This window comes from Myotis nattereri, assembly GCF_964212035.1.
Source record: "Myotis nattereri genome assembly, chromosome: 1".
Taxonomy (NCBI): domain Eukaryota; kingdom Metazoa; phylum Chordata; class Mammalia; order Chiroptera; family Vespertilionidae; genus Myotis; species Myotis nattereri.
This window is the reverse complement of record NC_138075.1, coordinates 206,440,044-206,563,247: the sequence shown is the minus strand read 5'-3', so window position 1 is coordinate 206,563,247 and position 123,204 is coordinate 206,440,044. Positions and strand designations below refer to the sequence as shown.

The 123,204-nt window shown below is 38.8% G+C and overlaps 1 protein-coding gene across 1 annotated transcript; it reads left to right on the top strand.

Annotated features, from left to right (window-relative positions):
- The first annotated feature begins 21,225 nt into the window (after positions 1–21,225).
- N4BP2 (NEDD4 binding protein 2) lies at positions 21,226–90,693 on the top strand. Its single transcript, XM_081092865.1, has 18 exons — positions 21,226–21,466; positions 22,813–22,906; positions 35,854–36,191; positions 40,265–41,399; positions 43,333–43,457; positions 47,686–47,774; positions 52,562–52,638; positions 56,729–56,884; positions 60,939–63,304; positions 64,354–64,439; positions 65,933–65,978; positions 67,232–67,428; positions 70,519–70,637; positions 74,741–74,879; positions 80,983–81,171; positions 82,128–82,296; positions 87,934–88,057; positions 89,318–90,693. Exons 3-18 carry the CDS (start codon positions 35,966–35,968, stop codon positions 89,361–89,363), a joined length of 5,289 nt encoding a protein of 1,762 aa, XP_080948991.1. The 5' UTR covers positions 21,226–21,466; positions 22,813–22,906; positions 35,854–35,965; the 3' UTR covers positions 89,364–90,693.
- The last annotated feature ends 32,511 nt before the right edge of the window (positions 90,694–123,204 follow it).

The following is a 123,204-nucleotide window of genomic DNA, read 5'->3' as shown; positions in this document are numbered from 1 at the left end:
GTGAACTAATATAAATTCAAAGTAAACATCATTACATAAAAGGGTACAGTCTTTTTTTTGAATAGTTGTATTCATTTCAAACGGGCCGGATCCGGCCCGCTGGCCGTAGTTTGCCCACGCCTGCCCTAACCACTCTGCCTGCCAGCCTGATAGCCCCCTAACTGCTCTCCTGCTGGCATGATTGTCCCCAACTGCCCTCCCCTGCCGGCCCGATCGCCTCCAACTGCCTTCCCCTGTGGGGCTGAGGGGACTGGGGCTGGATGAGGTGGGGCTGAGGGGACTGGATGCTGCCATCTTGTGGCTGTGGGCGCCACCATCTTGTGAGGGTGTGATGGTCAATTAGCATATTCCCTCTTTATTAGATAAGATGGAGGTGGCAGTCAGCCAGTTCATGGGTGTGGGTGTGGGTGTGGTCCTCCAATGTCTATAGGTATTTTCTCTGCAGCAATGTCATGTCTTTAGAGCAAAAGCCTCTAATCTGCTGTCTGGGAAGGATGAGCCTGGCTGTTGGCGCCATAGCACAGGGGACAGAAGCATTTCACAGCTCAGTACACAGGCTTTCTTCATTCCTCACCCTGCACTCTTCCTACCTGATGTTCCCCCCAGAAGCCTGGGAGAGTTTCTCCCCAAATAAAGTACTTACGGGAGTGGGGAAGGGCTTGCAGGGCTAACAGCTTCCTTTTCAGTGATTTCATACACCCGCCATTGCTTTCAATGCCTATTCCTACCCCTGTCTTCCAGGCTACAGGCTTCAGGCTTCAATTCCTAGGCCTTCCTGGGATGGGTTGTCTTGCTTCTTTTTTTTTTGTTTTAATATATATTTTTTATTAATTTCAGAGAGGAAGGTGGAGGGAGAGAGAGAGAAATCAATGATGAGAGATAATCATCTTCCTGCATGCTGGACATGGGGTTAGCCCACAACCAGGGCAGGTGCCCTGATGGGAATCGAACCTTGACCTCCTGGGTCATAGGTCGATGCTCAGACACTGAGCCACACCTGCCGGGCTGTCTTGCTTCTTGAAGGGTATTCTCCAACAAAATTTGGCTTCCTCTGCTCTGCCAATTTAGCTGCTATTCTTCCACCTGCTTTTTGTCTTCCTACGTTGTGGGGTTCTGGGTGCAGATATTTCCCAGTTTTGTTGAAGATGGGCTTTGTGTTTCTGTTTCTTGTTCTGATTGTACTGGGAGGAGATTTTCAAAAGAAGAGGTTAGACAGGTCAATGCTCAGCCACCTTAACCCTGGAAATTGTGGAGGTGACATCCTAGCAGTTGCTGTGATCCTGGCTATGCAAACTTACGTGGAAAAACAATTACAGACGTAGTCTGAAAGCAGTTCTGTCCACCCGTTCTCTTTGGACAGTGGCAGTGTCAAGCAGCGCTGTGGCTAGCTATATTGGAGTCTGAGGCAAAAAAGAAAATTAGTATTACTGACTCTACCTTTACTTAAAATGTTGATATTTTGTTCATTGTGGGGAGGTTTGCATCAGATATATATATATATTTTTAAATTCTCACCCGAGGATATTTTTCCATTGATTTTTTAGAGAGAGTGGATGAGAGAGGGGAAGACAGAGAGAAACATCAATGTAAGAGAGACACATCCATTTGTTGCCTCCTGAACATGCCCCGACCAGGGCCCAGGCTGGGGAGGAGCCTGCAACCACTGCACGGAAATGGGTATGTGCCCTCGACCTGAATGGAATCTGGGACCCTTCAGTCCGCAGGCCGACGCACTATCCACTGAGCCAAACCGGTTAGGGCAACACTTTGTTTCTTGATTGAAATCTTCCCTTCCGTCTCTTGATTGAAATCTTTCCTTCAAGAAGATAAGAACTGAGGTCTCCTTGTCTCACTGGTAACACTATGGCGTTATGTCACATATATTTAAGAGAAACCTATAAAAGAATAATAATAGAAATAACCATGCGACACAGTAGTCTATTGGGAAGAGTATTAGCTTTGTAAGGAAAAACATTTTTTGAGATATTAACATACCATAAAATTCACCCATTTCAAGTGTGCAGTGGTCTTAATACATTCACAGAATTGTGCAACCATCACCATAATCTAAGTTTGGAACCTTATCATCTTCTAAAAATGAAACTCCATACCCATTAGCACTCACTCTCTATTCCACGCTGCCCTAGCTCTAGGCAATTTACTAATCTATAGTCTGTCTCTACAGATTTGCCTACTCTAGACTTTACATAAAAATAGAATAATATGTGGCCTTCTTTCACTTATGGTCAAATTTTGTGGTTCCCTTTTACAGCTATACCATATTTTTATCTACCAATTGGGTTGTTTCCACTGTTTGTCTATTATGAATAATGCTGCTATGAATGTTCATTCACACATTTTTAAGAGGACAAATCGTGTTTTCATTTCTCTTGGGTATATATGTGGGAATGGCATTGCTAGGTTATATTGTAACTCTACGTTTAACTTTTTGAGGAACTGCCAGACTCTTTTTCCAAAGCAGCTGCATTATTTTACATTCCCAACAGCAATGTATGAGGGTTCTAATTTCTCTACATTCTTGCCAATGCTCATTATTGTCCATCTTTTTTTAAATATTTCTACAACACATCATCTGTACACTGTATTGTGTGTTCACCACCCAAATCAAGTCTAATCCATCACCATTTATTCCCCCTATACCCTCCTCCACCCCACCCCCCAGCAATCACCACACTGTTGTCCTTGTCCATGAAGTTTTTTTCTCTGTTTTGATCAATTCCTCCACCCCCCCTGATGGATCCCCCCCAACATCTTTGTTCATCTTTTTGATGATAGCCAACTTTGTGGGTGTGCAAATTTTTGACTTTTAAGTAATTCAGAAAATGTTCAAAATGCAAATATGACCAACTCACTTCCATTCAGTGGTTCCAATGTCTTTTCAGAATAAATGCCAAAGGTGTAAGCCTTCCACGTAACTATCCTTACCTCCCTGTCTCTCTAGCTTCATGTTGTATCACTCTGCTTCTTTGCACTTTACACTCCAGCCATACTAAACTGCATAAAGTTTTCTGCATCTACATTGCTTTCTGTATCCTCTGAACATTTGATTCTGCTTTTCTCTCTGCCTAGATTCCCCCACCCCCTTTTTTGTCTTATTTTTACTGTTGCTTTGAGACTTTACTCAAGCATTCATTTCTCATGGAGTTCTCTAAATTTCCAGTTTTATTTTATTTTAACTAGGTATTAGCTTAACACAATCCTATGAGGCAGGAACTGTTACTATCCCAATTTTATGCATAAGGAAATTGTCCTTTAGAAAGAGCCAAAGACAGAGAGAGAGAGATTAAGTAACTTGCCAAAAGTCACACAGTAAGGGAGTGACACAGACTGAATTAAATGCCATTCCTCTGTGTGTTCACAGCAGCCTCTGCACACATGGGTTCTTTTTTTTGTTTTTTTTAACTTCTATTTTTTCTTATTTTAAGTACATTCTATTGATTTTTTACAGAGAGGAAGGGAGAGGAGTAGAGAGTTAGAAACATTGATGAGAAAGAAACATTGATCAGCCGCCTCCCACACAATCCCCAACGGGGATGTGCCCGCAACTAAGGTACATGCCCTTGACCAGACCCTTGACTGGAATGGAACCTGGGACCATTCAGTCCAAAGGCTGATGCTCTATCCACTGAGCCAAACCAGTTAGGGCCCCAAATATTTTTTAAAATATATTTTTATTGATTTCAGAGAGGAAGCGAGAGAGAGAGATAGAAACATCAATGATAAGAATCATTGATTGGCTGCCTCCTGCACGCCTCTACTGGGGATCGAGCCAGCAACCTAGGTACGTACCCTTGACCAGAATTGAATCTGGGACTCTTCAGTCTGCAGGCCGATGCTCTATCCACTTAGCCAAACCAGCTAGGGCTCCCCAAATATTTATTTACTAGAGGCCCATTGCACAAAATTCATGCACGGGGGGGGGGGGTGTCCCTCAGCCCGCCCTGTATCCTCTCTAATCTGGGACCCCTTGGGGGATGTCCAACTGTCGGACATCCCTCTCACAATCCAGGACCACTGGCTCCTAACGGCTTGCCTGCCTGCTGGCCTGATCAACCTAACCTCCCTCCCCCACTGGTCCGATCCCCCTAACTGCCCTCCCCTGCTGGCCTGATCCAATGAAATTAAAGTCTGGGGGATTATGTAAACAATTCAATTGCATGAATACGTGCTATTGTGGCAACTAACAGGGAGTACATAATTAATAGTTAAGGAAGCCTGGAAACATGATTTTGAAACTGATATGGATAAGGATAAGAATAACTAGGAATTAGTGAGCTAGATTAAATCTTATAATATTTGCCTTGGAGATTATAGGTAGCATGTCATATTGTATTAGTTTTCTATTGTTAAGCCCCCAAATTTGGTGACTTCAGAAACAAATTTTTATAATTTCACAGTTTCTGTGGTCAGGAATTTGGAAGTGACTTCATTGAATAGTTGTGACTCAGGATCTCTCATGTGGTTGCCATCAAGTTATTGGCTGGGGCTGCAGGCACCTGGAGGCTTGACAAACTTGACTGGAGGATCTGCTTTCAAGATGACTCACTCACATGGCTGTTGGCAGGAGGCCTCATTTCCTCACCACACGAGTCTCCCAGTGGGGTGAGGATCTTTGAAATGTGGAAGCTTCCCCCAGAGCACGTGATCCTAGATAGAGTGAGGAAGCCACAATGCCTTTTATGACCTAGTCTTAGAAGTCATGCCTCATCACTTCTACCACATTCTATTCATTAAAACTGAGTCACCATATCTACCCCATACTTAAGGGGAGGATTGTGGGGTGGGCAGCTTGTCCCTCTCCTGGGCCACAGCCTGGCTGGTCCCATTCTTCTCTCGTGAGCTCATTTGTGCCTGGCTGGTCCCCATTCCTCTCTCCCCAGTGTTGAGTGTCTGAGCAGTTAAGGCGTGATGGCATGAGGGTGTGATGACTATTTGCATATTAGCTCTTTGTTATATAGGACTAGAGGCCTGGTGCACAAAATTCATGCATGGGTAGAGTCCCTAGGTCTGGCTGGCAATCAGGGCAGATCCACTGGGTGACTGACAGGGCGATCAGGGGGCCCCCTCTGGCACCCACCTTGGCTGGCCTGGGGCCTGTGGGCTGAAGGCAGCTCCTGTGTTGAGCATCTATCTCCTGATGTTCAGTGCATGTCATAGCAACCAGTCATTCTACTGGTCGTTCTGCTGTTTGGTCGATTTGCATATTAGGATTTTATTATATAGAATACCAGATAAACCAAATTGAGAGACCAAAAGACTACCAACACTCATCAAAACTGTCAAGGTCATGAAAGACAAGGAAAGACTGAGGAACTGTTATAGTTTGGAGGAGACTAAGAAAATACAACAACCAAATGCAGTATGGGATTCTGGATTGGATCCTGGGACAGAAAAAGGACATTAGTGGGAACACTGGTAAAATCTGAATAGGCTGTAGTTTAGATAATCGTATTGTAGCAACGTTAACTTCCCTGTTTTGATCACTGTAGTGTGGTTATGGAAATTGTTAACATTAGAGGAACTTTGGATGAAGGGTATACATGAATACTGTCCATTTTTGGGTAACTTTTCTGTAAGTCTGAAGATATTTAACAAAAAAAAAAAGAATAAAGGGGAAGGGTGTGATCTAGAGCACAGAAGAAAAAGTAGCCTGAGTTAGGAGGAGCTATGCCTCTCCCCATGCAACCAAGAGGGCTGGCAGAAAGCATGGATGGTCACTCAGGTAGGGTTACTGGCTTGTCGGCAGGAAGCTGATAGAGTTCTTGAAGGGAAGACCGTAGCTGTACCCTCAATGCCCATCACAGGGCCTGCCACAGAATAGGGAATGAAAAAATGCTTATTGAATTGGACAGGCTAGGGCTTGAATCATGACTATAATGTGGTTATATCTTTTTAGATATGACCTTAAGCAAGTTACTTACCATCTTGGTGCTTGTTTCCTTTGAAAATGGGGATAATAATCCCAGTGTTGAGTCAGCAATTAATATATATTCACCAAAGTCTGTTCCCTTTTTTTCTGGGAAGACAGCTAAGTAATGCTTTTCAGCTTCCAATTATGTGAGGCACACACTGACCGGCACACACTGTTGGCTCTTAATGTATATTTAATGAAAGAATATAACATCAACATGTTCCATTATAAACTGTTGTCACTAGTTCTTCTTTATCTTGATTCAAGATGACATCTCGTCTGGCCATGGGGATGGTTACGACCAAATGGACATTTCTAGTGGATAATTTGTAATGGATATGATTTGTTTTATACAGAACTAATTGGTACTGATTAATGCTTCCCTAATTATGAGTCATGGAGAAAAGTAATGCATTCTTAATCCCTTGACACTGGTTAGAACTGGAAGAAAACAGTAGTTGTGAAAAAATTTTGCCAGAATGTTATTTTCCTCCTCACTCCTATTCATCTAATTTAAGAATACATTCTTATGAGAAGCAGTGTGAGGACAGAAGGGTGTGTTGTGGTTAAAGAAATGGAAAATTGAACTACAGCTAACAAAAACTTGTTGGCCACTGAGGTGGGGTTCTCTCAGGTCGTAGTACCTTAGATTAAGCCATCGGTGGTTCAGGTTTTGAACCTCAGCTTTTCTGGCTCAGTAACATGGTCAAGTCAGTTAAATGAATGAGTTAAATGAATTCATAGAGTCCCACGCCAACCAATTTCTTGTGAGAATAATATACCAGAATGCTAATTTATTAATTTACAGTGATTAATGTAACCAGAAAGCATACTGTATTCTTATTGGCTACTTGATACATTTTCTTCTTGGTAGGGAAATCTATATGGGAAGCCATATAGCTTTAGTCAGAAAGTTTTCTGGTAACCAGGAACCTGGAGCAAAAAGAGTTAGGTGGGTAATCTTACAGGACAGGATTATCAAACTATGATAACTGAATGCACCCAATTAAGTAGTAAGGACAGACTTGCTAAGAGAGGGTTGCTTTTTCTCTACTGATATTTCTTTTATGTTGGCTTGAACTAGGATGGTGTAATTCCTGGCTTCTCACTATTTCTTTACCCATCTGACTGGTAAGTTCAGGAAGAACCTAGGCACCTTGCCTCCTATCCTCTCTTTCCACTTTCTTTCTTTCTTTCTTTTTTTTAAATATATTTTATTGATTTTTTACAGAGAGGAAGGGAGAGAGATAGTTAGAAACATCGATGAGAGAGAAACATCGATCAGCCGCCTCCTGCACATCTCCCACTGGGGATGTGCCTGCAACCCAGGTACATGCCCTTGACCGGAATCGAACCTGGGACCCTTCAGTCCGCAGGCCGACGCTCTATCCACCGAGCCAAACCGGTTTCGGCTCTTTCCACTTCCTTGAGTAAGGCTGCTCTCAAAGAGTACATACCTCATCCAGGATTTAAGACCCATTTGGCCCACTGTAGGCATAGTGGGCAGTGTCTAGGGTCCAGGATACTTTCAGAGGCCCTTAAGATGTTTTGTTTTAATTTAAAATCAGAAGTAAAAAATATGAACTTGTAGCGAAAAGATGTTTAAAAATATATTAACAGCCCTAACCGGTTTGGCTCAGTGGATGGAGCATCCGCCTGTGGACTGAAGGGTCCCAGGTTCGATTCCCGTCAAGGGCATGTACCTTGGTTGCGGGCACATCCCCAGTAGGGGGTGTGCAGGAGGCAGCTGATTGATGTTTCTCTCTCATTGATGTTTCTAACTCTCTATCCCTCTCCCTTCCACTCTGTAAAAAATCAATAAAATGTTTTAAAAAATTAACATATTTTATTTATATTAGTGCAGTCATATAATTTTAAATGCTTTTTATGGAAGAAGGACCCATCAACCAACATAGAAGTGCCTATGGACCCACACAAGACACAATGAAGCCCTATGCTGCCTGTGGAACAAACAGGATGGGGAAGTCTATCTAATTCAGGGATTCAGGTGACAGGTCAGGTTGGTTCTCATAAACTACATTCTTCAGTTAGCCCTTATCAGTTCAAGGTGACATCTGAGTTGTTATTTACCTCGTGCTTGCCCTTTATTCTCAATTTGGGCAGAGAAGAAGAAAAATGTTGTTTACTGGGCTCCCTTAAGACCCCAATATAAATCACAGGAATATATATATTTACTCAATTGAACTGAGACTGGAGCATTAAAAAAAATATATATATCTTTATTGATTTCAAAGAGGAAGGGAGAGGGAAAGAGATAGAAACATCAGTGATGAGAGAGAATCATTGATTGGCTGCCTCCTGCACGTCCCCTAATGGGGATCAAGCCCACAACCCAGGCATGTACCCTTGACTGGAATCAAACCTGGGACCCTTCAGTCCACAGGCTGATGCTCTGTCCACTGAGTCAAACCAGCTAGAGTGACACTGGAGCATTTGTATACTGAGCAGGGTTACCCTGATCAATGCAGGTCAATCTCTGAAAAAATACTGCTATTTAACTTTCCTTTTCTATGCTCTAGACCAGTGGTCGGCAAACTGCGGCTCGAGAGCCACACACGGCTCTTTGGCCCCTTGAGTGTGGCTCTTCCACAAAATACCAACTTCTGCACATGGGCCACGAAGTTTCAATTGCACTGTACATGTGCGCCCGAACGTGGTATTTTGTGGAAGAGCCACATTCAAGGGGCCAAAGAGCTGCAGTTTCCTGACCACTGCTCTAGACCAGTGGTTCTCAACCTGTGGGTCGAGACCCCTTTGGGGGTCGAATTACCCTTTCACAGGAGTAGCCTAAGACCATCGGAAAACACATATATAATTACATATTGTTTTTGTGATTAATCACTATGCTTTAATTATGTTCAATTTATAACAATGAAAATACATCCTGCATATCAGATATTTACATTATGATTCATAACAGTAGCAAAATTACAGTTATGAAGAGCAACGAAAATAATTTTATGGTTGGCGGTCACCACAACATGAGGAGCTGTATTAAAGGGTCACGGCATTAGGAAGGTTGAGAATCACTGTTCTAGACAGATCAAATCCTTCTATGTTTTGGAATTAGCCACAAACAAACAAAACCCCCGAACACACACAAAAACAACACACCCCAAAGCAAATAAACCAAAAAAACCCCAAGGAAACTCACTAACATCATCCTACAAATCATGATTGATTTCTTTTTTTTTTTTAAATATATTTTATTGATTTTTTACAGAGAGGAAGGGAGAGGGATAGACAGTTAGAAACATCGATGAGCTGCCTCCTGCACATCTCCAACTGGAGATCTGCCCGCAACCAAGGTACATGCCCTCGACCGGAATCGAACCTGGGATCTTTCAGTCCACAGGCCGACGCTCTATCCACTGAGCCAAACCGGTTTCGGCATGACTGATTTCTGAGCAAGGCCAACTTCTCCATTAGAGAAGTCTTACCCGAACAAATATCCAACGTAGGACATACTTGAACAATTCACATACATCTATAAGGGGCCCAAACAAAAATCTGGCACTGTTTTACACATTAAAAAGTCACTATGTTACCCAGTCGGCATGGCTTAATAGTTGAGCATCAATCTATGAACCAAGGGGTCATGGTTCGATTTCCCTGTTAGGGAACGTGCCCTAGTGTGGGGTGTGCAGGAGGCAGCCGATCAATGATTTTCTCTCATCATTGATGTTTCTCTCTCTCTCCCTTTCCAAAATCAATAAAAATATATTTAAAAAAAGAAATTTATGATCAGATCACCCTGTGAGGTTATTTGCCATAGAACTCCCCCCCTTTTTTTGGTCCACAAAAGTTTTTGCACAATGCTATTGTAAGTTAATTGGGAATGAAAACAAGTATTTAACAGCTATTACGTAGAGGAGGAAAAAATCCTGAGACAGATTTTCGTTTGATTTGCCATATGCTGTGTCATAGATTAATGCTTACTCATTCTTTCATTCAGAAAATATCCACAGAGTGTTTATTTTGTACAAGGCTGAGTTTGGCAGTGAGGAATACAAGGCTAAATGGAAGACAGAACCTAGCTTTAAGGAATTGATGATCTTCTAAGAGAGATTACAAATACGTAAATATTTAAAATTAAGCAGAATGCTCCAAATCAAAATAAAAGTATAGGTTATTTTTGGAGGAAATCATACTTATGTTCTAAACATAAATATGCATATTTAGAAGTTATCCATTTAATAGACCAAAGATGGGTTTGGGCAAAGATATATTTATTTATAATGCATTGGCCATTTTATTTACAAAAATCCAAGATGTTTTCTAAAATATAAACTTTATTATTCCCTTAAAGGCTCACTCTTTCACCTAAGGAAATGCAAGCATTCATCTTTTTATTTTTTAACAGAGAGGAAAGGAGAGGGATAGAGAGCTAGAAACATCAATGAGAGAGAAACATCGATCAGCTGCCTCCTGCACACCCCCCACTGGAGATGTGCCCGCAACCAAGGTACATGCCCTTGACCAGAATCGAACCTGGGACCGACACTTCAGTCTGAAGGCCGACGCTCCATCCACTGAACCAAATCGGTCAGGGCACCAGCATTCATCTTATTCAGAGTGTTAAGTAGTAGGCATTTTGCCATTCTTCAGATTTATCTGGTATTTTAGAGAATTATATATTTTAACAAAATCAACTGTAACATAACTACTTGGGTTACAGAGGGAGAGCAGAGTGTGATTAGGAGTAATACCTTGGTATTCAAGTTCATAAAGATACTCAATAATTCAGATTCTTAAATTTCTTCTTTGAAATAGAAAGATATATGACCTTGAATAAGAATGAGCATGGCCCTAACCAGTTTGGCTCAGCGGATAGAGCATCAGCCTGAGGACTCAAGGGTCCCAGGTTCGATTTCGGTCAAGGGCATGTACCGTGGTTGCGGGCACATCCCCAGTGGGGAGTGTGCAGGAGGCAGCTGATCGATGTTTCTCTCTCATCGATGTTTCTAACTCTCTATCCCTCTCCCTTCCTTTGTAAAAAAATCAATAAAATATATTAAAAAAAAGAATGAGCATGATAAACAATCCATGTATTCAATGTTTTAACCTAATGCTTATTGATGTCTAACCCTTTAAAAAAATTTGTACTTTTTCTATTGGTTTAGAATTTAAACCAATAAGGAAGGAGGAAGTGTTGTTAAATATTCACAAAGGCAGGCTGGCATTGTGAATGTTGAGTAAAAAGATTGCTTTGTTCTTCATTGGAGTCGGACTTTCAGAACTTTGTAATATTGATGTTATCCTTTTATTGATGTAGGGAGCAATACTTAAAAAAATATTCAGCCTGGGTGATGTCTTGGTGGCTTGAAATATATTTTCCAGTGTTAAACACACTTTATTTCTTATTGTTCAGACTTAAGATGTGATGGTGAAATGTTCAAGAATTTAAATGCCAGTTTTTATGGCCATGGTGAACATATTTCCCATGAACAAAATTAATTTGCTAGACTTGTTTGAAGTTTATAATTACTAGGATTTGTTAAAATAAAACACAAATGGAGATCAACCTTAAAGGTTCCCTGCCAGAGAGAACCAATTTAATCATATGGATAAAGCTTAATTTAGCTTATTTTTCAAGACTAACTTGACCTTGGTCATTTCTTGCTTATGCTTTAAGCAAGAAAGCATATCCTAAACAAACTTGAACTGTTTCCTAAGTTTGAAAATTCTAATATTTTAAGCAATCACTGTGAAGAATAAACAATCACCACTTTCTCACTATATAAGCTGCTTTATAAAAATATATCCTTGAGCCGCATTCCAAGTTTTGGCTTGAGTGCTCCCAGTTTGCAAACTGTCTCCCTGGTGTGAGCACAAAAACTTTTTTACTAGTTACTACTTCTACAATTCATTGGTTTTACTTTGGCTATTTCTGAACCTTCGACACAGGTTTCTTCATTTGTAAAGTGGGATATATAATTGCTATTGGTCGCATTTAATGGCTGTTCAGAGGCAGAATTAATATTAGGTGCTCAGCAATGGCTATTTACGTCTTGCGATTTGGGGTACTTAAAAAACGTTGCTGTTTTAAAATTAATAAAAGCACTAACAAAGGTGGTTGCATCGTAATGCCTTAACATTAGGACTCAGGGGCTCTTTTAAAAAAAAAAATCACACAAAAGAAAGAAAAAACACTTCTCCTTTAATTTTTTTTTCTGTGTGGGCGGTTTCATGAGAAAATTTACCATCTCGCGGTCTCTGCTGAAATTTTCCTGGTTTCTAAAACAAAACAAAACACACACTAGACTGTTTTCATTGTGTGTGAGTCGATGTTCCAATGAGACCTAAACGAAGATTAAAAATCCATTCGCAATTTTCCCAAATTTCTACTCAGTTTAAAGCAATTACTACGACAACATTGAAAGCTAGTTTGTCTCTTAGATGCAAAGGAATACTGTCAGGGGGCTATTCATTTCTCGAAGACAAACACTGAAAACAGAATAAAAAGTAATTGCAAAGGTGGGGGGGGGGGGGACAGAGGGAGTAAAAAACGGATAAGAACATCACCACCGCCCACCACCACCAGGAAGCGAGAGTGAACCCTGCGTGCGCCTGGAAACACTGAATGTCTGACGTCAGAACACACAAGCAACAAACCGCGAACGCCGCGCCGGCCCGGGGGACGCGGCACTAACGCCGCGACCTCAGAGGGAAGAAAACACCTTTGCTTTCACTAAAGCTCCAGGTGGGGCAAAGGTCAGGGCCGGCGGCCGCGTAAACCAAGCTGCACCCGTCGGGGTGCTCCCGCCGGCGGGTGCAGACTGCGCCCTGGAGGCGCCGGCAGGGACCTGCCCTCCTCGGACCAGCCCGCGGCCGCCGTGGGCCCCTTTGTGTCCGGGTCGGAGGCGGCCGCGCCGTGTCCGCCGCCCGAACGCGCAGAGGGGCCGAGGGCCGCGCGCCCGGAAGCCCGCGGGCCACAGGGCGCACGCGCAGGGGCGGGTCCGCGCGCCCGGAGCCCACGGCCCCGGGAGGCCGCGCCGTCCGGCCCGAGGTCCCTCCCAACGTGTAGCCCGCGAGCCCGCCCCGCCTCCCCCGGCGAGTCCGACCTTGTGTCCCCGAGTTGCCTTTGGGGCTCGGGAGAGAAGGGCTGGACACCGCGGTGGCTCACGGCGCCGCTGGTTTCCACGCGCATTTCGGGCTCCTTTATTGTCTCGTTCATCGGCGCCAAACCGCCCCCCGAAAACCCGACACATTGAAAAGGGCTTGCTCCTCTATGTGACCCCCCCCACCCCGCCCCCGGCCCCCAAGGAAAGGGGGAAACTAGGCAGGCTTTCCGGCGAGGTTTTCGGGAGGAGGAGGAACGGGTCCCACGCGGCAGAGCCCGCCAGGCCGGCCTCGCTGCCCAGCGCAGGCGGAGGAGGCGGGCGCGCCCGGGGGCCCGGGTCCCCCAGGCCGGCCCCGGGGGCGGGCCCACGCGCTTGGCGGAGCCCGGGACGAACCAGAGGTCGCGGCGGGGAACGGGCGGCTGCGAGGGAGGGGGAGGGCGGCGAACCACCTGGGCGACGTGGCAGCCATTCCCGGCTCGCCGAGACCCCTCCCCATTCGGCCGCCCACCCGCCCTCTCGCGGCGCGCGGCGGCGAGGCTGCTCTTCCCCGGCCGAGCGGCGAGCGGCAGTGTCTCCCCGCCGGGCGCCCGTCGCGCGTCTCCCCTCCGCGCCTGCCGCCGGCCAGCCCCGCGCCGCGCCAGAGAGCGCAGTGGCGGCGGCGGGAAAGGGCTGCGGACCCGCGTTGCCGCGTTGCGCACCCGACGACGCGGCCCCGGCCCCGACGCCCCCCGCGGGCTCCAGGAGCAGGTAAAGTGGCGGGCGGGCGGGAGGTGGGGCGGCCGGTCCCCGGCCAGGATCCCGCAGGGAAGGCGTCCGCGGGCGCCGAGCCGTAGCGGAGGGCGGGAGGCAAGGGGCGTGCGGCGCTGCGACCGAAACCCAGAGTTCGCAACGCGGAGTCGGGTGCCGCCGCCTCCAGCCCGGCCCGCGGGCCCAGGCGCCCGGACGGAAGGGAAGTGCGGCGTCGGCGGGAGGCGGGCCCTGGCGCGCCGCCCGGGGCCGGGCGCAGGCGGGGGCCGCGGTGTGTGCCCGGCCTCCGGGCTCCTGGTTCCTGGCGGGCCTCCAGGCCCCAGCGCCGCCCTCCCCGCGCCGGGGGCCCTTCGGGTTCCCGCCGGGGCCGCACCGGGCGCCTCTCCGAGCGTCGCCGCCGTTTCAGGCGGCGCGTTCTTGGCCCCCGGGGCCACCCGAGTACGTAGTCGTAGCGGAACTGTGTATGGACTCACTCCTGCACCCGGTTTGATTTCTGAATGTTGCGGGGAGACCTTCGACTCCCTGCTCCCCACTCCCAGCGCGAGCTTGACCCTCACCGGGACCCTGCTCGACCCCGCCTGTCTTCCGGACCCTCTCCGAGGTGTCCGTTTGGAAATCGGTTTTCCGTAGAAGAGTCAACTTAATTCTCTCTTGGTTAACACACTTTCTTCCCCCCAGAAATAGAGCTAAAGTAAGAAAGAAAGGAAAAAAAGTGTCGGTGCCGGATCGCGTTCCGGGCTGCCTGTAACGAGGCTCCCTTTGGGCGAGTCTGGAACCGGGACCTAGGTGCGCGGCGCGGGCGCGTTTGTGTCCGTGCGGGCCGCGCGGAGGCTGCGGGGCGCCGAGGCAGGTCCCACTCGGCGGCGGGATTGGCTGGGTCTCCTGCTCGGCCTGGTGACGCCGATCCAGAGGCGCTTCTTGCCCGGAGACTGGTGAACCCAGAAAAGGGGGGGTTGGCGGGGCCCCGAGAACAAAATCCTGGCGCTCTCCCTTCTCCCACTTATTAAAAACGCCGTCTTTTCCTCCCAGCGGCAGCCTTTCCGTCCGCTGTTCGTCACTGTTTTCCACTCCGACACCAGCCCCTCTTGTCACTCGTTTTCACCCTCACCCTTCAGTGGCCGATGAAAGAAGTCTTACTTGAAATGTCAGCGTCGTGGGTTTTGTGTTTTGATGATCAGTGTGGTTCGATTTTTTTTCCTTACGTTTTTAAAGATCAGCAATGACAACAGTTTTGATCCTTATGCCAGAGCCTTTATTATTTAGGTGGTTGTGCTGGGATGGGGCCTGCAGTGGTGGAGATGGTGCAAATAGGAAAGTAATGGCTGCTTTTTTTTTCTTCGAGGAGGCTACGAATTAATTCATGAAAAAAATACTAACGAATAAAAACAAACAAAAAAACCAACCGCCAGTACAAATCAGCATACCGTTTGTGGACCTGTTGTTGACTCCAGTTGCTTTGAGAAGAGTAAAGAGGATGGGAGGGTTGTACTTCATAGAAAAAGTGCATTTAAGTTACAGTACAGAATGATTTTTCTTGATTCAGTAGGCATAGTACCTTGTACACGATAGAGGCTAAGTACATGTTTTCAGTGTAGGTGCATTTTTTAATACTGAGGATTTTTCTTTTAAAAATCTCATACCTTCATGATTATTTATAGTTATGTGTGTCTTTTGGTAAGCAAACAGTAAACACGTGAGTTGGATAATACCTCTACCATCTTTGTTTTTCTTGCTTTCACCCTTTTCTATGCAAAATTCACATTGTAAGTCTTGGGGTGGAATCTCAATTTGTGAGGATATGCATTAATCTTAGATCATTGTTAAATGCCTTTAGAAGTAGTTTGTTTGAATTAAAGAGATTGAACTTTTTTTATATTACCATGCCAAGGCAATGCGTAAGTCAGATGTCATTACATACTCATCATTCTTATCCTCAAAATAATAAAAATGGCTACCATTATATATATAGTAGTTCCCCCCTCCCTTATCCCATGGTCAGCTCTGGTCTAAAAACATTAACTGGAAAATTCCAGAAATAAACAACTTATGCTTTAAATTGTGTGTGGTTCTGAGTACCTAACTTAATGTCATCACATAGGCATTGTATCATCTCACATCACAAGAAGTATGACTACAGTGCAGTAACATATTTTGAGAGCGAGACCATATTCACATGACTTTTATTACAGTACTAGAGGCCCAGTGCACGAGATTCATGCATGGTGGGGGGGTTCCCCTCAGCCAGCCTGCACCCTCTTGCAGTCTGGGACCCCTCAGGGGATGTCTTGCCTGTTGGCTTAGGCCGGAGCCCCAGGGATCCAGCCTAAGACCCCTCGCTCCTTACAGCCTGCCACTGCTGCTGTGCTACCAGCTGTGAGCCTGGCTTCTGGCTGAGCGGTGCTCCCCCAGTGGGAGCGCACTGACCAGTCGTTCTGCCGTTTGGTCGATTTGCATATTAGGCTTTTATTATATAGGATATTGTTATAATTGTTCTATGTTGTTAATATCTTACTGTGCCTAATTTATAAATTAAATTTTATCATAGGCATGTATGTATAGAAAAAAACAGTATATATATATATATATATATATATATATATATATATATATAGGGTTCAGTACTATTTGCAATTTGAGGTATCCACTGGGGTCTTGGAATGAATCCCCCTCAGATAAGAGGGGACTGTGGTATTGGTTTGTGGCCTGAACTTTTCCCCCTCTACTTTATAATGAGTAATTCAGTTTGCTTATATAAAACCATGTGTAGATTTTAGCATTACTCTGAATTTTGGCATATTGAATTTACTTTTAAGCACCTTTCCACTGTACTAATGTCTTTAAACTATGGTTAGATGGAACCCGGCCGGTATGGCTTGGGTTGAGCGTCGACCTATGAACCAGGAGGTCACGGTTCGATTCCCGGTCAGGACACATGCCCTGGGTGCCAGCTCGATCCCCAATGTGGGGCGTGCAGGAGGCAAGCAATCCATGATTCTCTCTCATCACTGATGTTCCTACCTCTCTCCCTCTCCCTTCCTCTCTGATATCAATAAAAAAATATTAAAAAAAAAATATGCTTAGGTGGAAAGTTGGCAGGCTGTTGGAAGAATCTCAGCATTGTCCTCCAGAAATCATTTTATTAGTACATCTAGATTGAGATTAATCAGTTTGTGCTACCTAAACTCACATAATTTCAGAAATTAAAAAAACCAGTTCATTAATTTCCCTGAGGGAATAAACTGGCTAAGTAAGCTAGAATTTTATGACTTTTAGTCAGTGGAATTACTGGTTTAAAGAACCCACATGTTGCACTCGCCTGAGCAGTGGGTTTGGGTGTACCAATTTCACTAAACTTTACTGACTGATGGTGGACACTGTATTTTTCTAAATATGAGTTGTCTGTTCAGATCCTTTGATCATCTATTGGGTCTGTATCTCTTAAAGCTTTGAGTAGCACCCAAACATATGGTTATGGTTTTTTCTTGAAAATATTTTTCTCTAGTTTGCTCTTTTACTTTTTGGTTACTTTTAATTGTCAGAAATTTAAAATGTTCATACATGCATCTATTCTTTTGCTTTGTCAATGCTACATGCTTCCAAATTAAGAAATTTCATTGTTCCACAGATGTGGTAGTCAATTTTTCCTAATATTTTAAAAATTTACTCTATAATCAGAATTTATTTTAGTATAAAGTGTCACATTACTTTAACTATCTTACAAATTACTGTTAAATCATTTTAACACTATTAGCAATCTTCTCTTACCCTCCTGTTTTAGAAAACCCATCTTTTTACATATAAATTTTGAGATGTAATTAGGATTATTTCTGGACTCATAATAGTTTTTGATCTTTTATTCGATTTTTGTAGTTGTACCACTTAATTTTTCTATGTTTTATAGTGTGCTCTAGTATTTAGTAAAGTGAATTTCCTGTCTTTTCTTTTTCTTTTTCTTTTTTTTTTATTATTTTTTAAATATGTTTTATTGATTTTTTACAGAGAGAAAGGGAGAGCGATAGAGAGTTAGAAACATCGATGAGAGAGAAACATCGATCAGCTGCCTCCTGCACATCTCCTATTGGGGATGTGCCCGCAACCAAGGTATATGCCCTTGACCGGAATCGAACCTGGGACCCTTCAGTCCGCAGGCCGACGCTCTATCCACTGAGCCAAACCGGTTTCAGCCTGTCTTTTCTTTTTAAACATTTTAATATATCCTTTCTATTCATTAAATTTAAGAATTAGTTTGGCCCTAGCCGGTTTGGCTCAGTGGATAGAGCATTGCCCTGTGGACTGAAAGGTTCCTGGGTTCAGTTTTGGTCAAGGGCACATGTCTGGGTTGTGGGCTCAGTCCTCAATAGGGGCATGCAGGAGGCAGCCGATCAGTGATTCTCTCTCATCATTGATGTTTCTCTCTCTTCCTCTCTGAAATCAATAAAAATATATTAAAAAAATTAGTTTGGGAGACTGATATGAATAATACTTAATTTTCTGTTCTGAAGCAGGGCATCTATTTTTTTAAAAAAAATTCATTTCTGCCCTTGAATTTATTGTTTCTTCTGTCTGGAGTATATTTTTACTGTTCTCCTTGTCTTTCTCCCCTTAAACTCTCTGCTAACCTACTTCAAGATTTAGGTGGTTAGTCTTCCTTTCTTTCCCAGCAAAGATAATCATTTATGATGTATTTCCATTATGCACTTATTGCTATTGTGGGGAAAGGGAAAAATTCCCCCTTTCCTCCTGTGAGTCTTTTGGCTGATTGAATAAGTAAATTGACATGAGATAGATTGACGAGAAGTTAAATTTTATTTGCATGGGAACTCCACATACTAGTACATGAGAGGTTCAGAGTCAGAAAGGGAAAATGAGGTGTATTTGATATTTTGAGCTAAGGATGAGGTAAGGCACCTTGGAGTTTCTTCAGAGTGTCATTTGCAGGATGATAAGAACAAATGTTCAATAATTAGTAGTTTGCCCTGCCATATAGATAGGTCAAAAGAGGTTATTTCTGATCTGTTAACATGGGCAGGGTCCCTAATTCAAATTCTTCTAGGTAGTTAAGGGGGCTGGGGCAGAAGTTTCTTTTGAGCCCAAGGGTCTTGGTTGCCTTTAGCTCAAAATAATCTGCATACCACGGAAGCACATGTTGGAGTGACTTGCTCTGAACTCTTATACTACATTTTGAACTAACTCCTCCCTCTAGTAATTGTGAGCTTCACTGAATCTTACCCATTTTTTTTTTCCCTTTGCTTAACACTCATCCCAACACTGTAGGTATGTAGGTATTAAATAAATATTGGCATAAAGGAGATATTTTACTTTTAAAAATATTTCTCTCTATGCTGTTAATTCTCTAATCTCCAACCCAAAGCTCTTTCCTGATAACTGCCTTATATATCATCTATGTTCATGATCTGTCCATTTGTATGCTCCTACACATACCTTAAACTCGGCATGTCCAAAACTGTAGTCCTCAACCTTTCCTCTCCCATTCTCAAATAAAAAATATGAAACAAACTGACTGTTTTCTGTCTTTTTTCTAGGGGAAGATTAAATGAGATACTGCATGTGTGGTAAGAATTCAGTAAATAGTAGACTCAGCTAATAATAACTTGGCAGAAATATGGGCTATTTATTGTCTTTTTTTTTCTTTTCTGATTGATCACTGAGTCCTGTTGGATTATTTTTTCTTAATATCTCTTGAATCTCTGCCTTTTCTTTATCCCCAAGGTTTACTCCATGGTTCGCATCGTCTCTTACCTGGATTGCTGCAGTAGCCTCCTGAGTGTTTACCCTCTTCCAGTCTTGCTGTCCAACCCAGTTTTCCCACAGTAATTTGTCTAACACATTTGAGCATGTAACTCCTCTGCTAAACACCCTTTTTGTGTGATTTTTTTATTGCCTTCAAGAAAAGTCTGAATTTCGCTTGGCTTTCAGGATTTTCATGATCTGGCTTATTTATCTTTTCATCCTTTTTCACTTTCTCCCTTTGCCCCCAGTGCATAGTCGTATTCAGTTACTTGCATTTCTCCCTTAAGATTCTAAGTTAGAAAAAAAAAAAAGATTCTAAGTTAGTTAAATTTGGCCTGAGTACTGAAGCTACCCCTGTCTGGAATGCCTTCCCTAGTTCCCTATTTTCCCCCCTTTGGTTTTGTTAACTCATACTTGTCTGTCAGGTCTCAGTCAGGTGGTATCTCTATGGGGGTATCTGATACCCATGACTTTGAGTTGTTTCTCTACAAATCTGTTTTCTGTTATTATACTGTAATTGCTTGCTTATTTGTCATCTTACCAGGTACTTGTTAGGGTGAAATGAAAGGTAAAGTGACTATCTTAAAAAAATGATGTGATTTGCACAGAATATAAGGGAATTAAATAGTAATTTAGGGGTTTACCTAGTAGGAAAAGGAAAGACATATCTGATGGATGGAAGTTTTCTAAGTCAGGAAAGGCATACTGGGTAGGCTCTTTTACAGCTTCGGAGAAATATATCTTTTTGACATGTAATTTTCATTTAATTAGTTTCTCTGTTTATTAGTTAGGACTTGTTGGATTGCAAGGAACAGATATAGTTTGAAATAATCTATGGAGAAAAAAGTTACTGGTTCAGTAACCATACAGGGTGGGGTAAAAGTAGATTTACAGTTGTGAGTACACAGTTTATTATTGTTTTATTATTTATCAATTGTATTATCTTTCATATGAACAACTATAAACCTACTTTTGCCCCACCCTGTATAACAGAAGTTGTATGGGTAGAGATGGCCAATAACTGATAAGGTGGGAACTTGCCCACATAGAAATTTTCTATACTTACAGTCTGTGCATACTGGCATCATTTCTCCTACTGCTAATATACTTCTTTACATGGTGGGACCGTGTTTCTGGCAGCACAGGCTTAGTTACTTGTAGCTGCATGTCAGTGGCTCTGGATTTGGTCACATGCCCATCCCTTGACCAATTACTACAGCTGAAGGCAGGACAGCCTAGGTCATGTGATGTGCCCATGTATGTGACCTAGGGTCTCTTAGCAGAAAATAGACACCTAGTGGGGATGGAAGAAGAAGAAGGAGTTCTGGGAAGATAAAAAAATTTCCATTATGGACACCCCCCCCCCCCCCCCCCCCCGCCATCCCCTTCTATAATTCTTAACCCAGTGAACTGCGTCCAGCATGGTCAGTGATGAACCTGAGTGGGCAGGGTGGTGAAGGATTAAAGAAAACAGATAATAGGTAGGACACTGTTCCTGGATGGAGAGACAGTTTCACAGCCTGTAAGCCGAGTCTTTATTTTACTAGTATAGTCAGATCCCATGAGGCAAAGCAAGGGCGTGGTCAAGATGTTTACAATGTTCTCACGAGTTTCGAATCGCTTAATTACATGCACCTGAGAACTCAAGCTTTGTTTTGGCAGCACTTGCTGCACCTCCCGCAGCCTACATCACTCCACAGGTTTGGACCATAAGGTCAAGCTTACAACCATAGCCTTTGGCTATGATTGTGCTGGGAGGGCTTTGCCCTCCAAGCTGGGACCTGCACGTGGCTTGCCACGACAGGACCATGCCCTCATTAGTCTGAGGCTTGAACCTTTCCAAACGCTGTAGCCGCTCTCCACAAACCAGCCTTCTGATTATAAATTTATTTTCCTAGGTACTTTATTTGTGGGAAAGAGATGCCCTGTACTATGGATCTGAGTATTCCAGGTACTGAAATGATAAGTCCAATATTTTAAAGAACTAAATTGGCTTTTTGGTTTGTGCTGGCATATAACAAATACTTGTTGCGCTGTTTGCTAAATAAGACATCTATGAGATGCTAATGCTTATAGGCTAGTAGTCTAAACAAATAAATGCAAAGGTGCTAAGGTAAAGGTATATATATCTAGGGTGTAGTGGGAGCTGTGTCTAAGTCAGACTTTGGGATAATGGAAAACTTTCCTGAAGGGAAATTAATAGAGTGAAGAAATATGGGTTGGGTGGGATGGGATGGGGTAGAACGACTTAGGGCAGAACCTGTGTAAGGCAAAGAGATGTGAAATAAGTAATATCTGTGTCATGGTACTTTGGCAACGGCTACATCACTTATCACCTTTCACCTAATGACTGACTTTCTTTCTCACTTAGTAACTTTAGATTTCATTGCTAACTGTTCTTTTTTTTGCTTGTTAATCCTCACCTGAGGACATTTTTCCATTGGTTTTTAGGGAGAGTAGAAGAGGGAAAGACGGAGAGAAACATCTATGTGAAAGAAACACATCATCGATTGGTTGCCTCCTGTGATTGGTTGCCTCCGGCGAGAGCCCTGACTAGGGCCCTGGGCCTGGGAGGAGCCTGCAACCACGGCATGTGCCCTTGACTGGAATCGAATCTGGGACCCTTTGGTCTACAGGCTGACACTCTATCCACTGAGCCAAACTGGCTAGGGCAGTAACTGTTGATTCTTGATCTGCTCTTTAGTTATGGGTTATAAAATGGTAATCAGTTTTGGATTTCATTGTTCCTTTTAATTAGTCTTTTTAAAAAAATGTTTTTATTCATTTTTAGAGAGAGAGGAAGGGAGAGGGATAGAGAGAGAGAAACATTATCCATAGGCTGCCTCCTGCGCATCCTCTACTGGGGATTGAGCCAAGCCACCAACTGGGGCATATGTCCTGACCAAGAATTGGACCAGCGATTTCTGGTTCTTGGGTCCATGCAACAATCGCTAAGCCACACCAGCCAGGCCATAGTCTTCTTTTATAGAGAGATTTCCCTCATTAAATAGGACTATTTTGTTACCTTGAAGTAACATTTTACTTAAAAGGCAGAATAAATGCTTAGTTTTTCCCCCTTATATAATCATTTCCAGACTGTAATAGTCACCTCCACTGAGGGCAATTGAGGTTGGTCTTTTTTCTTTTTCTTTACTTTTGTGGCTTTTGCTTTAGAATATCATATATATTTATATTATAAATATTATATACTTGTGGACCTCTTTTCATTTAAGATTATAGTTTGACATAAACTTACCTTTATTTATGTATTATAATTTTTATATATGTTTTTTATAGTAAGAAGACATTATTTTGATAATAGGAAGAGCTGTATAGTTTGCAGATATCAACTGTGGCCTTAATGAGCACATTGATAGCATCCAGACAGACAGTAAGTATTATTAAAGTCATAGAGTATGACTTTGCACATAGGTTTTCAAGCTTTTAACAGATTTTGTTCCTAGAATTTCTCAAAGAGCTTTGGTTGCATAAAACATGTTGACCCAAAAAGCCTTCAGAATTACATTGTGGTCCTGGTTTTAATACGTGTTTTAGTTTTTCCTCCTTCATATTTTACATGTTGTTAGCCATTCACAAATATTATTATGCACCTGTATTTGTGCCTGGGACTTGGGCTAAGTGTCAGATTGGAGTTTATGTCATAATCCATGTCCTCAGGGAACATGGCCAATTTGGGAAATATGCTCATACAGATGAAAATTTGCCAGTAAAACCAACACTGTGAGGCTCTAAAATAACTAAGCAAACTAATACTGGCAGTAAGTAATATTGGTTGGACAATGCTGAAGAATAATAGAGAAATACACCTTCTTACCATTCTTTGGCCAAAAGCTGTATATTGCTCAGCAACTAACTTTTTCCCCCTTAAGAATGTGTTTCATATCTTCCTGATTTTTATATACATCTGTATTTGTATTCCACCTTAAACTTTTTAATAGCTGCATAGTATTCCAGAGGTATTTTTCCATAATTTATTTAATCATGCTCTTATCCATCAATATTTAGGATGTTTTTAATGGTCTATAATAATAATAGTTCTTATGATAGATAGATACATTTTAGATTATTGGTTATCTTAATTTGGTTACATTTTTTATAAATACTCTTTTTCAGTGGTATACTATTTATGCCTTGATGAGATTTACTATCTACCTTACCCTTTTCACAGCACACTTAAAATCATGTGATAGGTAACTTAATTTCCAGGAAAGATTGATTGTTTTGGTTCTTGGTAGCATTTATTTCTGAGGGAGTTGCTTTTGATCTTGTCTGGGATCAGGTCATGTTTGGGTCTCGTAACTTCCCTATGTATTCCTTATAGAGCGATGTTTTTTTTTTAATTCTTTATTGTTGAATGTTGTTCTTCTGGTTTTAAATAGCTAAAGTATTATTATATTTTATTGATGATAGTATCATTCTTCATAGGCCCATTCTTCCTAGGTGGTTGATATTGAGTATTAAATAGAATCTTTCTTGGTCATTATAGAAATTTATTATTTTTTAGATTTTTTTCCCAATAAAGGAGAGTTATTTAAAATGACTATTCCTTATATACATATAACAGACTTATTCATAAAATGATACGGTAAATCCTTTTAGTGTGTGTTGATGATAGAAAGGTTCTTTTTTTAGTGGAAAGTTTTTTTTTAAAGTGGTATTTATTGGTATATCTAATGACATTGCTGGACCACTGTTAGAGTTTGTGTTCACTCTACTGCTAATTATAGATTTTTTTTGTTAGCCATGAATTTCTCTTTTTATGGTTAAAAGAACATGTCCTTATCTGTTAAAAAGCTCCCAACAAACTAGGAGGTGATAAAACCTCTGCTTACCGTGCTATAACATTTTGATGATGATCAGTAAGCAAGTATGTATTGGTTAGGTTCTCTGTCAGGTTAAAATTTAATTATAGAGGTGGAAGCGCTTGGGAAATGTGTACATGAAATGTCTATGTCAGCCGTGGGCAAACTACGGCCCGCGGGCCAGATCCGGCCCGTTTGAAATGAATAAAACTAAAAAAAAAGAAAGACTGTACCCTTTTATGTAATGATGTTTACTTTGAATTTATATTAGTTCACACAAACACTCCATCCATGCTTTTGTTCCGGCCCTCCGGTCCAGTTTAAGAACCCGTTGTGGCCCTCGAGTCAAAAAGTTTGCCCACCCCTGGTCTATGTTCATTGTATCACTGTTAATAAAAATATATATTGTTGGTTTTTAAGTTCTTCATTTGAGCCAGTCCTTTTGTATTTCTCTATAATATATCACACTTTACTTAACCATCCTTTTTCCCATATCCTTTTAGAATACACTCTCAATTTAGGTCAGATATAATATATGCGAAGAAACTACACAAGCTTGCTTAAACTAATGTATTAATAAGACTTTCTTTTCGAAAAAAAGATATATAAGGTCAGGTAATAAAAGAGTTAAACATAAACATGACTTAAGTGAATAAATGGGTTTGAAATAAACCAGATATATAAAGTAAAATTGGTAATTGGAAGATAATGTCAGCTATGTATGTTTTTATACAGATGAGTTTCTTCAGCATACTAAATATTGGTTGGAACTCAAACTACCTCACATATAGTAGATACAAAGAAAAAAGGGGGTGGGAGGGATATATAGTTTATGAGCTGGAGGTAGTATAGAGGGAAGTCCAAGATTCAGCTTTAATTGATAATAGTGATTGGTTTTTTCCTGATTATTAAAGAATGTATACATAATAGATTCTTTAAAAAATATAAAAGTAGTACATAAAAATATAGTGTGTTAAAAATAGTTACTTTTAATTACATTATCCACATATTTCCTTTCTAGTCTAATATTACAGTCTAATCCAATCCCATTTGGGTGTCTGTATAAATTACATATAGTTTTATGTCTTGCTTTGTTTTGTAGCACTTTATAAAACTCTAATTAGATAATATCTAAAATATTTAATTATTACTTTTTAATTATTTATTTTCAATTAAATCATTATGGTTGAAAGTATTACATATGTCCTCTTTTCCCCCCATTTGCCCCTTCTAGCCTGCCTCCACCCCCTGCCCCAGACTTTCATCACCCTATTGTCTGTGTCCATGGGTTATACATGTATATCTATATCTATATACTATACAGCAATAGATACAGCTATATATGCATACAAGTTTTTTGGTTGATTACTTCCCACCCACCCTCCCCTGCCTTCCCTGGGGTTAGGCAAAAGTTTCTTTTTTTTAAAAAAATTTATTTTTGCTGATTTCAGAGAGGAAAGGAGAGGGAGAGAGAGAGAGAAACATCAATGATGAGAGAGAATCATTGATCGGCTGCCTCCTGCACACCCCACACTGGAAATTGAGCCCGCAACCTGGGCATGTGCCCTGACCCGGAATCGAACCATGACCTTATGGTTCATAGGTCGATGATCAACCATTGAGCTATGCCTGCTAGGTGGGATAGGCAAAGATTTCCTAGGACAGTATGAGTATAAGTGACAAAAGAAAACAAATAGATAAATTCATCAAGATAAAAATTATTTGTGCTTCAGAGAATACCATCAAGAAAGTATAACAATTCACAGATGGAAGAAATTATTTGATAAGGGAGATGTATCCAGAATGTATAAATAACTGTTGCAGCTCAGTTATATAGATGTCAACCTTAAATTTGAAAATGGGCAAAGGGTCTAAATAGGCATTCCTTCAAATGTCAGTAAGCACATGTAGTGATTGTCAACAACAGTTATTAGGGAAATACAAGTAAAAACCACAAGGATAGCATTAGGGTGGCCATAATAAAAAAAAAAGGAAAATAACATGTTTGGTGAGGATACAGAGAAATGGGAGCCTGCATTCATTGTTGGAACTTGAAAATGGTGCAGCCTCTTTGAAAAACAGTCTGGCAGTTCCTCAGAAGGTTCAACATGGAGTTACCGTATGACCTGAATACATTTTGAATTTAGAACTGGCAAGATTTGCTGAATGATAAGGCAGGAAGTATGAGGGAAAGAGGAGGCAAAAAAGACTTAGCTACATGGGAGAACATATTTGTCAATGATACATCTGATAACCGAGGAAACTAACAACTCAACAAAAGGAAGCTAAGAATCCAATTAAAAAATGGGCAAAGGACCTAAATAGACACTTCTCCAAAGTTGACATACAGAAGGCCAAAAGGCATATGAAAAAAATGCTCAAGGTTACACTAATCATCCGAGAGATGCAAATCAAAATGACAGTGAGGTACCTCCTCACACTTGTTAGAATGGATATAACCAATAAATCAACAGACAAGTGTGGTGAGGATGTGGAGAAAAGGGACCCTTGTACACTGCTGGTGGGAATGTAAACTGGTGCAGCCTCTGTGGAAAACAGTATGGAGTTTCCTCAAAAAATTAAAAATGGAACTACCATTTGACCCAGTGATTGCACTTCTAGGACTATATCCCAAGAACTCAGAAACACTCATCAGAAAGGATATTTGCACCCCTGTGTTCATAGCAGCGTAATTTACCATAGCTAAGATTGGGAAACAGCTTAAGTGCCCATCAGCAGATGAATGGATTAAAAAACAGTGGTACATCTATATAATGTAATACTGCACAGCTGTAAAAAAGAAAGAACCATTTGCAACAGCATGGATGGACCTGGAGAGAAAGATAAGTATCACATGATTGCACTTGTATGTGGAATCTAATGAACAACATAAACTGCTGAACAAAAATAGAATGTCAAACCCTAGAGCAGTGGTTCTCAACCTGTGGGTCGCAACCCCTTTGGGGGGTCGAATGACCCTTTCACAGGGGTCGCCTAAGACAATCGGAAAACATAATTACATATTGTTTTTGTGATTAATCACTATGCTTTAATTATGTTCACTTTGTAATGATGAAATTGGGGGTCACCACACATGAGGAACTGTATTAAAGGGTTGCGGCATTAGGAAGGTTGAGAACCACTGCCCTAGAGGGAAGGCAGGGGAGGGTGGGGATGGGAGGAAGAAATCAACCGGTGAACTCATGCATGGGGGGGAAGGGGGTAGGTGAGGGCAATGGGGGTGGGTGTGGGGAAGGGGTCATCTGTAATACTTTCAGCAATAAAGTTAAAAAAAAAGACTTAGTTTTTTAGTCTTAGCAACTGAACATTGCTATTAGCTGAAATTGAAAGGACTGTAGTTAGGGCAGGTCTGCAGGGGAGTTTCATTACACTTTTAGACACCTGGTGTGAGATGTCTATTACATACACAAAGTGGAGGTGTTCGGTGGGTAGTTTTATGTGGTTGTGGGGTCAGGGAAAAGAGGTGCTGGGTGAGTTCACTAAAGGAGTGGGTTAAGTCTGGAAAAGAGATCCTGGAACTAAACTTTTTTTTTTTTAATATGTTTTTATTTCAGAGAGGAAGGGAGAGGGAGAGAGAGAGAGAGAAACATCAATGATTAGAGAGAATCATTGGTCGGCTACCTTCTGCATGCCCACACTGGGCTTCGAGCCTGCAACCCCGCCCATATGCCCTTACCGGGAGTTGAACCATGACCTCCTGGTTCATGGCGAGCTAAGCTTTGATCACTTAACTCCAGTTTCCAAGTTGAATGATGTGAAAATTCTGAGCCTCAGAAGATAATTGTCCTTAGGATGTGCTTCAGAGAAGGGATTTATCAGCTGTGTAAATGTTGCTGATAAGTCTGGCTGTTAGATTTAATTTTATTTTCTATTGTTGCTGGTATGGAGAAATGTAGTCCAGCAACCTTGCTAAATTATTTGGGTAATCTAACAGGTAACCTGTAGTTTCTTTTGGATTGTAGTATATACATGCAGTCGTATTGTCTGTGAATAATGATAGTTGTACTTTTTCTTTTCCAATTTTTATATCTTTTCAAGTCTTAGTATGTTGGCTATGACTTCTGGTACAATGTAGCAGTGTAGAATAGGAATGGTAATGGCAGTCATCCTTATCTCATTTCTGTTTGCCGAGGGAAAGCTTTCAGCATTTCACAGTTAAATACAATGTGTGTGGGTTTTCTTTCTTTTTTGTAAATACCTTTTTTATTTCCCTTCTATTTTTAGTTTGTGCAGAATTTTTTTTTTGTCTTGAATGGTTGCTGACTTTTTCAAGCAGTTTTTCTGTGTATGTTGAACTAACTGATTATGTGATTTTTCTTTGTTTTGTTAATGTTAGGGATTGATTTTCAAATACTAAACATATTCTTTAATAAATTCTGATTAATTGTGATATATTTTATAAATAATGTTTTTTTTAAAGATTTATATATATATTTTTAATATATTTTATTGATTTTTTTTACAGAGAGGAAGGGAGAGGGATAGAGAGTTAGAAACATCAATGAGAGAGAAACATCCATCAGCTGCCTCTTGCACGCCCTCTACTGGGGATGTGCCTGCAACCCAGGTACATGCCCTTAACAGGAATCGAACCTGGGACCCTTCAGTCCATAGGCCGACGCTCTATCCGCCGAGCCAAACTGGTTAGGGCAATAATTAATGTTTTATATTTTACATATCACTCATATAATTTATGTATCACTACTATTTTTTTTTAAATATATTTTATTGATTTTTCACAGAGAGGAAGGGAGAGAGATAGAGAGAGTTAGAAACATCGATGAGAGAGAAACATCGATCAGCTGCCTCTTGCACATCCCCCACCGGGGATGTGCCCGCAACCCAGGTACATGCCCTTGACCGGAATCGAACCCGGGACCTCTCAGTCCGCAGGCTGACGCTCTATCCACTGAGCCAAACTGGTTTCGGCAATCATTACTATTTTGTTTAGGAATTTTTGCATCTGTTTTCATGGATGAAATAGGCCTGTAATTTTTCTTTCTTTTAATGTCCCTGTAAGGTTTTGGTATCAGGGTTATTCTAGGCCTCATAAAATGAGTTGGAAAGTGTTTTCTCCTTTTCTATTCTCTGGAAAAGTTTGTATGAGATTGGTGTCAGAGGTTAATTAGTGGAATTGACTGATGAAGTTATTTAGACCTAGAATTTTCTTTGTGGGAAGGTTTGAAGTTACAGATTCCATTTCTTTTTTTTTTTTTTAAATATATTTTATTGATTTTTTTACAGAGAGGAAGGGAGAGAGATAGTTAGAAACATCGATGAGAGAGAAACATCAATCAGCTGCCTCCTGCACATCCCCTACTGGGGATATGCCCACAACCCAGGTACATGCCCTTGACCGGAATTGAACCTGGGACCTTTCAGTCCGCAGGCTGACGCTCTATCCACTGAGCCAAACCGGTTTCGGCGAGATTCCATTTCTTAATTAGATACAGAATTATCAGATCTTGTTTCTTTTATCAGATATGGTATGATTTGTATTTCAAAAATATAATACATGTGCTTAGTTTAAAGTTTAAAATTTCTTGGCATAAATTATTTATGATATCCTCTTATCTATATATATAAAAGCCAAGTGACCAGGATGACAGGAACAATCATTCGCTATGAAGCGCATTTCGTCAGCCAACCGGCCTGATTGAGGCCCCGATCGGGCCCCCACCAACCTCTTATGGCCTGTCTCCCCCGCTGGCCCAGCCCGATCGGCCTTCATTGAGGCGGGTTGGCTGGATCCCACCCATGCACAAATTCGTGCACTAGGCCTCTAGTTTTTTATAATATAGCTATGGACTTGATAGTGATATATCCTTTTCTTTATTTCAGATATTGGTTATTTGCACTTTCTTTTTTTTGATCACTCTTGCCAGGGATTTATCATTAATACTAGTTTTTAAAATAGTTTTTTTTAATTTCAAAGAACCATCTCTTGTCTATATTGATTCTTTTTATACATATTTGTTTTCTATTTTCTATTTGTTCTGTAGTTTTTCCTTCTTTCCAGTTTCTTTGGGTCTGATTTACTGTGTTTTGTTTTTTCTCCCCTAAATGGTTAGATTGGATGCTTAGATCGTTGATGTTTCAGCCTGTCTTCTTTTCTGATATATGCATTTGTATGCATCTTCATCTATGCATGACTTCAGTTGTATCTCACAAATTTGGATAGATAACATTTTTTTGGTTATGTGTTTTTCTTCCTTGATTGATATGATTGTGATTTTTCTTCTTAGGCTATTGATATGATGGGTTACATTGATTTTAAAAAATAGTGAACCAACCTTGCATCCCTGAATAAATTGCAATAAATCCCTGGAAAAATTTTTTGTTTACATATTGCTGATTTATATTTGCTAATATATTTTTAAGGATTTTTACATCTGTAGTTCCTCTTTATTTCTGGAAGGATTTTATAGAGTTAGTGTTAATTTTCCTTAAAAATCTTTGGTAGAATCCTCCATTGAAGCCATTTGAGCCTAGGACTTTTATTTTGGGAGTTTTAAAATTGTGAATTAAATTGCATTAAAAGTCATAGGGCTTTTATTTACTCTAGTATGCATATAAGATCTTTGGTTAATCTCTTCCTACCCTTCCCCCTCCCCCCTTCCCTCTGAGATTCATCAGTCTGTTCCATGTTACCATGCCTGTGGTTTCCACTCCTGCGTCGAGTGTCTGCCCCCTGGTGGTCATGACATGTCATAGCTAATGGTCGGTTGGCCGGTCGCTTAGGCATATATATATATATATATATATATATATATATATATACACACACACACACACACACACACATATATATACATATATATGTGTATATATATGTATATATATGATTGTTGGGTAAGTTGTGGTAGTTTGTGTGGTTTTGAGAAATGAATCCATTCATAAATGTTGTCAAACTTTTGTGTGTACAGTTGTTCATAGTATTCCCTTGTTAGTTTTTTTTTTTATGATAAATTATCTAGTTAAATTTCTTTTTTTAGAATATATTTTTATTGATTTCAGAGAGGAAGGGAGAGGGAGAGAAAGAGAGAAACATCAATGATGAGAAAGAATCATTGATTGGCTGCCTCCTGCACGCCCCCCACTGGGGATCGAGCCTACAGCCCAGGCATGTGCCCTTGACCAGAATCGAACCTGGGACCCTTCAGTCCACAGGCCAACCCTCTATCCACTGAGCCAAACTGGCCAGGGCCCTTGTTAGTTTTTTACAATTTTTATAATTTAGTTTCTGTAAAGGAGTTCTTAGTTGTCTGTAGGGTCTGTAGTAATCTCTTGTTTTATTCCTGATATTTGTAATTTGTGTTGTTACTCTTTTTTTTTCTTTGTCAGTTTTGCCTAGAGATTTGTCAATTTTACTGTTTTCAAAGAACCATCAATTTATTTCATTGATCTTTTTTTTTACTTTTGTTTTCAATTTCATTTATTTCTGCTTTTAGCTTTATTATTCCCTTTCTTCTACTGGCTTTGGGTTTATTTTGTTCTTTTTCTAGGTTCTTGGGGGTGGGGGTTGATTATTTGAGACTTTTCCTCTTTTCTAATGTATTCATTCAGTGCTGTAAATTTCTGTCGTTGTTTTAGCTGTGTCTACAAATTTTGATATGATGTATTTTTATTTCCATTTATTTCATTATATTTTAAAATTTTCCTTGTGACTTCCTATTTGACTTATGGATTATTTAGTATATTGCTTAGGTTCCAAGTGTTTAGAGATTTTCTTGTTATCTTCTATTATTTCTAATTTGATTTTGTTGTGGTCAGAGAACATACTTTGCATTTCAGTTCTCTTAAATTTTTTGAGTTTTTAAAAAAATATATTTTTAAAATATATTTTATTGATTTTTCACAGAGAGGAAGGGAGAGGGAGAGTTAGAAACATTGATCTGCTGCCTCCTGCACGCCCCCTACTGGGGATGTGCCCGCAACCAAGGTACATGCCCTAGACCAGATTCGAACCTGGGACCCTTCAGTCCGCAGGCTGATGCTCTATCCACTGAGCCAAACCAGTTAGGGCATTGAGTTGTTTTTAATAGTCTACACAGTGGTCGGCAAACTCATTAGTCAGCAGAGCCAAATATCAACAGTACAACGATTGAAATTTCTTTTGAGAGCCAAATTTTTTAAACTTAAACTATATGGGTAGGTACATTGTTATTAACTTAATTAGGGTACTCCTAAGCTGGCCTTTGCTAAAGACGTCCTCAATCTGATTGAGGTATGTTTGCTGAGGTCGACCCCTTCCAACTCTCCCATCCACACTCGTCTTGTATATATACTGGTTTCATCTATCTCTTTTCGTTCATCCTCTCTATATGTCCAAACCATCTCAACATACTTTTCTGAATCTCGACACTACATCTTCTTTCACTCCACAACGTTCCCTAAAATTAACTTAATAAACTTTATTTAAAGTTTCAAGTCTTAGTTAAACTATAGGTACATTGAATAAAACTTGATATCATATTTAATAACGATATTATTTATTGATAAAATTAAATTCCTTACAATTTATCTTATAATATCCATGAAATTAAATCATGACAATGACTGACAAACACTAGTGTGAACAATGTCCTTGCATCTCCTTGGAAAGTTTGGGTAAGTCAGGTTTGTATGTTGTTGCCTGCTCGTGGTATTTTGTGGAAGAGCTACACTCAAGGGGCCAAAGAGCCGCATGTGGCTCGCGAGCTGCGGTTTGCCGACCACTGGTCTAACATATGGTCTATATATTATATGTTCTTTGGGCACTTGAAAAGAATGTATGTTCTCCTGTTATTGGGTGGTGTGTTCTGTAAATGTTGATTAGATCATTGTAAGGGTATTATTGAATTCTATATCCTTATAGATCTTCTGTCTAGTTATTCTATAAATTGTTGAGAGAGGGGTATTGGAGTGTCTTAACTATAATCGTGAATTTGTCTATTTTTTCGATGCTGTCAGTTTTTGCTTCACTTCTTTAGCGGCTTCGTTTGGTGCATACACATTTAGGGTTGCTATATCTTTGGTGGACATATTTTTTAATGTACATTTTTAATATGTACTTCTGTGGTAATTTTCTTTGCTTAAAATTCTACTCTATCTGGTATTAATATATAAAAAATGTAATTTTAATTTAAATAGGCACATGTTGCTGGTGGCTGCCATAATAACAGTGCAGTTCTGGAAAATGGAGAGAGCTATGACACAATACATTTAATTAAAAGCTAAAATTTGTTGTATTTTAGAAAGTGTTAAGAGAGTGTGAGGTATTATTTTATTTTTATTATTATTTTTTAATCTTCACTTGAGAACATGCTTAGAGAGAGAGAGAGAGAGATTGAGAGAGAGAAACATTAGTGTGAGAGAAGCATCCATTAGTTACTTTCCGTACGTGCCCCAAATGGGGTTTGAACCTGCAACCCAAGTATGTGTGCCCTGACCGCAAATCGAACTGGCACAGGATAACACTCAAGCAACTGAGCCACTCTAGCTGGGCTATGATTTTATTTTATTTATTTATTATTACTTTAAAAAAAATCTTTTTATTGATATCACAGAGAGGAAGGGAGAGGGAGAGAGGGATAGAAGCAGCAGTGATGAGAGAGAATCATTGATGGGCTGCCTTCTGCATGCCCCTTACTGGGGATCGAGCTTGCAACCCAGGCATGTGCCCTGACCAGGAATTGAACCATGACCACCTGGTTCATAGGTAGGTTGATACTCAACCACTGAATCACACTGGCCAGGCTGGACTATGATTTTAAATTGCGTAATCAGCCCTGACCGGTTTGGCTCAGTGAGCGTCGGCCTACGGACTGAGAGGTCCCAGGTTCGATTCCGGTCAAGGGCATGTACCTTGGTTGCTGGCATATCCCCAGTGGGGAGTGTGCAGGAGGCAGCTGATTGATGTTTCTCTCTCATCGATGTTTTTAACTCTCTATCCCTCTCCCTTCCTCTCTGTAAAAAATCAATAAAATATATTTTAAAAAAAATTAAATTGAGTAATCAAGAAGAAATTACTGAATGTGACACTTGAACAAAGATTTGAAGGAGAAAGCAATGCAAATACTTTGGGGAAGAGTATATGAAAGGCCAGCAGGGAGGTAGGCCATTGTAAAAAATGTTAGTTTTTACTCTGAGTGACATGGAGAACCACTTGAAGATTTAGAGCAGACCCTGATTCATTCTGATATATGTTGTATGAAGATCATTCTCCTGGTAAGTTGAAAATAAACTATAGGAGTCAAGGGTTGGAAGCAGGGAGACCATTTAAGAGACCAAGAGTATAGGTGATGGTAGCCAACTAAATGGTTAGAGTGGATTTTCGGGGTAATATCAGACATTTAGTTTTAGATATATTAAGTTTGAAATGTTTATTAGGCAGAGAAAGCAAGTAGACTGCCTGGATTTCTCTAGATATATGAGTCCCTGCCCTTTCAGAGCTTACACTTACTGGAATATGGGTAATAAATACAATAAATAAGTAAAATAAATAAAATAATATACTATGTTAGAAGATAATTAAGTCTTATAGGGAAGAAGGATTAAGTGGTGTTAGGGGACTGACTTCCTGAGAAGGTAACATTTAAGTAATGATAGGAAGGCAGTGAGGAGATACTACATGTGAGAATAGTAATTCAGATAGAGGAACCAAGATGTAAAGGCTCCCAGTGGGGAGCATGGCTAGTGTGTTTGAAGAAGAGCAGAGGGGAAGTGTGGCTGCAGTGACATGAGCGATGAAAAAAGGATTAGGGATGACATCATTGAAGTAACAAGTGTCTGGGATATAGGTCATTTTAAGGGCTCTGGCTTTTACCCTGATGGAGATAGAAAGCTAGTGGATAGTTTAACAGAAGAGAGGCATGATCCTACCCTACAGTTTAATCAAGTCACTCTTGATTGCTGTGCTGCAAGGGTGGAAGCAGGAAGACTGATGAGACTGTTACAGTAATCTAGGTAAGAGACTGTGGTAGCAGTGGAGATGGTGAGGAATGATCATATTCTGGATACGTTTTAAGGGTTGTACTAACAAAATTGGCTTATTGATTGGATGTGGGATGAGCGGAGTCAAGAGCTATTCCAGGATTTTTGACCTGAGCAGTTGGAAGGATAGAGTTGCATTGAGATGGGAAAGTCTGGGAAGAGTAGGTTTGAAGGAGATGATCAGTAGCTTAGTTTTGGATATGTTAAGTTTGTGATCCTAGTAGACCTCCAAATGTGGGTGTTCAGTATTGTTTTATGGTTTTTCTTAATAGAAATAATGACATTAAAACAGTGTATTCACTGTTCTGAAAATGATATATTTGTTAAGATCTTAATTTTTACCATGTTCAATCCTGGGAAAACTTGAATATTTTGTGGAGGGAGAAATTGTTTGACTGCGTTTTGGCTTTGCTCCCAGAGATGATAGTACTTTCTTAGAGTTAAATAAGATGTTATTCCAATATTAGAAATGGAAATATAACTATATAGCCTGAGTGTTTCTACTTGCTTTCTATTTTAGGTCCTATTACTGCTGGATTGTGCAAGATATTTAGCCCTGTTTTCTTTGAGGTATGACTTAAATATTAAACATCTTACATAATAAAGGGAATATTTTAGTTTTGGAAGTCAGAATGCCAAGGAGAAGGAAAAATCTTGGGGGAAATCCTTTTCGGAAGACTGCAAACTTTAAGGAAGTTGTCGTATCCAGTGTTGCTAGTCATGAGGAGCCAACTACTCTTCCTTCCATGTGTGAAACAAAAGTTGATCAGGAAGAACTCTTCACCAATATCTCAGAGATGTTTTCTGAACTGGATCCTGATGTAGTGTATTTGATGCTTTCTGAATGTGATTTCAAAGGTGAGAAAAAGTTTAGTTTGAACCCTTTGTATCCTATAAGAAGACTTCATGTACTATGCAATGACCGTAGTAATATAAAAAAATGACTGCCTCATTTCTATTTTGTTTATCACTTATTGAGCATCTACTGGGGGAAAGGTTCTAAGTTTGGTATACTGAGGGATGTGAAGAATAAAGCATAGTTTGTGCTTTCAAGAAATGTACAGTTCTTGATGTAAGATGTATGTATAGATATCATAGTCTATGTTTATTTACTTTCTTACCTCCTTGCTAGACCAGGTTGGCACTGTTAACATTTTGGATTGGATAATTCTTTCCTGTGAGTGGCTTTCTTTGCATTGTAGGATATTCAGCAGCATCCCTGGCCTGTACCCACTAGATGCCAGTAACACCTCCTCCCCCATCCCCAGTTGTGACAATTAAATTAAAAATGCCTCCATATATTGTCATTGTTCCCTAGGTGTCAGAATCATCCCAATTGAGAATCACTGTCCTAGAATGTAAGCTCCATAAAGAAAGATTTTAAAAGCTGTTTTGTTCACTGCTGTAACCCCAACCCCTAAAATAGCAAATGATCATGGTAGGACCTCAGTAAATATTTATTGAGTGAAAAGGTAACTATAATTATGAAAATGAGAGCTGATAAGGGTTGAGCTAGTAGAGTAGTGTAGTTTCAAATCTGGCTTTGGAATCAAGAAACCTGAGTTGGATTTCCAGCTCTGCCACTAAATCTCTATGGTCTCCGTTTTCTTATCTGTTAATGAGAAAAATAATAGTATGCACCTCATATTACTTATTTGGTCAGGGTCAAGGTGTGTGTGTGTGTGTGTGTGTTGGTAAAACCATTAGTATAGTAAGTTATTAATGACTTGTAATAAATTATTTGAAAGTATGTTTGCTTCAGAGGGGAAAGTTTCCAAGTTGACTGGATGAGTACATTACATGTTGATTCTTAGTATTGCAATAGACCATGATTAGTAGAAGAACATTATTCTATGTTTGGGAAGTTTTGGTAATGCGTGATAAACTTCCATTTTTATTCATTGCAAGATCTGTGATGTGAGCATATCTATCCTGTTATGATATATATGCAGAAAACCAGTTTTCAGCAGTCCACATGATGTCCAGAAATCATGGTGTGTAGAATTTTGTAAGAATGACTTTAATATTTATTTCCTGATTTTGATGTCTTTAAAATTTATTTGTTGCACATAAACTAACATAGCAATGAGAAATTAGAAGAAAAATATATTACCCTCAATCCTAACAAAAACATATTTCTTTTTTCTAGGATCTTTTCTACACTTTGTTCATAAATACTGATATTTTGAATAGTTTAAATAGTAGCACTGATGAAATTGTATATTATGCTTTTTAAATTTAAACTAACATAAGCATTTTTTTCAGTGTTGCTGGAATCTAAATTTATCTTGATCAGCTTTCTAATAGTCCACTGAGTTGTTGTGCTTTAAGTTATTTAATTATATCTAAGTTTTTCATGAATAATTAATATTTCAGAGACCATCTTGGTACAGATTGCTTTTTCTTTCTTTTGGCTTTTTTTCTTAGTCCCAGAGTTTTATTTCTATGTCATGGGTAAGAACAGTTTTCAACTGTTGGAAACACTGCTACATTGCCTACCAAGGAGGTGTGCCAGTTTGTAATATCACAAGCACTGTATAATTATATTGATTTCACCACAGCCTTTTCAGAATTGCGTAGTATTATTTTAATAGTAATAAAATTACTTTTCTCAATTAGTGTTTTTTCTGTTTTTATTTTTTTAAGTAAAGAGGAATGTTGGACATGTTGTATATAAATTGTTCATCAATTCTTGTGTGAATTGTTTATGTGTTTTTGTTTTTTTACCATTGTTTTAATTTTTTTCAACAGTCTGTGTGAGGGACTTTTCATTTGTGTGATCTATATCTTGACCTTTTATTTAATACTGCTTTTCCTTTTATACACATTACTTTTTTTTGTTCATCTTTTCTTTTGTGGTTTTTCTATCACGTATATTTTCTTTTATAGAAATACTGCTTGTATTTTCTTTCATTTTTTAAACTTCTTTTTTCTTTGTCTAGGGCTTCTAGCTTTGGTAGTAGTATTGTTGTAATCTCCTAACTGGTTTCTGTGAGGCTTGTCCCCTCCAATCCATCTTTGTTTTTCTTCTTAAGGGAACATTAATTGGGTGCTTACTAGGTGCCAGTCCTTGTGCACAGCAATTTTTCATGGATTATCTCATTTAATCCTCACAGCAACCCTATGAGGTAGGTACTTTTATTATCCCCATGTCACAAATGAGAACATCAGGCTCAGGGAAGTTAAGCAACATATTCAGTGTCATAGCCAGCAAGTAGGGATTTAAATGGTGTTCTGACTCCAGACAAGAGCTGTTACCTACCTTGCTGTGTTGTTTCCATAAGAACAAAAGATAAAATCTCAAATTTCAAATGCTTAATTCTAATGGCTCTCTGTTTGTGTTATATCAGAAAGAGCTCATCATTGGAGTCAGATTTACCAGTCATGAGTCTGTCACTTATTATCTGTGTGACTTGGGCCAAGTTAATGTACTTTTTGAACTTCATTTTCTTTTATCTATTTGCTAAGAATACTATACCTCATAGTTTTATTTGAGGATTCAGTGAGGTGACAAATATAAAACTTCTAGCACAAATGCTATGATAGGTCATTTTCCTCCAGTTCCCTTAGAAATAAAATTGATATTTCTTACTATGACATACAGGACACCTGAGCTCCCTTTCCAGTTTTATCTCCTTCTCTTATCCACTATACTATTGTGTGCCCACCAACTTCTCTTAATATCTTAAATATGCTTTATGTTTTCAGGACTGGCTTTGCCTTTCCCTTTTGTATCTGACAAGTTTCTTTTTATTCTTCAAGTCCTAGTTCACATAACACCTTATGTGATATTTTTTCTTATCCTCCCATAAGGCTGCTATGGCATTTATATATTATTCAAAGTGTGCATTATTTAATCTGTAATGTAATTGTCTTCTAATATAATTATCTTTATTTATTTATTTTAAAGATGCAGATGTGTGGGTACATTAATTCTTTTTTTTTAAAAAATATATTTTATTGATTTTTTAGAGAGAGGAAGGGAGAGGGATTGAGAGTTAGAAACATCGATGAGAGAGAAACATCGATTCAGCTGCCTCCTGCACACTGCCCACTGGGGATGTGCCTGCAACCAAGGTACATGCCCTTGACTGGAATTGAATCCGGGACCCTCCAGTCTGCAGGCTGACGCTCCATCCACTGAGCCAAACGAGTCAGGGCAATATAATTATCTTTAATTGCCTCCATTAGACTGTAAAAAATCCTTACATTTTTTGTTAAATTATTTTTCACTTCCAGTTGACATACAATGTTATATTAATTTCAGGTGTACAGCATAGCAATTAGACATTTACATATGTTACAAGGTGATCACCCCAATAAGTCTAGTACCCATCTGGCATCATACATAATTACTATAATATGATTGACTGTATTCCCTATGCTGTACTTCATATCCCAGTGACTGTCTTTATAACTGGCAATTTGTTTTTCTTAATCTGCAAAATTCCTTTAAGTGTAGTAAAACAATGTCTTACTCATCTTTGTACAAAGTATGTCTGATATGTAGGTAGTGCCTGCTCTTACATATTTTTTTATTAAGTGAAATTCATAGCATGGATCACATATTCAAATTAGATTTACTAGAAGAGTACTTTAAATACTTACTATTTAAAAGGCCATGCAGTAGGTAAGTATTTTTGAGTAGATCAACTGGCTTTAGGATTTTTAGAAATAATCCTAGTACATACAATTACAGATCTTTTTTACATTTACTCAGTAAATTCATCAGAGAATATCTACTTGATGGCAGTTTATTAGCCCAATTTGTTACTGTTTGTAAGTAACAACATTGCATATCTCCATCTTTCTTTATATTCCATTCAATGCAAAAGTCAGTATAATTATATGGAAGTTTTAATCATTCTATTTTAATATTTTCAGTACATGTATGTATATATTTTATTGTTATTGTTCTTATTGTTGTGCAGTTGATAATGCCATGGATTGTCTATTAGAATTATCTGCCACTGATACCAAGATAGAAGAATCATCTTCAAAAAGCATCATTGCTTCTGAGAACCGAGTAAGTGCAGCAGTAAATGAAATAATGGAGAAGTGTGCGCCAGAAGAAGAGAGTGAAGATTCAAAAATGGATTCATTCTTGGACATGCAGTTAACTGAAGACTTGGATTCCTTAATACAGAATGCTTTTGAGAAATTGAACTCTTCTCCTGATGACCAAGTATGCTCATTTTTGCCTTTGCAAGATGTTAATAGTTTTAGTGACCGGAGTGCGTTCATAAATTCAGATTCAAGTGGTATGACTTCCATTCTTTCTACACAAAATACGGATTTGAACAATGAAAACTTAGAGACTTCTGCCTCTACTTTAAGTTCAAACCCCTTAACTTCACAGTCAGTTTCAAATGAGCCCGGAAGTTTTATAAAGGATGACACATTGGAAGATTCTCTTCTCAATAGTTCTTTAAATGAAGCAGATGACACTGCGGTGGGTTGTAGCAGTCTCAGTCAAAAAGAGAATGATCTTTTAGAGTCTGAGTGTGCTGAGACTCAGTTCTCTCAAGCCCCTGTAGATTTGGATGCCAGTGAACCTCAGGCTCCTTCAAACTGTACTGTGCAAAATCCAGGGCTTGGTTTACTAGGTTCAGGTGGGAATCAGAAATCTACTTCTATCCCTGATGTGTTTGTACCTTCAGAAGAATTCAATTTCAAGCCACACAAGCATAATGAATTGCCATCAAAGGGGAAGGATGTGAATTACTGCCCAGTGCTTGCCCCTATTCCTCTGTTGCTGCCTCCTCCACCTCCACCAATATGGAATCCAATGATTCCTGCTTTTGACCTCTTTCAAGGAAACCACGGCTTTGTAGCTCCTGTTGTTACGACAGCTGCACACTGGAGACCTGTCAGCTATACGTTTCCATCCCCAGTTATTTCTCACCCTGCCCCAACAACGATATGGAGAAATAAAGAGGGAACAAGTGCTTATCAGGTGCAAGAAACTCCAGTTGCTCAGGTTGTAAGAAAGAAGACGTCTTATGTTGGACTAGTTCTTGTTCTTCTCAGAGGACTTCCAGGATCAGGAAAATCTTTTTTGGCAAGGTATGAGGTTTAATTGAATTTTAAGAACTATAGTGCATGAACCTGAAGATTTGTAATTGAGTATGAATATGTGCTTTTGCTTAATAGAAATGTTTTGTAACCCCTAAAATGTTTCCTTTCTGATTTTTTCTGACTTTGTGGCTAATTCCACTGTTTCACCAGCATAGAAAAAAAAAGGTAATTCCAAGATTGTGAGTTTGTGAAATCAACAGAGATAGCTTTATGTGAAAGAAAACTAATTTGAGTGGGAGAAGGATGAGTTCATCTTTGATTAGAGAGTTAAAGAACCATAATCGATAAGGAAATCTTAAGTACAAGAATTCTACTTGTAATTGGAAATTTGGGATTGTAGCATTTTGTTAAGTAATGCTTTCAGAAATGTGTGATTTGAAGGAAGAGAGCATAGGATGAGTCACTGATTTAATGACAACAATAATACATTTTAACCCAATATTAAGGATATTGAAGTCAGTTTTGATGTTACATTTTATGAAAGAGATTGGGATAAAAGATGGTAACTTAAAAGGTAATGGAACTACCCTGGCCGGGTGGCTCAGTTGGAGTGTCGTCCCCATACACCAAAAAGGTTCGATTCCTGCTCAGGGCACATACCCAGATTATGGGTTTGATTCCTTGTCAGGGCGCGTGCAGGAGGCACCCTATCAGTGTTTCTTGCTCACACCTGTTTCTCTCACTTTTTCTTTCTCCCTTCCTCTCTCTCTGAAATCAATAAAAACATATTCTTCCATGAAGATTTTATCTTTTTTTCTTTTTTATTCTTTTTGTTTTGTTTTGTTTTTTGTCTTCCATGAAGATTTAAAAAAAATGGTAATAGAACTATGATACAGGTTAGATTTCAGGGGCCTTGGAGCAAAAGGCAGCTGTAGTGAGAAAATGGAGAGAGAAAGAAGCACTTTTCACAAAGTAGGAACTTACTAATATTCTTTTGCCTTTTAAAAAAGTTTTTATTTATTGATTTTTAGAGAGAAATGTTGATTTGTTGTTCCCTTTATTTATGCATTCATTGGTTGATTGTTGTGTTCCCTAAACTGGGGATCGAACAGCAACCTTGGGATGATGCCCTAACCAACTGAGCTGTGTGGCCAAGGCCTAATATTTTTTTGAATGAGTAGAGAGTAATAATGGGGAAGTTCAGAGACATAGAAGCTGAATTTTCTCAGAATAGTATACAGTATTAAATTAGTGTGCAAACCCAAGGAAATGAGGGGTAAAAAAGGCTTTTGGATTTATTGGAAAGAAGCTCATGAATGGCTATCTTAAAAACAATTTTGTTTCACTGTAAAGGCAGAGGACAGAAGGGTTAAAGAAGCATTGATGATATAGCAGTTAAGGAAAGGAAAGAAGTTGGTTAATAGTTGAATGGGGTTCTTAAAGTGTGGTGAAAAATTTTAAAGATAGCTGAAATTTATGCATGTTTAAAGGGAAAGAAGTATTAGAGAAGGGAAACTTAAGAGATAAAAGGATAAATGTACAGTCTCAGAAGGTGGGGAGATCACGTGAGCGATCACTAGCATGCAAGTCCCACGAATGCAAGAGTTTTATCTTTTTGTTCACTGATACACGCGCAGTGCTTGCAACAGTGCCTGGCACTTAGTGGATGTAATAAAAATTAAGTTCAAAAGACATTTTAGCTTTGCATATACTGTGCTTACACATACTTTAAAGGAGAGGAGAGTGATACTTTCAGTGGAGTTTCTTTGTTTAGTTTTTGCATGTATTTCAATTATGTAGAAGATAAATTCCAAAATCTGGGAATAGAGGTGTCAGAAACCCCTCCCAAATTATTTTAGCTTTGTATAATTTAACAGATTAAATTAGTTATCAATGTTATATTTTTGGATGTTCTTGGCACACTAAATTTATAGAGATAATTTAGAAGAAAAATTAATGAAGATCCATTTATCATTTACAGGACTTTGCAAGAGGATAATCCGAGTGGAGTCATTCTTAGTACTGATGATTATTTTTACATAAATGGACAGTACCAGTTTGATGTAAAGTACTTAGGAGAAGCACATGAATGGAACCAGAATCGTGGTAAGATTAGACATCAGAATCCAGAGAATATTAAGAGTAGAAAAAATTCTCTTAGTATTTGTGTTTTGAGAGACATCCAACTTTTAAAAAGTTGTTTAACTTTAATTTATAACTAGATATATAACAAATATGTCTAGTTATAACTGTCACTATTTTTGTGTTACAGTTGTCTGCTATGCTCTGGTTCCTGTTTCCTAAAATGGAATTTGCATTGTTAATAACCAGTCTTTCCTGGTTTGGTTTAATTTTTATGGAGGATAGTGTAAGAGTAAAAATGGCTATCCTCAAACTGAAACTGCAGGGAGATCATAGGTAAAACTTTCATTTCTTTCTTATTGCAGTGCAACTATTCACTGGAGATGGTTTATCATGAAGTGGTTAGTTACATGATAGTTTAAATTTCATATAGGAAATTCATAGTTAAGTAATATAAACAGCCCTGTCGGGTGACTTGGTTGGTTGGAGCATTGTCCCATACACCAGAAAAGTTGTGGGTTCGATTCCCGATTAGGGGCACACACCTAGGTTGTGGGTTCGATCCCTGGTTGGGGTGCATATGGGAGGCAACCGATAGATGTTTCTCTCTCACATTGATGTTTCTCTTTCTCCTTTCCTTTCTGAAATCAATAAGTATGTCCTTGAGCAAGAATTAAAAAAAAAAAGACATAGACAATATTTTACTTAAATTTTCTTTTATGGTAAATGCACTATGAAGGAGATACTTGAGTTTACTATCTTCAGATGTTAAATTTTTCTGTACTTCTTGAACTAAATACAGGGGTGGACAAAAATAGGTTTACAGTTGTGAGTACACAGAACATAGTTTATTTTTGTATTATTAATATTGTATTATTTTCCATGCAAACAACTGTAAACCTCCTTTTGCTCCACCCTTGATTAAAGTGAGAACTTAAGAATATGAAAATACCAACATAACTAGAAGTAAAGGAAACAGTATGATGTGGTGAAGAGCAGTCTTGGATTTGGCAGTTACTAGTTGTGCGATATTGTGGAAGTTATCTATGCTCTCTAAGCCCCACCTGTGTCTTCACCGGTAAATACCCAGGATTGTTGTAAAGGTTAGATGAGAATGAAAAATGCTTAAATAGCAGAACTCTTTTTTTAAACAACTTTATTGAGATATAATTCACATGGTGTTTAGTGTAGTCAGAGTTATACGGCACTCACCACAATCAATTTTAGAAGATTTTTATCACTTTAAGAAGATCCTGTACCCCTTGGTAGCCACTCCTCATTTCTTTTCAACCTCTCACAGCCTAGGCAACCATCAGTCTACTCTCTGTTTCTATATATTTGCTTATTCAGGATATTTCATATAAATGGAATCATATGATATGTGGTCTTGTGTGTCTGGCTCCTTTCAGTTAGCACAATTTTTTGTTGTTAATCCTAACGAGGATATTTTTTCCATTTTAGAGAGAGTAGAAGGGAGGGGGATAAGAGAGAGTGAGAGGAAGAGAGAGAGTGAGAGAGGGAAACATTCATGTGAGAGAGACACATTGATTGTTTGCCTCCCGCACAAGTCCCAACCGGACTGGGGATCCAACCTGCAATCCAGGTAGCTATCCTTGCCCGGGAATGGAACCCACAACCCTTCAGTGTGCAGGCTGACGTTCTAACCACTGAGCACACTATGAGGTCTAGTATAATGTTTTCAAGATTCATTCCTTCTTATGGCTGAATAATATTCCATTGCATAGATATGGTACATTTTATTTATTTACTTAGTTGTTGAACATTTGGGTTGTTTCCACCTTTTGGCTATTATGAATAATGTTGCTATAAACTTACATGTGTATGTCTAACATTTTTAGGAACTGCCAAGCTGTTTTCCAAAGTAACTGCACAATTTTACATTCCCCTGTAGTAGTTTGTGAGTAGTAGTTCCAAATTTCCCACATCATCACCAACACATTATTATCTGTCTTTTTGATTGTAGCTGTCCTGGTGGCTGTGAAGGGGTATGTCATTGTGGTTTTGATTTGCATTTCCCCATTGGCTGATGATGTGTTTATTGGCCATTTCTTTATCTGCTTTGAAGAGCTGTCTGTTCAAGTCTTTTGCATTTTTAAATTGGATTATTTGTCTTTTCATTATTGAGTTGTAAGAAAGTATACAGAACTTTTAAAACTTTGCAAATAATTCCCTTATAAGGCTTATTTATTATGGTTCATTACTAATTCCCTGAGTCATGTAATTTCTTGGGAAAAAAGGTAGTTTTATAAGAAAATCGCTTATACAACAGTGTATGATAATGTTTACTTTATTTCAAAGCTTTACATTTTAGATTGTGTTTGTTTCTATTTTTTGTTTTAAAACTTTGTTTTGGAATAATTTTAGATTTATGGAAAGGTTGCAAAGGCAGTATAGAGTTTCTATATGCATACCATTCACCCATTTTCTCCTAACGTTAACATCTGATATAACCATGGTACCTTTCTCAAGACTAAGAAGTTAACAGTAGTACTGAAAAGGGTTTCTGAACTCACTTCCAACGTGTGCGTGCATGTGTGTGTGTGTGTGTGTGTGTAGGTGTATGTGTGTAGGCTTCCCTACACCAATAAGCAATTGTTGGGCTCCCCAGGTGTCCAAGAATTCACCTCAATTCTGACACTATTTACCCAGAGATAGACTCACATTCCACACGTAGAAGACTCAGTCTCACAAGACTGCCTTCACTTTAAATGCCAGTTGAAAGCTCGGGTTGTTCCCTGTGCTTCTGACCTATGGGCTACAAATTAGAAGTCCCAGTGATCCCCCCTCCTTAGGTTTGATTAATTTGCATGACTGTCTCACAGAACTCAGGAAAACCTGTGTGCTTACAGGTTTATCAATTTATTAAAAAAAGATATAACTCAGGAATAGCCAGGTGAAGAGATCCACTGGGCAAGGTATGGGGAGAAGGCATGGAATGTCTATGCAGTTGAGTCCAGGCTCACCACTCTCCCAGTATCCTTAGGTGTTCACCAACCTGGAAGTTCTACAAACAGTCCTTTTGGGTTTTTATGGAGGCTCCATTACATAGGCATGATTGAGTAAATCATTGGCCACAGGTGGTTGAACTCAATTTTCATCTTCTCTCTCCAACTCCAAGGCTGTAAGTTCCAACCTTCTAAGCACCAATTAGCTCCACTGAAAACCAGTCCCCGTCCTTAGGTGCTTTTCAAAAATCACTTTATTAACATAAGAAACATCTTTAAGCTTTCATCACTTAGGAAATTCCAACAGTTTTGGGAGATCTTTGCCAGAAACAGGATGAAGACCAAATATCTATTTTTTATTATATGTCACTAGAGGCCTGGTGCACGAAATTCATGCATAGGTAGGGTCCCTAGGCCTGGCGGGTGATCAGGGCCGATTGGTGCCTTCTGGCTGCTGGCCGGGGCCTTCCTTCATTCCGCGCTGCCCCCCTGGTGGTCAGCGCACATCATAGCGAGTGATCAAACTCCCAGTCTCCCAGTCGAACATCCGAGGGGACAGTTTTGCATATTAGGCTTTTATATAGATAGATAATATCACAGGTACATTACTGTTAAATAAAATCCATACTTTATTTGGATTTTAGTTTTTGTACAAAAGTGTTTTTGTTTGAGAATCTTATCCAGGATACCTTATTGCTTTTAGTGTATTTTTAATGATAGCTTTTTAAAAATTTATGCTGCTAATACATGTGACACACATGTAAAACTTAGATCATATAGTTTTTAAAAAAATATATTTTATTGATTTTTTACAGAGAGGAAGGGAGAGGGATTGAGAGTTAGAAACATGTTAGAAACATTGATGAGAGAGAAACATCGATCAGCTGCCTCCTGCACACCTCCTACTGGGGATGTGCCTGCAACCAAGGTACATGCCCTTGACCGGAATCGAACCTGGGACCCTTCAGTCTGCAGGCCAACGCTTTATCCACTGAGTCAAACTGGTTAGGGCGATACAGTTTTTATTTAATAATTTTCTCTGATTATAACTTTAGTGTTTATTATTCAATGTTTACCTGCATTTTAATTTTTTGTGCACTCAGAAGTGATATTTAGAAGTAGAGTTGTAAGTAAAATTAGCACATATCTGTGACTTTCAAATTATGAAAGCAATTATGAAACCTCTGTTATATCATTCAACACACTTTTTATCAGATTTTTAAAATACCAAGTTCAAACTTAATATTGTTATTAAAAATGATTTTCTGTTTATTTGTGTTTTTCAGCAAAAGAAGCATTTGAAAAGAAGATATCTCCTATAATAATAGATAATACAAACCTACAGGCATGGGAAATGAAGCCATATGTTGCTTTGGTTTGTACCTTATATTGTCATATGTTTATAATAGTGGGTTTCAAATTATTGGGGATGTTAATTACATAAATGAATCTTAAACAAAGCAGTCCATGGACTGTCTGTAACTGAGGTTTCTCTGGTCTTAAGCAAAATGAGGAAAACAGAATAGTTTTTTTCATAAAGCTAAATTTTTTCAATTTTCAACTTCTGAGATTCAATTTTTAAATTCAAAGATTGTATTTTTGTTAATGAGGATATTTTTCCATTGAATTTTAGAGAGAGTGGAAGGGAGGGGGAGGGACAGAGAGAGAGAAGCATTAATGTGAGAGATACATATCTATTAGTTGCCTCCCGCACACACCCCGACCAGGGCCGGTAATCAAGCCTGCAAATGTGGTACATGCCCTTGACCAGAATTGAATCCGGGCCCCTTCGGTCTGCAGGCTAAATATTTTTTCTTATTGCTCTTATTGGCAAAATCAAAATTTGGTTGTCCTTTGTTATTCCCCAAATTTCTTTTGAAATTTTGCTAGTCTGAGAAATTCAGAGTTTTGTAAACTCCTCTTTTCAGTTCTCCAAATTTGCCAGATTCCTTTTTGCCCAGCTTTGATGTCACTTTTTTCAGGAAGTTAGCATTCATTAACTTACTAAAAAGCTGAGTTGGTAATCTTTCTGCTTTCATGGCACCCTGGCTTACCTCTGTTATATCATTAAACACACTTTTTATCAGTATGCCATGGGTTGGGTAACTTACAAAACTCCAGATAGTAAACATTTTAGGTTTTGCAGGCCATGTACTGTCTCTAGTGCATATTCTTTTTTTTTCTTATCTTTCTAAACTTTTTTTCTTTTTACATGTTTTTATTGATTTCAGAGAGGAAGGGAGAGGGAGTGGGAGAGAGAAATAGAAACATCAATGGTGAGAGAGAATCATTGATAGGCTGCCTCCTGCACGCCCCACATTGGGGATTAAGCCCACAACCCGGGCATTTGCCCTCACTGGGAATTGAACCCGGGATTCTTCAGTCCACAGTCGGATGCTCTATTCACTGAGTCAAACCGACTAGGGCAGTGGTCAGCAAACTGCGGCTCGCGAGCCACATGCGGCTCTTTGGCCCCTTGAGTGTGGCTCTTCCACAAAATACCATGTGTGGGCGCACACTTACAGTGCGATTGAAACTTCGTGGCCCATGTGCAGAAGTCAGTATTTTGTGGAAGAGCCACACTCAAGGGGCCAAAGAGCCGCATGTGGCTCGCGAGCTGCAGTTTGCCCACCACTGGGCTAGGGCAAACTTTTTTTTTAATCCTCACCTGAGGATATATTTTCCATTGATTTTTAGAGAGAGTGGAAGAAAGAGGGAAAGACAGAGAGAAATATTGATGTGAGAGAAACATCGATTGGTTGACTCCTGCAAGCGCCCCAACTAGGGCCCAGGCTGGGGAGGAGCTTGCAACTGCAACTGAGGTATGTGCTCTTGACTGGAATTGAACCCGGGACTCTTTGGTCAGCAGGCCGATGCTCTATCCACTGAGCCAAACCGGCTAGGGCTCTTAACAAACTTTTAAAGATCATAGACTGTACAAATAAATATTGGCTGGTGGGCTGAATTTGGCCCTAGGCCACCTCTATTTTCTTGAGGGTGGGACTGTTGTTGAATTACTAAGGTATAGCACTATGGTTGGCATATAGTAAATACTCATTCCTTGAGTAAATTGATGAATGAAGCTTTTGTGAGTATTGTTTGGTTATTCCCCCAAGATTAGCACATGACTGGCACATAAAAGCTCAGTTTATGTTTTTTTGTGTGAATGAATGTCATCCTTCCTCTTTCGTCCTCAACACATCTATCCTCTACCTCCTTTTCTGTGTATAGTGCACTTGTCCTATTTTGAAGGTGTGATTCTTCACCTTTCTGAAGAAAATTGTGTCCTTTGAAAGCCAATGTGATTTTACTTTTGTGCAGAGGTCATAGAGGAAACAAAGACTCCATTTTAGTCTAGTGGGAACTGAGATTTGCTTTGCTTTCTGGCTTCAGGAGTTTCTAATTCCTACACTAATATAATCACCGTAAGGTCATGCTTTCCCCGTTGACTTTACTTGGCTTTTTGGTGTCATCTGAGAAAGTTCTTTAACACTTCGTTTTCCTACTTAGAAAATAAAAGCAGCCTCAAATTACTGTGTTTTTGATTTCCATTTAGCCTTCAGCCTTCTATAATATTTTCTTTTTCCTTTTTTCTTATATAGTAATTGAAAATTTTTCAAAATTGATTCCTTAGTTCTTCCCAATGCAGAAGTACAAAGGATTCCTGCTTATCGTAGAGTACCTACTCATTTTTCTTTACAAAGATGTAAACAGAAATTGTAGTAATTATTTTGAGACATTTTCCTACAAAGAAGAGCAGGACAATAAAGGAAGATAGCTGGCAGGGGAAGTGAGATGAAGAGTAAGATGGGAAAAAACTGAATGTGATGGGATTGATTCAAGAAGGAGGGAACAATTAATGTTGCCTTAGAAAGAGGGAAGAATTGCTGAAATCAGTTATCCTTGAGATGGAGAGAAGAGATGGATCTAGTTAGTGCACAAGTGTAGGGTTTGGCTTTTTAGATTACAGTCAGAGTTTCAAAAAATAGAATGAGATATTTTAAATAGTTTTGAAATTATAAAAGTCATGCATGTATATGGTAATATTCAAACCATAAAGAAGAATGCTTAAAATCTTACTCCTTTGAGTTAGATGCTTTTAATGTACAAACATGTGAATAATCCTCTTTTACCCAGCTGAAAATTCTGTATCTTACTTTCTTAACGTTTATATTCAGGACCTTTTCTCATTAGTACATATGGAATTTAGAAAATTATATAATATTTTCATAAATACACTCACTTATTTAGCTGGTTCCATAATCTACTGAGTTTATTTATTTATTTAGCTATCCTATCTAATAATAGACAAACATGGTAATTAACCATACCTCTGACACGCTTCCCATTGGCTAATCAGGGCAATATGCAAATTAACTGGCAACCAAGATGGCGGCCGGCAGCCAGGCAGCTGAAGCGAACAGGAGGCTTGCTCCAGTGATGGAGGAAGCCAAGGTTCCCCGCCTGCCGCTTCTGGCCTCTGAGCTGCACTCTAAGAAACAATGTTGCAATTATAGAAGCTAAACAAACCCCAGAAACCTGCTTTCAGCCAGCTGGGCCTCAGAGCTGGAGCTGCAACAGTGTTTCAATTATAGAAGGTAAACAAACCCAGATACCTGCTTTCAGCAGCCGAGGTCTCAGAGCTGGAGCCGAGCCTCAGAGCTAAAGCTGGCTCTCAGTTCCAGTGACAGCCATAGAAGGTAAATAAATCCCAGAATTAAAAAAAAAAAGAAAAAAAGGAGAGGTTGGGAGCTTCAGTCACCCTCCAGCCTGAAAACAGCCCTCAGCCCCTCACCCAGACTGACCAGGCACCCCAGTGGGGACCCCCACCCTGAAGGGGGTGTGACCAGCTGCAAACAGCCATCATCCCCTCATCCAGGCTGGCCAGGCACCCAAGCGGGACCCCCACCCTGATCCGGGACACCCTTCAGGGCAAACCAGCTGGCCCCCACCCGCGCACCAGGCCTCTATCCTATATAGTAAAAGAGTAATATGCAAACTGACCCTAACAGCAGAAGGACTGGGAATGACTGGTCACTATGACACACACTGACCACCAGGGGGCAGACGCTCAATGCAGGAGCTGCCCTCTGGTGGTCAGGGTGCTCTCACATGGGAGGAGCTCTGCTCAGCCACAAGCTAAGGCTGATGGCTGCCAGCACAGCAGTGGTGGTGGGAGCCTCTCCTGCCTCCTTAGCAGTGCTAAGGCTGTCCGATTGCAGTTTAGGCCTGCTCCCCGCTGTCAAGTGGACATCCCCGAGGGCTGCCGGGCTGCCAGAGGGATGTCTGACTGCCAGCTTAGGCCCAATCCCCTGGGGAGCAGGCCTAAGCCAGCAGATGGTCATCCCCCGAGGGGTCCCAGACTGTGAGAGGGCACAGGCCAGGCTGAGGGCCCCCCTCTCCCTGAGTGCACAAATTTTTGTACACTGGGCCTCTAGTTACAAATAATGGTGAACTGGATATCCTGTTGTGTACATATCTTTACACTCTTATAACTATCAGTAGCATAAATTTCTGGAAGTTAGTTGCTGGGTCAAAGAGGTTGTGCATTTTACCAATTTAACATACTCATCAAGTGGGTTTGGCTCAGTAGATAGAGCTTTGGCCTGAGGTCTAAAGGGTCCTGGGTTTGATTTTGGTCAAGGGCACATTCTTTGGTTGTAAGCTTGTTCCCTGGTCCTGTCTGGGTGTGTGCAGGAGGCAACCAGTTCATGTGTCTTTCTCACATTGATGTTTCTTTCTCTCTGTCTCTCCCCCTCCCTTCCACTGTCTAAAAATTAATGGAGCCCCGACCGGTTTGGCTTAGTGGGTAGAAAGTTGGCCTGTGGACTGAAAGGGCCCCAGTTGATTCTGGTCAGGGGCACATGCCTGGGTTGTGGGTTCAATCGCTAGTAGGGGGCGTGCAGGAGGCATCCAATCAATAATTCTCTCATCATTGATGTTTCTATTCTCTTTCGCTATCCCTTCCTCTCTGAAATCAATACAAATATATTTTAGAAAAACCAATGGAAAAATGTCCTCAGGTGAGGATTATCAACCCCCCCTCCCCCCAAGATTAGATAAGCTTTTGGGTTCAGTTTTAACATGCTTTGAATTGGATACAATGAATTTGGTTTCATAGATGTAATTATTTATAAAAGCTTTTATCTTTTTTGTTTTCAGTCTCAAAAGCATAAATATAAAGTCCTTTTCCGGGAACCAGACACATGGTGGAAGTTCAAACCAAAGGAACTTGCAAGGTAAAACTTGGGAGACTACTTAATATATTTTTTATTTCATGATAGTGATAGAAAATCTATTGAGATTTTTCTCCCTTATGAATAATGAATGAAACAAAATGGATTAGATTGCAGCTTTGCCATTTAAAAATTGATAACAAATTTTGTATATCAAAAAGCATAGGCTTTTTATTCAGTTTATGAAGAGTTTGTATCTTTTTTGTTCCTAAAATTGAGTTAATTAACAGAATAATTCCAATTGTCCTTATATAGGCAATACTTTAATACTAATAATATTATGTCATTATCTGAAACTAGAACAGATGCTAAGGTTTGGCATACTTGAACCTTGTGCTACTGGGAGGAACAAATTATTGTAGCTGCCTAGTGACTTAGAATACTGCAAGGAAGTGAGGAGACAGAGATGGGAAAGGTAGCAGATGCCCAGCTGTTCAGTTGTCCAGGTATTTCACCTCCCCCCCTTTGTTTGGTTGTTTGACTTGAATAAAAATGTTAACTCAGGACAAGGACAGACTCTCTTGGCAATTTTAACTAATTCCGATACTAACTAAAGGACAACCTAATTTTAGTGTATTCACAATGTTGAGCAACTATTCAAAAAGAAACCCCGAACCTGCTATCAGTCACTTCCAGTCCCCCCCTCCCCCTCCCCCCCCCCACTTTGGCAGCCACTAGTTGGTTTTTCTTTCTCTGTGGATTGTCTATTCTGGATTTTGCATATAAATGGAATCCTACTAATATGTGGCCTTTTGTATCTGGCATCTTTCACTTAGTTTAATGGTTCAAGGTTCATCCATATATAATAGACCAGTACTTTATTTCTTTCTATTCTTTTGATACATTATCTGTATAAATGAGTGAGATTAGCCTATATATTTTTCTTCCTTGCCCTGCCTTGCCTGGCTTTGGTATCATGGTTTTAAGTTCATAAAATTGGTTGGGAAGTAGTTCTTCTTTTTCTCTTTTATGAGTATATGTAAGTTTGAATATTTGATAGCATTTACTTACGAAACTATCCGGATCTGGTGTTTTCTTTCTGAGAAGGTTCAGTTGAAATTTTTCCATTACACCAAAGTTTTCAAATTTATTAAGACTATTAAAACAATTATCGTATTCTCTTACCATTTACATCTCTGCTGTATCTATACTTAAGTTCCCCTTCTCATCTTAATATGTTTATGTGTATCTCCCTTCTTTTTTCTTGATTATTCTCACCAGAGATCAGACTTTTTATTAGCCTTTTCAAATAACTTTGCTTGATTGATCTTTCTATTATAAGTTGTTTTATATTTAATTTTTTATATTTCTGCTTCTCTTTTATTCTATCTGTGCTTTTCAAAAAATTTATTTTGCTTTGTATATTCTTGTATTTTAAAAAAGTCTTTACTTGAAAGTTTAGGTCACTTTGTAATATAATTTGGTGCTATAAATTTCACTGGGTACTATGTTAGCTGCTCCCAGAATTTTAATATATAATATTTTCTTTTTGCCATTTGTTTTTTAATTCACATTATGATTAATTTTATTCTTTAGCCCTTGGGTTATTTAGAACTATGCTTTTAAATTCCTGAACAGATGGTTTTTAAATTTATCTTAAAAAAATTTGTTTTCAACTTCAGTAGGTAAGATTATGCAGTTTGTGTGATACCAATTACGAGATATTTTAAAAAATGTATTTATGGTCTAGTTCATTGTCAGTTTTTTAAATAAATGTTTTACATTTGCTTGATAAGAATGTATACTGGTTATGGTGTGTTAATATATTTTTATTCTGTTGTTCACATCTCCCATAGCTTTATTTTTATTTTTAAAACTTTGCTTGATGGATTAATATGAGGAAATCTGTGAGAGAGATGTGTTGAAATCTCTCTATATTGTGTTGAATATGTTAGTTTCTCCTTATAACTTTGCCTATTTTCACTCTATATATTCTGAGGATGTATTTTGAAGTGTATAGAAGCTTAAGATTTTTATATACCTCTGATTATTGAATATTTTATCTTTGTTTAGCAATTTTCTCTTTTTCTTAATATTAATTTTTGTTACAAAATCTAATTTGTCTAATACTAACAGAATTTCACCAGCTTCTTTTTAGTTATATTTGAGTGTGATTTTTTTTTTCTATACTTTCATTTTCAACCTTTCAGTATCTTTGTGTTTAGGTATATTTCTTATAACCAGTATGGTTGGGTTTTTAATAAATCCACTCTGTTTATCTTTGGCTTTTAATTGTTAGTTCTTTTATGGTTATTTTGGTTTTTCATATAATTGGTTTTGCTTCTTACTGTCTCTGCTTTCTATTTATCTCACCTTTTCTGTGATTGTTTTATCTTCTATCACAGAAAATTATATATTTGAAATTTTTTTCCTATCATGTTTTATTATTTTTTTATTGTATGCAAATTCTCTTATTTATTTTTTTCTTCTGTGCTAATTTGGAAATTTTATGTATTTTTATTTTTCTAGTGTTACATTGAAAATTTTATCATGCAAATTTTAAAGTTGAAGCATTTTCTTAGCTTTACTCCTCTAAACATTTTAACTCTAATACATTTACATGCTGTGAATACCTCTCTTCCAACTTTCATGCTGTGATTATCCAGAATGTACAGATACTGTTTGTTTTTACTCAAGGAGTTAGCACTTTGTGCTTAATTTTTCTTTCAGTATAGATCTTTCATCTGGGAATTTCCTTCTGCCTGACATTGATCTTTTAGGATTTTCTTTACAGTGTAGGCCTGCTTTATGTCACACTTTTTTTTTTTTAATCTGAAAATCCTATTATTGTCCTCATTCTTTTAAAGTACTTTTGCTAATGTATAAATTCTAGATGGACAGTTTCTGTTATTGAAGATAACATTTGACTCTCTTTGACTTCCATTTTTGTTGTAAAGTTAGTTGTAATTTTAATTTTTTTGTAGGTGACTTTTTTGTTTTTTAATTTCCGGTTGCTTTCGACATCATCTCTTTATCTTTGAATGACAATTTCAGTACTATGTTTCTAGTTGTGGATTTCTTATTATTTATCTTTTATGGGATTTGTTGGGCTTCTGAGATCACGGGCTTGATTTTTTTCATCAGTTCTGGAAAATTCGCAGCCATTTTTCTTTAAATCGCTTCTGTCCCATGTACTCTCATTTCTCTTTCTGGGACTTGGATTAAACGTATACTAGACCTTTTGCTCTGTCCTCAATGTCTATGTCTCTTAACTTTCCTTTCATATTTTCTCTTTGCTTCTCTGTGATCTGAAACCAGACAAGATCGAGGTAGGTAAATATGAAAGCCAGATTTTCCAGGTGGCAAATGTTAATATTAGCCATGGATCCAGACCCTAAGCCTTGGACCCAACCTTAGACAGGAGTTGCAAGTAAGATGCTTTCTTTAAATAAGACTAAAGCATAGTGTCCTGGAAGATGCAATTTCAGATACTGCATGAATGAAAGCACTCCCAGTTTAAGCCCTAAAGATCTGAGCATGTTAGGTTCCATTAAATATAAGCTCATAAACAAAAACACACCAAGAAATAAACCATCATGAGTGAAGTCACAACTATAACAAACTTCATATTTGGACATCTGAGATTTTAAATATTAGGATTTATTTTTCTTTGTTTGAACTTAAAATGTATTAAAATGTATGCTTGCTTTAATTTAGTTAGGTTTCAGGTTTTGCAGCAGGAGGGTCCTTTGGAACATCTAGTCTGGAATTTTTTTACTCACTATTTAATATTAATTAAAACCTTGAAATGATGGTCATATTCTTATGAGATTCTTTTTTTTTTTTTTTTTTTTTTTTTTTTTTTGCAGAGCTTGAGAATAACTTTTAAAGTTAGTAGGATCTGCGCATTTTTCCCCCAAATTGATAAAGGTTATTTGGAAAAGATTATATGGAATGATTTAAGAAAATGATAATTTAAGACATCCTGAATAAAATGAAAATTAGATTCAAATAGTATATGTTATTCATAATAAACCAGCTTTGTTATTTTTATGCATTATAAATATATTGTTTTTTATGACATTATTTTTTCTGATTGTTTTAAAAGCTTAATTTCTAATATCCTTATCTTTTTCTCATCTGGATTTTTTAGGCGTAATATTCATGGGGTAAGCAAAGAAAAAATAACAAGAATGTTGGAACACTATCAACGTTTTGTTTCAGTGCCAATAATCATGAGTTCTTCAGTGCCAGAAAAAATTGAACGTGTTGAGTTATGTGCATATTCTTTTGAGGACCAAAGTTCTAGGTAGGTTAAAGTCACTATGCACAAATATTCAATGTAAAACATAATTAAAAAAAATTATATTGTGAAATCACTGGCTTGTGAAATCACTGCCAGATAACTTGTACAGCTTATATATATATATTCTTACCTGAAGCAAGATGTATATGATTAGCAGGAAAAATAAAAGTTTGAGTGATGATGAGAGGTTTTTCATTGTCAGGGCATTTTGTGGGGCCATGTTTATACCCTGAATATTCCTGTCTTAATTATGTAACTTCCTGCTATTCTAATCTTTCTCTGTTAACTTATCTCCTCATTGTTAATATTTCATGCACTAGAGGCCTGGTGCACAAAATTCATGCATGGATATGGTCTGTAGGCCTGGCCGGCGATCAGGGCTGATTGTGGCCTTTTGGCTGTTGCCCGGGCCTTCCTTCTGGCTGCTAGCCAGGGCCTCCCTACCCTGGCTGCCAGCTGCTGGCCGGGGCTCTCCTTTGTTCCGCGCTTCCCCCTGGTGGTTAGCGCATGTCATAGCAAGTGATCGAACTCCTGGTCGAACTCTCAAGGGGACCCTTTGCGTATTAGCCTTTTATATATAGACTAGAGGCCCGGTGCACAAAAATTTGTGCACTCGGGGGACAGGGGGTGTCCCTCAGCCTGGACTGTGCCCTCTCGCAGTCTGGGACCCCTTGGGAGATAACGACCTGCTGGCTTAGGGCTGCTCCCGGGTGGCAGAGGGCAGGCCCATTCCCTAGGTGCAGCCCCTGGTCGGGCTCAGAGCAGGGCCGATTGGGGAGTTGGGGCGCCGCCCCCTGTCATGCACAGAGCAGGGTGGATCGGGAGGTTGCGATGCCACCCTCAGTCACGCTCAGGGTAGGGCCGATTGGGGGGTTGGGGCACCGCCCCCTGTCACACTCAAGGCAGGGTCGATGGGGAGGTTGCGGCGCCACCCTCTGTCACGCACAGAGCAGGGCCAATCAGGGGATTGGGGCGCTGCCCCCTGTCACTCACAGAGCAGGGCCCATCAGGGGGGTTGGGGCTCCGTACCCTGTCACGCACAGAGCAGGGTCGATCAGGGGGTTGGGGAGCTCCCCCCTGTCATGCACAGAGCAGGGCCCATCAGGGGGTTGGGGAGCTCCCCCCTGTCATGCACAGAGCAGGGCTGATCAGGGAGTTGAGGAACTCCACCCTGTTACTCACAGAGTAGGGCTGATAGGGGAGTTGGGACACCGCCCCCGTCACACACAGAGCAGGGCAGATAAGGGGTTTGGGGCGCCGCACCCTGTCACACTCAGGGCAGGGCCGATGGGGAGGTTATGGCTCTACCCCGTCACACACAAAGCAGGGCGTGTGGGGGGCGGTTGGTGCATCGCCCTCTATCACCCTCAGAGCAGGGCCAATCAGGGGGTTGGGGCGCTGCCACTCTCACACTCAGGGTAGGGCCGATGGGGAGGTTATGGCTCTACCCCGTGACACACAGAACAGGGCCCGTGGGGGCGGGGGGGGGGGGTTGGGGCGCCGCACCCTGTCACACACAGAGCAGGGCTGATTAGGGGGTTGGGGCGCCTCACCCTGTCACACACAGAGCCGCAGGGCTATCGGGGTTGGGGAGCTCCCCCCTATTAGGCACAGAGCAGGGCTGATCAGGGGGTTGGTGCGCCTTCCCTGTCACAAACAGAGCAGGGCGGATAGGGAGGTTGTAGCCCCGCCCGCTGTCACACACAGAGCTGCAGGGCGATCAGGAGGTTTGGGTGCTGCCCCCGTCACGCTGATCCCGGTGCTGGGAGGCCTCGTGGCTTCGCTGATCCCGGTGCTGGGAGGCATAGTACCCTTTTACTATATAGGATAGAGGCCTGGTGCACGGGTGGGGGCCGGCTGGTTTGCCCTGAAGGGTGTCCTGGATCAGGGTGGGGGTCCCCACTGGGGTGCCTGGCCAGCCTGGGTGAGGGGCTGAGGGCTGTTTTCAGGCTGGCGGGTGACTGAAGCTCCCAACTGCTCCTTTTTTTCTTTTTATTCTGGGTCAGCTTTCGCTCTGAGGCTTGGCTCCAGCTCTTAGGCCTCGGCTGCTGAAAGCAGGTATCTGGTTTGTTTGGGTTCTATAATTGAAACACTGTTTCAACTCCAGCTCTGAGATCCCGGCTGGCTGAAAGCAGGTTTCTGGGGTTTTGTTTAGCTTCTATATTTGTAACAATGTTTCAAACTGCAAACTCAGAGGCCGGCAGAGGCAGGCGGGGAACAGTGGAGTCCTCCCTTACTGAAGCAAGCAAGCCTCATGTTCGCTTCAAGCTGCCTGGCTGCCGGCCGCCATCTTGGCTCGTAGTTAATTTACATATCGCCCTGATTAGCCAATGGGAAGGGTAGCGGACGTATGGCTAATTACCATGTTTCTTTTATTAGATAGGATAGATAATCACATATAGTTTCCTTTGATATTAGTAAAATAATGCTGTCATGCTAGTATAGTAAAAATTAAATTAAAAAAATATTTTTATTGGTTTCAGAGAGAAATGGAAACAGAGATAGAAACATCATGATGACAGAGAATCATTGATCAGCTGCCTAATGCAAGCCCCCTACTGGGGATTGAGCCCGCAACCCAGGCATGTGCCTTTGACCGGAATCAAACCTGGGTTCCTTCAGTTCCCAGGCCGATGCTCTATCCACTGAGCGAAACTGGCTAGGGTGTACAAATTAATTATTAATGGTATGATTTTACTAAGTAATGCAAATCATAGACTTTTTTAATTATTGATTTTAGAGAGGGAAGAAGGTGGGGGGGCAGAGAGAGAGAGACAGACAGACATTGATGTAAGATACATCTATCAGTTGCCTCTCATATGGACTCTGACTGGGTATCAAACCCACAACCTAGGTGTGTGTTCTGACCAGGAATCAAACTTATGACCTGGTGTATGAGACGATGCTCCATCCAACTGAGCCTGGGCCAAGTCATAGCCTTTGGAAAGTGTGTAATCCAGGATAGTACTGATTCTGTTAAAAATTTAGGACATATAGACAATTGAATAAATGAGTAAAGAAGAACTTTAAATATATATAGAGGTCTGAATTGCCCATATTTTATAATGGTAATGTATGGAGAGGTTCTATTAAAAAGAAGTTGGGAGTTGGGAAGGGAAAATTCATAAATTCCTTTTCATTGAGGTGTTGTGAAGTGATAAACATGGATTCTTGAGCCTTATTTCCTGGCTTCCTTCCCAAAGTTTTATAATATGTAACCATAAAATCTCTCCATTCTTCAGTTCTTCAGTTCTAAAATGGTAAAATAACACTTTCCTCCTAGGATTTCATAAGGATTATGAATTAACACTTGTAAAGGACATAGATTAGAATAGCATCTGGCATATAGGAAATTCAATGCTTGTGATTTCAGTAGGAAGGCTTTATGGGAGAGGTGAGACTTTGAGAGCTCCTGGAGTAAAGAAAGTAAGGAAGATAAGTTGACATATTGATAAGGAAAGTAATGATTAGGCAAAAGTGCTCTGAGTCTGAAATTAACATTAAGAATGGTTTTAAAAAATTTAACAAGTGACATCTTCACTGAGCGCTTTGTTCCCTAGCTCTCATTTCTTTTAACTGTGCAAATCATGTTGGTTGACTCTCTGTGATTTGTAAATGAAGCTTAAACATTTTCCTCTGTAGCAAATGGCAGGTAGGTGATACGGAGGCAGACCTAGTTTCACATTGTTAAGCTTAATCAGGTAGGAAAGAAACCAGGGAGGTGTGCCCTTTTCTGGGAACACATTTAGAAACATAACTTTAATATTTATGCATAATAAACAACTTAAAATCTCATATTATTCAATTAAAAAAAGTTTTAGTGCTTCCTATATGCCAAACATTTTGCTAGGTTGGGGTTACAACAAAGAGATGTGTTCATAGTGTATTACAGAAAGACCAAGATTAGCTTTTAAAATTTTAATGTATCATATTTTTAGAACTTTTAGACTAAATAAATGTTACGTGTCTTTTCAGTTGAATGCTTTTTAAATTTAAATCACAATGTTAATAGTAACATTAAGAGGCTTCCTTATAACACCTTAAAAAAATCTTACAGCCCAAAAGACAATGAAGACGTTACCTCTGAAAAAGAAGAAAATGTCTTATCCTCATCTCTGAAGCACATAGAGTTAATTGAAGAGAAGAAACTTGAAGTGACCAAAGAAGCTGTGTTACCTGAGAATGTCACATGTCTCCCTAGTGCAGATTTAAACAAAGGAAGTGGTGTGAATCCTAACATTCAGAGTGCTTTAATTGAGGAAGTTCCAGACACGTATTTTTCTGATTCTGAAAGCAAAGTAGGAGTAACAGACAAAAATGAAAAAGAAGAGCAAGTCGAAATGGCTTCTGAAGAAGAATATAGTAAAACCGATACAGATAGTTTTGTAGAGAGATTGTCACAAAGTATTAGCTATGGTGAAAATAATCAAGAAGACTGTGATCTTTCAAATACTGCATCACTTCAGAATGAAAATTCTTCACCTGGTGAAATATTGGAAGAAAGAGCAGTGGTAAAGAAAAAAGCTTTTGGAAAACAAAAAAGCAAATCAACTTTAGAAAAGTGTCCGAGACATGAGCTATCAAATTTTGTTGGTGATTGGCCAGTTGATAAAACTATTGGTCAGAGGACAAAAAGGAACCGAAAAACAGAAAAGGCTTCATCTGTACAAAATGACAAAAAGTATAATTGTCCTCCATCACGCAAAGTATTAGATAATGGTCTGTCTGTGAATATGGGTAATACCCAGCAACCAGGATGTCCACATGAAAGTGCAGAGGATGACAAGAAGTCACAATGTAATGATGCTTCAGAAGCTTTTAGTAGCTGTCACTATGATGCTTACAAAAATACTGAAAAAAACTCATTCAACATTGTGGGCGACTGGCCTTCATCTGATTCTTTAGCTCAGAGAGAGCACAGATCAAGAGCGCCAAAGGCTGTTTTAAATGAACCCAGCCTAGAATTTGGAACTAATGACATTATGAGTGAAATATCCTCATACACGGCACATGAGGCCTGTTGGGGCACAAGCACTGAAGAACTAAAAACGTTGGGTAGTGCTATTCTAGGAAGTTCTGAAATGCTATCTAGTGAAATGACCTGTGAGAATAAGACTTGTCCAAATAAAATGATTCATGGGCAACACACGTCTCTTACTTTTACCAATAGTGCTCCAGTTATTGCTGGGGTAGTAGGAGCAGAGACTTCAGCTGAATTTCCAGAGGGAAAGCCTAAAGAAGTCCCTGGAATGGAAGTAGGCACATGTACCCAGACTGAACCACAGGATTTTGCTCTCTTATGGAAAATAGAAAAGAATAAAATTAGTGTTTCAGATTCTGTGAGAGTATTAACAGGAAGGTTAGATGGATTTAAACCAAAAGCTTTCAATATTAACACAAACTTAGATGTTCAAGAAACAATTCCCTATCGGGTAATGTATGATAAAAGCACGTTTGTTGAAGAAAGTGAGCTTACCAGTGCTGATGAATCTGAAAATCTTAATATTCTTTGTAAACTATTTGGATCTTTTTCATTAGAAGCCCTAAAAGACTTATATGAGAGATGTAACAAAGATATTATTTGGGCCACAAGCCTTTTGTTGGATTCTGAAACTAAATTATGTGAGGATACTGAATTTGAGAATACCCAAAAATCATATGATGAAACACAAATTGGGCCATTTTCTCTAGGATTTAATTTGAAGGAAATTATTAGCCAAAGAGGAACCTTGGAAGATTCTAATTCTGTGCCAGAATTTAGCCACGAGATTGGTATCACTAGCACGAATGCACAATCTACCTGTGATTCAGAAAAGGGACACTCAGAGCAGGCAGAAATAAGAGCTACAACTACTGAAAAACCTGGATTAATAAGTCTATTTCCTAATGTCACCATGGATCTAAAGAATACCAATGAAGTACTTCTTACTAGTCAGGCAGAACTTCCAGTTGTACATAATATTAACCAGTCTTTTTCAGGTACTGTAAAAGCTACTCCTGCTCAAGATTGGAGTGAAATGGAGAAGACTCTAGAAGTTACAGACATTGGAGACAGTATGCATTCTTCTTTGAATTTGTCTGATATTTTAAACTCTGTATCGAGCACTTCAAATCTCCAGTTAAATGAAGAAATTTATTTTTCTGACTCTTGTGAAATAACAAAACACGAGAATCTTCCAAAGGACTATATGAAGTTTCCTAACAGTGAAGAATATATGAATGAAGATGAACAGGAAATGGAAAAAATTCTAATGGCAGGGAGTACTTTGCCAGCTGGAGTTAGTGAGGAAGATAAAACTGAGATATTGAATCCCACACCAGTGATGACCAAATCTCTTACCATAGACTGTCTGGAATTGGCATTACCCCCTGAACTGGCTTTTCAGCTCAATGAATTATTTGGCCCTGTTGGTATTGATTCAGGTAAGGAAAAATTAAATTAGCTGTATGTGTGTCTTTATGTGAATAGAATATAGAGAGTTCTATTTCTTTTTCTTTCTTTTTTTTAAAAATATATTTTATTGAATTTTTACAGAGAGGAAGGGAAAGGGATAGAGAGTTAGAAACATCGATCAGCTGCCTCCTGCACACCCATTAGGGATGTGCCTGCAACCAAGGTACATGCCCTTGACCAGAATCGAACCTGGGACCCTTGAGTCTGCAGGCCGATGCTCTATCCACTGAGCCAAACTGGTTAGGGGAGAGAGTTCTATTTCAATTTAAAAATTATTCCATGTTAATTGAAATAGAAAAGTAATTTGTGTTGTCTCCCTTATTTCCTTTTGATTTTTGAGAGGAAGGGAGAGGGAGAGGAAGAAGGAGAGAGACAGACAGACAGACAGACATCAGTGTGAGAGAGAAATATTGATAGGTTGCCTCCTGTATGTGCTTTGAACCTGCAACCTGGATATGTGCTCTGACCGGGAATCGAACCTGCTACCCTTTGGTGCACAGGACGATGCTCAACCAACTGAGCCACACCGGCCAGGGCAGTCTACCTTCTTTTTGACACTGTGTTTGTAGAGGATTTAAAAAAATGTCATTTGAAGAAATAGTATTTATACAGAGTTTATATTTATCCCATGCATATATTTGAAAGTTTTCTCTGATACTTACTGCAACTTATTTACACAAATGAACCTTTATTAACCCTTAGGAGCTACTCCAGATACATATAAGGCAAGATTAATTTCTTAGAACACACTTATTGAAAAGTCTCATCTAATGGAAATGAATAAATTAAATTTTAGACTGATGGACATGATTAACTTAAATATATGAAGTATTGTATAATTGCAGCAGCCAAGAAATGTGAAAGCAATGACATTAAATAAACAAAAATATTCCAAGAGAACTAGAAACATAGGTTAGTAATTAATGACACCAATTAGTATTATGATCCATAAAGTGGTTGAGTATGTGTTTTGCAAATATATGAGTAATGATTATATTTTCTTTTTTCTCCTTACAAGGGTCTCTAACAGTTGAGGATTGTGTGGTTCACATAGATCTGAATCTGGCTAAAGTGATTCATGAGAAATGGAAAGAATCTGTAATGGTTGGTAGGCTTCTTCATTTTTTAAATTCTCACATGTGGATATACTTATTGATTTTAGAGAGAGAGGATGGGAGAGTGAGAGAAATAGTCATATGAGAGAGAAACATTGATCCGTTGCCTTCCCCCTCCCTCTTACCCCTTACGCACCCCAAGCTGGGATCAAACCCGCAACCTAGTTATGTGCCCTGACCAGAATTTGAGCCTGCAACCTTTTGGTGTATGGGATGACTTTCCAACCAATAGCCACCCGACCAGGGTTGTAGGTTTACTTTATTCTTATTTTTTAAAATATATTTTTACTGATTTCAGAGAGGAAGGAAGAGGGAGAGAGAGATAGAAACATCAGTGATGAGAGAGAATCATTGATTGCCTGCCTGCTGCAAGCCCCCAACTGGGGGGGATGGAGCCCGTAACCCAGGCATGTGCCCTTGACCAGAATCAAACCCAGGACCCTTCAGTCTGCAGACCAGCACTCTATCCACTGAGCCAAACTGGCTAGGGCTGTAGGCTTATTTTTATAGAGAGCTCCTTTTATATTCATTTTGTCACCTTTGCTTTTCAATATAATCTGTTATATGGAAGAGTTTTATTGAACTTTTACTTTGAGAGAGAATAAACTTTTATCATTTATAAGAGTACTGATTCCCCCTCCCCCCCAGTATTTTAGAGTATTTCTAGACTAGCTAAATTATATAATTAATGATGAAGCTCAATATGTTGATTTTTTTTTTTTTAAGGGAAAAAGTCATAAATAGTTTTTACTTCTTAAATTAAAGACTTGTAGTATTGACTGATTAAATACAGCATAAGAGCTCTATAAGTGGAAAAAATATATAGATGTAGTAATCCTTTATAATTTTACTTACCTGATTTTATTGTATACTAGAGGCCTGGTGCATGAAAATTTGTGCACTTGGGTGGCGGGGTGGTGTCCCTTAGCCCGGCTTGCACCCTCTCACAGTCTGGGACCCCTTGGAGGATTTCCACCTGCCGGCTTAGGTTCACTCCCTGGGGGATTGGGCCTAAGCTGGCAGTCAGACATCCCTCTGGCAGCCCAGGAGCCCTCGGGGGATGTCCGAGTGCGGTTTAGGCCCGCTCCCTGTGGGAAGTGGGCCTAAGCTGTTAGTTGGACATCCTTAGCGCTGCCATGGAGGCAGGAGAGGCTCCTGCTATAGTTGCTGCGCTAGCCAGCCATGAGCCAGCTTCTGGCTGAGTGGCGCTCCCGCTGTGGAAGTGCACTGACCACCAGGGGGCAGATCCTGCATTGAGCATCTGCCCCCTGGTGGTCAGTGCACATCATAGCTACGGGTTGTTACCATTCGTTCTGCCATTAGGGTCAATTTGCATATTACCTTTTTATTATACAGGATTTAGATTTTAGCAAGAACAGTAAATAATTTTATAAGGAGAGATTATTTCTAGAGAAAAATGATATACTCTTGTGTTCTAATGCACCTTCCTTTGCCAATCCCCTGTTCTGTATTTGTGTTTAGGAGCGACAAAGACAAGAAGAGGTATCCTGTGGCAAGTTTATGGGAGGTAAAAGCACTTATCTTTTGCTTCTAATGATCTTGTCTTGACATTGAAACTTGGTGTGTGTATGTATGAATTTTAACTCATTTTAAGCATACTTTCATAAAATATGTTACCCAAAAACTTGGATTTGCAAATAAAAGTTCTTTAAAAGTTGTTTTATATTCATAATGAAGAAAACACACACCCTATAATACAATTTAGTTTTCCTGAGTTCTGTGGGACATGTAAGATTTGCTCTAATATATATAGTCAAGGTGTTTTCTGTTAAGATTTGCTCTGAATAAAAGAACTCTTCTGGTTTGAGAGCAATAAAAATGTTCATGTGTTTGAGAGCATCGTTGAAATATTACTTGGCTATTAAAAATTTTTCTTGACGTTACTATTATTCGAGCACAAAAGTCAGCCTGCTCTTTAGGTACATCTGCCAAATTGAAAATATTTGATTCTAGACTTCTCTTTGATAGTATTGTCCTCAGTGATTAGTGCAGGCTGGCAGACCTGTTAAAAAGGGTCTTCCTTTTGTGTATGAATTCCTCCATATACTTGTTTTGTTCACTCCATACTGGGACTGCAGGTTAAAGATTCTTAGGATGTGCTTGTGTCGTAGCTTTAAGAGCTAAAGCCGTTTGAGAACTAGAGGTGCCCAAGGGTATCAAGAGTTGTATGAATGACAGTAGTGCCTGTTTTTTCACTCTCCAGGAAAGCAAAGGAATGTATCAGAATGTGTTGATATCCCATAGAAATGCTGACGTTACACATTGTTGTGAACTTGTTAGGATGTTCAGTTCCTTCCTTATGTTGAATATCATTTGCTCAATATTTATTGGGTGCCTCCAGTGGATTGGTTACAGATTTGCCCAAATATTGAGGTTTTTCAGTCCTTGGAGTGACTGGACAGAACTAACCAGAGTTGCTTTCGGTGGTCACTTTGAGTTGGCTGCAACTTCCCGTGTTTACTGTTGTAGATGCCACTATTTTCTGTGTGTCAGTGTGGTATGGAAAAGAGTGGGAAGCGTTGAGTTGATTTTTAGTGAAACTTAGTCATGGTGCATTTGAAATATTCCTACATTTACACATGTCATTTCTTGCAGTTATATGAAGATGTATTTGAAACTTCAGAGTTGCTTTATATTTAAAAGCTAAAAGTAAAAAAACATGTTTCCCCTGGGCCTCTCTGAGGTAAATGTAACAGTGTATAATGTTTAATTTGTATGTTTTTTGTTGAGGGTCTGACACTGTTTATACTGCTTTTGTAGATCCTTCCCTGGTTGGGCATATTGGTCTTGATAATACTGAACAAAAATCATCTCAGAGATCTGGCAAAAAATTACTGAAGACTTTAGCAGCATCTGAAATGCTACCCTTAATGGATCATTGGAATACTCAAACTAAAAAAGTATCACTCAGAGAAATAATGTCGGAAGAAATTGCCTTACAGGAAAAACACGATTTGGTATGAGTTAGTATAAATATTAAGCTTTTGTCTTTGACTCTAGGTTGATCATGTATGTTTACTTTGTGGTTTTCATTTGATTATATATTTCCTAGTCAGGAATCTGTATTTAACTTGACTGACGTTAATGTTAAAATTGAAAAATGTTTTAAATGTAGTTGAAAACTGGAGTTTTTTACTTCTGAGAAATTAGTTGATAATCTACATCAATAAACCAATTTGTGTTAAATATGGTGCTTTAGATTTAATTTTTCAGGCGATTGAGCTGCATATTCCTTAGCTTTTTAACATTTATGCAATTTTTAAATTCTAGAAACATGAAAGAGATCTTTCATCTATATATATATATCTTCTATGTATATATAAAAGCCTAAGTGACCATCTAACCTTTGACCACCCGACTGGTAGCTATGGTGCACACTGACCACCAGGGGGCAGACGCTCAACGCAGGAGCTGCTGAGCTGCGGTGACTTGCAGCTGCGGTTCTCGGGTGACACACCCAGAACCAGAGAGGAGGGAGACTGATTCCTGGATGTGTAACCCGAGAACCACCCTCTCGCAATCCAGGACCCCTTGGGGGATGTTGGAGAGCCAGTTTCAGCCCGATTCCTGCAGGCCAGGCCAAGGGACCTTACTGTGCACTGGTCCTCTAGCTTAAAGATAATTTCATTCATAAATTAGCAATAAGAAACGTCTGTCTGGCTTTACAGAAGTATCCACCTTTGGAACAAAATTTTTTAGAGAATGTTTTAGAAATTTAACAATTTGAATTAAAAATTTAAGTACCCTTATCTAAATTTTCAATTAAACAAATTCAAACAGAAACTTCATTTCATTTTGAACTTTGTTTTTGTTCCATATTCAATGTATCTAATTATATGAAGTCATAAGTGAATTTTGTTTCCTTTGCATTGTTCGTAGCCTTTTTTGGAATTGTGAAAATTAGTATTAGAGAATTTCAAAATCAGAAGAGGAAAGACCCTAAAAGTCATTTAGTCCTGTTTTCAAGGAAAATAATAACTCTTAGCTGGTGATCTTAACACTTTTATTTTCTTTCTTATTCATTTGACTGTTCAAAGGAACACCTTTATATTTGGTTAAAATACATAGAATTGGGGCATAAGAAGAATGATGGGGTTCCTCTACTTTTATTTTTACTTTCTCTAATTATGTTGTTAATTAAATTGGAAATGTGCTAGCATTCCCATCTTTGCATGTTTATATAATCCAAGAAACAATCTCTTCAGTAGGATCTTATCATTTAATGTTGTTTCATATATCCTCTTCAGTTTATTTATGTAATAAAGTAGATAAATGGATTTTTTTTTTAAAAATAGGGAAGCCTAGAACTTACGCCAAAATGGTATGATACTTTTGGTTGAAATGCCATTTTTCCACTTCTGAAACTTGTTTTTACAGTTTTAACCTGCCTTTTAATCTCTCAGTATAATAGTGAACAAATGAACATCTTTGACTTCCCAACTTAATGCACTGTTTTTCTTATTAGTAACTTTTGCCTGTCTTGTCTGGGTTGCATAATAGAAACTAAATGTTTTGGTCCCAAGGTAAAAATCCAGTAAGAGAATTTTCTGATGCTTTCTCCTAATTTTTTGGTCCCCAAAGGAGAAATACATTTTGTATTTTTTTTTAAAGCAAAGACTATAAAATAAACTTTAGATGTAATGTATGGATAGAATAATAAATTGTAAGGTGATTAATATTACGAGTTTGCAGTTTTTTGAATTTGAAGTTTCGAAGCTCTATGGCCTGGTAGATTGCCAATAAATCTGATCGCTGAATATTTTAGTAAGTTCAGATTATAATGTATATTTTAAATAAAACATGAAATACTTTTAATTCTTGAGGTGGCTCTTTCTCAGGAGAAGTACTTCTCCTGAGCAACTCTGGGATATATGATGCCGTCAGCTTTACCAATCCGTTCTTTTACTGGCCAGATGGTCACCTCCTGTGGTTCCTCTTTTATTATTATTTGGTGTCATAAAAGGCCTAAATATGGTTAGGCTTCAAAACCAATAACTATTCTAGGATTGTCCTAGATTTACATAATTTTATATTTAGGAATTTTCAGAATCACCTTTGAAATTTGATAGGAGCTTATTTTTCAGACATTAGGATCTTTGTAGCAAACAAATTGTCCTAAAGTTAGAAATCACTCTAAGAATGTTTACTGTAATCCTAGGTTAGGATTAAAGTAGCACATTTTATAAAAATTCTTTTGGTTTAGCAATTTGAACAGGTCCAAATATGACTGGGGAAAAAACAATTAGTAGCAGTTCTCATACAGTTATTTTTAAGTAATAAATATGCTTTTGAAACTTAAAAATTGTGAATTTTAAGATTTCCTGTCAACCTGAATTTGCAACTTATTTGTACATTGTAGTTTTTGCCCATTGAGGAGAATATGTTTTTGCGGACCTTGTTGACAACATCACACAGTGTCTCTTTTATGAGGACCATGGGAGAAATTTCTCTCAGGTCTCAGTACCAGAAAAAGCTGTACTTCCCCTGAGCACCTGGTTTGTTTTTATTTTATGGACACTGAGAACCTTTGTTTCCCCCTTTGCTTTGGCCACGAAGAAGCTCAGAACTGAATTGGTGGCCACCATTAGCAATTGAACAAGATTTTGTGGCATGCATTTATGTACTGATTTTACTTGCTAGCTTTATCTATATTCTTACCTTTATTTTCTCTATTCTCTGACTTATTTATTTATACCCTATTTATTTATATAGATATCTTCATCCTGTTTTATATATGTTTGAATGTGTTGAGTGTGTATATGTGAGAGCATATATGTATATGTTTATATACACATGAACACATATGTATATGTGTGATTGTGTGTATATATATTTTTGAGGAGCTTCAAATACTTTGTAAAAATGGGATATAAATAAATAGTGCAAGAATACTTATATTACTAATTTTAGCCTTTAATCAGTGAAGAAAGTCTGTTATTGCTTTTAAATTATTAGTCTTTTTGCAACAAAATAACCGTGCTTTTGGATCAGCATAATTTGTATTATAAATTCCATTTTAAGGATTTTTTTTTTTTTTTTTTTTTTAGAAAAGGGAATCACTTATGTTTGAAAAAGATTGTGCCACTAAACTAAAGGAGAAGCAGCTCTTTAAGATATTTCCAGCCATTAACCAAAATTTTTTGGTGGACATTTTCAAGGACCACAAGTAAGTGCTAAAAGGATTGTCTATTCTACTGTGATGTCATTGAAAGCATATATTATACATTTTAACCTAATATTTTTCTGACAATGAATGTAATATACTGGTAGGTATATTATAAACCATTTAATGCAATGTACCTAATGTAGCAGGTGAGCAGTTTCTGGCAATTGGTTTATATGCCTCCTCAATTTTTTTCACATGTAGCAATTATACATACATGTGTACCTCTTTGCTTTTGTGTCTACATACAAATACATGCTTCACCAAAGAAGAGGTTGTTTTTTATGTACTATTTTGTAGTAGTTTTGCTGGTATTTATTTTTCCTATCTGTTCTTAGTGATCTGCTCTTTTCTTTTTAAAGTCTACAGAATATTCCATAGTATTCATAAAATGATTTCTTAAATTATTATAATTTATACATGCTCCTATTATGGACTTTTTGACTGTGAGAAAAATTGGAACCATGTTGCTGCACTGAGCATCCTTGAACAACATACATTTTTGTGTACATTGGTGAATACTATTGTAGGCTAGTTCCTAAAAGTGAAATTGCTGGTTGAGAGGGTGTGCATTTAAAGTTTTTATAGTTAATGCCAAATTTCCTTTGATACAGGCTTTCTGCATTAGTTATATGTACTGATAGTGTAACCCACCTTGATAATAATAATCTTGAAAATTTTTGCCAATCTGATGGGAAAAGTATTTTATTGTTGTTTAAATATTTGTTTTCCTGATTATTAGTAAGGTTGAGTAGTTTCATTCATTTCCTTTTCTACTAGTTGCTTGCTTTCTTTTTGTCTGTTTTTCTTTTGGTTTGTATTTCTGGTTTTAAATTTTTTATTTATTGATTTGAGAAAGAGAAACGTTGGTTTGTTGTTTTATTTTTTTATTCCTTCATTGATTCTTGTATGTGCCCTGACCAGGGATTGAACCCGCAACCTTAGCATATTGGAATAACACTCTAACCAACTGAGTTACCTGGCCAGGGCAGTTTTTTCTAGATTTGTGAGAGCTCTTTATATATTATTTATAGTAATTTTTGTCTGTTAATGTAGATTATAATTATTTTTCCTGCTGTAATACTTATTAACCCAGTATAGTCACTTTGGTCATATACATGTTTTAATTCTAATGTTTTATCAGAAAATATTTTTTTATTGTTTCTGAGTTTTATGTCTTTTTAAAAAAAATATATTTTATTGATTTTTTTACAGAGAAGAAGGGAGAGGGATAGAGAGTTAGAAACATCGATCAGCTGCCTCCTGCATACCCCCCACTGGGGATGTGCCCGCAACCAAGATACATGCCCTTGACCGGAATCAAACCCAGGACCCTTGAGTCTGCAGGCTGACACTCTATCCACTGAGCCAAACCAGTTAGGGCAGTTTTATGTCTTTTTTAGGAAGTCTGTTCTACACCCATTTTATAAAAATACTAGAGGCCCGGTGCATGACATTCGTGCACTAGGGGTATGGGGGGGTCCCTTAGCCCGACCTGCACCCTCTCCAATCTGGGAGCCCTCAGGAGAGCCCTCTCCAATCCAGGAGTTTCTGTCTGTCTTTGCAATCATATGAGCAAATTGCCTGAGACCCCAATTCAATTTGCTTTGTTGCTCACAGAATAATAGAGGCATTTTTTTTTCTTTGCTGCATTGGTGGAGATTTCCTGGAAGTTTTAGGATATCTTCCCTTTAATTTTTCCTAGACACTCTGATTTTACTTATGTCTCTCACCTTTGCTTTCCCTCCATCCCCAACCGCAACAGTAGCTTGCTCCAGGCTCGCTTTGCTTTAGTGCAGCGGTTCTCAACCTGTGGGGTCGCAATCCCTTTGGCAGTCAAACGACCCTTTCACAGGGGTCGCCTAAGACCATCCTGCATATCAGATATTTACATTATGGTTCATAACAGTAGCAACATTACAGTTACAAAGTAGCAACGAAAATAATTTTATGGTTGGGTCACAACATGAGGAACTGTATTTAAAGGGCCAGAAGGTTGAGAACCACTGCTCTAGTGTCTAGGACAGTGATGGCGAACCTATGACACGCGTGTCAGAGGTGACACGCGAACTCATTCTTTTGGTTGATTTTTCTTTGTTAAATGGCATTTAAATATATAAAATAAATATCAAAAATATAAATCTTTGTTTTACTAAGGTTGCAGATATCAAAAAATTTCTATATGTGACACGGCACCAGAGTTAAGTTAGGGTTTTTCAAAGTGCTGACACGCCGAGCTCAAAAGGTTCGCCATCACTGGTCTAGGAGATCGGTCTGCCACCAGAACTACGATTCCCAGCATTCCTGGTGCTCCCTGCGCTTTGGGCTTCCGCTTATGGTCCTGGGGCTGCCACCAGAACTATTCCTAGAATTCCTGGTGCACCCCATGCTCTAGGTTTTCCTTTCCTGCTCTGTCTCTATCCCATGGCCTCCTACTCTGCCAAGTCCTTCAAGCCGCCAGCTCTACCTCTCTGTTCTCCATCTGGCGGCTTGGGGAGCCAAGTTCCCCAAGCCGCTCCACTTTCCGCCCGGCGCCTGTGTATGCAAATCAACCCGCCATCTTTGTCAGGTTAATTTGCATACACTCGCCTGATTGGCTGGTGAGGGTAGCAGAGGGATGGCCAATTTACAGGTTTGTCTTTTATTATATAGGATTTTCTTGCTCTGGCAGGGTGGCTTGGTTGGCTGGAATGTTGTCCCATACACCAGAAGGTTGAGGGTTTGATTCCTGGTCAGGGCACATACTTAGGTTGCAGGTTCGATTCCTAGTCAGAGTGTGGGTTCCATCCCTGGTTAGGGCTGGTATGGGAGGCAACCGATCAATGTTTCTCTCTCATATTGATGTTTCTCTCTCTGTCTTCCTCTCTCTCTAAAGTCAGTAAAAAGGGTCATTTGGTTCAGTTACTGCAGTATATGACTGAGGTGTAATTTTCTAGGGTTGTACCCTTCAAGCAACATCAGTAGTGGACACTGGCTTCCAGCCCCATGAGTGGGTAAGCTGGGTGATTTTAAGAACTAGTTAGGATGTAGATAATTGCTGGTAGCTTCCAGGACCTAAAAGCTCCTGTGTGTTGAGCATGTCTGAGACAGCAAGATGAGAGAAACCTAAAGTGGAATTGGTGGTTCCAAATGATGCTCCTTTAGGGGTTGTCTTTAATAAATTGAAGAATAAGAAAATAATCACATTATTTTAGATAATTAGTTATCACATTTCAAAAATATTTCTTAGTGCTCAGTTCTTCACTATCTGGCCATTGGAAAAATCAGAGCCATAAATAATTTGAAATAATGAGCAGTATAAAATCATTTATAATTTGCTTTGGAATGAGTTTCTTCAGATATTAGGACATGAGAATTTCAGATGTTTGTCAATTTCTAGAATTTCTTACTACAGATAATATAATATCACCATGAAAACATGCCTGAATAATGTAGGGGTGAGAGGTAGGATAGTGTTTGACTTTTTCCTTTCTGTATCCCTGCTTAGGTTTCTTTGAGTAAAACCCCATTGCGTAAGTAAAAAGTGAATTTCAACACAATAAAAATATCAGTCTAAAGATCTATTGTCTGTATTTGATATTTGAAGGATACTGAAACCATGTGTAAATCCAATAAGGGATTTAAGAAGTATGAAGTGATAAGATGATAGAATAAAAGATCAGAAAAAGAATCACCAATATGTTTTTTTAGTATTCATTTTTAAAAAATATATTTTTATTGATTTCAGAGAGAAAGAGAGAGGGAAGAGATAGACACATCAACAGTGAGAGGAAACCATTGATTGGCTGCCTCCTACATGGCCCCCACTGGGGATTGAACTGGCAACCTGGGCATGTGCCCTGACCAGGAATGGAACCATAACCTCCTGGTTCATAGGTTGATGCTCAACCACTGAGCCATGCTGGTCGGGCTAGTATTCATTTTCTAAACCAGTTTTTGAGAGCCTATACTTGGTGGTTTCCCTCTATCATTCTTAAGTCTTTGAGATGCATGATGGGCATTTACTATCTTTTTCTTAAATGTTTAAAGGATTGCTTATGTTAATGTTTTCACATAACTTTTATTTTTATCTATTGACATTATATTTGTACTTAAACTCTCTACAGCTATTCATTAGAACACACAGTGCAATTTTTAAACTGTGTTCTTGAAGGAGACCCTGTAAAAACAGTTGTAGCACCAGAGTTTGTTCACCAAAATGAGAATGCCACTTCTTACACTGCACAGAAGCCTAAGGAGAAAAAGGTATAGAATTGTTTATTTTTACTATAATGGTAAATAAATGTATTTGAAAATATAATTGTTTTATTGATATAATTTAATGATTATTTCTTACCATTTTGACTAGATTGGAAATTTAACCACCAATACCATGTTTGGTTTAGAATGTCTGTTTACTCAAAGTAATGAATTTATAGCTGATTGTGATTTTTCCGTCATTGTCATTGTGTACCACTAGCACTTGAATTTCTGTAACTTTTTCTGTGTAGACTACACAATTGAGTATGAGGCTTAATTGAATAGTAGTGGGATTGTAATATAGATGGGTCTTAGGCTGTAACTATGTGGGCAGAGATATTTAACCATTTGAAAAATTGCCAAATTTTCCCCCAAAGTGGCTGACTATTTTACATTCCCACCGGCTGTGTATGAGGGTTCCAGTTTCTCCACATTCTCTCAGTCTTTTTGATTATAGCCATCCTAGTGGGTGTGAAGCTGTTTTAAGGGTACCTGGTCAGACACTACACATGGAGATGGCATGAAGGAAGAAGTTTATTACATGCACAGGTCTCTAGCAGCAGGAGGTATGGCCCACCATCCAGGGCCATATGGGAAGCGCCAGGTTGGTCAGGAGCCAGAGGGAGTAGGTGGGGGAAGTGTGGGCAAGAGGCTTTTTTGTAGTTTCTGTGGGAAGGAATAGGTGAGGCAAGGTAAGCAGGCTTAGGATTGACTAGTTTGAATAATTTCTGTAGGCTTTAGGGCATAGGAACCATCCCTAGTTTTCTGGTACTTGGCCTGGGTGACTAGGGTATGTTGATGGTAGTCCAGAGGTTGAGAACTCCAAAACCCAAAAGGCAGTGGATGCAATATGAGCTCTAGATTAGTTGGTTTGCATATGTAAGATGCACCAGTAGGTGAGTTATTTGTTAACTCCAGGGTTGGGGGTTAGGGGGCTGTTTCTCCAGGGGTTAGCAGGGCCCTAGATGCCAAAGAATCAGAATTCAGGAAATAAAAGATATGGTTAACACAGAAGTGATTTTGATTTTGATTTCCCTGATGACTGGTGATGTTGAACATCTTTTCATGTGCTTGTTGGCCATTTGTGTGTCATCTTTGAAAAAAATGTCTATTTGTATCCTTTGTCCATTAGACAATTTTTTTTTGAGGAGTTCTTCATGTTAGATTCAAGTACCTTATCAGCCATGTAATTTGCAGAATTTTCTCCCATTCTGAGGGTTGTCTTTTTACTTTTTTGATGGTGGTCTTTAAATTTTGATGATGCATAATCATCTTTTTTCTTTTGTTGCTTGTACTTTTGGTGTTATGAAGATTTACACCTATTTTTTTCTAAGAGTCTTATAGTTTTAGTGTGCATTATGTTTAGGTCTTTGATCTATTTTGAGTTAATTTTTGTGTGTGGCGTGAAGTAGGGGTCCACGTTCATTGTTTTGCATGTGCATATCCATTTGTCATAGCATCACTTGTCGCAAAGACTGTTCTTTTCCCAATGAATTTTCTCATCACTTTTGTTGAAAATGAATCGACTGTAAGTTTTTTGCTAGACCCTCAATTCGATTCCGTTGATCTGTATATCATTGTGTCAGTACCATATTGTCTTGATTTTGAAAACTGGCAAGTTAAGTTTCCAACTATATTCTTTTTTCAAGATTCTTTTGGCTGTTCTTGTCCACTTGCATTTCCATGTGAATTTTAGGACCAGCTTGCCAGTTTCTACAAAGAAGCTAGCTGGAATTTTTATGGGGATTGTGTTGAGTCTGTAGATCAGTTTGAGGTGTATTGCCATCCTGACAATATTGTGTTCTCATCTTTGAACATGGAGTATCTTTCCATTTATTTAGGCCTTCTTAATTCATTCAACAGGATATTATAGTTTTGAGTATTAAGTTTTGCATGTCTTTCATTAAATTTACTTTAAAATATTTTCTTTTTTTACCTTCAAATATGAAAAGCTATTTTTTCTTTTTTCTTTTCTTTGATGCTATTATAAATGGGATTGCTTTCTTCATTTTATTTTTGGATTGTATAAATGCATAGAAATAGAATTGATTTTGTATATTACTCTTGTATGTATTAGATTTAGGGTGTTTTTTTTGTTTGTTTGTTTTTTTTAACAGACTTTTAGTATCCCACTATCCTTACTTATTCATAAGACCACTCAGGGATAACTTGTGTGCTCCATTTTTTTAAAACATATTTTTATTGATTTCAGAGAGGAAGGGAGAGGGAGAGAGAGACAGAGACATCAGTGATGAGAGAGAACCACCATCGGCTGCCTCCTGCACCCTTCCCCTCTCTCCTCCCCCCCGCCCTGCTTGGGACCCAGCCAGCAACCAGGGCATATGCCCCTGACTGGAATCGAACCCGGGACCCTTCAGTCCACAGGCTGACGCTTTATCCACTGAGCCAAATCAGCCAGGGCCATTTTTTCTTTTAATATTTCACCATCACTTAGTTGATGTGTAGGACATAGCTAATTTTGATATTCATGTGATCTGTTGATGCTGTACATGGGGCAAGAACCAAGTGATACCCCTGATGCCTGTGTTCATCATGGATAGACAGGTGTAGTGTATTATAAGGTGCGAAGAGTATATAAGATGATGATGAGGCCTTCCAGGCCAAACTGGGAATGAAGATTACTTCTTTTCTCTCCTGACAAGAGAGCAAGGCACCATGGATCATTATGGCACTATGGATCATTATGGCACTGTGGATCATTATGGTGATGAGAAGGTGTATTGCTCAAAGTTGGAGATGATTGGGAAATGTTGGAATAAGAAAAGGAGATTCTGTGTTAGGTAAATGTTGGCCAAAATGTAAACTTTAAGTTATTTGGGAGATTATTTTTAGTCTTTCTCACAAAATGTAGTCAGGTGTCACAATGCTGATAAAAACCTTTTTACATTTGTGAGAATATTCTGTTTGCTATCCTAGGACCCTAAGGGACCACATATACTAAAGGGAAGTATCATGGTACCAGTAAATTTTTTTTTTTTTTTTTTGTACCAGTAATGTTTTGGTTTATCTGTTTTCAAGAAACTAACATTTACAGCTGTGTTTTATTAATTCTGCTTTTCCCTTTTAGCCTTTAATAAAATTTATGGGCTTGTTATCATAGGAAATGGTTTTGGTATTATAATATAAAATGTTTTCAGCAGAATAAGTGACACTAATTAGGTGAATTCCTAGGAAGCATATATTTCAGTTTCACTTGGCTCCTGTTAATGAAGTTATAGTAAACCATAGAACTATTGGGTACAAAAATAAACCTTAGTTTTGTTTTAAAAGAGAGTGGCTATTTGAGAAAGCATCTCTCATTATAGCTCTTTTATTCTTTTAAAAAATAAGAAATGAAGGGTCTCTTCCCAGAGAAGCAAATGTGATTTGCATTTTTTAGTATGAACACCAACAGAGACTCTGATGCTATGAAATATTTATGTTCATAGTGTTTGTCACTCTGGGCTTTCAGAAGTCATAGAAAGCGTTTTTATTATCCCCTCCCTGCAAAATTTTTGATTTTATCAGGGATGCCAGCCATACACTCAGAATATTTAAACATTAATCTGTAACCAGCTTGTGATTAAGTATTGGCAAGAGTGATAGTAAGGATGTAGGTCCCATGAATATTCTATGCCAGAGAGAGCCTTGTGTTCTTTTGTAAAATAAACTGGATATTTGTTACAACAATAAATTGACTGTATATTTATAGATTTTTGACCCCGGTAATGAATTAGAAATATGATGATGCCTTTATTTTATTCTTCTCTCTCTTTTTAAATTTCATTTATTTTCTATAACTCTTTCAAGCCTCTAGAATTCTATGTGCCAAGTAAGCAAAATGTAATGAGTGAAAAATTATACAACCAACTATCAAAGGTTTTTTTCTCAACCTTTCTTGGCTTCTGAACTTCATTCACAGGCAGAAAAGTTTGAAAAATTATTCTTATCAATTAGTGATATATATTATATAATACATATAATGTTTTATAATATTAATGTATATTAAATTCTATTACATAAAATCCTTAATTGGAATTTATTAAAGATTGTCTTATAGAGTACATTATAATTATAATCCCTCATAATATTTCTAATTTAATGACTGTTTTTAGCTTTTGGAAATTTAACAAGTAAACTAACTGATTCCTTTTCAATTAATTATATCAGAAAAACATGATTTATTTAAAAACATTGAAATTTATATTTTTGGGGGGGATTTGCTTTTCAATGTTCATAAAATGTATGGCACCCGATACTTGGGATTCTTTTAAGCTTTTAAGAAAATCAACTCAATCATAGTGATTAAACCCCTCCTCCACTCCCCCCACTCCAATTACATGCTAAGAAACATCAGATTTCTGCTTGCAAATAATATTTTGGAGAGTGGGTAAATAAATGAAAGCCAAATTGGATATAGAAGTCACAAGTGCTGTTTTTTAATATTGACTTTGTTATTTTAGAAACATCTGGATGTGTACTATATAAGAATTTTCTTCAGAAAAATGGAATTTTCTATTTGGTGGAAAGCATTAAGGCAAATTTGCATAATTATTATTTCCAGTACCTTGTGTTTTAACTTGGTTACTTTTGCTTCTTTAGATATAAAGTCTATTCTGGATAGCAGTTACCTGATTGAAACATCATTTTCTAAAAGCTCAGAAAGTCAACACTACCATAGCAGCTAGTTGGGAGTCATCTGATTAAAAACTGCTCCTATAAACCCACTTAATATTTTTACTACCTACCAGGCATGGTCACTACACATGCCCTTCTTTTTTAAAAAGAATATAATTATTTTATCAGTTAAAAAAGTTTTTATTGGGGTGATATTGGTTACTAAAATCATGTAGGTTTCAAGTTACAATTCTATGATACATCACCTGTATATTGCATTGTTGGTTTACAGCCAAAGCAAATCTCCTTCTGTCGTCATATATTTGACACCCTTTACCCTTTACTACTCCCCACCTCTTTCCCTCTGGTAACCACCACCCTATTGTCTGTGTATGAGTTTTTATTTGTTCATTGGTTGTTTTCAGTTTTATATCCCATATGAGTGAAATCATATGGTTCTTGATTTTTTTATCTGACTTATCTTGATTAGCACAATATTCTCAATATCCATCCATGTTGTCCCAAATTGGCAGTATTTCATATTTTATGTACTACATCTTCAATCATCTGTCAAAGGACACTTTGGTTGTTTCCATGTCTTTTTTTTTTTTTTTAATATCAAAGAGGAAGGGAGAGAGATAGAGAGTTAGAAACATCGATGAGAGAGAAACATTGATAAGCTGCCTCCTGCACATCTCCTACTGGGGTTGTGCCCGCAACCCAGGTACATGCCCTTGACCGGAATCGAACCTGGGACCTTTCAGTCCGCAAGCCGACGCTCTATCCACTGAGCCAAACCGGTTTCGGCTGTTTCCATGTCTTAGCTACTGTGAATAATACTGCAGTAAATATAGTGATACATATATTCTTATGAATAAATGTTTTCAAATTTTGGGGGGTAGATACCCAGAAGAGGGATTTCTGGGTCATAACCTTAATTTTTGGGGGATCCTCCATTGTGTTTTCCATAGTGGTTGTACCCATTTACATTCCCACCATCAGTGAATGGTGATTCCTCTTTCTTCACAACCTTTGCAACACTTGTTGTTACTTTGATAATAGCCATCTAACAGGTGTGAGGTGGTATCTCATTGTAGTTTTGAGTTGCATTTTCCTAATAGCTAGTGAAGTTGAGCATCTTTTCATATACTGTTGGCTGTTTGTATGGACAAGTGTTGTTTCAGGTCCTATGCTCATTTTTTAAAGTGGATTATTTTGTTGAATTGAAATATGCCATTACAAAAAATATGAGTTACCTGCCATTCCTACTTTCAGTGACTGGACCCTTTGAATGGGTTCACAAACTAAAAATTTTAAAAATTTTGCATTAGTTGATAAGTGCATGACTTACTACGTAGACACTAGGGAGATGTTTTTATCTGAGAAGAAAGATGAAAAATAATAGAGCCTAGTTTTCATATATATTTTTATGAAGGTAAAGCCTTTATTTCCTACTTCCTTTGTATTGTACTTATTGGGTAACATCGTATAGGCAAAGAAATCGAAGGAGACTGAAGATACACTGAGTGAATCACCCTTCCAGGATTTTGAGTACCCCAAGTACGACGACTACAGGGCCGAGGCTTTCCTGCACCAGCAGAAGAGGATGGAATGCTACAGCAAGGCCAAAGAGGCTTATCGCATGGGGAAGAAAAACGTCGCCACATTTTATGCTCAGCAGGTGGGGAGGAAAACTGGTCGTTGTTTTTTCCTTTGTCACATATGATGTCTGAATAATCTGGAAGCAGATAATACTTGTATTGGGATGAGATTAAGTTATTCTGGGGAATGTAGATTATATAAGTGGTATAAGGTAACTTGATATATAAGAAATGTGTGGTTCTGAGACCTTTCATCTCCTTTGAAATGCTCAGTTTCTGTGGTTGCTGTTGCATTTACAGCTTACAGGAATTGCAGTTTATTCTGACAGTCCGTATTTTATTTTAGGTTAGATTCCCCCATTCAGTACCACTTCTAAACAGATACAAATCTGGAGCAACGACAGCAGAATGTTAATATTGGCCATCTCAGGGTGGGATCACAGGGGCCTTGTGCTTTAAATCACGTTAGAATTTTCAGTAATGTATCACTTTTATAATCAGAAAAAGGAAGTTACGTTACTGTCTTTCAGAGCAATAAAATTTCTACTGGGGCTCATTTGGCATAGTATTGCCTGATTTACCTTTTATTTTTGTGGTTCTATATGGCTTACTCTTTTGTGATTGAGCAGAGAAAGGCCTCAGGCTGTTACAACCCTGTGAGCCCGAATAGCAAACCTTGAGGGAGGGCTGCAGGGGTAGTTACAAGGTTTTGAAAGGGAGGAGACTCGGGATTATCAAAGGACAAACCAGTGGATACCTTCTTGAGATGGGTGGTGTTTAAGTTTCTGTTTTCTATGATTTTGGGATCAGAAAATAGGTTTGAAATGATTTATTAGCTTGAGAACTATCTTGTTAATACTGAAATTTACCTAAATTTTGGTGCATTCTTACATATTAGCTCATTGCATTAAAAACAATTTTAGATGAGCTACTCCCTGTTTTGTTCTACCTTTTATTTGGGCCACTGTTTGTTTCCTCATTGCCTACCAAGTAACAAGTATCACAGTGTTTCCTGGTGCTGCGTTTATAATTAAAGGGCAGTCTCCACGAGCAGAAGATGAGGGAAGCTAATCACCTTGCTGCGATAGAGATCTTTGAGAAAGTCAATGCCTCCCTGCTGCCACAGAACGTTTTAGACCTCCACGGACTGCACGTGGATGAAGCTATAGAACATTTGATGGCAGTTTTACAGCAGAAAACTGAAGGTAGGACTGTGAAAATGACAAATTTTCAATTCAAAGTATGTCTTTGCTCATATTGGTATAAATTACAAATTCAGGAGAGTCTGAATGTGCAAGCTGAGGCTATATGTGCCACATTTATAGGCTCTTTCCTCAAGGAACCTTCTTGGGAAAGAATTGTCATGGGCACGGCCATTAACAGTTTCTTTTTTATTTCCCTGTTTCACTTATATTTGTATTTCTTTCATGTGTTTGTTAAAGGAAGGGCACAGTATAATCTGGGAATCCTGAGACATAATTATAAGTGGGACCTTTCAGAAATACTATACATCTTTGTTCAATAGACATTTATTAAAGCTAATAGGTATTTCTTACATGTCACTCGTTCAACTGATGTTTAATAAAATGCAGAAGTAAATAAGGTGATAGAATTTTTACAGAATTCTGACAAAAGGCAGGATTTCTGAGTGTTTGGGTTACAGTGGTTTCCCTTTCTGCTTGCACTTTGTCTCTGCAGGTCAATACCTGCCTCTTATCTAAATTCTGCCTCTTCCTAGGGCTTCGGATGCGGATCTTTTTCACGTTCCTACTCAATATCCTGCAATTCACATACATTAAAGTACCAGTTGGTGTAGATTCTTGTGTCTTTTTCATGATCAGATGGTAGCACTTAAAAAAATTCAATCTGTTTTAGTTACCCCAGACTTCAATACTAGATTTCATCTCCTTTCATCAATAGAATAGTATTTTTGAATTCTCAACTTGGCTTTTTCTTTATCTTCCTTTTTATAGTGAAGTCATAGAGTACCATGTCTCAGCTCTTACCTTGTGGCTCCATAGCTTTGCCTTGTCATTTATAGCTGCGTTGTTTTGCTTAATTGATTTATATATATATTTTAGAAAGCTTTACACTATACTTTATACAGGTTTATCAGTTCAACACATATCACTGGTAGTTAAATACTTGAAGAAATATGATTGATATAAAAGTTTGATACTTTGTGACTTTGTGAACTGTTCTACAATATTTTGCCTAATTTTAATATCCATTGATAATCCTTGGCTAAATGAGTTATTATATTGGTGGTTGCCTATGGTGTTTTTAGCGAGGGTGGAGAAGGAGAGAAGGAGGGAAGGAAGGAGAGAGAGAGAGAAACATCAATGTGCCTTTGACCAGGAATTGAGCCAAGCTGCCCAGGGCTGCTAATGGTGTTTTATCATTTGTGTCCATTCTGTATTCATTAGCAGACGTTCTTTGATGAAGGACAAGATTCCACTCTTCCAGTTGTTTTTTTTTTTTTTTTAATAGAAAATTGGACATTTTAGAGAAAATCTAGAAAACAACAATGATAAAGATCAGAAAAGAAAATTTAAGACCATTTTAAATATATTATCTGGAGAAAAGAAAGACTGCCATGTAAGCAGTAATATAAGAGAATATTCTGTCTAGAGGATGAATAAATCATTTACTCAATAAATTTGATTATTTTTTATATTCTAGGCATCAAGGATAAAGCAGTGAAAATGAAACATAGTCTCTGTCTATGGAGTTTGCCATCTATTAGGGTAGATGATAATGGACAAATAGTTACATAAATAATTAGCATCGCCGAAACCGGTTTGGCTCAGTGGATAGAGCGTCGGCCTGCGGACTGAAAGGTCCCAGGTTCGATTCCAGCCAAGGGCATGTACCTGGGTTGCGGGCACATCCCCAGTGGGAGGTGTGCAGGAGGCAGCTGATCGATGTTTCTCTCTCATCGATGTTTCTAACTCTCTATCTCTCTCCCTTCCTCTCTGTAAATAATCAATAAAATATATTTAAAAAAAAATAAATAATTAGCATTGTGATAAAAAAAGTATAGGTTGCCATGTTTCATTTAGCGTAACTTCCCAAAACTCTATGTAATCTGTTCCTCGCCTGCCTCTCCTTTTCTGTATGTTTATCTATACTGTCATTTCTTGACCCATAGACTAAGTTAGGCTCCCCATTAATAGCCTCTCATAGTATTCCTGTGTATCACAATATTTGTAAAAAAGCTTATTGTATAATTATTAAATATCTTTCTGGCCTAGAATTGAGTCAGTGATTATTATTGACCCATCATTTGTATATAGAGCCTTTTCAGTATTCAAAAAAACCTTTTGAATAAATGACTGAATAGAGGGTAGGTATTTCTCATTTTGTAGATGAGGAAACTGATTTTCAAAGTTTATAATAAGTGTTGATAAGAACGTAGAGAATTGCAACCCTCATATATTTCTAGTGGGAATGTTAAATGGTGCAACCACTATGGAAAAGGTTGGCATTCCTCCAAAGGTTAAACATAGAGTTACCATATGTCCCAGCAGTTCTGCTCTTAGAGAATTGAAAACAGTCCATTCACACAAAAATTTGTACATGGATGTTCATAATAGCCAAAAAGTAAAAACAACCCAAATGTCCATCAACTTATGAATGGGCAAACAAATGTGTAATATCGATGCAGTGGAATACTATTCAGCCATAAAAAGGAATGAAGTACTGATACATGCTACAAAATGGATGAACCTTGTAAACATTATGCTGTATGAAAGAAGCTAGATACAAAAGGCTACATATTTATATGATTTCCATTTAGATGAAATTTCCAGAACAGGCAAATCCACAGAAGCAGTAAGTACATTAGTGATTGCTAGAAAGGAGGAAAAGGGCTGGAAAGGGCATAAAAGGGAGTGACTGCTAACAGCTATAGAATTTCTTTTTGAGAAGATGGAATATTTTGGAATTAGATGGTGTTGATGGTTACACAACATTAGAATATACTAAAAACCACTGATTTGTACATTTTAACATTGAAAATTTTATATTATGTGAATTTTATAGCAATACAAAAATTATAAGAAAAAAGGAGTTAAATAACTTGTATAAACTGATAGATACTTGGTCAGACCCAAGATACGGAACCCTTTCTGGAAGCCAAAGCCCGTTTTGTTGCCGCCTGTGGTGACCTGTAGTTACTGCAGTTACCACCAGGTGGTGGTATTGTTGAATAGAAACATGTCCAGGGGAAAATCTGTGGCTCTGCCCTGAATTGCTTTGTCATAAAAGACAACATTAGGGATGAAAAGAAAAAAGATATCTGTCCTTCTGTCTTTATGATTGAAATATACACCACCACCACCCATGAAGTATTTTTGCCCCAAAATAAACCAGAAACAAATAAAGCCTTTAGATCTCACAACTACTTCACAGGGATTTACAGGGATCAGAGGAACGTGTTACATGGCACCATGGAGATACAATCAGTGAAATCCAGACTGGAAATCTAGGACAAATGATCCAATTTTTCCAACAAATTTCAAAGAAAAACACAAGGGGAGGGAGAACCTTTTTTTTTTTTTAACATATTTTTTATTGATTTCAGAGAGGAAGGGAGAGGGAGAGAGAGATAGAAACATCAATGATGAAATTCCCAGAACATCATTGATCGGCTGCTTCCTGCATGCCCCCCAGTGGGGATCGAGCCTGCAACCCGGGCATGTGCCATGACTGGGAAGGAGCCGTGACCTCCTGGTTCATAAGTCTACAATCAACCACTGAGCCAAGCCAGTGGAATATTAAGGAACTATTTTTAATTTTGCAAGATATTGGTGACATTGTGGTTATATATTTTTTAAGGGTCCTTTTTGAAATACATACTGAAATATTTACAATTGAAGTGATAAGAAATTTAGCATATGCTTAAAAACGAGTTAGTTTTTTAAAAGGTGGTAAACAGCAGGAATAACCTGAAATTTGTGAACATATACCAGTACATTCATTCGTTCAATAAACATCCTTTGAACACTTACTTTATTTGAGGCATGTGATTCAACTAGACAATGTTTTCAGAGCAGTAAGTGAACTATTGAAAGGAGTGATGGTATAAATGACCGCCCTGATAAGGGGAGCAGCAGTGAAGGAGTGGCGAGTGAATTATAGCAGGTTAAGCAGTGAAGGAGTGGTGAGAGTGAGTTATACTCAGTTAAGCAGTGAAGGAGTGGTGAGAGTGAGTTATACTCAGTTAAGCAGTGAAGGAGTGGTGAGAGTGAGTTATACTCAGTTAAGCAGTGAAGGAGTGGTGAGAGTGAGTTATACTCAGTTAAGTAGTGAAGGAGTGGTGAGAGTGAGTTATACTCAGTTAAGCAGTGAAGGAGTGGTGAGAGTGAATTAGTTAAGAGATTCAAGGTTTTTTTTTTTAATCCTCACTTGAGGATATTTTTCCATTGATTTTTAGACAGAGTGGAAGGGAGAAAAGAGGGAGGGGGGAGAGAGAGAGAGAGAGAGAGAAAGAAAGAGACAGACATGCCTTCCTCACGTGTTCTGAAGGGGGACTGGTCCAACAATCAAGGTATGTGTCCTTGACCAGGAACTGAACCTGTGATCCTTTGGTCTCCTGGCCAAATCTTTAACCACTGAGAAAACCAGCCAGGGTGAGAGTCAAGTTTTTTTAAACCAAACTTTTATTTATAATATCACATCCATAAATAAAAATGCACAAATAATAATTGTGTAGCATAAAAACTTTTTACAAAGTGAATACCCTTGTACAGCCAGAACCCAGCAGAGTTGAATTTTGAATAAAATATTGCTTGAAGTATTGGATATACCAGTAGCTTAGAGCAGAAATGGAGATCCTATGCAAAGAAGGAATTAAAATGCAAGAGAAACATATCCTCTTAAAATTCCAGGCCAAATACTGCCCTGGAGACAGGAAACTTGAAAAACCATCTGCTTGTGGATCTGCTGGCGTCTTAGGGGAACTTGATGAGCAGAATATGGAATGTTTTTATTGTATGTATATGTATTTTATGCTAAAAGTGAGAGCTTGTGCTATTTATAAATGAGGAACAAGTGTTTATTTAAATTCATTAAGTCAACTTTTATTATTAACAGGTTTTTAGAATTTTATTGCCTCTGTTATTGACTTTCAGGATTTATATATTTGATTTTCTCAAGGTCATTCCCAGTCTTTTAAGAGGCACAGGTTCACTCAATATTTAAAAATCACCTATTTGGAAGAATTTCTTAAGTTAATACTTACCTTTTAACAGACTGCAGTCTATGTTATATTTAGTGGATTTGTTATAGCCATTACTGAGGGGGATACTCTATAAAGTACTTGCTTTATATCCCTTTTTACTGATGAGGAAATAGGCACAGATAGGCTACGTAACTTGTCTGTGGTCATCACACTCAGTCACTTAGTGGCAGAGCAGCTAATTAGGCCAAAGCTAACAGGCTTCAGAGCATTTATCTAATAGGGTTTTTGTGAAGATTCTTAGTTAGTAAACATAAATCACTTAAAGCAATGCCTGACTTCATGGGTGTAATAATTTTTAGGTATCATATTGTAATTACCGTTATTTCAGAGAGATATTTTGATAGCACAAGGAAATCTTCCCCACATGGGAAAATGTTTCACTCTAGTTTTTAGGCACATGAATTGCCATAAGGCTTCCATACTTCAACAGTGTAGGTACAACTTACATTTAAAGATATCAGTTCTGGGCTTTTTAAAGTCATGAGTCTCTAAATCCCCATGAAAATAACTTCATATGTGTTTTGAGTAGTTCATGTTTGTTTTCTATTGAGATTGTAATTTAAATGAATTTGAACTATTCCAATTCCTTTTGTAACAGAATTTAAGCAGAATGGTGGCAAGCCCTATCTGTCTGTGATTACGGGGAGAGGCAATCACAGCCAGGGAGGAGTAGCTCGCATCAAACCAGCTGTCATTAAATACCTCACAAGCCATAGCTTCAGGTGAGTATAAATTGCTGTTACCGATAATTGACAATTGCCCATATCTATAGATAGTAAACACTAAGAGTGTGCTTAGAACGATATGTTAAAGTAGTTAACTAAATTTGACCTTCTGATTTTAGCTATAGTCATGCTTAAATTATGATTACCTACCTGCTGGATTTATGATGTCCAGTAAACCAGAAATGAAAGAAAAATGTGTTTGTTATTGAAGTAATCAGTCATCTGACAAAACTATTTCTATCATAAATTTAAAATCTAAAAGAAAGTAATAATATTTGTATTTCTTTGATAATGTATTATCCAAGATAATTCGTTTACACATATCATAGTTTAAGATTGCTGTTTAATTATCCCTTTGGAAGTAGATGCATATCTGTGGGTTTTGGAAGGAATTAGGAGCTTCTGCTGAAATACGTTTATAATTTGGATATGTTTAAATATTAGCAGAAACACTGTAGTCACTGTGAATTTATACCTCTTTAATAAGTTAAATGGTATTTATGATCTTAGCTGACAAATATGAACTGTTCTTTTTTATTAAGTGATTATTATTCTGCAACAGAAAACAACAAGAAAAGAGCAGTCCAAGAATAAAGATCTGTTGATAGATAGATTCCCTGAGGATGTACTTCATTAAGTAGCCTTCTTTCCCTGCTACCAGTTTAGTTAGTGCAGCATATTTTTTTAAGCCATGTAATAAATGTTGTTTGGCTGCATTATAGAAAATGGTAGTATTCTGAGCATGAAAACAGATGACATTGTAGGTACTTTTACAAAAGGAATACTTAGACCAGAACATTATCACATTGGGATTAATGATCTATTTCAGAGACTAGTGTGTTTTTTTTAATTTAAAATTTCACACAGAGGGTGTTGAAACCATTTAATGGCCTGATGAATTAAACTTACCTATTAGATTTCTTCTTGTTACACAAGGCATAGAAATAATATAATGTAGGCAACATCTTATTCTTGATACAGCATGCTCTTCTTCATGAAGGTCAAATTCAGGCTTGAGAGTTTTGATAAATCTTAAATTGTAATAATTATTAAGTTAGGAGTAAACCCAAGCCTTAGGATTGTATTTATTTTGACAACAAATTAAAAGGACCATAAGCATAGATACTGGTCCTGGATATTGAGAGTACTTTGATAGTAAATATATTTGGTATAGGCCTTTGGAATTGATTATAATATACATTTCTTACCTAGTTAGAAATTTTTATCTTTAAAATTACTCTTTTCTCATTTCTGCAGGTTCTCTGAAATTAAACCAGGGTGCTTGAAGGTCATGCTCAAGTAAAATAAATGTCCTTAACTTAGAAGTGTGAAGGTTTGTAGGTTAAAATTAGTTTTATTTGCAGTAATTTAGTCAATTTTACTGTCAACATGTGTTTTATTAGAAATAATGTCTAGTTATAAAACAAAAATGTTATGATGTTTTTCAAAATTAAAGAGAAGTTTAATTTTTTATTGAATCATATGCCAAATATGCTAAAAATATTAGAGATAATTTTCTTAGATAAAATTATCAGATCCAGTTTTAAAGTTTGAAAGTGCACAGATTTTTTCTAAAAGAGAAATTATCTTTCTATTAATTGTTGTTTGATGTTTAGTGAAGACCTAATGGTATCTATGATAGTAATGAAAGAAAGGAGAACTAATAAAACACTTGAATGCTTTTTTATTTCAAAACAAAATTTAAAAAAAATCTTCTTATTTTGCTATGTCCTATTGGAAGGAAGACATGCTGTTGTGCTTTCTTCTGCTTTGTATTTGTATATGATTTTGATCTCTTAACCTTCTGTTTCTTTTTTCTGCGTGTGGGCATTTCCAGGAGGAAAGTTGGGGTCTAAGATTATATTGCAGTTTTACACTTTCCAAAGGCAGAAAAAGTTTCAGAGAAGGAGAAGTGGTTAGATATCTACCAAATGTTGCCATCTTATAGAACTGCTTCTAGAACCGTCTGTGTAAGTGGTATTTAAGATAGTTCTAAAGACCTGTCTTTTATATTTGGGGCTTGTAATTTCTAGACTGCAGTAAGGTCAAAATTCTATTAACTTAAAAACAAATACAGAAAACAGTTTTGATGTAATTATAAAAAGAATCACTACAATTTAAAAGTTTTTAACTTTTATTTTTAAAAAGAGCCAACTTCCTGGAAGAAAACCTTCATTGGCTTCTCTTTTTTGGTCAGGTAAAAAGTCCTGTTAGTATGTTAAAGTATGTTGATTGAAATTTCCTTTATACAAGTTTAATGTGATAAAGTTTAATTTTCCAGTATGAGACAGTGGTTTAAATAAATTTGACTTTGGATATGGAGAATACTTTCAACATATAATTTTAACAATTGTGTTGCTCTTTCATAAGCTTAAAAAATCATTTGGATCAGGAATTATAGGATTCAGCTGTTACTGAAAGAACCCTGAATTACAGAATGGTTTCCTAAAATAACAGACATTTTAATGAAAATAGAACTCAAAAACACACTTTTATATATTATGAAAGCATGCTTTTAAAAGAAGAGCTGTGTTGTTGAATTTATTTCCACAAAAATAAAAATGTTTATTATTTAGAAATGGTTAGTGACTGATAATTGAAGTATTCATATTCTATGTTTGTAATAATTTGTTAAAAAAGAAAAAATGCCAACAGTTTAGCATATGTTTTTAGTAATGTCTAGAAGAGTTGTACACATTAGAAATAAAACAGTTCATTTCAACTACTTATAAAATTACAATTGTTAATGATATAAGTATCTTTATGTGTAAATTAATATGATGTAAGAAATGTGACTAACAATACTAAAACCTAGAGTTATTCGAGTGTGCAGCTGCATATTTTGTGTTTTTATATTTCCTCACCCAGTTGAAAAATTGCTTTTGAGCACTTCAGCTAAACTTATTTTAATAATATAATTATGATTAATGTGGGAGCAGTCAAAAAGAACAAGAGGTGAGGTGTTTTGTGGCAAAAACCAAATGAAAACAGCTTTGTTTTATGTTGTATCAACTTTAATGTTGTACTTTATTTTGCTAAACCTAGGGTATTTCTCCTAAATCATCATTCATAAATATATAGGCACATTTTAAGCATCGAATGTATTTTTGTAAAGCTGTTTAATCCTATACTGCTACCTACCCCACTATCTAGCATAGTTTAAACAACACATAATTATGAAAAACATTTTTATAATCGCTCCCTTTGCCCATTTCTAAATCCTAGTGTGGGGATTTTCAAAGTTTTTATGTGTTGGTATATTTGTGCTAGTACATTATTCATTAGGATGGCTCTTTGCAGAAGTACTAATATTTTTAAAGTGCAACACTGTGTAGTTGGAAGGTTTTAGTAACAGTTATATCTTTCAGTAGTCTCTTATCCTAGTATCTACCAGGGGGAAAAGAGAACAGTGTGGAAACCACAGGGAATGTGCAGTTGGACTGAGGGGACCCTTAACAGTATTTTAATCCATCCACTTCCTTACTTGTTCCTGAGAAATGGAAGCATGTTGCTTTTTATTTATTAGCTGTTCGTATATTCCTATGTTCTTTTCAGATTGAGTTATTTTTCCAATTTATTAGTGTTTTCATATTATTTGCAGTTCTATGGCCTTTAAATACAGGACTTATTATCAAGTAGGATTCCTGACATATTTTAAAGTGTCTTGTGTATTATAACACATTTGAGAAGAAAAGCCAAACAATTCTGTTGGATTCCAGTCCTTTATTTTTGTTCTGTTTCTTTGAAAATTCAAGTGTTTTGTATGCATAGAAAAAGGACACACAAGTTTGGTCTGAACTGGAAATTGGAACGTTTGAAGCTCAGGAAATTGCTCTGACAATGTCTTAACTGCTCTCAATTTAAGAAAATGACAAAATGCGTAAAAAAAATACAAAAATAATGTTTGCTGTTGTTTTCCAAGTGCTTTTCCATTGTGCAATGAGATGAAGTTTGATCATTTTTTCCGTGCAGTGATTAAATAGTGTTTATTTTAAATTACATGTAAAAGAAACAAATTTAAATGTTTGTGTGGCCAAAAAAAAAAAAAACAAGTAAAGTTTATGTAGAATGTTTGTTAATGGTGCTTATTTTTGAAATGTAATTCAAGTTTACAGTGTTACTTAATGCTTCTTTAGAGAATTTAATAGAAAACAAGGCTAGACTACATCTATATCCTGAAGAGCCTTTTAGAACTTCACATTGTATGATGAGAAATTTTATGATTTTCCATAAAGTTGAGCAATTGACTTTTATGGTCCAAATAATGAACCTGTTATTAATACATGACTGACTTAACCATGAAACTTCTCATTAAAGTACATCATTGCAGCTATCTGTTGGAGAACATATAATAAAAATTTCAGACAGTATATCAGAAATTAAATGTTTTTATTTGTACTATAAAGAAAATGTAATTTTGCTGTTAACTCTACTTTTTTATTGAAAATGTTTTGTAACTTTGCTTTAAAAATTTCTTATGAAGCCATTTGCAAATTACATATTTAATTTAATAAAATACTTTAGAAACAGTCTGTGTGAGGAAATCTTTTATTTGATATGGTAAAGTTAGTAAAGTTTAAATATTAAAAAATATATATTTATTTAAGTCCTGACCGGTTTAGCTCAGTGGATAGAGCATCGGCCTGCAGACTGAAGGGCCCCAGGTTTGATTCTGGTCAAGGGCATGTACCTTGGTTGTGGGCACATCTCCAGTGGGGGGTGTGTAGGAGGCAGCTGATCGATGTTTCTCTCTCATCAATGTTTCTATTCCTCTCTCTTCCTCTCTGTAAAAATCAATAAAATATATATTAAAAAACACACAAAACATTTGGCCTTAGCTGGTTTGGCTCAGTGTGGACTGAAGGGTTCCAGGTTCAATTCCGGTGAAGGGCACATGCCAGAGTTGCAGGCTCTATTCCCAGTGTGGGGCATGCAGGAGGCAACCAATCAATGATGCTCTCTATCATTGATGTTTCTATCTCTCCCTCCCTCTCCTTTCTACTCTGAAATCAATAAAGACATATTTTAAAATCTTTTACTTTATTTTTTTTAATTCTTGACACTATTACAGATGTCTCCCACTCCTCCCTCACCTCTTAGCCACCTCTAGCCAGCCCCTCTCCCCCTACCATCATGTATACCTGTGTAATCTCAAGGAAAAAATGTCATAAAATTTTATTTCTATACCACAACTTTTATTCCAGTTTAAATTATTTTGCTATAGCAAATAAGGGGTCCCCTTTTGAACCAGATAAATGGATTAGCTAGATTTATTTCTTAACACCTTTGACAGATGTCAAAATTAAGATTTCTTTTTTAAGGGAATCAAGTAATAACTTTAGTTGATATTAAAGACCTTTTAAATTTCACTCCTAAGTAAAATAACTCACTCATTTAGCAACTTAAAAATATTTATTTTTTTGAGTGTTTATTGAATACTTGTTACTGGGGATATAATGTGAGACAAGACAGAAAATCTGTCCACCAGTATCTCATAATTATTTCATCAACTCTTGTGTATAGTGATGTATACTGTGGAACACTTTCACAAACATTATATTTTAAGACTCAAAAGAATTTTTTAATATAGATGTCTTACAAAGACTTAGAGAAGTTGATGAATTTGCTAGTTAGTGGCAGGGGTAAGACTTGAACATAGTATTGAGTAACTTCCGTCATAAGAGTAAGAATTTATATTTAGGGATAATATCTTGTTATCCTCAACTAAAAGATAATCTGCCATTTATACATCTGCCTTCCTCCTTTAACCCAGAGAAGATGCTATTACAGTTTTTTCCAATGCAAAGATAAAAATTCTCAATATAAAATTCGAGAGGTATAGCATCTAGGACTGATTGGTGTGCTCTTGTATATGAAATTTTTGGGGGGATCTAAGATCGTTTTAGCTTACCACTCTACCATACTCAAGATGTGGCCCTCATTTTTTTACATCAGGATGGGTGGCTAGAGCTGTAACCATCACAGGCCTACATTTTATTGGAAGGACAAAGAGAACAATGGGCAAGTGTTAGCAATCTTTTATAGAAGATTTTTGGAAGCTGCCATAGTCACATAGTTCATACCTAGCTGCAAGAGAGGCTGAGAAATTGTATTTATTTCATACTGCCATAGATCAACTAAAATTTGGAATTCTCTTTGAGGAAAGAGAATGGATATTAGGGGGATGAATAGTAGTCTTTGCCACATTATTTTTTTAAAAAATATATTTTTATTGATTTCAGAGGAAGGGAGAGGGGGAGAGAGAGATAGAAACATCAATGATGAAAGATAATCATTGATGGGCTTCCTCCTGCATGCCAAATTCTGCTTCTTAGAAGCAAGTCACCAAGTTCAGTCCACATTTAAGAATAGGGAAATTAGCTCTACCTTTTAAAGGAAAGAGGGTCAAAGGATTTGTGGACGTATTTTAAAACCATCATTTCTGTGATGTTCCAGGCTCCATTAGATACTTTGCAAAATATACCTAATACGATCTCTATAATTGCATGAGATAGATTGTTGGCCTATCCAATAGGTATTCTTTCTTATTATCATAACTTTTTGTTCAGTATCTGTTTGCATTTTGCTCAGGGAAGATTGACCCTCTCTGGCCCAGAGGGTGAATTTGTGATTGGTTAAAAAGGCCTTCTGGCAGTTCCATTTCCCTTTGCCAGTGATTAGTTAAAGGGTAGACATATGATCAAGCCAAAGGGACTTCAGTAGAATTCTACTAGGAAGGTTCTAGGAAAGGTTTCTCTCCCTAATGTAGGAGGCCCCTGGGAGGAAGTGCACCCTTTCCCCCTAAGACTGTGTGTGTGTTTGTAATGCCTGGAAATGCATTTTCAACATTATAACTGCAAAGATAAACCCAAATCCCAAGCCATGTGCTAAGGATGATGGAGCATAAAAAGAAAAGAACCTTTGCTCAGCCAGTGTGGGTCAGTGGTTGAGTGTTGACCTATGAACCAGGGGGTCACAGTTTGATTTCTGGTCAGGGCACATGACCAGCTTGCTGGCTCCATCCCCAGTAGAGGGTGTGCAGAAGGCAGCAGATTAATAATTCTCATCGATGTTTATCTCTCCCTCTGAATCAATAAAAATATATTTTTAAAAGGTTTTTTTTAAAGAAAAGAACCTTTGTTCTTGATGACATCATTGAGCCCCTGAATTAACCCTGGGACCAATCTTAAGCTACCTGGTTATAGGAGACAATAGGCTACTTTTGGTTGAGTTTTTTGTTCTAGCTGAAAGTATGCTAATGGATATGCGCTATTCTATATAATAAAAGAGTAGTATGCAAATTGACCCTAACAGCAGAAGGACTGGGAATGACTGGTCACTATGACACACACTGACCACCAGGGGGCAGATGCTCAATGCAGGAGCTGCCCCCCTGGTGGTCAGTGCGCTCCCACAGCGGGAGCTCTGCTCAGCCACAAGCCAGGATGATGGCTGCCAGTACAGTGGTGGCGGTGGGAGCCTCTCCCGCCTCAGCAGTGCTAAGGATGTCTGACTGCCAGCTTAGGCCCAATCCCTCAGGGAGCATCCCACGAGAGGCCCCAGACTGTGAGAGGGCACAGGGCTGAGGGACCCCACTGAGTGCACAAATTTTTGTGCACCGGGCCTCTAGTCCTATATAATAAAAAGGTAATATGCAAATTAACCCTAATGCCGTAATGCCGTCACAAGATGGTGGCGCGCATAGTGGAGGCAGGGCCAGCTGCTCTGGCTGCCGCAGTTCCCACAGCCCTGTGGGGGGCAGGAGGCCCGGCGGCCGTTCTGCACGCCTGCTGCTGGGGTTCCCACAGTCGCACCAGGGGGTGCCTGCTGTCTGAGTTCCTTCAGCCCCGCTAGGGGGTGGGTCCCTGCTGCTGCTCCGCTTGGCTTCCACCAGGTGACCAGGCTGGCAGGGGAGGGCAGTTGGGGGCAAGATCAGTCCAGCAGGGGAGGACAGTTGGGGGCGACCAGGCCAGCAGGGGAGGGCAATTGGGGGCAATTGGGCTGGCAGGGGAGTGGTTAGGTGTCAATCAGGCCAGCAGGGGAGCCATTAGGGGGTGGTCAGGCTGGCAGGCAGGAGCAGTTAGGGGCAATCAGGCAGGCAGGCAGGCAAGTGGTTAGGAGCCAGCAGTCCTGGATTGTGAGAGGGATGTCTGACTGCTGGTGGGATCGGGCCTATACCGGCAGTTGGACATCCCTCGAGGGGTCCCAGATTGGACAGGGTGCAGGCTGGGCTGAGGGACACCCCCCTAGTGCATGAATTTTTGTAACCGGGCCTCTAGTTTTACAATATTGGGGAACAGATGTTCAGAGAAATTATGTTACTTGTCCAAATTTTCCCAGCTAATAAATAGAAGTACATTTCAAATTGAGATCCGTATATCCAAAACACCTGGTATTTATTGTATCAAGTGACTTTTCTCCAGCAAGTCTCAGGAATCAGAAGAGAAACAGAGAAATCAGCTGTGTGAAGCAAGGGTGAAGTGATTGGCAATTAGGCATGGTAGAGGGTCAGTGTGGAAAGTGAGAAGGAATTTAGGATGTTGTGTCTATAAAGTTGAGATAATTAACTGAGATACAGCCTGGATAAGACGTCAAGTAGGATCCAGAGGGGTCTGAGAGAAATGGAGGTGAATAGTGAAGTTGTCATGCAGGTAAAGAACAGATTTACACAGTGTGAGGGACAGGGAAAGTGGAAGGAAGCTGTAGGAGGGGAGGGAACTTCAGAGTGGAAGATGTTAGGGATGCGGCTATGTGTTCCTAACAGAGTTTGATTTGTGGCTGAGTTTGGAGATAATGGTTGTCAGAGTGGAGGTGGTCACAGAACTGATAGCAAATTTCTGGATCATACATTTATGTACATATTGTCCAGGATGGTGACAGGCAGCAGAGTGGGGAGGGAGATTGAAAGACAGTCTGCTGAAAGTATTGATGGATTAAAAAATGTTTTTTAAATTTGCATGGTCCCCATCCTTTACACCAGTGGTTCTCAACCTTGGCTGCACATTAGAATCACCTGGGAATCTTTTTAAAATCCTGATTTCTGGGCCTCATCCTCCGGAAATTCTGTTTCTTTGTTATGGGGTAGGGCCACAACATTAGTAACAAAGAAACAGAATTTCCAGAGGATGAGGCCCAGAAATCAGGATTTTAAAAAGATTCCCAGGTGATTCTAATGTGCAGCCAAGGTTGAGAACCACTGCTTTACACGGATAGGATCTGACTCACACAGCCCCACTTTGAGGAAAGAATTATTCTGCTTTAATCAACTGTTTTGCACCCAGTGGAGGGATGAGAATGGGATGGATGGAACCATCAGGAGGACTGTGGGAAAAGGAAGGTTTCTAAGCGCGTTCTGAGCCAATTCCTTGCAGTGGTCCTTCACTGTTTTGTGTGAAGTCACTTTTCTGTTCATTTATCCATCTGAATTTATGGAAACCTATGAAATATACTTAAAAAATCTCCCACTATTTTGGATTACCTCTGTTTACCTGTTTACATCAACAATTAAGAATTGATGGCACTTTCCTGAATCTCTTTGGAAACTGATATGGATAGAGGCATATAGTAAGAAGTGCTCACTGTCTTTTTTATTTTTATTATTTATTTATTTATTAAAAAATATTTTTATTGATTTTTTACAGAGAGGAAGGGAGAGGGATGGAGAGTTAGAAACATCGATGAGAGAGAAACATCCATCAGCTGCCTCCTGCATACCTCCTACAGGGGATGTGCCCGCAACCAAGGTACATGCCCTTGACCAGAATCAAACCTGGGACCCTTGAGTCTGCAGGCTGACGCTCTATCCACTGAGCCAAACCAGTTAGGGAAGCTTACTGTCTTTTTTAAAGCTCTGGACTTTTTTCTCTTCATTGTTCTGTCTTTTCTTTTTTCTTTTCTTTTTTTTAAAATATATTTTTTTGATTTTTTACAGAGAGGAAGGGAGAGAGATAGAGAGTTAGAAACATCGATGAGAGAGAAACATCAATCAGCTGCCTCCTGCACATCTCCCACTGGGGATGTGCCCACAACCCAGGTACATGCCCCTGACCGGAATCGAACCTGGGACCTTTCAGTCCACAAGCCGACGCTCTATCCACTGAGCCAAACCGGTTTCAGCATGTTCTGTCTTTTCTTAGGTAAAATTAATTTCTTCCCCCCAAAACTTGGTTATGTAGGAATCTATTTTGAAAGTACCTTATACTCTATACACCTCTGTGTACACACACACACACACACACACACACACACACACACGAATGCAAACCCACACATAGAGTGAAAAGAATAGATCTTGGGCCCCGATGACTCAGCCTCAGAGGGTATCATGTTTAGAATACAGTAAAAGTAATTCTAATCTTTATAGTCCTCAAAGTACTTACATGAAACACTTGTATCTTAGATAGCACAAGTTATATAAAACATAATTTGCATGAGCACCTCTTTAAGTCTGCATTCCCACACAGTCTTTCTGTCTTCCACTCTCTCATAAGCTGAAAGTACCCCAAAGCCTGTCCCCATGTTCCTTACTCTCTTCCATCCCCTGAAACCCACCCTGCTATCTACAGGTGCTTGGCCTCACCTACCACTCCTCCCTCCTTTTCTCTCTGTCTGTCTGTAGTGAATAGGCCTGGGCCTTTTGGTTATAAAGCTCCTACCTCTCTTTTTTATTTCTATAAGTACCCGCGCCCCCCCCCCCCCCCCCAATTTGTCCTATCTGCGTAATAAGGCAGTGGGAGGTGGAAATGTAGGAGGTGGGAAGGGGTCAGGGTATAAGTGTCAGAAATATTGGTTTGTAGGTAGGAGGATGTAAAGAAGCTATGAATACTCCCATAGTAATGCATTTTGTGTGTGTTACACATGAAGAATTTCTGAACAGTTCTATGAGAAACTGAAGAGCAGGTCTTCCTTAGGGGTGGGCCTGGGGAATCAGAGGTGGGAGAGGGAAATTTTACTTTCATTGAGCAGTTCTTTATTTTTTTTTAAACTATGTATATTGCTTTTAGAATATTACTTTTTAAAAATAGACGATTTAATGGATGCATAATTTAAAATAAATGGTGTTGGGATAATTGGACAGGTACATGGCAAAAAAAAAAAAAAAAAGAAAGAAACTAGACCACCAACTTACACCATACACAAGAATAGAATCAAAATGGGTAAAAGACTTAAATATACGTTGTGAAGCCATAAAAATCCTAGAAGAAAACTTTGGCAGCAAAATAGCAGACATCTCCCGTAGCAGAGTTTTTACTGATATAATGCCTAGGGCAAGAGAAACAAAGGAAAATAAACAAATGGGACTACATCAAAATAAAAATCTTATGCATAGCAAAAGAAATCAACATCAAAAGGTAAAGGGAGCTCTAGCCAGTTTGGCTCAGTGGATAGAGTGTCAGCCTGTGGACTGAAGGGTCCCAGGTTTGATTCTGGCCAAGGGCACATACCTGGGTTGTGGGCTCGATCCCCAGTAGGAGACGTGCAGGAGGCAGCCGATCAATGATTGTCTCATCATTGATGTTTCTCTCTCTCTCTCTCCGTCTTTCTTCCTCTCTGAAATCAATAAAGAGATATCAAAAAAAGAAAAAAGAAAAGGAAACCTACTGTATGGGAGAACATATTTGCTAATGATACATCTGATAAGGGGTTAATTTCCAAAATATATAAAATACTCATACAAGTCAATAAAAGGAAGACAAACAATCCAATTAAAAAATGAGTGGACACTTCTCCAAAGAGAACATACAAATGGCCAAGAGACATGAAAAAATGCTTAATGTCACTAATCATGAGAAAGATGAAAATTAAAACAACAATGAGGTACCACCCCACACCTGCCCGAATGGCTGCCTTTAATAAATCAACAAATAAGTGCTGTTGAAGATGTGGAGAAAAAGGAACCCTAGTACACTGCTGGTGGGAATGCAGACTGGTACAACCACTATGGAAAACAATGTGGAGTTTCCTCAAAACTATTAAAAAGGGAATGCTATATGACCCAGTGATCCCACTTCTAGGAATATATCCTAACAATCCCAAAACACCAATCAGAAAGAATATATGCACTCCTATGTTAATAGCAGTGCTATTTACAATAGCTAAGATCTGGAAATAGGCCAAGTGCCCATCAGTAGATGAGTGGATAAAAAAGCTGCAGTACATGGGATACTATGCAGCAGTAAAAAAGAAGGATCTTTTACCCTTTGAGACAGCAAGGAGGGACCTGGAGAGTATTATGCTAAGGGAAATAAGCCAGTCAGAGAAAGACAAGTATCACATGGTCTCACTCATATGTGGAATCTAATGAACAAAACGAACAAAAAAGATCCAGAGACATTGAAGCATGCAACTGACTGACGTATTTCAGAGGGAAGGGGTGGGGCAGGAAGAGAGTAGCCAATGAACTTATATGCATATATGCATAGCCCATGGACAGACAATAGTGTGGGAAGACCTGGGGAGGGGACAGGAGTGGGATGGAGGGGGTTAATCATGGGTGGGGGAGAGGGGGTATCTGTAATACTTTCAACAATAAAGATAAATTTTAAAAAACTATATTGCTTTTAGAATATTATTTAAAAATATATGCAATTTAATGAGTGCATATTTTAAAATAGTGAAAAATATACTTGATAGAGTGAATTAAAAAGTGTGTAAATTATATGTATACTAGTGACCCGGTGCACGAAATTGTGCACATTAAAAGGGAATTAATTAGAGGAATATTTTAATATTGCTCTTTGCCCTTTCTCTATAATAGAAGTGTCAGAGATGAAAGAAAATTAGTAAAATGTATATGAAAATCTCTCTCCTGTCAGAGTCTGGGGTGTGCCACGGGACCCAGAGTGAAGTCCCCACCCACCTTCGTGCACCTCAAAATCGTGTGAGACCCAGACATGGCTGGCCCCACCCCCATCAAGCCCCGCAGGGTGGGGGGCGCAGCCTCAGGTCCCCCCCACCTGGCCTCAGGTCCCCTGGCCCTGACATGAGGGTGTGAGGACGCGAGGGTGTGAGGGCGCAAGGGTGCGAGGGCATGACAACCATTTGCATATTAGCTCTTTATTATATAGGATTATTATATTTCACTTCAGGCTGCTTTCTAGTACCAAATGTTACAATCAGATAATTTAGTTGATATGTGATGAGCCAATATTATCAGGAAAAGAATCGGTACACCTTTTCACATTAAATGGATACATTAATTGCTGAAGAGAGGACAGAGCCAGGACATCTAATATATGAGTAATAGGAGTTCCAGAGAGAATTACAGAGGAAAAGTCAAATTTAATAGATGTACATTTTCCTGAGCTAAATAAAGGCTTGTCTTTGCAGATAAAAGTGTCCCAAAATTCTTGGCAGGATTGATGAGAATAAAAACACACTTAAACCGTTTTTTGACAATTCCTGAATCCCAAGGTTGGAAAGAAAAATCTTATGTTTCTTGATAGAAAGGAATTATTTACAAAGGGAAAAAAATCAGACTGGCATCAGACACTGGAATAAAATCTGTACATATTGAGAGAAAAGGAATGTAACCCACGAGGTCTCTTTCTAGCTGAGCATCATTTACCTGCCAGGGTGGAAGGGATGCAGAAATGTAAGGATTCCAAGACTATAGCATTGATATACCCCATCTGAGGAAACTATGAAAAAAGGATTCTAACTAAGCAAGTTAATGAGAACAGAAATTTCAAGAAAGGAGAAGGTAAAGTAGGAAAAAGTGGTGAGTGAACAATGAACCTTGCAATATACATAGAATGACTGGGACTGTGTATGTGCAAAAATAAAGACTATTAAGATAAATGAGATCTATACCTAGTGAAAGCCTGGAAATAAAAGTTGCAAATTTCTCAACAAAACCCAAGAGGTGGAGTTGAGAGGAGGGGAGTGGGAAGTAAAGGATTCTAAAAGTAGTATCTTATGAGGTGGAAGGTATCAGGAATAGACAAATGTGGGGAAATAATATCTTTCCATAGAATAGTAATAAAATAGGTTTATGATGAATATTAAAAAAGAATAACCACCAGTGAAATGGAAATAATCACTAGTGAAATGGAAAAGCATAATATTTTGAAATTGGTAAGGGAAAAGAGGGAATAAGTTATAACTTAATGGCCGAAACCGGTTTGGCTCAGTGGATAGAGCATCGGCCTGCGGACTGAAGGGTCCCAGGTTCGATTCCGGTCAGGGGCATGTACCTGGGTTGCGGGCACATCCCCAGTGGGGAGTGTGCAGGAGGCAGCTGATCGATGTTTCTCTCTCATCGATGTTTCTAGCTCTCTATCCCTCTCCCTTCCTCTCTGTAAAAAATCAATAAAATATATATAAAAAAAAAAAAAAAAAAAAAAAAAAAAGTTATAACTTAATGCCTACAAACTAAAATGGAAAGAAAACAAGAAAAAGAAAAAAAAGAATAGCCTGGCCAGTATGGCTAAGTGGTTGAGTATTGACCTATGAACAAGGAAGTCACAGCTGGATTCCTGGTCAGGGCACATGGCCTGGTTACAGCTTGATCCCCAGTTGGGGGAGTGCAGGAGGCAGCCAATCAATGATTCTCTCTCATCATTGATGTTTCTATCTTTCCTTCTCCTTTCCTCTCTGAAATAAAAAAAATATATATTTTTTAAAAGAATGCATATAAAAAACTTAACATAGATGTACATCAAACCTCATAAGATAGCTAAATATATTTAAGTCAAAAGATTATTAGCATTGCAAATTAACTTCATAAACATGAAGTTAGAGTAGATTTTTACTATACCTCTCTCAGAACTAGATCTAACAGAAAAAAATAAGAAAGACTATACAAAGACTAATATAATCAACATATTTGCTTTAATACATATGTTCAGAATGTTACAATTTTTAAAAAACTTTATTGTTGAGATTATTACAGATATCCCTCTTTTTCTCTCCATTGACTTCCTCCACCCATCCCAGGCCTTTGCCACACTATTGTCTGTGTCCATAGGTAATGCATATATGCATATAAGATAGTTGTTGAATCTCTTCCCACCCACCACCCCCCTTCCCTCTGAGAATCGTCAGTCTGTTCCATTTCCATGCCTCTGATTCTATTTTATTCACCAGTTTATTTGGTTCATTAGGTTTCTTATTTATTTATTTTGATTTTTAGATTCAATTGTTGATAGGTATGTATTTGTTGCCATTTTGTTGTTAATATTTTTTATCTTTTTCTTTTTCGTCTTCTTCCTAATCTTCAAGAATACCCTTTAACATTTTATAAATACTTGTTTGGTGGTGATGAACTCCTTTAGCTTTTTCTTGTCTGTGAAGCTCTTATCTGACTTTCAATACTATATGGCTTTTATTATGTTGAGGTATGGTCCTTCAATTCCCACCTTGCTGAGTGACTTTCAATTCTAAATGATAGCTTTGCTGGGTAGAGTAATCTTGGTTGTAGGTCCTTGCTATTCATCACTTTGAATATTTCTTGCCACTCCCTTCTGGCCTGTATAGTTTCTGTTGAGAAATCATCTGACAGTCGTATGGGCATTCCCTTGTAAGTAACTAACTGCTTTTCTCTTTCTGCTTTTAAGATTCTCTCTTTGTCTTTACCCTTTGGCATTTTAATTATGATGTGTCTTGGTGTGGTGCTCTTTGGGTTCCTTTTGTTTGAGACTCTCTGTGCTTCCTGGACTTATAAGTCTACTTCTTTCACCATGTAGGGGAAGTTTTCTGTAATTATTTCTTCAAATAAGTTATCAATATCTTGCTCTCTCTCTTCTTCTCGCATCCCCATAATGTGAATGTAGTTACACTTTAAGTTGTCCTAGAGGCTCCTTACACTATCTTCATGTTTTTGGATTCTTATTTCTTTTTGCTCTTCTGGTTGGGTGTTTTTTCTTCCTCATTTCAAATGGTTGATTTGATTCTCAGAATCCTCTACTCTACTGTTGAATCCTTGTATATTATTTTTTATTTCAATCAGTGTATGCTTAATTTCTGACTTGCCCCTTTCCATGTTTGGCATTCTCACTAAGATCCTTGAAAGTCTCACTAAATCCCTTGGAGGTTTCTAGAATATTCTTGTGTCCACCTTATAACTGTGGTTTTGAACTCTATATCTAGTAGTTTGCTTTCTTTCATTTCTTTTATTTGTGACATGTTTCTTTGTCTCCACATTTTGGCTGCTTCTCTGTGTTTGTTTCTATGTATTGGGTAGAACTGCTATGTCTCCTTGAGTTGTTAGAGTGGCCTTGTGTAATAGGTGTCCCATAGGGCCTAGTGCAGGGGTGGGCAAACTTTTTGACTCAAGGGCCACAATGGGTTTTGTTCCGGAGGGCCGGAACAAAAGCATGGATGGAGTGTTTGTGTGAACTAATATAAATTCAAAGTAAACATCATTACATAAAAGGGTACGGTCTTTTTTTTTTTTAGTTTTATTCATTTCAAGCGGGCCGGATCCGGTCCGCGGGCCGTAGTTTGCCCACGGCTGGCCTAGTGGCTCAGCCTCCCCAGTTGCCTGAGCTGGGAACTCTAGGTGCACCTCTTTGTGGGCTGTGAGCACAGTCTTGTTGTAGTTGAGACTTGATTGCTGTTGGTGTCACTGGGAAGAATTGACCTCTAGGTTAATTGGCTGTGGGGAACAGCTGTGACTACAGTGGGAGAGCTGTTATTCAGGAGACACCCCTATGGAGCAGGACTTGCTTCAGTGGGGCTTTGGTGCTCACTGAGTCTGCCCCTTGAGTGTGTCGCTTATGGATGTGAAGAGTTGTAATCTGGTACGGTCTGACACTGACCACTGGGTGCACTGGCTCTTGGGTGTCCAAGGAAGTGCAAAGTCAGCCACTGTCTGGGGCCACCCAGCAGGAGCTATGGAGAGATCTTCAGATTCTTCCTCTTTGTATCCAGTTTGGAAGTGCCCAGATGAGGCCCAGCTATGAAGCAAGGCAGGCTGGTGCTGGTGCAGGCCTTGGGCCTTTTATAGATAGGTTTGGAGCTCCTGACCCAGCTGCAGCTTGTTTGAAGTTTTTAAGGACAGGCTATTTATATGCAGGCAGCTTGGCGGGGTCTTAGAGAATCACCAGGGCGGAGCAAACAGAAATGGCTGCTAGTCAGCCCTGAGACCGGTCAAGTCCTAGCACAGGAACAATGATCCCTGCAACTACCACTGTCTGGGAGAAAGACACCCCCAAGTTCCTGCCCTGATGCCAGACAAATGTGTCTCCCAGAGCTTTATCCTGATGCTGGAGCTCAGAGGAAGCAGGACCTTGTAAGTTCAGTTTGTGGTGCCGGCCTTTTAAGAGGAACAGCTGGGTCTCCAGCAGCTTCTGTGTCACTGAGCTCCAATCTGCACTGGTTTTTACAGCCAGCTGACTGTCCCAACTCTGGGACCCTGGGCTGGGGGGCTGGTGTGGGGCTGGGACCCTTGCTCCTCCAGGTGGCCTCCGCAAAGATGATCTCCCTCCAGATTACAAAAGCAGCACACATGGGTGCTGGACCTGTTCGGCGCCTCCGCACCTCCTACCAGTCTCAGTGTACTTTCTTCTTTACTTCTCTAGTTGTAGGAATTCCATTCAGCCAGCTTTCTAGCGGTTCTGGATGATGGTTGTTCTGTATTTTAGTTGTAATTTTGATGTGGTGGTGGGAGGCGGTGATTACAGGCAATTACCTACACTGCCATCTTATTTCCCTCTCTCCAAAATGTTACAATCTTTAAACAGAATATAGCCCTGCCAGTGTGGCTCAGTGGTTGAGCATCGACCTATGAACCAGGAGGTCACAGTTTGATTCCAGTCTTGCCACATGCCCGGGTTTCGGGTTTGATCCCCAGTGTGGAGCGTGCAGGAGGCAGCCGATTAATGATTCTCTCTCATCATTGATATTTCTATCTCTCTCTCCCTCCCTTCCTCTCTGAAATCAATACAAATATATATTCTTTATTTTTAAAGTATTACGTATGTCTCCTTTTCCCCCCATTGACCTCTCCCTGCCATTTCACCCTCCAACACATGCCCTCACCCCCCTACTGTCTGTGTCCATGGGTTATGCTTATATGCATGCATACAAGTCCTTTGGTTGCTCTCAATACAATATTTTAAGAAAAGACAACATATATGCATTTGCAAATGGCCATTGACTGTTTATCATAAACTTTGCAATAAAAAAACAATAAAAAATTTAAAAGGAAAGATTTTTACAGGTGACATTATCCAATGAAATTAAATTAATGAAATTAGAAATAAAGTTTTAAAAGATAAATATAATATAACCATTTAATTTATTTGAAACTTAAGACCACCCTACCAAATAATCCTTGGATCAAGTTAGAAATTTAAAATTGTATACTCTCTAAAGCAGAAAAGGAAAACCTAACATAACCAAACTTACAAGACCCAACTAAGTTTAGAAATACAAACTTTAGAAATATAAGAACTCAGTGCTCATCTTAAAAAATCAGGAAAAAAAAACCCATAAAAGAAAGTAGAAGAGGAAATTAATTTTGAAAGGCTTATATTAATGCAGTGTAGAAAATAGTAGAAAAGATCAATACATCAAAACCCCCAAGGTAAACTCATTATGAATCAGAAGGTTAAAAAAAAAAATCTAGTAAAAATTAAAATACACCTTAAAATGCAATTCTGTCTATAATTCTCATGGAAATAAAAGCATAAATCTCAAGATATACATATATTCAAGGATATCGATCCTTGAATGTATGTTTGCGGTGGCAAAACTAGAAGCAGAGTGAAAAGAAATGATTGAACAAGGCGTGTTGTAGCCATACTGTGGAACACTGTATGTGTAGCCATTGGAAAGGATGAATTAATCCTTTCCCAGTTATCTGTTGCTGTGTAATAAAGCTCCCCACAACTTACTAACGCAGAGCAACAATTTTATTATGCTCAAGAATTCTGTAGGTGAGGAATCTGGGCAAAGCGCAGCAGAGCCTGCAGGCACAATGGAGATGGTTTGTGTGTTTTCCGTGCTGTTTGGGGCCTCATCTGGAAGCCATGAGAGCTGAGAATCGATGGAAGGACTGAAATTTTTTGAAGGCTCATTCACTCACCTCTGGCAGTTTGGCTGTTAACTGAGTCCTTGGCTGGAGCTGTCTGCTCAAACTTTTACCCACGGGCTTCCACTGTAGCCTGGGCTCCCTCATGGCAAGGTGATTGGTGTGGGAAGTGGGGGTGGGGGAGAGAGAACAGGAAATAGACCCCACATTTTATAGCAGAGTGGCAAGGACTTGGAAGGCAGCAGGTAGTTAACTTTGGTTGAGGGGCCAGGTAGAGTGTAGAGTTAAATTAAGATAAAAATACATGCAAGCCCTCTCTACATACATACAAATATAAGAAAGTGCTAAGAGTGGAGATAAAAACGTGGAGTGCGGGTGTGGCCGTGTTGCAGGTGTATGTGGGTTTCAAAGGGCAACATTTAGAACCTTGGGAAGGGCTGTGACGGACCAGATGTGGCTTCACAAGCAGAGTCCTCTCTACGGAGCGCTTGTGATGAACGAAGTTGGGGGAATTTCCAGTTCCACTGCCTCTGTTAACAGACATGGATTTGAGTCAAAGCCCTGCTCTCATTAGGGAAGATAGTTTTGTTTTTCTTGAAAAGGACGTTTCTGCTATTATTTTAAAAAGAATATTATGTCGGCATCTTTCTCTTTAGTGGTGTATTCTCTGACCTGCGGGACCAATGTCTGACTGGTTACATTTAGTTTCAAAAATTTAAGTTCAACCAATTATAAATAGGAGTGGAAGGGTTACTTTCAGAAACCTAAATGTCCCATTGCTTTTGGTGTATCAGTATTGCTTTTTGTTTTTGGAAATGCTTTATTGTGTGTGATTAAGTGACATAGCTGTCCTTGCTGGCATTTTTATGGGGTCCAGTTATCCACACCTTTGCTTGGTTTTGGGTTTTCTCCTAAGTACCAGGACTCTGGAGAGGTTGGGGAGAGGAAGAGAAAAGAGTCGATTGCTTTGTCTGGAGTTCTTGCATGGGAATTGGTTGCATGAGGGTTGAAATCAGATTGAAGTGGAAATCAGCCAAAGAATTCACTGATATTCCAGAACTCCCCAGGGTTAAAGAGGCCAAGGCCCTCTGGAATTGTGGGTGACCATCTTCCTTTTAGACCTTTAGAGATCTGAAGGCCCGCTTACAGCTTTACCACTAGAGGTCAGAAATTAGCCCATGAACCCTGTACAACATCAAGAGAGTAGGTAGTACTTTACCTATTTTCATTTGGTTCACACTTCTCATGAGGTTCAGAATACTAAGCAGATACTTTTGAGATTTGAAGGGTACCCCTGTATCTTTTTTACATCAAATTTTAGCAGTTGGATCACTTGGAGTCTTCCCTCTAATCCACTCTCTATCATTAACCTCAAAAAGCTTATTGGGCACTTTCTCACTATACACACTCACCATCCCAACACAAAGCGCTCATTTGTGGTAATAGATTTAAAGGTTACAAAGAAAACAGAAAATGAACTAGGTAAACTTCTCATAAGGACACGTGCAATGAGCTCAGCAGGCCTCGTCCATTTTTGTGCCCTGATTAAAAATGGTCAACTACATATATTTTGTTTCAGCTGTATCTTTCAGGCCAGATGCTACTAAATGAGATCAGTTCCTGTTCAATAGCTACATCAGTTATGCATTAACTTAAATATTGTGTTTATGTGTCATGGGCCATTTAAGACAGTGCAACTGTATTTCAAATGTGCTCATTCTCTTAAATATTGTCTTTTCTACTTTAGTTCCTCTTTGGTGTGTTGGAAAGGGATTGAAATAAGTGATATGATATGTATTTTTTTTACAATGGATAGATTTAATTACTTTTTGGAACTTGTTTGAGAATTCAGTTTTAATATTTCAGTGAAAGCCGATTGGCATATATTTTTTAGTGGTGTCTAGTTTAATGACTTTATCAGTTACATTGGGGGTTGGCAGAAGCATTGTGTACCCTGTCTTGCTGGGTTGCATGTTTTCTCCGTTTCCACTTTTCTCAGGCTGTCTTCTGCCCTTGGCATGCCCCTGCAAAGTGCAAGGCCAAAGCCTGCTATCACTGTCACTGTTGGCTGTGGGCCTATCCCTGCTGCCAGGAGTGAGACAGAAAAGCAGGAGCCGAATCCAGGACAAGGCTGCCCCCCCTTGGCAGGACGAGAGTGCCACCTTGTACGTCGTTGCTCTGTGATTGATGTCCCTGCTCCCTTTGCTCTCAGGGATAATGCTGGGTGGCAGGCCTCATGCAACATGGCCAGAGGAGCAGTTCCGGACCGACTGGTGACGTTTAGGGTTAGCTTTGGATTATCCCCTAAAATGTGGGTGGGCATTATGGGTTGGATTGTGTCTTCCCTAAATTCATAACCCCAAGCACCTCAGAATGTGATCTAATTTGGAAAGGAAGTGTCTTTGTGGGGGAAAGTCAAGTTAAAATGGATTATTTGGGCGGGTCCTAATGCAAAGACACTTGTGTCCTTCTGAGAAAGAGAACTTTGCACACAGAGATATGCAGAAGGAAGACGATGTGAAGAGACACAGAGAGAAGATGACTATCCACAAACCAGGGAGAATGACTCAGATCAGATCCTTTCCTCACAGCTCTCAGAAGGAACCAACCCTGCCCATGCTTTTATCTTGGACTTCTCGCCTCCGGAGCTGTGGATGATAAATTTCTGTTCAGTCAAGCAGTCAGTGGTACTTTGTTATGGCAGCCCTAGCAAACTAATACATGGGGTTTGGATTCATTCATGCTGATCGAAGTTTTCATCATTGGTCATGTGGTGGACATCTGCTCCCTTTTCTAATCACTTCCCAAACTAGATTTCTAGGTTCCTTTTCAGCTTTTGTTATATCCCCTCTTCTTTGATTAATGGAGAGCGTATCAAAAAGTGGAGAGTATATCATTTCAACAGCAACAAAAACACACATCCAGCTCCAGTTAGAAACTGCAGGATTCAGGCAATGAAATCGCTCTGTGGCAACTGGGAGAGAAATATGAGAATAGGAACCATAACAAAGGCCCAAATAGTTGTGACGTATCTTTTTTCATGGAGTTCACTTTAATTACTCAAGCTCCCTGTGCCTGCATCTAGAATTCACAGTCAAAGCAGATGTCACCAGCAGCTGGGTGTGTTCTTTGGCCTTCCAGAATTTCCCTCCAATTTCCACCCTGCAGGGGAGGAGGAGGCCTGGGGCAGTGACTAGCTGACCTTAACTTTGAAAATAGAATTCACACACTTTTGAATTTGGGTTGATGATGAAAGGTTCTCTGTGGATATTGGGTGATCTGGTATGCAAAGGGAAGGAAGGGAGGGAAGGGAGAGAAGGAGATAGTTCTTTGCTGCTTTGTTTGCTGAAACTTCTTACTTGACTAGAGAGCAGGCTCAATGAGAGGCCATCAGATTTTTTTTTAAACCTCACCCGAGGATATATTTTTATTGATTTGAAAGAGAAAGGTCGGGAGAAAGAGAAAGAGAGAGAGAGAGAGAGAGAGAGAGAGAGAGAGAGAGAGAGAGAGAGAGAGAGAGAGAGAGAGAGAGAGAGAGAGAGAGAGAGAGAGAGGAGAGAGAGAGAGAGAAAGAGAAACATCAATGTGAGAGAAAAACATCCATCAGTTGCCTCCCTTACATGCTCCAACTGGGATCGAACCTGCAACCTAGGCATGTGCCCTGACAGGGAATCCAACTATTTTTTGGTGTATGGATTGCGCTCCAACCAACCGAGCCACCTGGCGAGGGCCATCAGCCTTTTTTTTTAATCTTCTTTTTTTTTTTTTTTTAAATATATTTTATTGATTTTTTACAGAGAGGAAGGGAGAGAGATAGAGAGTTAGAAACATCGATGAGAGAGAAACATCGATCAGCTGCCTCCTGCACATCTCCCACTGGGGATGTGCCTGCAACCCAGGTACATGCCCTTGACCGGAATCGAACCCGGGACCTTTCAGTCCGCAGGCCGAGCCTTTTTAATATCAGACAGATGATCTCATTATGATCCCTCATTTGTAGAGTGTAGGACTTTGGTTCTTCCATGTTCAAGGCAGTCATCCTGACACACAGGTCTTCCTCTGAGAGAGCAACTCTACTTTTATGAATCATACTAGTATGTAGACCAGCTACCTGCTGGGGTCACCCTGTCCTTTGAAATTCAAATAAAATTGCCACCACTAAATGCTTTTATTATGAAATGAGAATCACTGAAAAGAAAATGACAGCATTTAACTTAAGCAACCAGGGGAAAAACACACACAAAATAAAGCAAAGAAAGTAAAGGGGATTGTTTGCTCAGAAATGAGTATAACCTAAACACAGTCTTCACTTTTTTGCCACCTGTTAGTCTGAATACAAATGGAAGATAAAATCAGAAATGAATGAATTCTCCCTCGAGCCAGATCCTGTACATGGAGCCGAATTCCCTGCCCCCCTCCTCAGAGACCCCCTGCCCCACTCGGGGAAAAGAAATCCATCCGAAATCACTCGAACCTGAGGTAGGTTTCCTGGCACCCTCAGGGAGACGAGCTTTCAAGGGTTCCCTTTTCTCTGTCTCCCCGCAAGCCCCCATCCCCTCTCCTGCTCCCATCCCCTTTAAGGCGACAGTCCTTCTCAGAGCCTGGGGGACCGACCTGTTTATGGGATGTGAGGAGGAGGAGCTGGAGCCATGGCAGAAAATCAGTGATGTCATGGAGTATTCTGTAGTTGAAGATTATAATTCAGTGGATAAAACTACTACAGTTCCTGTGAACCAGCAGCCAGTCTCAGCTCCAGTGCCCATCGCTGCCCATGCTTCTGTGCTGGGCACCTCTCTACACCCACCCCGTTCATAGCGGGCACAGAGCAGCTACAGGACAAAGAGGACTCTTGTCACTCTAACTGCCAACAACAATGCCGAAGTCAGCGAGTGGACAGAATATGTCTGAAGAACAGTTATGGACAAGTACTACCAGTCCTGGTGGGAGCTGCCTGCACAGCAAAAAGGGAGTGACTGAGGATGCAATTATCACACGCAGTGGTGGAATGTAACACATGTGGTGTTACATGTCAATTTGCCTATTCCTAAATTTCTCCAATGAAATGGAGTTATATGTTGCTTTCTCTCGAGTTTGAAGAGTGTGTAATGTTAAAGTTGTAAATACTTCATCCCAAGGGAAATTAGTCAAGCACTCTGAAAGTGTTTTTACTCTTAATGTGATGTACAGGGAGATATGAGAATAAGTTTAATCAATTTATCAGTCATTGTTTTTATCAAGTTGTTTTTATATCATGTTTTTGTTGTTTTTATATCATCTTTTTGTTGTTTTCATATGTCTTTGTTGTTGTATCATGTTGTTATTGTTTATTAATCAATTTATATATTATTTTCATGTACATTTTACTAATTTTTTTCTATATAGTTGAGCATTGTTAAATAAAATATTACTTTTCATTTGCTTAAAAAAAGATATGAATGAATTAAAAAATGAAAATGTAACTAGAATTGGTAGGTAAAATCAAAAGCTGCTCTTCAAGATATATCAGTGTTATAGAGAGAATGCTGGCAAGACTCGCCAAGAAAAGGAAAGAAAAACACATTCAGCTGTAGGCACAAAAAACATACCCACAGACATGGCAGGAGATAAAAGAGCTCTAAGAAGATCCAGCAGTACTCAGGACTGCATATGCCTTTTGGGTAGATTCCAGTGATTATTAACCACACACGGGCACACTTTATCGCTGTAGAAACCGTCCTCAATCTTGGTCTTCCAGCTGCAGTGCTTAATAAGGACAATGATCTAGCGTTAGGCAACAACATGAAGTTGCCCAGAACTAACAGAGTTTTTGGAAGGTTTGAACACAAGGTTGTCCAGTGAGCCTTGCTAAACATATTGGGTAAATGCATGGGAAATGAGCTGCCTTTGAGTAGAATGGCGCGTTTGCCTTGGGTGGGATAAGACAGGTTTGTGCAGCTGCTGCTTGAGAGCCTTATGGGGACAAGACTCACGGTTGAAACACATCTTTCCTCGCTCATGCGCTTTGATTTGCTTATAACTTGTTGAGTTTTTGTAGCTGTTATTCTATTTGATTTGCTGTGTGGCAACCTGCCCTTCTCATTTGCAGTCTTCCGTTTTCTGTCTTCAGCTGCAGAGTTTCATTTTTATTGCTATGGGCAGGTGGCAGAAAGGTTAAGAGCATTTTTTAAGGACGAGATGCATTTCTGGAGTGTTTATTTATGGGTCATTTCATACATGAAAACACTTTGGAAAAACTGCTGTCATAACAATAACTGATGTTTACTGAAACTCTGTGTTGCGAGGAGTGTTCCAAGCACCGGGTACGTACCAACTCATTTAATCCTCACAATAGCTCTCTGAGGTGTAGATGCCATTATTATCCCCATTTAGCAGTTGAGAAAATCGAGGCACATAGAAGCTAAAGAACTTTCCCGAGGTTACACAGCATAGTCAAGATTTGAACTCAGGCAGGTTGGTGCTAGAAGACTGTACTCTTAACTACGAGCAATTTTGAAAGAACGATAGATCACAAAATTTAGGAAAATATTACCTGCAGTTTGGGTGGTAAAGTCTTTCTAAGGAATCTCTAAAATTAAAAATGTGGGCATGGCAAAAGTCACCATAAACAAAGACAAATGACAGACCTAGAGATATTTTTGTAAAATATATATAGACAAAGTATTGGTAGTTTTAATGTAGCAACAATTTTTAAAAGTAAATATGAAAATAATAAGCAATTAAATAGAAAAATGAGCACAGGTATAAATATGCATTTCAGAGGAAAAAATATGTAAAAAGATGTAGAATCTCACTAGTAACTAATTAGCATGATACCACTTTTCGGCTGACAAAAACTAAAAATATTTATAACATTTAGTGTGTTGGGAGTAGAGGCCAAAAGACACTCTTATACATCATTGGTGAGCTTCTCTGGGAAATAATTTGGTAACATCTGCTATAATAAATATATTCCTACTCTGACCCCACAGAGGTTCGTCTTGTCATTTATTCCACAGAAAAACGTAATAGCTCATGCACAATTGCATTCAAGTGTTACATTGTTTTGTACAAGGATAGTACTATTAGCAATAGCAAAAGAGTGAATTTCCATCACTATGGACTGGTTCCATAATGATACTTCTGTATGATGGAATACTATGCTGTTATTTAAGGACTAGAGGCCTGGTGCACAGATTCGTGCACTGGTGGGGTCCCTCAGCGTGGCCTGTGGGGATCTGGGGAGGAGCCACTCCTGCTCATCCTGGCTCCACTCATCCCGGTCAGCTGAGTGGCACTCCCCCTGTGGGAGCACACTGACCACCAGGGGGCAGCTCCTGTGTTGAGCGTCTGCCCCCTGGTGGTCATTGTGCATGATAGCGACCGGTCAAATGGTCGTTTGGTTGTTTGGTTGTTTGGTAATCCAGTCGCTTAGGCTTTTATATATATAGATGAGTTTAATCTATTTGGAAAGATATCATGGCATATTGATTGGTTAAAAGAAAAGAGAAATACATTGCAAAACAATGTCTAGAATGACTCTATTTCTGGTATAAAGAAAAAAAGATATGCAAATATATGTAAATATAGCACTAAGCATGCTAATATTCGCACACTTTTGGCTTTAAAAATCATTTCAAATTGAGTGAGAAATACAGCATTTCTATCCATTTTCCTGAGGATTTGGGGAAACTGATGCTTATTTATAAGCTCTGATTTCCAGCTTTCACTGAATATACAGCCTTTTGGTGTTGCACTTTTACTGTTGTTTTACTCTGCTTGACCCTTTTTCCTTGATTTTTCCAAAAAATCTGCTCACTCCAGGCTATTGTGCATATTAGATTTTTACTGAGAATTTGGTGGTAACATTAGTAATTATATTATAGCAGAGTACAATAGATGACTTAATAGTTGATATTAGTCATCTTTATTCCTAAAACTTCTTTGGCCAAATCTTTACCCCCAACTGTCTCCCAGGTAGTCATTGGTGGCCCTGGCTTCTCACTATATTGCGAACCCCCTCTCTGTTCTTCAAGCATTTGTTTTCATTTGCATGCCAGCCCCAGACTTCCAACTTTCTGTTCAATTCTTCTGATTAGCAATTCAGATATATTGTTGTCATCTCTCTTCTACAAGCATTTTTGTGACTAATTCATCTTGAAAATTAATATCTCAGTTAGGATTAGGTTAGATTGTGTGTGACAGAAAACCCAAAAACAATAGGTGGGATAGGCAAGATAGGAGTCTATTTCTCTCTTCTGTGCAGTTGAAATGCAGAAGTAGGTGCTCTAGGGCTGGTGTGGCAGCAACTGTTCAGGGACTCAGCTCCTTCTGCCACCTTGTTCCTCCAAACTCATGGCTTTTATTTCATGGTCCAAGTTGGCTGCTCAAACATAAGCATCTAAGAAGGAAAAGGGCCTCTCTTCCTATTAAGAACATTCCTGGAGATTATCCACACCTTGGTAGCCAGAACAAAGTCACAAGACTACATCAGCTGAAAGGAAGACTAGACATATAGCCTCTAATATGGGCTGCAATGTACTCAGTTGGAAATTATTTCTATTTCTGAAGAGAGAGATTTTGGGGAGTAACCAGCAGTCTGCCACAACCAGCGATGTTTACCTCACACACAAGGAAAAGCATGAATACACACAGAGGCACAGAAGAGTGTTAACTGTGGCTGGAACAGGATGTGTGGTGGGTACCAGGGTAGGCAGGGGCCATGTTGATGTTCAAGAGGTTTGAAAGTCAAGCTAAGGAGTATGATTTTGGCAATAGGGAAGTCAAACATATTCTTATATTTGATATAAATTCTTCCAGGATTTATATTGCCTGTTTATATGCTACTTTATTTTATATTTTTAATGTAAAAATTGTAACCTACGGGGCCCAATATTTAGAAAAGAGAAGAATGGATAAAAATAGTCTATTGTCAATACTATCTCCCTAAGACAACTTATGTTAGTGGTTTGAATTTGTTTCCTCATAGTCTGTGAAAAAAGCGCTATAATCACAGTGCATATACAAGCCCAAGTCCTTTTATTCTTTGTTCTTTTTCTTTTTTTGCGTACTCTTACATCATGAGCATCTCCTCATTTGGCCACATGGTCTTCCTAAATTATATATATATTATCTACACTAATAAAAGAGAAAAATGGTAATTGGCGTACGGCGATACCTTTTTCATTGGCTAATCAGGGCTATATGCAAATTAACTGCCAACTAAGACTGCCAACAAGATGGCGGCTAATTTGCATATGTAGGCACAATGCAGGGAGGTGAAAGGGAAAGCAGGAAGAAGTCCCCTGCCACTGACAGTGATCTGAAACCCAGGGGGGAGCTAAGAGCTGGGGAGCAGGGCAAAGGCGGCCCTGGGGCCGCCTTTGCCCTGCCCCCCAGCCATGATCGGAGAATCAGGTGCCTTTGCCGCCCTGGCCAGTGATAGCAGGAAGTAGGGGTGGAGCCAGCGATGGCAGCTGGGCACGGTCGAAGCTGGCAGTCCCAGGAGCTAGGGGTCCCTTGCCTGGGCCTAAAGCGAAGCCCACGATCGCGGCGCCCCCCGCTGCCACTGCGGGTCCCCGCTGCCCGGGCCGGACGTCTAGGCCTGGGCAGGGGCGGAGCCTGCAACCGCGGGGAGCTGGGGGTCCCCTGCCCAGACCTGACACCTCTGCTGGAGGCCTCAGGCCTGGTCAAGGGGCCGATCCGGTGATTGGTGATCGGAGGGTGATGAGGGTCAACTCCTCTGGCTGAGGCATCAGGCCTGGGTGGGGGGCGGAGCCGGGGATTGGGGGGATATGATGGTCCCCTTGCCCAGGCCTGAGGCCTGGGTCAGAGGCGTCAGGCTTGGGCGGGGGGTGGAGCAAGCGATCAGAGGGAGATGGGGGTCCCCTGCCCAGGCATGATTCCTGGGCCAGAGGCCTCAGGCCTGGGAGGGGGCCAGAGCCAGTGATCGGGGGGAGATGGGGGTCCCCTGTCCAAGCCTGACACCTCTGGCGGAGGCGTCAGGCCTGGGCAAGGGGCCGATCAGGCGATCGGAGGGTGATGGGGGTCAACGCCTGAGGGCTCCCAGTATGTGAGAGGGGGCAGGCTGGGCTGAGGGACACTCTCCCCCCCACCCCCACCCAGTGCACGAATTTCGTGCACTGGGCCCCTAGTATATTATATATTTTTATTGATTTCAGAGAGGAAGGGAGAGAGAGAGAGATAGAAACATCAATGATGAGAGAGACTCATTGATTGGCTGCCTCCTGTACGCCCCCTCCGGGGGATTGAGCCCGCAACCCAGGTATGTGCCCTCACCAGGAATCGAACCATGACCACCTGGTTCATAGTTCGACACTCAACCACTGAACCATACTGGCTGGGCCTAAATAATATTTTTACATGACTGCGTAATATCCCAGTAAAATAATGTATCTAAACATTTCTTTATATTTTCCATCTTTATCAAGATATATTTGACATACAATATTGTGTATACTTTACCAATTCTATATGACATTCTATACTATTGGCTATTTATGTTGGGTATTGGCTAAGTTTTTTTTTTTTAAATTATATTTTGTAAGATGTTGATACCTTCATCAGATTTTTTATTATTTTTTACTACACTGTTAGAAGATATTCAGTTTCAAGTATTAGTTCAATAACTAACTGTGGCTTAGATAATACAGGCATTTAATTATCTCACATAATAAAAATTAAGAGGTGGTGAGTGGGTCAACAATGACAGGCTTCTGTCTCTCATCCCTGTGGTTTTCTTGGCTTTCCCACTTGTCCTAAGGGGGCTCCTGAGGCTCTCAGGGCATCACTTTCTTCTATGATAACACCCAAAGCATGAAATGAAGGCGGGTGCTTTATGACAGTGTCTCTCTGATCTAGCTGGTGAGGAACACCCAAAAGTCATTCTTGAACATTTCATTGATTAGAAATGGGTCACATGAGTACCCATAGCTGTAAGGGATGCTGGGAAGCCAGGAATCATAAAATTCTTTTTCACTGTCTTAGACTGGACATCATGATTCATCCCCTCATTTAGGACACTGTGCCCATTTCAAAAGAAAGGTTCTTTTAGCAAGAAAAAAAGAAATACTATTGGGCAGGTAGTCAACCAAGTTAACAGTTAAACATTGGGGCTTATGTGGAGACAAAGAAAACCATAGAAATGGTTTTTCAGGTTAAGGTCTCAAACCTGCTCCATATGGCTACCTGGACTAGAATAGAGAACCAAGCCCTCAAAATACAGTGCTGTGATTTCACATTACTTTTTTTTTTACATTGAAACCACATTTGCCTTTTTTAAAATAAAAAATTCCTAGCAAACCAAAAAACTGAAGCGAAACAGAATGCATTAGAGAATCACTGAACAGAAGAAAACTGTTATGTTTATAGCACTTTATTAAAAATAACTTGTTTATTGTTCTGATTTTAGAGTTAATACTTACTGATGGTTGAAAAATTTCAGAGTGCAAAAATATTAAAGAGAAGTAACTGAAAAATGACTTCTAATTTCACCATCCAGAGATGATCATTTTTATTATCTGATGTAATTATTTTTAGTCTTTCAGATATGTGAATAATTTTTTTCATATGAAATTAGAATTTGATTGTACAGATACTTTAGTTTTATATCTTACTCTTTATATTAATAAATCAATGGACCTTTTAAAAGAACAGATTTTCTCAAACTTTTGCATGTCTTTCTTCAATTCAATGTGTACCTTTTATCGTGTCTTAAGGAGCCATTTGGGAAAAGTAGTTTGTTTTCTGGTAGGGAAAATGCTGTAGAAGTAAATTGATCTAGAGAGCTCTCTCATTCGCTGACTGGGTGGCCTTATATAAATTTCTTAGCTTCTTTCGAGTTTCTGTTTTCTCATTTATAAAATGAGATTGCTGAGAATGATAATGCTGGTTTTTGCTATTTTATAGTGATCTTGTGAGGATCTTTTATGTATAACTTTTATGTATAACATACATAAAAGTCCTTTTTAAGTTGTAAATTGATTTCAGAAAAAGTTTGAAGTTCAAAGAAAACTTAGTAATTTAATATGTTACTTATAAAACATTTAAAAAATTTCATTATTTTAATTTAAAAGACAGAAATTATGAAGAGCAAAAACAATATTATTTTATATTTTGAATAATGAGCATCATAGAGATAGGTTTGCTCAAAATTATAAAAACCACTTTGTTTTTGATAAAAATTTGAAAACTTAAAAATTTTATTTGGAAAAAAGTTTTAATAGAAAGTTTGCTTTTTTAAAATTTTTTAATTTTATTATTATTAGTTAAGGTATTACAAATGTGTCCTCATCCCCCCCATTAACCCCCAACCTCCCCCCCCGCCCCAGAAAGTTTGCTTTTTAAAGGTTTATGAGGTTAAAAAGGTGAAAAGAATAGATATTTGTTTATGACTAATCTTGAAATTTTATGTATAATTTTTCAATGTCATTTAAACAGCAAGCACTCATGAAGGAGAATTTACAAAAATACTCCCATTTCTCCTAAATGATTAAAAGATACACAGGGCCATAATACTTTATGTAATGATATCAAGAAAATAGCAGGTTTAGTTTGAAACCAATCTTGCAATCGTTGACTGCACTTGGCACAAACATGTTTTCCTCTAATAAGCATTAAGCATTTCCCACTACCTCTTTCTTTTTGAGTTCAGACACTGAATAAGTTTCCCGGAAACCTTATTTTTATTTTTGAGTACCCCTTTACCTTTCCCATGAGAAGACAAAGCTACTAGATAGACTAGGAGATATCCCTCCAGCTCTGATTTCATCTCAAGGGAAATTTCAGAGAGGACTTCAGGAGGCTTAATGCAAAAACCTCTGGAATCCCTTGTTTTGGAGTCCATATGGAAGCGGAGTTTGCATCTGGTTGGAATCATCTAAATGTGACCCTGTAGGAAGGAAGCTGACTTTGCAAGGTTCGGCTACGGTTCAGTGATTCTCCTCAGAAGCAACTGCTATAAAATCACTGGTTGTTACGTAAAACATATTGCAACTGAAGCAGTGACAAGGTTTGTGGAGAAAACTTAGGCAAACTTGCTCAATGCAGTTAAAAAATCAGTGAAAAATGTTCCATCTGGCTTAAAAAAAGAATAGGTGCTTATTATAGAAAACTTGGTTTTCAGTTGGATTGTAGTCCCATTGTTTTATTTTTGCTATTGTTTCCCTTGCCTTTGGAGTCAAATTTACAAAAACACCTCTGACACCAAGTCCAGAAGCTTAGTGCCTATATTTTCTTCTATGCATTTTATTGTTTCAGGTTTTACATTCAAGTCCTCAATCCGTTTTGAGTTAGTTTTTGTGCCTGGTGTCAGATACGAGTCTCGTTTCATTCTTTTGCATGTGGCTGCCCAGTTTTCCCAGCACCATTTATTGAAGAGATTTTCCTTTCTTCATTGTACGTTTTTGGCTCCTTTGTTGTGAATCAGTGGCCCAGATATGTGTGGGCTTATTTGTAGACTCTCAGTTGTGTTCCATTGTTCTGTGTGTCTGCTCTTCTGACAATACCATCCTGTTTTGATTATTATATTTTTGTAGTTTGAAATCAAGGAGTGGTATGCCGCCAACTTCGTTCTTTCTTCTCAGAATTGCTTTGGCTATTTAAGGTGTTTTTTTTTGCTTTTGTTTTTTTGTGGTGCCATAGAAATTTGAGGATCTTTTGGTTAATTTCTATGAAACATGCCATTAGGATTTTGATAGAGATTGCATTGAATCTGCAGATAAGTTATATGGACATTTTAGCAATGTAAATTTTTCTAACACATGAACATGGAATATTTTTTCATTTTTTTGTATCTCTTTCAACTTTTTCATTGTCATAATTTTTAGTGTATAAGTCCTCTAGCTCTTTTGTTAGGTTGATTACTAGGTATTTTATTCTTTTTGACAACATGAATAGATCTTGAGGATATTATGTTCGATGAAATAAATCAGAAGGAAAAGGACAAAGACCGAGTGATTTTACTCATGTGGAATATAAAACAAAAAAGTAACTAGCAAACTAACAGAACGAACTCAGAGATACAGATAACAGAATGGTGGTTACCAGAAGGGAAAGTGGGTAGAGGGAGGGAGAATTGGGTAAAGGGCGGGGGGTGGGGGGGGATATATTATAACAGAAGGAAACTGGACTGTGGGTGGTGAGCACGCAATAGAATATTCAGCATGAATGATAATTTTATGCAGCTGAAATTTATATAATGTTATTAACCTATGTTACCTAAATAAATTTAACTTAAAAAAAGGAAATTTGGGAAGTACAGAACAAGAAAAAGGAAAACATAAAAATCACTAGTAGCCTGTCAACCAGAGGTTAACATATGTATACGTATATGATAAGTCGAATTCAGATTCAAGTTTTGAGTCCTGCTTCTTTTTTCACTTAACAGTAGTATATTGTAAGCATGTTTTCATGTCATTAAATATTTTTTTATTTATAGTTAGCTGACATTATCAGCGTCTGAGGACTGAGCCACCAGCAACAAAGAAGTGAAATTGGTACCTTCGAGAAGGAAATGATTTCCTCTACTGTGGAACCTGTCTCTCTTTCATTGAGCCCACAACTATTTTTCCTGATATGCAATGCCAGGTGGTGTCAAGTCTCAGCTGGATGATATGATGTGGATCTTTTTTTAACCCGTGGGCCTAATTGCAATTTATAAATAAGTGCGAACATTCACACAGATGTTTCAAGCTGGTTCTTTCCATGAAGGCTGCCTCAGTATTAAAGTGAATGGAATTCACAATGTTACTTAGTTGACTCAACATTTATCATTTGAGTGAATGGGTATTTCCAAGACACAAAGATACTGGAAAGGACGAAGGGATCTGGTCATCTGAATCTGGCTTCCCGAAGCTCAGGCCAAATTATTTCAGATTTACCAACAAGGCAAATATACATTTTCTATTGAAGTAAACAGCAGTATGCTATTTTCTGGTGAGCTTAAAGAGGTCCCCATTTTTCTTAACCATTTTTAATGTGAATGGAATCCTAAACAAAAAAAACTACATTCAGCCAAAACAAAAAAATACACATATTCTGGGCATTTGTGCAAAAGTATTTAAAACAGCTCTGGTCATCTTATTTTCTTGTGTTAGTTATATGTTCCTATAAAATGTATTTTATTCATTTAAGAGACCTACCTGTTTAGATTATGAACGGACAAGCTCTATCACTTCTAGTTTTGTGTGATTTTCAGAAGACGGTGCCACACCCTTTCTATACATCAGCACATGTCTGTACTAGCTCCCAGAACTTTCCTCGGGAATGCCCACGAAAGCCATTTTTACGCGCCCTTCACACTCATGCCCAGCGCAACTATGCAGCAGCGGGTGAAATTCCTTTTGCTTACTCGTACAGTGGCAATAGCTAACAAAAACAGAATCTAAAAACGAATGTGTCTAAAATTCATGTCTATATACTAAAGCAGGAAACGGGAGGTATCTTAGGGAAAAAAAAAGACAAAAAGGAACAAAGAGCTATTTTTTATTTTTTATTTTATTTATCTTTATTGTTGAGAGAACTATTCTTTAAAAGTACAAAGGAAAATATTTCTGTGTTGTGTTTTTGAGTGAGAATAATGGCAGCTGCTGAAGTTTAAAATTAATCTTTGTCAATGAACCATGTGGCATTCAGGATCAGGCGAACAGGCTTGGGATGTTGGGGTGCCCACCTGGTGTGAGAGACCTAACAAATAATATTTAAAAGATATAGCTGTATTCTGTAGTCAAGGATAGCAAAGATACTGGCAAAATTCAACTGGGCTCCATTGTAAAGAAATGTAAAGGTGGACTGTGGAATCAAGCTGTACCATTTATTGCCTATGTGATCTTGAGCAAGAAACATAAGCGCTCTGTGCCTCAATTTCCTCCTCTGCAAAAAGAGATAAAAGTGGTATCACCCTCATAATTGTTGGGGTGGTTAAGTAAGGAAATGCATATAAAGTGTTAAACTGGCACATGTGAAGTGCCCAATAAATGGCAGGCCATTGTGACTGTTATTAAGTTACTAGAGGCCCGTGCATGAAATTTGTGCAAGAGTAGGCCCTCGCAGCCGCTGCGGTCCTTGGCCCTCATAGCACTGGCTTTGTTCTGAAGGTCATCTGGAAGGTCGTCTGAAAGGACGTCCGGACAGTTGTTCCGCTGTTTGACTGTTCAGTCAATTTGCATATTAC

Excerpts from the sequence above, each read along its gene's own strand:
- N4BP2 (XM_081092865.1), top strand. The coding sequence starts at position 35,966 with ATGCCAAGGAGAAGGAAAAATCTTGGGGGAAATCCTTTTCGGAAGACT. Across the intron at positions 47,775-52,561 it reads TGAAGCCATATGTTGCTTTG|TCTCAAAAGCATAAATATAA; the intron begins GTTTGTACCTTA and ends TTTTGTTTTCAG. Across the intron at positions 65,979-67,231 it reads CTGTGGCAAGTTTATGGGAG|ATCCTTCCCTGGTTGGGCAT; the intron begins GTAAAAGCACTT and ends CTGCTTTTGTAG.